We start from the raw sequence: 121,896 nt of genomic DNA on the forward strand, positions 1-121,896 counted from the left end.
TCCTGTTATCTTTCAGCTCCCTAACCAGCTGCTCTTCCCTGACCTCTCTCTAATGTCTCAATATACTGCTGTCGATCATAGAATAAAAGAATATCAGGGTTGGAAGGGACCTCGGGAGGTCATATAGTCCCACCCCCTGCTCAAAGCAGGACCAACACCAACTAAATCATCCCAGCCAGGGCTTTGTCAAGCCTGACCTTAAAAACCTCTAAGGAAGGAGGTTCCACCACCTCCCTAGGTAACCCATTCCAGTGCTTCACCACCCTCCTGGTGAAAAAGTGTTTCCTAATATCCAACCTAGACCTCCCACACTGCAACTTGAGACCATTACTCCTTGTTCTATCATCTGGTACCACTGAGCACAGTCTAGATCCATTCTCTTTGGAACCCCCCTTCAGGTAGTTGAAAGCAGCTATCAAATCCCCCCTCATTCTTCTCTTCTGCAGACTAAACAATCCCAGTTCCCTCAGCCTCTCCTCATAAGTCATGTGCTCCAGCCCCCTAATCATTTTTGTTGCCCTCCGCTGGACTCTTTCCAATATTTCCACATCCTTCTTGTAGTGTGGGGCCCAAAACTGGATACAGTACTCCAGATGAGGCCTCACCAATGCTGAATAGAGGGGAATGATCACGTCCCTCGATCTGCTGGCAATGCCCCTACTTATACAGCCCAGAATGCCATTAGCCGCCTTGTCAACATGAGCACCCTGTTGATTCATATCCAGCTTCTTGTCCACCGTAACCCCTAGGTCCTTTTCTGCAGAACTGCTGCCTAGCCATTTGGTCCCTAGTCTGTAGCAGTGCATGGGATTCTTCCGTCCTAAATGCAGGACTCTGCACTTGTCCTTGTTGAACCTCATTAAGGTTTCTTTTGGCCCAATCCTCTAATTTGTCTAGGTCCCTCACAGGACCGGCTCTGGCTTTTTGGCCGCCCCAAGGAAAAAAAAAAAAAAAAAAAAAACGGGGCAGCCAGAGCGTGGGTGCAGGGGGACCGGCTGGAGGGGGCGGGCAGGAGAGAGAGAGAAGGGGGCGGCCAGGACTACAGCGGGGGCGCTGCCACGCGGCCCCTCCCACTTCCGCTCCGGTCGGCGGGGAGGGAAGGAAGAGGACTGCCCTGCAGGGCGCTCCGGTCCTCCGCGCCGCCGCCCCCTACAGGGCGGCCGGAGTGGAACAAACAAACAAACAAAAAAACCCGGCCGTGCCGCCCTAGGATTGGGCAGAATGCCGCCTCGAACAATCTGCCGCCCCAAGCACCAGCTTGCTCAGCTGGTGCCTGGAGCTGGCCCTGGTCCCTCTGTATCCTATCCCTACCCTCCAGCGTATCTACCTCTCCCCCCAGTTTAGTGTCATCTGCAAACTTGCTGAGGGTGCAGTCCACGTCATCCTCCAGATCATTAATGAAGATATTGAACAAAACCGGCCCCAGGACCAACCCTTGGGGGACTCCGCTTGATACCGGCTGCCAACTAGACATGGAGCCATTGATCACTACCCATTGAGCCCGACGATCTAGCCAGCTTTCTATCCACCTTATAGTCCATTCATCCAGCCCAAACTTCTGTGGGTCCCAGACCGGCATCCACGTGGCCAGTCCAAAATTAGACTCAGCCTTTTTGCTACCACATCTTGCTGCAAATGTGCTCGCCCCTGTGTCGCTTTCAGCCTCGCTGCTTCCCAGGACTCTCCCTCCCCTGAGGTGTGAGGCCTGGAGGATTTCCCCCTCCCCGGATGTACTGACGTGTATTTTTCTAAGCTGAATCAGGGTGGCTTGTGCACCGTCCATTAGAAGTTAGGAGCCTAAATACCTTTGTAGACCTGGGCCTTAGTCTCTCTGTGCCTCAGTTTCTCATCTGTACAATGGGGATAACAGCACTGCCCTGCCTCTCAGGGGCATGTGGGGATAAAGACATTGAGGATTGTGTAGTGCTTTGAGTGCTACTGATGAAAAGTGCCATCTAAGAGCTGGGGAATATTATCCAAGTACCCACTGCCTGTATTTCTTTCATGAGGACCTTTTGTGTCATTTTTGTGTCCTCTCTGCAGTTTGCCACTCCTCCCAGTTTAGTGTCATCTGGGAATTTCATCCAGCCTCTTCTGGACCATCGAGGACTGTACCTGAAACGGGTTCCGGCATAGAGACTTCCCTGCAAACCGGCCCTTGGCCCTCTTCCTACCAGTTTGGTTATGGGCCATCAGTCTTGTGAGACATTTGCTCACATGCCTGACATCTACTGCTCCACACTCCTCCACTAACTGTAGCTTTAAAAGCAATCCATGAGCATTCAGCAGCATGGTCTTGCCAAACAAATGCTTTTTAAATCAAGGCTGCTGAATGCTCCTGGTTACGTTCTCCTCTAGACGGTCAGTGATTTTTATCCTCTTAATAGTTCTCCATTGTTTTCTTGGGGATGGAGGTTAGATTTATGGGACAGTAATTGCCAGGATCTCTCTTCCTACCTTTCTGAAGCTCGGTACCACCTTTGCTTGTATTCAGTCTTCTAGCTCCTCCCTAGAGCTTTTCAGAAATAATTTCCAGTTGTATATTGAGTTCATTTTGTTAATTCTCTTACTCGGGAATCCGGACTGACTGGCACATTCGTATTTCTATTTTCCAAGTTTCCCCAGGCTTCCTCTTTATCGAGGCTGCATTCATAAGATCTTCCTTGTGCTGCAAGGGCACGATTGTCAGAACTCAGTATGCTGAGCGCTAGACTCTCCTGCCAGTCGGGCCCAATGGGGGCTGCAGAGCCCTTCTGATAACCTGCCCATATTGAGATCCCTACCTAGGAGCCAAGCTCTTTCCAAATCTGCCCTGGATTGTGGGTTCTCGACACTCCTCCACTTTGTCTGTCTGCCTTGCTGGACAGAGTTTAAATTGGAGCTGGGCGCCTCCACCACCTCGGAGTCACTAACTTCACCCCCTTCATCATTTATTAAGGATCCAATCTCCTTTGACTGCGTCTCCCCGCCCCCACTTGGTATATTTGTAAAAGCCCTTTCGTGCATTCACTTGCTCTGCGTTTGTGCAGCCTGTATCGTTTCCCTGCAGCTCTCTAGCGGGTTCCCTGGGGGCTCACAACCTAGTGGGAGGTACCGTGGTTTGTCAGTTCTTCAACGTTTATACAGCACCGTGTGTGCATGGCACTGTACAGACATAACAGCTGGTGTCCTTGCGAGCTCAGGGTGTGATCCCAGTAGGCGGCTATGCAGGGGGAGCTGGGGGGAGGAAGACATGGGAATTGCCACTGAAAGCAAGGGGTGGGAAGGGGCAGCATGGGGAACGGCCCCCTCCCAAAGGATGCCCCCGCCCGGGCACTGCTTTCTAGCTGCAAGTGCTGGTGTGAACAGCACCATGCCCAGGGATCCAAGAGCACGGCGTCCCTCGGGGAAAGCCGGCATCTGCCCACTGCGTGACCAGCATTAGCAACAGACTCTGCAGATGAAAGGCCCGAATGTCCTGATCTGGAGGAGGGACTCGGGAGAGAGGGGCTGGTGCCAAGGGAAAAGTTCCCTACCACTCGCTGCCCTCCCCCCGCCGGAGCCAGGGGAAAAAACAACAAACACGTGGGAGGCGGGAGGATAAATTGCAGCCCGCGGTGGGCAGGAGCGAGGGTAAGGGGTTGCAAGCCAGGAGCCTACATCTTACAAACAACCTCTGCTGCTCCGCCCGCTGTCCGGCCGTCCCCGGTGCCAGGGAGAGGCCCCGCTGCTGCAGCAGGAGCTCTCTGCCCAGGGGCTGCAGGAGGCTCTGAGCCGGACCGTCCCGGTCGGAGACTCAGCCACAGCTTGCTCGGTCTGTCTGCCTGTCCCTCTGGCTAAAGCAGGGTCTGCAGGGGCCCCAGACACGAGGGAGGGGAGCAGAGCGCGGCATCTTCCTGCAGGGCTCTGAGAGAGAGAAGACAGGCCTTCTTGTGCAGGGGCCTCCTGGGCCTGCAGGGGCCCTGGCCAGGTGGGGGGCAGCTCCTAGCCTGGCTGGAGCCCCGGGAGCAATGCAGCGGGAGGCTGGGATCTTCCCCGTGCTGGCTCCTTCTAAGGAGCAGGGCTGTTCCCATGCATTGGGGTGCTGGCACCTCTGCCATATGCCAGCCTGCCCCGGTCCTTGAGAACTGCCCTGAGGGCTCACACGGGCCCTGGCGGCTGGGGCAGCAGCAGGGGGGATGGAGGGCATGGCGTGAAAGGCCACAGCTCCTCTCGGCCATGCTCCTGGTTCACCAGGACGATGCCATTGCAGGGGAGCAATGCCGGGGGGCGGTTGCTGGGGGGTTCCTATCATGGGGGGGGGGGTTGCTGGAGGGATGCCATCGCTGGGAGGCTGTTGCTGAGGGGATGCCATCGTGGGAGGGGGCTGCGGGGGGGGATGTCATTGCAGGGGGAATTGCCAGGGGATGCCATTGCAAGAGGGGGCTTGCCGGGGGGATGCCATCATGGAGGGTTGCTGCGGGGATGCCATTGCAGGTGGGGGGGGGTTGTCTGGGGGGTTGTCAGGGGGATGCCATCATGGGGGAGGGGGATGCCATTGCAAGGGGGGGTTCCTGGTGGGATGCCATTGCTGGGGGGGATTGCCAGGTGATGCCATCGCAGGGAGGGGTTGTCAGGGGGATGTCAACATGGAGGGGGGGTTGCCAGGGGGATGCCATCATATGTGGGGGGGGGTTGCCGGGGGGATGCCATTGCTGGGGGAGTTGCCGGGGGGATGCCATTAGGGACTGGCTGGTTGGTGAATTCTGAGCCATATTTGGGGGGTTCTTGTGATTTTTCTGCCTCCAGTGGGTTATTTCTGAAGGCCCCTCTGGTGGGGAAGCCCCATGGAGGGGGCGGTGACTGCAGCGGGAGGGGGATGATGGGTGGGCATTGGGCAGCAGGTGACACTGCAAACCACAGGGAAACCTGGGGGAAAGCCCAGGGGTTGGTGCCCGGGCAGACTGACCCTGGCCTACGAGCTGCTATCCCCGTTACTGCGTGTATTCCCTCGTTCCCATCTGTGTAGCAGGTTGAGCCATTGCCAGGAAGGAGCCAGCCCTCCGCTCTCCCCGGGTGTCCCAGGAGCTTCGCCCCAGCCCAGCTCCCGCGTGATGCGGCTCCTCGCGGTGCAGGCCCTGGTGGCCCTGTGTGTCCTGCACCTGCCGCTCAGCAGCACCCAGGTAAGGAGACCGACCAGAGAGTTGCTAACAAAGCCTCGCTTTTAAAGAAAGGGGAAAAAGTGATCCGGGAAACTCCAGGCCTGTTAGTTTAACCTCAATTGTATGCAAGGGCTTGGAACCAATTTCGAAAGTGCAAGTAGTTAAGAACATAGACGCGAAAGGTAGTTGGAATAAAATACAACACGGGTCTATGAAAGGGAGATGGCGCCAGACCAACCTGCTCTGCTTTGAGAAGAGAACGGATGTTTTTAGACGAAGGAAATGCACTTGATCTAGTCTGTCTGGATTTCAGTACAGCGTTGGGTACAGTTCCACTCTGGAAATTATTAGTTAAACTCGGATTAATCTGAGAATTGAAGGGTGGGAAGGGAACTGGTTAAAGGGCAGACTACAACGGGTCATATTGAAAGGTGAATTGTCAGGCTGGAGGGAGGTTACCAGTGGAGTTCCTCAGGGATCCGTCTTGGGACCAGTCTTATTTACCATTTTTATTAACGACCTTGGCACAAAAAGCAGGAGTGCGCTAATAAAAATTGCGGCTGACACAAAGCTGGGAGGTATTGCCAATACAGAGGAGGACCAGAGTGTCATACAAGAAGATCTGGAGAACCTTGCAAACTGGAGTAATAGAAATGGGATGAAATTTAATAGTGCAAAACGCAAGGTCATGCGCTCAGGGACTCGGAACAAACAAGCAGTTTTGCTTTAAGCTGGGGACGGATCAGTTGGACGCGACAGAGGAGGAGAAAGACCTGGCTGTATTGGTTTACACAGGACGAGGTGAGTCGCCAACATGATGCGGCCATGAAAAAGGCTAATGCAATCCTAGGACACACCCTGTCCCCTGCACTACAGTCCGCACACGCCTCCCCCCACCTGGGGAATGGGCTGCCGGAGTGGCTGTGGCTGCAGTATGCGGAAAGGGGAGTAGGCTGCAGACTGCCCGCCGAGGAGGGACCTCGCGGTGGAGCTGAGCTGTGGGTCTGGAGAGCTGGGGATCCCTGGAGCATGTGGCCTGACGCACAGTTGTAAAGTGTCTTGAATCCGATGCGGAAGAGAGAACAATCAGACGGAGCAGCCCTGTGTGGGCTTTGTGCGAGTGACGAGGAGCACCCACCAGCAGCGTCCCCAAAGGGGCTCCCAGCCGCCCCGCAGCGAGCCTGGCAGCTCTTGGAACAGACAGCCGAGCCCAGCCTTCGAATGCAGGGTGCCGTGGCGCGCGTGCGTGGGCTCTGGGCAATAGTTAACTGGCTGAAGTATCTGATCTCCGGAGTCGCCCTGCAGAAAGCACAGCCTGCAGACTCCAGCTCTGCTTTAGCTACAGCCGCGTCTCTGCACCACGGACTCTCAGGTACAGCCTGGCCTGAGGGCCTGCTCCCGCTGCCTGCCTCTCAGCCCGTCAGGGTGCCCCCAGCACTCAGTGCTGCTGCGTGAGGAGGTGTTAAGAGATGCTGAAATCAGGGCAGGAAATTCCCTGAGGGCTCTGCAGTGCCCCCGATCCTGCCCCACGTCCCTGTGGTGCCAGGGCAGAGGCTGAATCTCCGGGCTGCCTGCCTGGGCCGGGGCGTTCTGACAGCCCTGCTGAAAGCCTCAGTCACAGGCCTGGATCCTGCCCCCGCGTCCCTGCCTTTCCCTTCCACTCTTGTTCTGTTCAGCCTCTAGGAAACCTGCTCCAATAAATGGGGTTTTCCAGGGTGTGAGGTGATGGGCTCGGGCCCTGGCTGCCAGGGGGCATCTCCCAGGACTCAGCATCATTTAGCTACAGCCTTCGGGGAGCTTTCTGTGCACTCCACTCAGGACTGGCCCTTAAGGGTACGTCTACACTGCACTGTAAGCCTGGAGCTCAAACTCAGGCTTTACCCCTCTTCCGTCCACACACACATCATGCTAAACCAGGGCGCAGACCCAGGCTCCCAGGACCCCACGAGGATGAAGGATCCAAATCTGAGTCAAGCCAGGACCCAGGGTTCACACCCTCTTGCTTTGCCACCAAACATATCCCACAATCCCACGGGCCGACTCTCTGTGACCTGTGGACTGCCATGTTTCCCGACAGCTCCACGAGCAAAGGGCCTGAGCGGATATTTTTTGAGTGGGCGCTAGGAAGTCTGGGAGATGGGTGGCTGGACATGGTCCCATGTAAGGCAGAGCCCCAGGTTGGGACCCAGGGGTCCACAGTTCCTCCAAATGAGTGTAGCTGTTCCTGCCCTAGGTTAGCATGGCCAGGGCCTGCTGACTCGAGTTCTGCTCCTCTGGCCTGGCAGTGCAGCCAGCCCCCGGGTGACCCGTGTGTTTGCCCCCAGGACTGCCTGAGCCAGCGCCCGGTGCTGAGCGCCATTCAGCAGCTGCAGAAGCTGCTGTCCGCGCAGGAGGCCGCCCAGCTGCAGGGGATGCGTAGCCTCAAGAAGCAGCTCACGGTCCTGCAAAGCAACGTCCACGCGCAGGCCACCGGCCACAACGGTAATGCAAACTGTGGGGCGCCGGTTGCTGCCCGACGCTCCCCTGGGGAAGCTGGTGCAAACGCCTCGGGCTGGGCGGTGCTAGGTGCGAGGGTTGCCAGGTGTCCAGTTTTCGACTGGAATGCCTGGGCGAAAAGGGACCTCGCTGGCTCCAGTCAGCGCTGCCGACCGGGCCGTTAAAAGTCCAGTCGGCCGTGCTGCAGGGCTAAGGCAGGCTAGTCCTGACCTGTCCTGGCACCGCACTGCGCCCCGGAAGCGGCCAGCAGGTCCGGCTCCTAGGCTGGGCGGGGGGAGCCAGAGGGCTCTGCGCACTGCCCCCGCCCCGGACACCGACTCCACACTCCCATTGTCCAGGAACCACAGCCAATGGGTGCTGGGGAGGGGGCGGTGCCTATGGGCGAGAGCGGCATGCGGAACCTCCTGTCCTTCCCTCGCCCCGCCTAGGAGCCGGACCTGCTGGCCATTGCCAGGGCGCGGCGCCAGGACAGGCAGGGAGCCTGCCTTAGACCCGCTGTGCCACTAACCGGGAGCCGCCCGAGGTAAGCCTGAGCCCCAACCCCCTGCCCCAGCCCTGAGCCCCCCCAAACCCCTCATCCCTGGCACCACCCCAGAGCCGGCACCCCCAGCCCAGAACCCATACCCCCTCCTGCACCCCAACCCTCTGCCTGAACCCGCAGCCCCCTCCCGCACTCCAAACCCCTCAGCCCCAGCCCCACCCCAGAGCTCGCACCCCCATTTAGAGCCCTCACCCCCTCCTGCACCCCAACCCTCTGCCCCAGCCCAGTGAAAGTGAGTGAGGGTGGGGAACAGCGAGCCACCGAGGGAGGGGGAATGTAGTGAGTGGAGGGCAGGCTTCGGGGAAGGGGGCGGGGCTAGGGTGTTCAGTGCCCGGCGCTGTACTGCAGGCATTGGCTCTGTGGGGCTGCCCTGGGCAGGTTGCCTCCAGCACACTCCTGGGGCCTGGGTGTCCCTGGCTCTCCACTGCACTGCCAGCTCCGTCCCGACCTCCTGCTCTGAGGCCTGGGCCGGCCTGGAGTGGCTAGATGGCTCGGGGCTGTGAGCACGTCCTGCCCCGTGGGGTGTAGGTAGGTCGACACAGAATTCTCCAGACCAGGGGCGGCTGAGGCCAAAGGGGCCGTGTGAGCCGCAGCCATCACTGGGTTGGATCCTGCCCACCTCTCCATGGGCCGGCCAGCCAGCACCGCGGGCCCAGATCTACCCGGGTGCAGCCGGCGGCGGGGGACGGGCTCTGCCGGACTCTGCTGACCCAGGGCGGGTGGGATCTATTGGGGAAGGGGCAGGAGTCGGCCTGTGGCCCTGCCCTCTGGGGTGTCTGATCCCGGCTGAAGGGCGCTGATGGGGATTGAGCTGGGGGGGGGCAGGGCTCGCTCCCTCCTAACCCCGTTCCCCTTCCCCCCCCCAGACAGCTGCCCCCCCCTGACGGCGCCCCTCAATGGCAGGAAGCTGGGTAAGAAGGCGACGGTGGGGCACGAGGTGCATTTCCTGTGCGAGGCCGGCTTCCGGCTGGTGGGCTCCGAGTCGCGCACCTGCCTGCAGGACCAGACGTGGAGCGGCCAGCAGCCCGTCTGCCGGAGTGAGTATTGGCTGGGGGGCGCCACGGGCGGGCAGAGCCCCACGCCCGGAGAGGGGCTGAGGGGCCTCCAGGGACTGGGAACGGGACGGAGCCACGGCTAGGGACTGCGGCAGCCATCCTGGGCAGAGCTGCCAGCGCCTTCGTTCCAGAACCCACGCCTGCCCTGATCCCCGCCCCACGCTCCTATCCACCCCGATCCCCACCGACACGCCCGCCCCGATCTCCGCCCCACGCTCCTATCCACCCCGATCCCCACCAACACGCCCGCCCCGATCTCCGCCCCACGCTCCTATCCACCCCGATCCCCACCCCGCCTCTGCCCCAATCCCCGCCCCACGCCCCTATCCACCCCGGTCCCCGCCCCCACACCCACCCCAATCCCCACCCGGCCTCCGCCCCAGTCCCCGCCCCACGTTCCTATCCACCCCGATCCCCACGCCTGCCCCTATCCACCACACCCCCATGCCCTGATCCCCGCCCCATGTCCCTATCTGCCCCGATCCCCACCCACACGCCTGCCCCGATCCCCGCCCCGCTTCTGCCCCGATCCCCACCCACACGCCAGCCCCGATCCACACCTCATCCACCCTGATTCCCGCCCCGCCTCCGCCCTGATCCCCGCTCCCACGCCTGCCCTGAGTCCCCCACCCCATGCCCCTATCCACCCCAATCCCCACCTCCACCCCTGCCCCGAGTCCCCACCCCATGCCCCTATCCACCCCGAGTCGATCAAGGACGGCTGGGTGGGGAGGCAGGACAGCTAGAGGCGGAGGGATGGGGGGAGGCAGGACGGCTGGGTGCAGGGGTGGTGAGTTATATGTGCCCGTGGTGCCTCTGCTCCAGGAATATTCAGGGCCTGGGGGCCTGGCTCCACCAATGTTCAGGGCCGGGTCTCTCCCCCGTCCCCGCGCGCCTCCCCTGGAGTGTTTTCTGGCCCTGCCTGCTGCCCCGGGCTAATTAAAAGGGCCCGAGGGTCCCCCGGCCACCAACACTGGCAGCGCAGTGGGGCTAAGGCAGCTTCTTGCCCGCCCTTGCTCCGCACTGCTCCCGGAAGCGGCTGACACCTCTCTGCGGCCTCCAGGGGTGTGTGGGTCTCCGTGTGCTGCCCCCGCCCCGAGCGCCAACTCCGTGGCTCCCATTGTCTGGGAGCTGCAGCCAATGGGTACTGCGGGGGCGGTGCCTGCAGGCAGCAGCGTGTGGAGGCCCCCCTGCCTCCCCTGCCTGGGAGCCACTGCCAGAGGGGTGTGCGGGTCGCTTTCGGGAGCCGCCCGAGGTAAGTGTCACACCCCTCACCCCAACCCAAACCCCCGGCCCCAACCCAGAGCCTGCACCCCAACCCCCTCTCAGAGCCTGCACCCCTCACCCCGACCCCCTGCCCCAGCCCAGAGCCTGCACCCAAACCCCCTCCCACACCCAAACCTCCCTCCCAGAGCCTTAGGCGGGTGTGGGGTGGGGTGGGACTTGGACCCGTTCTGGGCACCACTAACAATTATACAAACCTGCTGCCCCTGGCTTGGTTTGGTGACTGGGTGGGGAGGCAGGACGGCTAGAGGCGGGGGGGATGGGGGAAGGCACGACGGCTAGAGGCGGGGGAAGGCACGACGGCTAGAGGCGGGGGGGATGGGGGAAGGCACGACGGCTAGAGGCGGGGGGGGTGGGGGGGGAGGCAGGACGGCTAGAGGCGGGGGGGTGGGGGGGGAGGCAGGACAGCTGGGTGTGGTGGCTGGGCGGGGGAGGCAGTACGGCTAGAGGCGGGGGGATGGGGGGGAGGCAGGACGGCATGGTGGGCAGGAGTCAGACCACACCGAGTGATCCCAGTATTTGTGCCTGAGTTTGTTTATTTGAGCTTTGTCACCACGTTCCAGGTTCTCGCTAACCAGCGTCTCTCCCCTCCCCACAGGTATCCGCCACTGCGCCAGCAACCCTTGTGCCAACGGCGGGACCTGCATGGAGGACGTGCAGCAGTTCACCTGCTTGTGCCCCAGCAGCTGGTCAGGCAGTAACTGCCAGACCCCCGTCTATTCCTGTAGGTACAGACCAGGCCCCGGCCTCTCGCACCTCTCAACGCCAGGAGGGGCAGCAGCAGAGTGGATCAGTTGTGTGTGTGCGCACGTCTGTGGTACAGGGAAGAGGTGTGTGTATGTACGGTACAGGAAAGAGGCGGGTGTGTGTGTGTGCGCGCGCACGGTGCAGGGGAGAGGTGTGTGTGTGTGTGTGTGTGTGTGTCCTTGAGTCCCCGGGCGATGCTCTGGGACTGCTCCAGACGAAGCCAGTCAGGACTCTGGGGGAGCCTCTTCTCTCTGAGCAGACTGTCTCCAGGGCAGGAGGCTTCCACAGCTTCGACCTTCCTGGGTCTGACCTTGGAGCATTCAGCCTCCCCTTCCACACCGTGCACTTTCCGCAGCGAGTCCGCCCGGGCGGGGCTCCTGGGGAAGCCAGAGGGCCCTGCACCCCAACTCTGCAGTCAGACGTGACTCTCAGCCAGTCGGTAAAACAGAAGGTTTATTAGTCGACAGGAACACAGTGTAGGACAGAACTTGTTAGCACAGAAATCGGTAACTTTCAGCCAAGTCCATCTTGGGGGGAGGGGAGCCCAGAGCCAGGGCTCTGATCCTTCCCCTGTGCCCCAAGCCAGCCGAGACTGATTCGCTTCCAGCCGCCTGGCCCCTGCCCTGCCCGTTGCTCCTCCTCTGGCCTTTGTCTCACTGCTGGGCCAAGAGTCACCTGGTCGCATCCCCCTCCTGGGTCTCAGGTTCCGAAGGTGCGGCCATAGCATCGGTGCAGGCAGCTGGAGCAACCCCCACAAGTCACACACGCTTATTCCCACCACCTAGACATTGGTGCAATACACAGGGAAACTGAGGCACACACAGCATTCATGCAAAACAGTATACAACATAACAAGGTAAAATCCCCACTTCGTCACAGCATGGGGCAGGGAAGAAGTGTTTGTGCAGGGAAGAGGGGTGTTGGGATGTGCACAGTGCAGGGAAGGGTTGTGTGTGTTTCTTCACATGGTACAGGGAAGAGGTGTGTGTGTATATGTTCACACGGTGCAGAGAAGAAGGTGTGTGTGCATGATGGAGGGAAGGGGGCGTGTATCCGTGCATGCACGGTGCAGGGAAGACTGTGTGTGTGTGTGTGTACACGCACGATGCAGGGAAGAGGAGGGTGTGTGTGTGTGTGTGTGTGTGCGCGCACGGTGCAGGGAAGAGTGTGTGCGCGCACAGTGCAAGGAAGAGGAGGGTGTGTCTGTGTGTGCATGGTGCAGGGAAGGGGTGTGTGTGTGTGTGCGCGTGCGCGCACACCGTGCAGGAAAGAGGAGGTGTGGGTGTGGGTGCACAGAGCAGGGAAGAGGGTGTGTGCGCGCACGGTGCAGGGAAGAGGGGGTGTGCGCACGGAGCAGGGAAAGAGTGTGTGTGTGTGTGTGTGCGCGCGCACGGTGCAGGGAAGTGTGTGTGCGTGTGTGTGCGCGTGCGCGCACACGGTGCAGGAAAGAGGAGGTGTGGGTGTGGGTGCACAGAGCAGGGAAGAGGGGGTGTGCGCGCACGGTGCAGGGAAGAGGGGGTGTGCGCGCACGGTGCAGGGAAGTGTGTGTGTGTGTGTATGTGTGTGTGTGTGGCATTGGATGTGGTTGTGATGGCGGGTGACCATGGTGCCAGCTAGGGAGGGCCAGGACACGAACAGACTGGCAGGAGCCAATCGCCGTGGGGTTATAGAGGGTCCTTCCAGCCAGTTTCCCCCCCGGCCTGCAGCGCCAGGCCTGGGCTCCCAGAAAAGCCCTGCCCCCAGCAGCCATGGCTGTCCCAGTCCATCCGCCCCCGGCTCTGGCGCTGCCCCGTGTTCCGCTCACGGGGCGCCGTGCCATGAGCAGTGAGTGCCGCGGCTCGGCGCCGACAGGCTTGCCCAACCCCCGGCAGGGTGGTGCAGGAGTTGGGAGTGGCCTCCACACAGTGCCCAGGGCTGTGCCACGCCCCGGGCCGGGCTCCGCCTGACGCCGACGGGGGGAGCTAACAGCCGCCTCTCCCTGCTGCTGCAGACTGGGTGACGCTGAGCAACTCGTCCTTCAGCCGCCAGCCCCGCTGCGCAGACACCCGCCTGGGCTCGCGCCGCTGCGCCTGTGACACCGGCTTCCAGCTGCGGGACGGCGGCGTGTGCCAAGGTACCATGGCTCCCTCTCCACGCTCTGCCAGCGGGGCTGGGGAGTGTCTAACCCCACCGAGGCCCCCACGGCAGGAGCTCTGCCCTCGCCCCTCCCAACGAGGGACCCGCCCAGCAGCAGCACCCCGGGGCCCAGGGACGTGGCCAGCCCCAGCCAGGGAACCCAAGGGGAGGCTCTTGTGTGGCACCCAGGGTGGGGTGGAGGCTGGGGGGTTTCCGGCACCGGCCAGGCTGTGAGTGCCCACGGTTGGGGGGTGGTCTGGGTGTCACACTTCCTGACCCCGCTCCCCGGAATCTCCCCTGTCTATTCCGCGGCCAGATGTTGACGAGTGCCAGCTCTCCCAGGCCAGCTGGCAGAGCCGCCTCTGCGCGCACGACTGTGTGAACCTGCCCGGCTCCTACCGCTGTGTCTGCCCCCGGGGCTACCTGCGCCCCGCAGACCAGAACATGTGCACCGGTGAGCAGCACCTGCGTCGGGGGAGGGGAGAGAGACCTCACTCCCTGCGGGGTCACCACGGCTTGCATGTGGGACCCAGCCCAGAGCCCTCCTGCGCCCTCAGCTCAACAGCGTGGCGAGCCTCAAGCCCCTTTGGGTGCCCACGGGCCTGGACTGGACCCTTCTTTGGCATCATCCCACCCTGGGAACAGCTCTGCCTGAGTGCCAGGCTGTTGCCAAAGCCCCCTGGGATACCCAGGCCTAGTGTTACCTGTGCCCCCTTGGGACCCAGGCTCCCCTTGCCTTGGCACCAGCCTGATCCTGAAGAGGCAAATGTCCCCTGGCCCCCATCTCTGCCGTTGGAGCAGACACTGGGCTGGCCATGCAGGCTGGCTCAGCACACGGGGGCTAAACAGCCCAGGCAGGAAGGACACTGGCAGGGTGTGTGGCCACAGCTGGGTAGGCCGGGGAAGGGCGAGGCCCTGGCCCCACCATGGAAGGGAACCAGTTGCATTCACACCAGGATCTGGGGGATTCTGTTTGCTCTGCCAGATGTGGACGAATGCACCGACAATCAGCACAACTGCAGCCATGGCGAGCTCTGTGTCAACGTCTTCGGAGGCTACCGGTGTGTGCGCCCCGAGTGCCCCAAGCCCAGGCTCAATACCAGCTACGTCAAGACCTCCGTCTAGTAAGTGTTTCTGGGCATGCAGGCCAGCAGCCCACGGCTCCCCTGCGGCACCCCGGCTGGGAGGAGTGCTGAGTCCCTGGGAGGCACAGTGCCCGCTGCTGGCAGAGGCTGCCCATGCCCTACGCTGTGCCTTGCAGGGACACCGGCCGGTTGCCAGACACAAGTATCTGTTTAGGGCAGAGGTTCTCAAACTGGCGGGGATGGGGGCGCGGAATGTATTCTGGGGGAGGGGCACGAGGCGGCCGATGGTGGCCGGGTGCCCAGCAGCGCAGAAGTAAGGGTGGCATGGTATGGTGTGGCATGGTGCATTGCCCCCCTTACTTCTGCACCACTGCTGGCGGCAGCAGCGTCTCTTCAGAGCTGGGTGGCCGGAGAGCTCTGTGCTATCTACTGCAATGGGTCTGTTTGAATCAGTGCCGGATTGGGTTGAATAGAGTGTGTGTGTAACTACTACCGACCCAGTGAAGGGGGAACGCGCAGCTGGAGATGCATTGCTTTAAGGTGGCATAGGCTGACTTGCTTCAAAATGAGAGAACCACCTGGCTGGAAACTGGTGTCACATCTCTGACGTTCAGGGGCTGTCCCCAAGTCAAAATACCCTCCTCCCCCCGTGGGCTCTGTTAAAGCAAAGGGGAATTCTCCAGGGGAGCAGGGTGGCCTAGTGAGTAGAGCACTGGCCTGGGACTCAGGAGCTCTGGGTTCTTTTCCTGGCACTGCCATGGGCCTGCTGGGTGACCTTAGTGAAGTCTCTGTGCCTCAGTTTCCCCCTCTGTAAATGGGGCTATTGCTACTGACCAGCTTTGCGTGCTGTGGCTGAAGAGCTAGCTCGGTCTGAGCACCAGCTTCAGCATGTGTAGCCTACCCTTGAGGCAGGCTGCGGCTCCGCTGCGTGCCCCCGGCACCGGCATCCTGGACGGGCGGCCCGGCACCAACCGCCTGAGCCGCAGTCCAGTGTCACCAGGGCTGGGGCTGGCGCTGCGCCTGTTTATGCAGCTCCCTTGGCGGGAAGTCAACCTACAAACAGGCCGCCCAGGAGCCTGCGCTCTTGGCTGGCTTTGAGCAGAGGGTTGGCGTCTCACCGGGACAGACCAGCTCTGCTCCCCCCAGCTCCACAGGCTCAGCTTGTTTAGCAAGACCCAAAGTCGCTCCCCGGGGCCCTGCGAAGGCACCGTCTCAGCGCAGGGAGGTTCTTCCATCAGAGAATAACACCAGCGCCAGGCTCTGCGGAGCCCCCCAGCTGGCAGCCTCAAGGGGTCACCTGGACACTCAGCAGGCGACTCCGGCTGTTGGTGGGGGCGGCTCGATGAATGTTGTGTGCAGGGTGGGACTGGGACTCCCTGGTTCTCATCAGCGCCTCGGTCAACCCCTTGCTCCCTCTGCTTTTCAGCAAAGGGCAAACGCTGACCTCCGCTGCTCCAGTGTAAAGCCAGTCGCCCTGCGGCTGTGTGGAGTTCCTGGGGCATGGCTGAGAGCAGAACGGGGCCTGTCGGCCAGCCACTGCATGTGACGGCCTCGCTGCTTGGGAGACCTGGGGCTAGACTGGCCCCAGAGCTCAGCAGGCCAGGTGCATGTGGCCCAGCTCGGCGGGGGGGAGTGCTCTGACCCTCCGCACTGGGACTGTCCTAGCCTCACAGGGCCCGGTTTGCAGACTGGCCAAGCGCCCTGGGCCCACTCTGGCTCAAACGGTTGGCCATGGTGTCTGTGGTTCCTTTGGGTATGTGCGGGCTAGCTGGGAGGATTCTAAGGATGCCACCCCGCTGGCATAGCTGCCTTGTCAGAGGCTGGGTCTAGGGCTTGGGGGGTGGAGGGGTGTTGTGGTTCCCTGGCTTGCCCTGACGCTAGACAGAGCTCAGCTGGCCGGCCTCCGGCCCAGGCATTCCACTGCAAGGCCTGGCTTTAAATGCGGCTTAGGTCACATGTGCCATGAGTTTGCTAACCCTCAGCAGGCCCTGCCATTGCTAAACCTCCCTCCATGTGGGGCACAGGCAGACGTGGCTCCAGGGCCATTAACAACTGGCACAGGAGTGGGCCCTGCACCTGATGCTAGAAACATTTCTGCAGAGCTGGGCGTAGATGTGTGGGGCGGGGGGAAGCCCATTGAGGGGCTGTGGGGCAAGACTGAGGGGCATTGGCAGAGCTGGATGGGGCAGGATTATACAGCCGCGGCCCATGTGCTCCCTGGCGTACAGTGGTAGCCCTTTTAGGGGGTCCCGTGATAACTAATGGCACATTTAAACTAATATTATCCTAGGTCCCCTGGCCCAGCCCAGGGCATCCTACCCACCTGCCCTGCCACCGTCCCCATCTCACGGCCTTTTCCCTGCCTTGTATATTACAAACGTGTACACTTGGACTGAGTTTGAGATGGAAATAGGGGACAGACTTGTTGAAAGTCTCTGGGTAAGGGGTAAAAACAAGGGTGATGTCATGGTAGGGGTCTACTACCAACCACCTAACCTGGAAGAGGAGGTGGATGAGGCTTTTTTTTAAACAAATAACAAAATCGCCCAAAGCACAGGACTTGGTGATGATGGGGGACTTCAACTACTCAGACATCTGTTGGGAAAATAATACAGCAGGGCACAGATTCTCAACAAGTTCTTGGAATGTATTGGAGACAATTTTTTATTTCAGAAGGTGGAGAAAGCTACTGGGGGGAGGCTGTTCTAGATTTGAGTTTGACAAATAGGGAGGAACTGGTTGAGAATTTGAAAGTGGAAGGCAGCTTGGGTGAAAGTGATCATGAAATGGTAGAGTTTGTGATTCTAAGGAATGGTAGGAGGGAGAACAGCAAAATGGATTTCAAGGCAGATTTACCAACTCCCTGAGTTTGCTAGGTAAGATCCCATGGGAAGCAAGTCTAAGGGGAAAAACAATTGACAGTTGGCAGTTTTTCAAGGAGACATGATTAAGGGCACAAGAGCAAACTATCCCACGGCACAGGAAAGATAGGAAGTATGGCAAGAGCCCACCCTGGCTTAACCAGGAGATCTTCAACGATCCAAAAATAGAGTCCTACAAAAAGTGGAAACTAGGTCAAATTACAAAGGATGAATATAAACAAATAACACAAGTACGTAGGGACAAAATTAGAAAGGCCAAGGCACAAAACGAGATCAAACTAGCTAGGGACATAAAGGGTAACAAGAAAACATTCTACACGTACATTAGAAGCAAGAGGAAGACCAAGGACAGAGTAGGCCCGTTACTCAATGAGGGGGAAAAACAATAACAGAAGATGAGGTGCTTAATGACTTCTTTGTTTCGGTTTTCACCAAGAAGGTTGGTGGTGATGGGTTGTCTAACGTAGTGAATGCTAGTGAAAATGTGGTAGGATCAGAGGCTAAAATAGGGAAAAAACAAGTTAAAAATTACTTAGACAAATTTAGATGTCTTCAAGTCACCAGGGCCTGATGAAATACATCCTTGAATACTCAAGGAGCTGACTGAGGAGATATCTGAGCCATTAACAATTATCTTTGAAAAGTCATGGAAGATAGGAGAGATTCCAGAGGGCTGGAAAAGGGCAAATCTAGTGCCCATCTATAAAAAGGGAAATAAGGACAACCCGGGGAATTACAGACCTGTCTGCTTAACTTCTGTACCTGGAAAGATAATGGATCAAATAATCAATCACTTTGCAAACATCTAGAGGATAATAAGGTGATAAGTAACAGTCAGCATGGATTTGTCAAGAACAAATCATGTCAAACCAACCTGATAGCTTTCTTTGACAGGGTAACAAGCCTTGTGGATGGGGGGAAGCGGAAGACGTGGTATATCTTGACTTTAGTAAAGCTTTGGATACTGTCTCGCAGGACCTTCTCGTAAACAAACTAGGGAAATCCAACCTAGATGGAGCTACTATAAGGTGGGTGCAAAACTGGTTGGAAAATCATTCCCAGAGAGTAATCAGTGGTTCACAGTCATGCTGGAAGGGCATAACGAGCGGGGTCCCGCAGGGATCGGTTCTGGGTCCGGTTCTGTTCAATATCTTCATCAATGATTTAGATAATGGCATAGAGAGGACACTTAGAAAGTTTGTGGACGATACCAAGCTGGGAGGGGCTGCAAGTGCTTTGGAGGATAGGATTAAAATTCAAAATGATCTGGACAAACTGGAGAAATGGTCTGATGTAAATAGGATGAAATTCAATAAGGACAAATGCAAAGTACTCCACTTAGGAAGGAACAATCAGTTGCACACATTCAAAATGGGAAATGACTGCTTAGGAAGGAGTACTGCAGAAAGGGATCTGGGGGTCATAGTGGATCACAAGCTAAATATGAATCAACAGTGTAACACTGTTGCAAAAAAAGCAAACATCCTTCTGGGATTGTTGTGTTACAGGAGTGTTGTAAGCAAGACACGAGAAGTAATTCTTCCACTCTACTCTGCGCTGATTAGGCCTCAACTGGAGTATTGTGCTCAGTTCTGGGCACCACATTTCAGGAAAGATGTGGACAAACCGAAGAAAGTCCAGAGAAGAGCAACAAAAATTATTAAAGGGCTAGAAAACATGACCTATGAGGGAAGATTGAAAAAACTGGGTTTGTTTAGTTTTCAAGTACATAAAAGGTTGTTACAAGGAGGAGGGTGAAAAATTGTTCTTAACCTCTGAAAATAGGACAAGAAGCAATGGGCTTAAATTGCAGCAAGGGAGGTTTAGGTTGGACATTAGGAAAAACTTTCTAACTGTCAGGGTGGTTAAGCAGTGGGATAAACTGCCTAGGGAGGTTGTGGAGATGTTTAAGAGCAGGTTAGACACACTCCAGTCAGGGATGGTCTAGATAATACTTAGTCCTGCCAGGAGTGCAGGGGACTGGACTAGAGATCGCATGAGGTCCCTTCCAGTCCTACGATTCTATGATTCTGTCTCCCCCCAGTCAATGTGAGCGCAATCTATGCCCCGTGAACAGCAGAGCCTGCCGCCTGGCCGCCAACTCCATCTCCTTCCACTACCTGCCGCTCCAATCCAACCGCACCGTGCCCAGGGTGCTCTTCAAGATGTCCACCACCCACCTGGTGGGCGAGAGCCTGCGCTTCGCCATCACGGGTGGCAGGGGCCAGGGCGTCTTCGCTGTGCGGCGCTCCGACCGGCACGCCGGCGAGCTGATCCTCACCAGCCCGGTGGCAGGGCCGGCCACCTTGGAGGTGGAGCTGGAAATGAGCAAACTCGCCAGGAAGGTTCTTCTTGGGAAGCACATCTTCAGGGTCACGGTCTTCATCTCCCGATATGAGTTCTGAGCCCCCCAAAGCCGCCGGCCTGACACAGTCCAGCAGAGACACCCGCCTCAGAGCCGAGACAGGGCTTCCAGGGCATCCAGACAAGCTAGCCGTCTGGGGCGCCCATGCTGGCTTCTAGAAAATGTCTGGGGAGCTGCCTCCTTGGAGACCCCCATTCTTCACCTGGCAAAGACGTCGCCCCTAGTGTCCTGACTGTATAGCATGTCACGGTCTCACTGGGGCTGGCTGTGGATGGCAGAGAAATCACAATGGCCAGTGCCCAGCCGTGCAGGGTCGAGGGTGGCTCGTGGGGTAGTTGAGCTGCTCCCCAGCCTGGGCACAAGCCCACGGGGTGTCCCGTGTCAGCCGCCAGCTGCACTTCCCTGCCGCCCCTCCAGCTTGCATTCCCCTGCTCTCGTAGGCGCCCCTGGGCTTAGACGTCGCATCCAGCTAGGGCAGCAGCAGCACGGCGAGCCCACCTGGGGCAGAAGAGCAGAACCTGCCAACGGGGGATTTGGCTTCTCATACATAGTAACATAAAATAAACCAGCAACGTCCCTAGCAGGAGCTCTCGCCGCTCATTGCTCCCCATCGCCTCCTTGTGAGCCAGCAGCAGACTGATGTGCCGCGCTCTGCCCTCCTCCCCTACGGCCGGCTGACTCCAGCCCCGGGCCCCAGCACCGCTGCCCCAAGCCTCACCTCGGCGTCCCTCTGCTGTCCAGCACCTGAGCTCTCATCACGCCTGTTCCCTCAGCGTGAGCTGGCCGTGTGCTGCCAGGCCAGGCCGACCGGGCCTCGACTACCCACCTGCAACCTGGGGCTGATGCTACCACCTGAGGGCCTGGCAAATGGGCCGATAGCCCACAGTGCCAGGGGCCCATGCCGCCCTCCATGGTTGCACCCACCCTGCCTGACAGGCCCTGCACTCTGCCGAGCCAGGGCAGGAGGGGCTGGGGTGTGAGCCGCCATGGAGTGGGGTGGGTACGTGCATTGCCCTGAGGGGCTGGGCGCATGTGGATGTGTGTTCCCTGAGACTCCCTAACCCACCGGCCCGACACGCCATCCACGCCAGGGGAGTGCATGGCTCTGAGCACTGACTGGGGTCCCAGAAACGTGCTGAGGGCTAAGCAGGGAAGCTGCAGGAGTGCCATTTAGGGGAAGCAGCGGGCCTCTGACCAGAACGCCCAGTCGAAAAGGGATCCTGGTGGCTCAGGTCAGCACCGCTGACCGGGCTATTAAAAGTCCGGTCAGCGAGGCAGCAGGGCTAAGGCAGGCTCCCTGCCTGCCCTGGCTCTGTGCAGCTCCTGAAAGCGGCCGGCATGTCCCTGCGGCCCCTAGGCACAGGAGCGATCAGGGAAGCTCTGTGCGCTGCCCCAGTACCGGCTCCGCAGCTCCCATTGGCCGGGATCTATGGTCAATGGGAGCTGTGGGGGCGGTGCCTGCGGGCAGCGTGCAGAGCCCCCCAGGCCGCTCCTCTGCCTAGGGGTCACAGGAACATACTGGCTGCTTCCGGGAGCTGCACAGAGCCAGGGTAGGCAGGGAGCCTGCCTTAGCCCCACTGCACCGCTAACTGGGAGCCGCCTGAGATAGGTGCCGCCCAGTTGAAGCCTGTGTCCCTATCCCCCTCCCGCACCCAACCCCCTGCCCCAAACCCCCTCCCACACCCTAACTCCCTCCCAGAGCACACACCCTTAGCCCCCTCCTGGAGCCTGCACCCACACCCCAACCCTCTGCCCCAGCCCTGAGCCCCCTACTGCACCCCAAACCCCTCATCCCCGGCCCCACCCCAGAGCCTATACCCCAGCTGGAGCCCACACCCCAATCCCCTACCCCAGCCCTCAACCCGCTCCTGCACTCTGAACCCCTTGGCCCCAGTCCAGAGCCCCCTCCTACCCCCCAAACCCCTCATCCCAGGCCACACCCCCAGCCGGAGCCCTCACCCCACCCCACACCCAACTCCCTGCCCCAGCCCAGAGCCCCCTCTTGCACCCTGAACCTCTCATTTCTTGGAGTTTGTTTGTAAACAGAGGCAGGTGATTAAGCGAACAAAAGGCTTGTCATTCAAGTAAATTAAGGATGGTTAGATGACCCTGAAAGCATTGCAGGCACTTCAGTTAAAAGAAAGGAAACAAAGGGTAGGAATGAATGGTGAGAAGTAAATGGGGTCCCCCAGGGAGCTGTACTGGGCCCAGTCCTATTCAACATATTCATAAATGATCTGGCGAAAGGGGTAAACAGTGAGGTGGCAAAGTTTGCAGATGATACAAAACCACTCAAGATAGTTAAGACCAAAGCAGACTGTGAAGAACTTCAAAAAGATCTCACAAAACTAAGTGATTGGGCAACAAAATGGCAAATGAAATTTAATGTGGATAAATGTAAAGTAACGCACATTGGAAAAAATAACCCCAACTATACATACAATATGAGGGGGGCTAATTTAGCTACAACAAATCAGGAAAGAGATCTTGGAGTCATCATGGATAGTTCTCTGAAGACGTCCACGCAGTGTGCAGCGGCAGTCAAAAAAGCAAACAGGATGTTAGGAATCATTAAAAAAGGGATAGAGAATAAGACGGAGAATATCTTATTGCTCTTGTATAAATCCGTGGTACACCCACATCTGGAATACTACATACAGATGTGGTCGTCTCATCTCAAAAAAGATAATCTGGCACTAGAAAAGGTTCAGAGAAGGGCAACTAAAATGATTAGGGGTTTGAAACAGGTCCCATATGAGGAGAGATTAAAGAGACTAGGACTTTTCAGCTTGGAAAAGAGGAGACTAAGGGGGGATATGATAGAGGTCTATAAAATCATGAGTGATGTGGAGAAAGTGAATAAGGAAAAGTTATTTACTTGTTCCCATAATACAAGAACTAGGGGTCACCAAATGAAATTAATGGGCAGCAGGTTTAAAACAAATAAAAGGAAGTTCTTCACACAGCGCACAGTCAACCTGTGGAACTCCTTGCCTGAGGAGGTTGTGAAGGCTAGGACTATAACAGGGTTTAAAAGAGAACTAGATAAATTCATGGAGGTTAGGTCCATTAATGGCTATTAGCCAGGATGGGTAAGGAATGGTGTCCCTAGCCTCTGTCTGTCAGAGGGTGAAGATGAATGGCAGGAGAGAGATCACTTGATCATTACCTGTTAGGTTCACTCCCTCTGGGGCACCTGGCATTGGCCACTGTCAGCAGACAGGATACTGGGCTGGATGGTCGTTTGTATGTTCTTATGTTGGCTCCAGGATGACAGGGTGAGAAAGGGCTCTGGGGATGGAGGGAGGGAGAATCCAAAATCACTGTGACACTCCACCCCATGCAGCCCCCTCCGCCTGCACCTATGCCACCCATTCTCTGCCTGTGCGGCCCCCTAGGACTCGGTCCCCCCCCTCCACACGCAGCCCAGTTAGCAGCCCTGCTCACACCAGCCTGACCCAGCACGTTCCCGCGCCCCGCACACAAAGCTGCTCCTGTGTGCAGAGAGCGCAGAAACCAGCCCCCAGAGGTCTCCTTATATAACACAGAGCACGTTGCTCCAGGCCAGCCAGGTGCCCACGGTGGGCAGGCTTGGCCAGCGCGCCTGCCAAGGACAGGGCATCTCCTCCAGCGTGTAGCAGAGTTTATTTACTGACAGGGAGCGGCTTGGCTCCAGGAAGAGATGCGCTGCTGACAGACACACAGACCATTATGCAGCTACCGGCGCCTTTCCTTCACATCCCTCGCACAAGACTAGCCTGGCCCATTTCTAGTCAGTTTCACTCCCTGCCCTGGGATTGAATTAAATTCCCCACTCCTAAAGAGAGAGCCGGAGGCAGTTGATGTGTGATGTTTAATAAGGCATTCAGTATTGCAGGGGGGGTCTCAAACTTCACTGCACTGTGACCCCCCTTCTGACTACACGACCCCAGGATGGGACCGAAGCCTGAGCCTGCCCGAGCCCCATGCCCTGGGTAGGGGGCCCAAGGGCTTCATCCCCGGTCAGGAGGCCTGTAACCTGAGCCCTGCCATCCCCGTCAGGTCCCAGCAAGTCTAACGTCAGCCCTGGTGGCCCCATTAAAACCAGATGGCGACCCACTTTGGGTTCCTGACCCAGTTTGAGAACCACTGCAGTATTGTCACCAGCCCCGCCCCGCCCCCAATCACAGGATTGGCTTAAAACCAGGAGAGTTTTTAAAGTAATAATACATTTTAGGTGCTTTTGATTTGCCTTCTGAGTTTTGAACCTCTAAGGTTGCTGTTTTCCAGCTTCCCCCCCGCACCTGGGAGGGTTAGCAAGGTACCTTGCTACTAATGAAAGCAGAGCTTCTTAGTTAACCACAGGACTCCGGGGGCTGAGGGGTTAAAAAAAATCACCAGTGTGAGCCTCCCACTCAAATCACACGCGTGTGCAATACTGTGCCTTGAGTGAGAGCGGTCTGGGCATGCTCAGGCCTAGAACCCGCGCGCCGGCCTGCCTAACCCGGCACGTGAGCTCAGGCCAGTGTGGGGTTCCGGTCGCTTTGCTCCAGGTGCCTCTCTTGGGGGGCAACACAGGAACCTGCACCAGAGCACGAGCCAGCCAGTGCTGTGCTGCTGCCCACTGCCAGGCTGGGCGCTGGCTGCTTGAGCCAGCTCTTGTATGTGTGAGCGGGGGATGGGCCCGCTATTGTGGGGAACTTCCCTGGCTTATACTCGACCCCGGTGAAATGGGCTGGCGAAAGGATCTGAGGCCTCGCTCCCACTCCCTTTACCCAGAGGCCTGCCTGACCTCGAGGGCTCCCCTTCCCCTCTCCTGTGTGGCAGAGGCCTCGTAACCCCAACACGGCTGGGCACAGAGTTCCTGGGGGGGGAAGGGGGGGGCTCGACCCCCAACCTTGTCGTGGTCACTTAGGGCAGGGGCTCGGGTGTCCCCCCTCCAAGGTGCTCTCTCTGCACTGGACACTTCTCTGACCCACTGATCATTCCATACAGTTCAAAGCAAATACAAATGATTAAACACCAATTAATTAAAAAATAAGGAGCAAATGGCCAAGGAAAACCGTCACCCTGCTCTGTGGCACGGGGACGTCACAACCAGCGTCTCTGGAATGTCCGGGCAGTTCAGTCTGTTCCTCACACGTCCCAGGCCCCTGCCCAGGCCCTGGCTGTGCTGCAGGGAGGCTGTGGGTCGGACACTCGCTCTGGTGGTGGCCACACGCCCTCAGGCTCTAGGTGACAGGACCCTTCCCCCCAGTGTCAGCCCCCGCCCCGTCAGGGTTACGATCCCCCCCAAGCCAGGCCTGCGCTGGGCCTGCTGCCCAGGGTCCCCCTCGCTCTCCCCAGCTGCTCACTGCACCCAGCTCCGGACTGCTCCAGCTCCAGCTCCACCTCCACCCTGTCTCACCGCTGCTCTGCCTCCCGCTCCCTGGGCTGCTTCGCTGGCCCCCTCTGGCTCTGGTTGCTGCAGCTCTGCCCCCAGCACTGACCTGCTCCCTGGGCTGCTTCTCTGGTTCTCTCTGGCTGGGACGACTCTGCTCCCCAGCTCAGCCTGGGGTCCTGATTGCCCCTCGGCCCTTCCCCTTCCTTTTGGTACTGGGAGCCAGCAACCAAAACACCTCCACTGAGTGTTAGCAAGGGGCCACCAGCCCCCTTTCATAGGCACAGCACTGGAAGCGGGTGCTGCCATGTGCTCAGGGCCGGCTCTGGCTTTTTTGCCGCCCCAAGCAGAAAAAAAAACCTGCGGGACAGCCGGAGCGGCGAAGGAAAAAAAAAAAAAACCCCCGTGGAGGGTGGCCGGAGCCACGGTGCAAGCGAGGACTCCCTGCGCTGCAGACGTGCCCTGGGCAGCGGAGTGCGCGCCCCGGCTAGAAGGGGGAGGGGGAGGGAGCGGGGGGAGAGAGAGAAGGGGGGGCGGCCAGGGCTTCCTTCAGCCGGGGCACTTGCCACTCGGCCCCTCCCGCCGTGCCGCCTGCTCCACGCTGCTCCCACCTGCAGGTGAATTGAAGGTCGGCGGGGAGGGAAGGACGCGGGCTGCCGGGCTTGCTGCAGACCTGGCACCGGCTGGGGCAGACGGAGCGCGCAGCCCGCTCCCAGCGGGGCACTACCCTCCTCCGCGCCGCCACCCCCTACAGGGCGGCCGGAGCAGCAAACCAAAAAAAAAAAAGGGTGGCCCTGCCACTCTACGATTGGGCGGAATGCTGCCCCTTAGAATCTGCCGCCCCAAGCACAAGCTTGCTCGGCTGGTGCCTGGAGCCGGCCCTGCATGTGCTGTATCACCAGCTTTCCTAGAGCTGGAGGCGCCTGACAGACGCAGGGTCCCACACAAGGGACAATAATACGCCCATCTCTAGTTCCTCCCAGAAGAGGATCTCAAAGCACTTTACTGGTATAAATGACTGGACCTGCTTAGCCCCCCTGGCAGCTGGGTCAGTAGCGTCATCCCTGTTTTACAGATGGGCACCACAGCGAGTCCAAGGCAGAGCCAGGAGTACAGCGACGCTCTCACAGCCCCCAGGCCTGGCCACTGCAGGAGGCTGGGGAGAGCTGGAGGAAGAGGGTTGCTCCGGTTTCAGAAGGGCCCTCGTTTGGTGTGATGTGAAGGGAAGCTGGAGCCATGCTCTAAAGCCTCAGCACTGAGCCCTGGCCTCCCGGCAGACTCCATACTGATCTCGTTCCTACAGCTGGGCTGCCAGCTGCGGCCCTAGGAGGCCATGCTGCCCCCCGGCCCGTGTACACGTCCGTGGCTCAGCTCATACCCCCAGTGGCCGCGCTGCCACAGCAGCGTCTCCCGGTTCTCCCGGCTGTGGGAAGCCAGGCCTGTGCTGTGAAGCTGAAGGCCCCATTTCAGCTGTGCAAGGTGGGTCTCTGGGGCTGGACAAGGCAAAGCCCAGGAGAGACGCGCCCTGCTCGTGTGCGTCTGCTTTACACCCTAGCACATCCCTGCCTAGGCTTGGCTCTGCCAGCCACCGTGTTTCCATGGGCAGAGCCCACAACTCAGTGCCTCCCACACAGTGGGGCTGGATGCGGGCCCCAGCTAGCACTAATTGCCACCCGGGCAGGGGGCTGGGCAGGGGATTTCCTAGCGATCGCTTTGGGTGGCACTTGCAGCTCCACGGTGCCATCTGCTGGGCAGCAGAAGCTGTTGGAATAAGTCCAAAATGTAACACTGGCTAGAAATACCTGTTAACTGTACAACAGTTTAAAGAGACCATCTCAGGTTTAAAAAGACCAGCCAATCCTGCTCCCCATTGCACAGATATAATTCAGGATTGGCTCAGGCGCAGCCAATGGAATCATATCACCTAAAACCTAATATATGCAAATAATGCAAGTTCCCCCATCGCCATTGTAGACATCTTCCATTCTTAGCAGGAGACATTTAACAATCAGATTCGTTTTGCACTAGTGAGGCTGTTAATTCCCTTGTTCCATTTCTCTTGGCCGCCCCAGTGAAAACAGACCAGTCCGATTTTCGGCACGTTCTAGGCACTAGCTGCAATGTTTGCGCTGCAAACCGGAAAGGGGGACTATTTTTAAAACAAATTTCTAGTTTGACTGTTGACAATAAATGCGGGAACCAGGCTGCTGGGCTGAGCGTCTGGCAAAGCTTCTATTTACAACCCAGCCTTTTGGAGTGTGTTTCGTTTCCTTTACGCCCCACCCACAAAGCACCAGTTGTAACCTAGTCAGGCAGGACTGCATGGGCAAAAGGGGAGGGGAAGGCGCAGTCTCTCTCAAAAATGGCATTACTTGAGTGACTGATGCCTCCAATGCTTATGGCTCAATGTCCTAACTGATACAGCACAAGGATGGGACCCAGCTGGTGTCTGTCCTGACCACCAAATCACACTAGGGAACAAGGCATGTGTCAGAAACAGCTCCCCAGCGGCCTGCCTTACATCAGCCATTGACAGAGATGCCCCATGAGATGAAAGGGTCAGAGGTGATCAGGGCCAGCTACAGTGCTTGGGCAGGACCTTTTGCACATGAGGCAGACACGCTAACTGCTACTCTACAGCCACGGTGGGCAGCTCTATTGCCCCATTCCTCACCTTCCCCTCTCCTAGATCTCTCCAGCCCCTTTCTCAGCCCAGCGTCCGGCAACAGAAGAGCCCTGTGGTGCGGTGTGACATACCAGCGACAATCCAGACCAATGAATAGCTGTGTCCCCCCTGCCCTCTAACCTGGGGTGTCCTTGCTGCTGTGGCCTCCAGCCTGGACTGCTCACAAACAGCCTCCAGCATGTAAGTCACTCCCAGCTATGTCTGTGTGTGCTGCAGCCAGCCAGCCAGCCGCCCCTTGGCTCCTACCAGCCTGGGTTATGCTGCAGGGTGACCCCAGCACACCCCAGTCCTAGATTTCCCCCAGAAATGTGTGTCCTGTACTGCCCAGCCCTCTCCTGGACAATACAAGCCTGTACAAAGGCTGTTGTTTGATTGATAGAAATGCTGTGCACACATCTTGTTACCCAAATGGCGTTTCCCAGCCACTCAATTCAAACACACTGGATTAGATAAAACAATAAAACAAGTGTATTAACTAGAAAGAGGGAGATTTTAAGTGAGTCAAAGTAATGAGGCATAAGAGGCAGACATGGTTACAAGAAAAATAAAGATAAAACACAACTGGTGTCTAACTTAAACTATGTTAAATTCACAGGAGTGTGCGGTTTTTGTACCCTTCCCCAGACACAGCCGTCTTGCAAGGAAAGAGAAAAGTCAGGCTGGGGCTGTAGGTGCGAGACCAACAAGGGCAGTGCTCTGGGAAGCAAACGTGCTCACACTTTCTGTGATTTCTGTAGGAATACCTGGCAGCTATGATTCCTGCCTTTCATCCAGCTGGCTTCTTCCCCACCATGACCCGAACAGGTGCCATAGGGCCAGGAGCTCACTGATAGCGAGTGGTGAGATTCAGCTGGCTTGACCAGTTCAGCCTGCCCCAATTCACCGATGTCACAATCTATATCTAATAGGTGTCATGTAATACCGCCCCGATCCTTACTGTTCTTGCGTGCTGTATGTACACGGGGGTATTAAGAGTTGGGGCTACATGCTGGAATTATGACTAAAGTGTGGTTAAACCAGGCATGCCAGGGGAAGTGACTAAACAGCTGTGCCCTAGACAAAAGCATGTGTATTTGCTTCCCTGACCAGTGCAGTCATCAGGCAGAGACAACGAAGATCCATTTACATATTAGGTAAACAAAGCTAGCGCATGGGGGAGGGGTCAGCATGGCAGCTACACTCCAGCGAGTGCGAGACGTTTGGTCTGGGTTTTTACATTGCAAAGGGTTACTGCTCTATAAAGACGGGGGGCTGAACCTCAAGTGACAAGCAATTGACTCAACGGATTGTACACAACGTTACTGTATTATAAAAGCATGCCGAGCGAGGTGTGTTCTGACAGCCTATGCCACACTGGGGATTAATACCAGCATCAAATGTCTCTCTTAGTGCTAGATCCGGCCTCATGGCTATGCGTTGATATTAGGCTTTACACACAAAGTGTGACACCGTGTCTCCCAAAGAGGTGGGAATGTCACAGCTCTTCACCCATCTGGTGGAATCAAAACAATGGACGTCCACTGAAACCAGGTTATTGAACTTGGGCAGACCTAAGCAAAGCCCAAAGCCATCTTTGGCACCCCTCACTAGCCCGACACAAGGGATCAGAGCTCTCACAAGCTGAGAAAGATGGGCCCTTCAACTAAGGGGGAGGGCTGAAGTCCCTGAATATTGAAGCTAGGTGAGAAACCTGCCTGGGCCAAGATCGTTCACCTAGCATGCCAAGGGAAGCCAGCCCCTTGTTCCACTGTGGAAGGTCCTGATGAGGGAGAGTCAGCCATGGCTGGGAAGAAGGACGATTGATAAGAACGCTGCCTTGAACAAAGACTGTAGCTTGTTAAGTCTCAATCAGTAGAAAGTGTATTTTGGTTTGTTTTATGTGTAACTCTTTCTGGCTTCATTCCCGATACCTGAACTCACTTTATCCTCAGTATATTTTGGTCCGACATTTGTTTTATGTTTACTATAAATCAGCTCAGTGCTGGGTTTGAAAGGAAGGGGGTATTTACCCCAGTTACGTTAACAAGCTGTAATGTGCGTTTGTCTTGTTAAGGAGCAACCAACCCCATTATTTCTCCGAGTGTCCAGGTGAGGGCTAGATACTGCACCCGGTTTGGGGGAAATTCAGGCCTGGGAGTGTGCTGGGGACACCCCGCTGGTGGTAGCCAGAGTAGGGCTGGAGACAGGCTGCTGACCCAGGGCTGTCTAGCACACAGACACCCGGCAGGCTGGGCTAGGAGCTACAGCAGCAAAGCACTGCCAGGCACCCAGGTTTGCTGGCTTGGATCGTGCCCCCAGCAGCGTGACACCCACTCAGAAGCCGTCACTTTCTGCAGCTCCCCCAGGAAAGGGTGCAGCTGTCATCACATCAAGAGCCTTCCTTTGGCTAAGGGAGGTTCACAGGGCTGCTGACGCCGAGCACCGAACCAGGGATCTTGGAGGTTGCAAGTTAGCAGCCTCTGAACTGAGCTACTCTGGCAGCTGTGCGCTCCTCAGGGCGTTCCTTCAGGGCTCACACAGACAAAGAAAGAGAGTCAAGGCAGCTCTTGTGTAGCTGGTTTATCAGAGCCAAGGAACGTTTTCTGCTTGGGCTGTCACGACCCCAGGTTTCCTGTACCCAGGACTGGGGGAAAACTGCTACTGCCACCAACTCTGCAACTTGCTCTTGTGTCACCCCCTCACTCCGCTCCCTTTGGCCAGGACCCTGGCCCCAGAGTCAAGTGATTGCTGATGAATATGGAAACTGCTCCTCAAAGGCCGCTCCAGAAAAACCCTGTCACCACAGCTCCCCACCAGGCTTGGCTACCACACGGGCTGAATTAGTTACAACTAACCCCACAAGTGAACTCCTGTACTGTTCATCTAGAGGTGCCCTCTTCACCTTCTCAAGCCCTGGAAAGTCTTATGACAGATCCCAGGTCAGACGTCCTCCTCAGAAGCTTCTGGGTCGTACGCCCCCAGCCCCGGTCTCAGTGCCGCCTTCCCTGATGGCCGAGTCTCTGGTGTCCTGAGCATCCAGCCCAGGATCTTCAGCCAGGTCCTGGAAAAACCCACTTCTAGTCGCCAGCCTCAACTACCTCTCCCGCCCGGGCCTCTCCCGACAGCTGGCATTTGAACAAGCAGTCCATGGTGGCGCCTAGCAACTGAACAAGTCTTGACAGAGTACTCAAATGTCAGGTTGTGGGCTGATGGCCAACCCCGGCTTTACTTCCCACAGCTCATGCGAAAAACAGCAGTAACCCCCGTCACGCAACCGGGACACGGGTGGTTTTAAAATAGAATATTGCAGCAGTTAAAAATACAAAAATAAAAATGTTAATTATGTCATTTAGTGTCTTTTAATCTTTGAAAGGCAACTCTTGCATGGAGAGACCATAATTAAATTTTAGAATTTCTTAAACCCTGGTTTCCCATCACTTAACCACTCAGCACTAGCAAAATGAGATTTGTTTGGTAATACCATCCCAACTAAGGTTCAGGCACTACCATAGGCTAGAACCAATTTGCTGGCAAGCCTTCGAAAAGAACAATCACCCCAATGAAGCATGTCCAGATCAAGTGACAGATTGTCTCCTGTTCGCTAACAAGAATCAGCCACCTCACCATGGAGCTAGGAAGCAGGACAGGCGAAAGAATAGGTGAGACACAAGAACACACATGCGAGTCCCTGGTATTAATTACAGTACAACTTTTATTAATACTGGAATCTTCACAGTGCATTCGTTACTTGTAGCAGTGACTATTTAAATCAAGGGCGGGGTGGGGAACAGGATAATTGTTCGAAAAAGAAAAGAAAAAGAGAGGGTGAGGAAAGGATAGCGGAGGGGGAGAGACAGGAGCACGGGGGGAAATAAATTAAAAAAAGAACAAGTTAACAACAGCACCAGAAAAGTTACTTCAGTCGAAAGACATTTTTTTAAAGGAAATTTTTTTTCTCTGTACAAAATGAAAAATAAAACCAAAAAACAAACAGTTGTCACGCGTCGTCATCAGCTCTGGTCACAATAAGAGGGGCGGGAGAGACGGGACGGAGAGAGGTTATAACTAATCTTTATTACACAGTGTCCGAGTAACGGGTTGAGATGCGACACACACACACACACACACCCCTGGGCTGGTGGGGCGGGATGGGATCTCCCATTTCGAGCTATGTACATCGTGGTGATCTGCTGTGCTTTGCATGAGGAGTGGGAGAGAGGAGAAAGAAAAGGCCAGGGAGGAAGGAGAGGTTGTGCTTTCTTAAAGGCCTTTCACAGATCCTTAAAATAACCATTTTCAAAGACTGACTAGGGCCTTCGGACCCAGGAACGCGGCTCCTGGGCTGCAGTTCAGACTTTTGCTTTTCACATCAGAGTTGGACTGTACATGCTACTAGCTTGGCCTTTATTCTTAATGCAATCCCCCCTCTCCAGCCCCACCCATCACCCAGCTGCTTCAGAGAGGCATAGGGCTGCTCCGCTTGGCTGAAGTGTTTCTCAGAGAACAGGAGAGCCAACCCCCAGCGTGCTGCTGAAAGCCTGGCAGGCTACAGGAGAGATGAACAGTAAGATCAAAACCATGGGAGTCAACTACAGTGCAACGCCACCCAAATCAAAGGGATCTGCTCATCTCCGGTGCAACTCACCCAAATCAAAGGGATCTGCTCATCTCCGGTGCAACTCCACCCAAATCAAAGGGATCTGCTCATCTCCAGTGCAACTCCACCCAAATCAAAGGGATCTGCTCATCTCCGGTGCAACTCAACCAAATCAAAGGGATCTGCTCATCTCCGGTGCAACTCACCCAAATCAAAGGGATCTGCTCATCTCCGGTGCAACTCCACCCAAATCAAAGGGATCTGCTCATCTCCAGTGCAACTCCACCCAAAGCAAAGGGATCTGCTCATCTCCGGTGCAACTCACCCAAATCAAAGGGATCTGCTCATCTCCGGTGCAACTCAACCAAATCAAAGGGATCTGCTCATCTCCAGTGCAACTCCACCCAAATCAAAGGGATCTGCTCATCTCCGGTGCAACTCACCCAAATCAAAGGGATCTGCTCATCTCCGGTGCAACTCCACCCAAATCAAAGGGATCTGCTCATCTCCGGTGCAACTCACCCAAATCAAAGGGATCTGCTCATCTCTGGTGCAACTCACCGAAATCAAAGGGATCTGCTCATCTCCGGTGCAACTCCACCCAAATCAAAGGGATCTGCTCATCTCCGGTGCAACGCCACCCAAATCAAAGGGATCTGCTCATCTCCGGTGCAACTCACCCAAATCAAAGGGATCTGCTCATCTCCGGTGCAACTCACCCAAATCAAAGGAGATCCCCAATCACTGGGCCATTATATCCATAGTAGCTCAGTCTGCGTATCCAGGGTCTGACATGGCTCCCATCGCTGTAGGATCCCCGCTGCCCAGCTACTGTTCAGTGCAAAATACACCAGGCCAAGGGTAGCCCTCGTGTGACTCCCTTCTCCTGTAATAGCCAAATGGTGGTTCTCTGTCCCCATCCCACTGTGGTCGGCCACCTGGTGACGATGGTACCCTACAGCTATCGGCTATAGGGCTCCTGGGTGTAAGGCCAGGGCGTCTGGCTTCTTAAGGTAAAGGGGTGAGGAAGGGAGGGGGGTGGACTAGACCAGCTCTCAACCAATCATAACTCATCATTTCTCTAGCAAGTTGGTTGAGTACTATTCATTCCTATCCAATCAGATGCAGGGAAAGACTAGCTCTCCCCTTTCCAAATCCAAACCCTACACACCACATGGCCACTGCTGTTCAGCCAGGACACCCGCCCCTAGCTTTCTCCCCTCCAGTCACGCACCAACTCATCACAAATCCCTCCTCCTTCCCAACGGCACCTTCCATTAGCCAGCATGCTGTTGTAGGTTTGGGGTGGGGGGAGGGCAAGAGGCAGACAGCTTGAGCACCCTCACACTCTACCAGCTCGACATGCATGGCAGGGGGCGTGGAGGAGGCCAGGCATAGATTCAGATTCCAAGGCCAGAAGGGCCCACTGAGATCACCTGGTTTGCCCCCCCGCCCCGCCCCCCCCCAGCATGGCACCGGCCATAGGACTGCCCCACAGTAATCCCTAGAGCAGAGCTTTTTGGGAAACAGCCAGTCCTGATTTTAACATCGCCACTGATGGAGAATCTACCTCCACCCTTGCTAAATCGCTCCAATGGCTAATTACTCTCCCCGGGAAACATATACACCTCCTTTCCAGTCTGCATGTGTCTTGCTTCAACTTCCAGCCACTGGCTCGTGTTAGACCTTCGTCTGCTAGATGGAAGCACCCATTATTCAATGGTTGTTCCCCATGTAGATACTTACAGACCGTGATCAAGTCACCCCTTAACCTTTTCTTTGTTAGCTAAACAGACTGAGCTCCTGGAGTACATCACTCCAAGGCAGGTTTCTAACCCTTTAATCAGTCTCGCGACTCTTCTCTGACCCTTCTCCAATTCACCCACATCCTTCTGGAACGGTGAGCACCAGACCTGGACACAGGATTCCAGCCGTGGTGGCACCAGTGCCAAATACAGAGACAAAAGACCCTCTCTACGTCTACTCGACATTCTGCTGATGCATCCCAGGGTGGCATTCGCTCTTTTGGCCGTTCAGCTGATTCTCCACCCCCACCCCCACATCTCTTTCAGAGTCCCTGCGTACCAGGAGAGAGTCCCCCAGGCCACAAGCATGGCCTATGTTCTTTGTTACCAGATGTGGACATGGACATTTACCCTTATTCAAATGCATATGGTTTGCTTGCACCCAGTTTACGAAGCGATCCAGATCATGCTGAATCAGTGAGCCCTTCCTTTGGCACAGCGGCTGCAAGGTCTTGACGGGAGCGCACTGGCCCCATTCCTGTTCTCCCACTGTATTTATCCGACCAACCCGGCAAAGCCCTGCTGATAAGCAACGAGGGAGGTGTGTCTATCAGACCGGGTTATGAACAGAACACAGACAGACATCCCTAAATCTGTCCCCACCCTCCCGCCTCCCAAAATTAATGCTTCTGTGGCTCTATTGCCTCTAACTCGAAATCCAGTCAATAGGGGGACAGCGATCAGGCCACGGTCTATGGTTTCGCCATTGACTTCTGAGGAAGGACGCAGCGCCCCATCAGGGTGGCAGGAGCCCAGGAACCTAGTGCTGGGAGATGCCAAGAGGCCATGATTATTGGGGCGCTCATGACCATGAGCCCCAGGTGGCCTTGGGCAAAGCAGCATTAAATTTACCATCAGAGCTCAATGACAAGGAGCTGTGATCGAGGGCCCCCATGTGTCCCAATGAGAACCGTGTCCTCACAGACAGAACTCCAGCGGGGCTCGTGGGCTCTGCCCGCCGGCTCTGCTCACCTGGTAACCGGTTGGGCCACTGAGGCGAACGGGCGTTTTGTAAAAGGAGCAGGTCTGATTCTGCCACCTTTACTCCCACTGAGTAACACCTTCCTGTGTGAGGAGTCCCCATGCTTTTCAATGGGACTGTGTGGGGAGTAGGTGCGACTGGCCGTGAGCCTGGGAGGGTGTGGGGAGAATGGCCCCTGAGCAAGACCTGAGATTCCCATTCCTCATGGGACGGCATCTTACTGGGAAAAGGACGGCTCAGGGCATGGGGTCCCCGCGGCACAGCCCTGTGTAGCGTAATGCCATGGATGGGCCTCTCAGCTCCAGGGCACTTCCCCATGACAAATCTACTGGGTCCCGGTGCGGGCTGTCCCGGACCTGTGCAGCTGAGCCCCTGATGCCAGCGTTCTGTTTGTGCTGATTTGGTGGCTACGACGGTTAGTGGCGAGCAGGAGTGAGTGTGGCCAGATGCCCCCTCGTCATGCTGCAGAACCCTGCATACACCCACAGCCGGGCACACGTGCACCCCCCCAGCCTGACACACACTCGCGCAGACAAACCCCCAGATGGGGACTATGCTGCATGAACAGCCCCAGGACACCCAACTCGGGGGCACACCTAGCAGAAGCCTGCTGGATTCATAGCTATCTGGCAGCCCCTTTACCCTGTACTTGGGTTCCCAGTCCCAGGGGCAAAGGTTGGCTGTGAAGCTGGATTCGGGGAAAAGGTAACTCTTGAGCAGGCCGGATCCTTTAAACTCCCAACGCTGCTGTATCTGAGCGCCTGGCGCAGAGCTGTGGCCGGGCACCCCGACCCACACACGCAGCCTAACCTCCTGAGAAACACGTGTGCCCAATGCCCCCTGGCCTGAGATCTGGACACGCCGGACAGAGCCGGGGAAGTCCTTCCGCATCTCAGCTAATCGGGAGGGGAAGAGAGCCTGGCCTTTGGAGACTATAGTGCTAGCCCCGGGGCACACGCGTAGGGGCAGCTGCTCCCCCAGCCAAGGCATAGGACACCAAAGCACCTCAGGGGATAGGGCCGTGTGTGCCAGGAATTCTATCCACTGTTCTGATGCTCTGGTGCTTTTTCACTGCAGCGAGGAGGGAGGAGAGAGGAAGGGGGTGGTCAGATGCTCAGCACAGGACTACGTGCATCTTCCGTCCAGAGGAAGAGGAGGGAGATGGCTTGTGGGGACAGCAGCCAGCGGTCCTTGGCGTTGTGTGTGTGTCTATCTGTGTGTGTTCTTTATACTTATTATGTAGCTGCTTATTCGAGTCCAGGTTCGTGCCCCCCCAACACACAGTGGGGGTGGCCCCCTCTTGCAGCGCTGCCTCCTGCTGGCAGCGAGGAGTCTTTAACAGCCAGGAGCAAGGTGTGGGACGGGGGCGTGAGAAATGAAATAGAAACCAGGCTCCCAAACCAGTTCAGTGCCTCCTAGGCAGCGCCTTGCGAGTTTGTTAGCAAAGACTTTGAATTTCCATTTAAATCTAGACTCGTCTCTAGCTCCATAAAGTGGCTTTGCCTCTGTGATTCCTTACTGGGTTGATTTCTCTTCTCCGCTCAGTCCGGGCCCTGTGTTCGCTCTCTTCCCATGGGGTGCGGTGGGAGGGAGGGGCGGCAGGTGGGGGGAGTGTCATCACAATATCCGGGGGGCGGATCTGTCGTTGGTGATGGTCCTGCGCAGGCGCACGCCGCGCCGGATGGCTACCAGCATGTCTTCAGCGGGGGGCTCGCTGGAGGCAGCGGGGGGCAGAGTGGGCGTCTCCTCTCCAGGGCCGGGGACAGAGAGAGCGGTGGGGAAGGGGAATTGGCCCTCGCCCAGGGCATGGGCACTGGCCACCAGCTCGCCAATCTTCTCCACCAGGCTGTGCCGGTTGGCGGCCAGCTGCTGGTCCTCCTCTTCCTCGGCAGAGAGGTGCTGCCCTGCCCCCGGGTACACCGAGATCTCCATGGCGGTGCTGCCCCAGGCCGTGTTGGGGAGGCTGAGCCTCTTGGGCGAGGCTTTGGCGAAGTCCATGGCGTTTGGGGAGGCGTCATCGGCGTAAAACACACACTCTTCACTGCCCACCCGGGTGGGCCCAGTGTAGCCAGGGGAGTCGGGCACCGTGGGGGTCTTCACTGGGACGATAGGGGGCCGGATGGGGATGGGCCCGGCGTTGGAGAGGGTGCGGCGCACCGAGGGCTTGGTGGAGGGCGTGCGGCGGATGGTGGCCACGCCAGGGGGGGCGCTGGCCGGCAGGGGGGTCCCGGTGGGCAGCCCGGCGGTGGAGGCGGGGCGCTTGGTCTGGATCATGCGGCGGTAGTTCTGGGCGATGTTGCTGTTGCGCGGGATGGTGGAGGATTTGTCAAACTCGCTCTGGCTGTCGCACTCCACGTCGCCGTTCACCGAGTAGCAGTCGTAATCCGAGCCTGGGGGCAACACGTGGCGTCAGTGCGACACGGGCACAACCAACACATGCAGCACAATCACCAACAACACGCAGCGTCAGTGCGACACACCACCACAACCAACACATGCAACACAATCACCAACAACACGCAGCGTCAGCGCGACACGGGCACAACCAACACATGCAACACAATCACCAACACGCAGCGTCAGCGCGACACACCACCACAACCAACACATGCAGCACAATCACCCACAACACGCAGCGTCAGCGCGACACACCACCACACCCAACACAGGCAACACAATCACCAACAACACGCGTCAGCGCGACACAGGCACAACCAACACATGCAGCACAATCACCAACAACACGCAGCGTCAGCGCGACACACCACAACCAACACATGCAGCACAATCACCCACAACATGCAGCGTCAGCTCAACACACCACCACAACCAACACATGCAACACAATCACAACACCACACAGCGTCAGTGCGACACAGGCACTCCCAACACATGCAACACAATCACCAACAACACGCAGCATCAGCGCGACACACCACCACAACCAACACATGCAACACAATCACCAACAACACGCAGTGTCAGCGCGACACACCACCACAACCAACACATGCAACGCAATCACCAACACGCAGCGTCAGCACGACACACCACCACAACCAATACATGCAACACAATCACCACCAACACGCAGCGTCAGCGCGACACACCACCACAACCAACACATGCAACGCAATCACCAACACGCAGCGTCAGCACGACACACCACCACAACCAACACATGCAACGCAATCACCACCAACACGCAGCATCAGCGCGACACACCACCACAACCAACACATGCAACACAATCACCAACAACACGCAGCGTCAGCGCGACACACCACCACACCCAACACATGCAGCACAATCACCAACAACACGCAGTGTCAGCTCGACACCACCACCACACCCAACACATGCAACACAAACACCAACAATATGCAGTGTCAGCACAACACAGGCACAACCACCACAACTAACCCATACAACACAATCAACACAATCTAGCATTAGCATGGCACAAACATATCACAAAACCGCCAGCAGTAACACAACCACAGCCACAACATGTGCAACACGACCACTAGCAACACAACCCACACCACATCATATAAGCATGGCGCACACACACCACAACCACACCACCAGCAGGAACACAACCACGTGTGCAACACAATCAATACATAGCATCAGCATGACACACACACACACACACACCACAACCACCACACCACCATGAGCAGGAACACAACCAGAGCCACAACACCATCAATACATAGCATCAGCATGCCACACACATGCCACAACCACAACACCAGCAGCAACACAACCAGAGCCACAATACATGCACCACAATCACCAACATCAGCATGACACACAAACCACAACCTCCAGCTACAAAACCACCAGCCACAGCATGCACAACACAACCACAAAACATGAACCAGCAAGACAACAACTGCATTACATACACAGAACCACCAGCAACAAAACCATTCCACACACAATGACCACCAGCAACTCAACGACACCACAGAGCCAAATTGCCAGCACCTATAATCAGCATAATCCAAAATACACATAATTACACATAATACAACCACAACTTACTATAAAAAAAACACAATACAAACATAACAACCAGACTACACACCACACAATCAAAACGTCACATCACACACCAACAACCACATTTCACGCAACACAAACATAACACAACACAGAAATAAGCAAACAAAGCATAACACAAAAATCATACAAAACACACACACACCACTTACAACACAGCCACAACACCCCACCCCACAGTCATGGCTGCAAATGTGACCAAAGCCCACCCACCACTCCACAAACCACCATGCAAACACAAGCTGGTGGGCAAACGGAAAACCACATTTTGCAACGAATGTTGAAAAAGCCGAAGACATGGTCTGCTCCAGCTTGTGACAAGGAACGGTTTTTTATGTATTCAGTACCAAGGTCACCAAGGAAACCCCCCTTCTGGAGGTTTTAAGAGCAGGTAGGACAAACCCCTGTGCGGGCTGGTCTCCGCACAGGGGGGTGCACTCTCGAGGTCCCCTCCAGCCCCACAGTTCTATGACTCTAGATACTGTTTGCAAACTGGATGTAGAGAATGCCCTGCGGCATGATGGGAGCTCCCGACTCCCTCCCAGCCCCCAGCTTGGCCCCATCCACAGCAGCTTCTGATTTATTCTCCCCTGTTTGATCCCTTCGGCAGAAGGAACCCAGTGGCTCCATCCTGAGATCCCTGCAGCAGTGGCCTGGCCACGCAAGCAGTGGATCTCAGTGAGTCCTGGGCATCAGCCCTGGCTGGGCACATTGGCTCCAAGGCCTGGAAAGCCCAGCCCCCTTGCCAGCCCGGCTGCACGGAGGGCTACCTTGAGACGGGATCGTGTCTTCTGAGCAGGACGGGGTGGTGGTCTGTGTGCTGTAGCCACTGGAGTACTGCAGGGAATCCCGGCTGCTCTTCTGGTGTTCGAGGCTCAGGCCACGGGTGAGCACCATGGCCAGGTCGCTGGCAGCGGGGGACACCTCCTCGCCATGCTGTTGGAGAACCAGTGAGACCCGTCACAATCTGCCTTAGCTCCCAGTCAGAGAAGTTTGCTCCTCTCACCCTGGTCTCTGGGCATGACTGGGAGTCAGGAGCAACTGACATGAATACTGTAAGTCGGGCAGGGCCGATTCCCAGCCAGCGGGTCTGTGCACACGGCCGGCCGGCCCCAGCGAGGGGGAGGGCAGCAAACAAGCCCCAGGGCAGGGTCTGGCCATCCAGGCACTCCCAGCGAACTGCAAAGTGAACTGCGCAAGAGCAGGGCTCGAACCCGGCACTCAGTGCAGCAAACAGTCTCCATGGTCCCATGTTGCCCTCCCCTCGCTCCTTAACAGCTGTACCTTGGCAGCGATGGTAGCTGGGGACATCCTGGGCCTGGACACGTCTTCCAGGTTAATTCCCGGATACCCCATGCTGGCGGAGCCCAACTCGGCCTCCCGCAGATGCTCCACGCGGTCCTTCCTCCGCTGCAGGGTGGTGACCACCGGCTGGTCATAAGGACTGGCCTTGGACCAATCCTGCAAAAGGCAAGGCAGGCCTGGTAAGGCAGGGGGCTGGGGTCACAGGGGGACAAGAATGTAGCAAAAGATTAGTGAGCATGGAAAGAAAGAGGAGAGTGCAGGGGGCAGGGGGGAGGGAGGGGTCCTGGTGGTAACTGAGAAATGACTGGCTGGCTGCTTTGGAGTGAGCACTGCAAAACGAGGGAAACCAAATTAGCAGAGGCAGCGGCTGTGTGAACTGTCCTGCCGCCACCCTGGATGGACGGGCTGCTCTGCCAAGGTCTCGCTCCCTTGTGTACCAAAGCCTCTCCGTGGCCACATGTAGAGTACAAAGGCCGTGCATGTGTGTGTGTGTGTGCGCGCGCGCGCGCATGTGTGTACATGGAGTCCCGAGGGGGATCTAGCCTGGACCATTCAGCCCAATGCCTAGTAATAACCTCCAGCCACAATCACACCATCATCTGGGCAAGATACCAACCCCACCCATTCCTTCCATCCCCCTCCCTGCCCATCCCCCTTCCTGCCCATCCTTGCCCATTGCCCTCCCTGCCCACCCCCTTCCATTTTCCTCCCTGCAAATCCCCACCCATCCCCCTCCCTGGCCTTTCCCACTCACCCCCATCTATCTCCCTCCTGGCCACATTTCTATCCGTCTTTGCAGTCCTCACCCCATGTCCCCACATGCCGGCTCAGCCCCTTGTGCGAGCCCCATTCTATGTGCCCCCTTCCTTGGCACCACAGAGCCTCTGCTCCAGCCTCCCGGCAGTCAGTGACATGACTGGCTCCCCCCGACCTCGCTCGTCTCGGGATTGCACTTGGGCCAGGGCTGGGCCCATTTCGGGGCAGTCCCAGGTGCCCCCCATGTCTCAGCTGCCCTCTGAGGTTGGCCTATGGAACGGCCTGTGACATCCTGCCAAGGCCAAGCTCAGCTGGGGTGGGAAGAAAGGAGGCATGTGGTGGCTAGAGAAAGGTGAAGGGGCTGAGAGAGGGGGTGGCTGGAAGGAGGGAACCCCCCCTCGCCCCCCACTGCAGCAAGTCTCAGAGCCTGGACTACAAACTCGGGCTCAGGCCCCAGTGCTGAAACTAGCCGCGTGGGTGTCTGGCCGGGCTGGAGCCTGGGGAAGGGCTGGTTTGCGAGCCCCGGCCCGAAGGTCTGTACAGCTATTTGCAGCGCCGGCCGTAGCGCGAGCCCCGGTTGGCAGAGCCAGGCTCCAAGACTCGCTGCCGTTGCTCCTGGAAGGCCAACATGTCCTGGAGCTCTGGGTGGAGCCTGCACCCCCAGCCCCACAGGAGCCGGAGAAGACGTGCAGAGGACGGCCTGACCCCCCAGTGACAGGGCCTGGGCTGGGGACCCCAGGGTAAGGGCTGAGAGGCGACCCAAGGGGCAGGCGAGGGGAATGCAGCCCCGCTCCCTGGCATACGGGAAGCCCAGCCAAGGAGCACAGAGGGTGAAGCCCCCAGGCCAGTGGGCCAAGCAGTGGGTTTGCTGGCCTGGAGCTCCAGGCTGCTCGGGGAGTGCTGGGGTAGCTCAGGGAGCGGGAGAGACAGACAATAATCAACACCTAAGGTGTCTCTGCTCCTCCGTCACTGCTGCCTCACGGCCCCACCAGCGCAGGAGCCCCGCAGCCCCCCAACAGCATCGGAAATACGGCTGCACCCAGCACCTGCAGGTCACGTGGTGCCGGGTTGCCCTGACACTCACGTACGGCAAGTACATGTCCCGCTGCTCCACCCCTGGCCGCCAGCCTCGCCCCGGCTGGGCCAGTGCGGGCAGCATAGCCCGGCCCAGTTCCAGCCCAGGGGTGAAGAGCCAGCCCTCCAGACGCAAAGCACCGGAGAGTCTGCCGCAGGGGAGGGCCTAGCCCCCTGCGGGGAGGAGAGATGTGACCCCAACGTCTCCCATCTCCAGACCTCCGACAGGGCCCTGCCCACGGACACGCTGGGAAATACACACCAGGCTCAGGCTTCTTCGGGAGCTTCCTTCAGTCCTGGCCACATGAGCTACATTCATAGGTTTCAGCTGAAACACAGCAAGAAACCGGTGGTGAGGAAACCCTGCGCTCCCCTCCGTGCCATGTCCCCCCCAGCCGGGGGGAAGGGAAGCCAGACGCACACCAGGGCTTCAGAGCCCGTGACAAAGCACACAAGCCAGCCGAGAGCCAGGGCAGCCCAGGAGTGGAGATGGAGGGGGAGATTAATGGGATGGGAGGGGTGCGTCTCCCAAGAGCCCCACAGGTGCCATGCATTGTGCTGCCCCTGGGGGTCTTCATGGGAAACGTAACCCCCGTGAAGTGAGAGACAGAGCGAGGCAGAGGGACAGAGAGAGGGGGACATTGCTGATGAAGGCTTCACCTTTTCACCGCCTGAGCACGCCCCTGCGGTAGAGCTAGAACTAACCGAGGTGGGGGAGCTGCATTCACTAACTGACTGGCAGGTTTCCGAGGCCTCGGAGGATGCGGAACTGGAGGACTTCTGCCATGCCCAGAGTCCGTCAGCGGGAGCGTCAAACAAACACACAGAGAAGGAAGACAATAAACCTGGTTACAAAGCCAAAGGCATGCAGCAGGAGAGGAGAAAAACGCCCCCCCCAAGCCCGGGAGCGTCTGGACCAGCCCCACAGCCAGCAGCGCAGACACAGCTGGAGTGCCCTGGCGAGTGTTAGGTACAGACAGACAGCCTACAGGCACGCGCACGTGCACACACATATCCCCTTTCCCTGTACGTGTACACACACCCACACCCACCCCTCCTTCCCTGTACGTACACACACACCCCCTCCTTCCCTCTGTACGCGCACACACACACACACACCACCTTCCCTGTACGTACACACACACACACTTCTGTACATGCACACACACATATCCCCCTTCCCTGTACATACGTACACCCCCCCCACACACACCCCTCCTTCCCTGTACGTATGTACACACACACACAAATCCACCTTCACTGTACATACGTACACACACACACACACACACACACCCTCCTTCCCTCTGTACGTGCACACACATATCCCCCTTCCCTGTACGTACACACACACACACACACCCCTCCTTCCCTCTGTACGCGCACACACTCAAATCCTCCTTCCCTGTACATACACACACACACACACCCTCCTTCCCTGTACGTACGTACGTACACACACACACCCCTCCTTCCCTCTGTACGCGCACACACACAAATCCTCCTTCCCTGTACGTACACACACTCCTTCCCCGTACGTACCTACACCCACACCCACGCCCCTCCTTCCCTGTACGTATGTACACACACACCCACGCCCCTCCTTCCCTGTATGTATGTACACACACACACACCCTCCTTCCCTCTGTACACGCACACACACACAAATCCTCCTTCCCTGTACGTACACTCACACTCTCCTTCCATGTGTGCGCACACACACACAAAACATCCTTCCCTGTACATACATACACACACATCCTCCTTCCCTGTATGTACATATATACACAAATACACTCCTTCCCAGTGTACGTGCACACACACACACACACACACAAACACACACACTCTCCTTCCCAGTGTACGTGCGCACCCACACCCACACCCCATAGAATCATAGAATATCAGGGTTGGAAGGGACCTCAGAAGGTCATCTAGTCCCACCCCCTGCTCAAAGCAGGACCAATCCCCAACTAAATCATCCCAGCCAGGGCTTTGTCAAGCCTGACCTTAAAAACCTCCAAGGAAGGAGATTCCACCACCTCCCTAGGGAACCCATTCCAGTGCTTCACCACCCTCCTAGTGAAAAAGTTTTTCCTGATATCCAACCTAGACCTCCCCCACTGCAACTTGAGACCATTACTCCTTGTTCTGTCATCTGCCACCACTGAGAACAGTCTAGATCCATCTTCTTTGGAACCCCCCTTCAGGTAGTTGAAAGCAGCTATCAAATCCCCCCTCATTCTTCTCTTCTGCAGACTAAATAATCCCAGTTCCCCTCAGCCTCTCCTCATAAATCATGTGCTCCAGCCCCCTAATCATTTTTGTTGCCCTCTGCTGGACTCTTTCCAATTTTCCACATCCTTCTTGTAGTGTGGGGCCCAAAACTGGACACAGTACTCCAGATGAGGCCTCACCAATGCCGAACAGAGGGGAATGATCACATCCCTCGATCTGCTGGCAATGCCCCTACTTATACAGCCGAAAATGCCGTTAGCCTTCTTGGCAACAAGGGCACACTGTTGACTCATATCCAGCTTCTTGTCCACTGTAACCCCACATCCGAAGAAGTGAGGTTTTTACCCACGAAAGCTTATGCCCAAATAAATCTGTTAGTCTTTAAGGTGCCACCAGACTCCTTGTTGTTTTTGTAACCCCTAGGTCCTTTTCTGCAGAACTGCTGCCTAGCCACTCGGTCCCTAGTCTGTAGCAGTGCATGGGATTCTTCCATCCTAAGTGCAAGAGTCTGCACTTGTCCTTGTTGAACCTCATCAGATTTCTTTTGACCCAATCCTCTAATTTGTCTAGGTCCCTCTGTATCCTATCCCTACCCTCCAGCGTATCTACCACTCCTCCCAATTTAGTGTCATCTGCAAACTTGCTGAGAGTGCAGTCCACGCCATCCTCCAGATCATTAATGAAGATATTGAACAAAACCGGCTCCAGGACCGACCCCTGGGGCACTCCGCTTGATACCAGCTGCCAACGAGACATGGAGCCATTGATCACTACCCGTTGAGCCCGACGATCTAGCCAGCTTTCTATCCACCTTATAGTCCATTCATCCAGCCCATACCTCTTTAACTTGCTGGCAAGAATACTGTTGGAGACCGTATCAAAAGCTTTGCTAAAGTCAAGGAATAACACGTCCACTGCTTTCCCCTCATCCACAGAGCCAGTTATCTCATCATAGAAGGCAATTAGGTTAGTCAGGCATGACTTGCCCTTGGTGAATCCATGCTGTCTGCTCCTGATCACTTTCCTCTCCTCTAAGTGCTTCAGAATTGATTCCTTGAGGACCTGCTCCATGATTTTTCCTGGGACTGAGGTGAGGCTGACTGGCCTGTAGTTCCCCGGATCCTCCTCCTTCCCTTTTTTAAAGATGGGCACTACATTAGCCTTTTTCCAGTCATCCGGGACCTCCCCCGATCACCATGAGTTTTCAAAAATAATGGCCAATAGCTCTGCAATCACATCCGCCAACTCCTTTAGCACCCTCGGATGCAGCGCATCCGGCCCCATGGACTTGTGCTTGTCCAGCTTTTCTAAATAGTCCTGAACCACTTCTTTCTCCACAGAGGGCTGGTCACCTTCTCCCCATACTGTGCTGCCCAGTGCAGCAGTCTGGGAGCTGACCTTGTTCGTGAAGACGGAGGCAAAAAAAGCATTGAGTACATTAGCTTTTTCCACATCCTCTATCACTAGGTTGCCTCCCCCATTCAGTAAGGGGCCCACACTTTCCTGTACGTACGTATGTACGTACACACACACACACTCCTTCCCTGTATGTACATATACACACAAACCCCTCCTTCCCTGTGTACACACACAAACACACCCCCCCTCCTTTCCTGTGTGTATGTACACACACACACACACTCCTTCCCTGTATGTACATATACACACAAACCCCTCCTTCCCTGTGTACGCACACACACACAAACACACACATCCTCCTTTCCTGTGTGTACGTACACACACACACCCTCCTTCCCTGTGTACACACACACACACACACATATATATATATCCTCCTTCCCTATAGGTACATATCCTCACACTCCTTCCCTGTGTACGCACACACACACAAATCCTCCTTCCCTGTATGTACGTACACAAATGCACTCCTCCTTCCCTGTACGTACACACACACACCCTACATCCCTGTACGTACGTATACCGACACACTCTTTCCTTCCCTGTCTACGCACACACATTCCCTGTGTCTGTACACATGTACACGCTCACTGCTTACGCACCCCCACCCACCACATGTCATACACCCAACACACACAGCTATAAACACCATAAATACACTCCTGCACACGTACCCAACCGCACTCCATATACACTTCTCAGACAGGTACATCCTCCATGTACCATCCAGACACACCCATGCCATCCCCACACAATCATATAGTACAAACCCCCCCCCCCCATTTACCCATCAAATACCACAGCGGATACACACAAGCCATGCACACATCATCGTCACACACACACTCCCCATCCCTGACACACACAGACAACACACCATACGCACAGCCCCATACCCGGTTGCTGCGTCACACCCAGACCTAGGCACAATGACACAGTCACAGCATTGGCTGAGGGGCAGTGTGGTGCAGGGGCCGCAGTCTCTTTCCGAGGAGTCTCCTGCTGCCCTCTCACGGGAGGGAGGGACAGAGCTGCCGCTCCAGACTCCACACTGGGGAGTGCACCCTGCTCTGCCTGGCCTCCAGCCCCTTCTCCAGGGGACAGAAATCGAGTGTGGGGTGCTGCACGCTACCCCTCCATTCGCCCCCTCTCCCCAGCTTCAGCTGCCTTCCCTCTGGGGACAGCCCCGGCGCTGCCTGCCGCAATGGCCCTGCCCTGGCTGAAGCAGACTCGCGGAAAGGACGAAGGGCAGGTCCCCTACCCCAACAGTAGCGGGGGTGGAACCTGCTCCTGTCTTGCTCACGCAGGCGGCGTGCAACCCCCAGCCGGACCAGCAGGAAAGCTGCAGGGTGTTAGTGAGCCTGGCTTAGCGCATCCACATCGCACGGTACCGCCCCGGTTCTGAGCTCCGCTGCACCAAGCTGGGTTAGAGCCAAAGCCAGGGGCGTGAGCAGCCCTCTGAGACGTGTGTGCAGCCTGCGGGCGCCTTGCCCTTTGCCCGAGGTGTCCCCGATCATCCTGCGGGAGCCGCGTCACTGCCAAGCCAGGGCAGGCAGAGAGCGAGCCAATGGGCCAGCCACCACCACATGTGGAAACTCAGCACAACGCCAACCCTGGCTGCCCTAAACGGGGTGCAGGGACAGCTCCGCAACGCGGGCCTCGTGCTGCGGACGTGCACTGCCCTTAGCACGCTTTGCACACCTACCATGCCCAAGCAATCCAAGCGCTAGAGCCACCTGTTCGGTGCTACAGACCGAGGGCTTCTGGCTTTCACACTTCAGACTTGAAAAATGAGAGGGCGGGTAACTAGTGGCAAATAAACTGAGTGGAGGGCAAGCCCAGCTTCCCAGGGGCTGCTCCTGCTGCCAGCAGCCCCAGGTGAAGCTGCTGATGGGCGGGGAAGAGAGCAGGAGCTGTGCTGTATTGGAATACCGGGCACCACTGGAATTTCATGCCGAGAGTTGCCTAAGCCATCTCATCCCTCCCTGCTGCCGGCTTTTCTGAGTCCTTTGCAGCTCCATGCTAAAGGCAGGATGCCTGTGGCATGGGTCACTCTGAATATTTCAGGGCATGTCACGGTGAAGTGTGGATACTCTCCAGAAAATGTCATTCCAGGGCTCCAGGCTTCCCGTCTCTCCCTGATGCAGACAGAAAGTGCTCAGCTTAACAGTAAAAAGATGTTTCTTGTCTACACCCAAATTTGCACTGGGGTAGTTAAACCAGTGCAAACCCGTGTGTACACTCTTATTCCCGGTTTAATGGCGGTTTATTTAGGTTAGACTTAAACTTGTTTCTAGGTGACTTCTGCTAACTAGAAATAAGCCTGGTTCCAACCAAAACAAGGGCGTCCGCACAGCCCTTGGCACCTACGTCAGTTTAAAATTATACCCGAGGCCAACACGGAGCAACTGCCCTATTGCCCTGCCCTGCCGAGTCAGCCTGGGCTGGGACTCGGCTCAGCCGTGTCCCCAGCAATACAAGCTGCCCGTGGCTGGGGGGCATCTCTCTCAGAGCTGGGCTGGCTCTGCAGGCCCAGGACCAACGGCTCGTGTCTGTCACTAAGGTGAGCAGGTCGGCCTGGGGCACACAGGCCACGTTTTCTGACCATAATGCACGTGGGAATCTGTCTATTTCCCCTCCCACGGCCCCTGGGATTGTATGGCAGTGGTTTCTCCCCTAAATCGGGGGCTTCAAAACAGCTTGTTCAGCCAGCTGGCACGAGAGGCACCGGGGTGAAGAGACCGCGCAGAAATCTGCCCAGTTATCCCGCATGGATTCACTGCCATGCTGTGAGCTTCCACCTCCTGGTGCTGGACAACTGCTCCCGAGTGGGAACCAGGTCAATGTGAATTAAAGCCATGTCCCCACCTCATCTGCATTAACCCTCGCTGTGCCCCACAAGGCGGTTGGCGAATGTTGCCCCTCTCTGACAGATGGGGAACCTCAGGCACTGACCAGCGGGCGCAGCTTGCCCTGGATTACTTGGCAAATCGGTGGCAGAGGCGGGATTAGAAGCCAGGAGTCTCGGGGTCCCCGTGCTCTACCCACTACACCCCGCTGCTTCGCTCAGGAGGCTTGAGCATATGTGATCTGACATGGATCTCCGAAGCGGCGCCTTTCCCTTTCTTTTTAAAGGGGTGTGTAGAATCCAGAGGGCATTCACCCGTCAGCTCAGCCATCGCGCCATGGCCCCCTTACCTGACTGGTGATGTCAGATGGCATCGGCGACGGCGGCTTGGAGTACGTGGCATCCTGGGAGATGAAGCCAGAGTCATGGGAGGAGACGCTGGACAGGCGGGTGTTGGCGTTAACCGGCTGCGCCAGGCTGCGGTAGCGATAGGTGGAACCTGGTGAGTATGTTTGGGACCCGCCGGACCAAGCGGCACCACCCTTTGTACTGTTAACACTGCTGGGGGGCGGCGGGGAGGAGGGATGAGAGGGAGGAGGGGTGGCAATCAGGAGAGAGATGCATGTTATCAGGGTGAGAGGGGTTACGAGGAGGGCAAAGGAAGGAAAAGACAGTTTCAGACAAAGGTCCGCCACACAGATTTATACATGACAGGACTAGAGTTACAGACCAGGGGGGGTGGGAGGGGCGGGAGGGAGGAGGGGGGACAGGAAGGGGGGTGCACTCCTGCATTTCCGTCTCTGGGGCAGGCCCAGTTTCTGCCCCCATGCAGCATGCACCCTCCAGCACACACTCATTTTGCGGGTCCCCCCGTCCCACTGGCCCTTCTCTAGCCCTGGCCGCACCGAAGAACATTCCGGGGCGAAGGGGAAGAGCCAGCAATGGAGGTGCTACGGAAGGCCAGAGGTTCAGTTCAGATGTGCACCCACAATAGTCAGGGAGCTGTTTGTCCCTAGATCTCACAGCACCGCCCCAGGGGAGCCTAGATCTGCTCTAGGAATTATTTCGGGGAAGTTCTGTGCACTGTGCTCTAAAGGAGGCCAGAACAGGTGAGCACAAGGGTCACTTCTGGCCTTAGAATCTATGAATGACAAGGTGGGTCGGTATCATTACCCCCACGCTTACAGACGGGGAAACTGAGGCAGAGGGACACACCCATGGCTGAAGACTCTCTTAAAGCACATGCAAAGTATCTGTGCAAACTGGCAGGGGTGCTATGGGCCCAGGAGACTTCATCTCCTCCTCAGCAACCCGTGAACACTCCCTTAGTGTGTGCTGGTGCTTCTGTGATCATAAAATATCAGGGTTGGAAGGGACCTCAAGAGGTCATCTAGTCCAACCCCCTGCTCAAAGCAGGACCAATCCCCAAATCCCTAAATCACCCCCTCAAGAATTGAACTCACAACCCTGAGTTTAGCAGGCCAATGCTCAAACCACTGAGCTATCCCTCCCCCCGCTGGGCTCCACTCCAGTACATGACCAGCACTGGCCCCAAAAGCTGCAGGATCAGGGATCACCGCTGGCAAGCCTCTCACACTCGCCACTCTACATTCTGCAGCGCCACAGGGGAAATCCTGCAGCCACGTCAGACACGTTTTAAAATGCAGGTTTTCATTGCGTTAAGTATAAGATGAGTAAGACGTTGCGTGTCCGGGAGCCCCGGGGAGGCTGACTGGGAATTCAGTTCCATTTATTGTAGGCTGCCCCCATATTTTCAGGTTTCCCCCGGCACAGGGGCCAGGGCCAGCTGATGGGTCCGGTTCACACCTGGCAGAGCTATCGCTTCAGGCTGTCAGCAAACATCTCTGAATGGGTGACACTTCGGTCATGTTTTCAAGCTTTTCTTTGCAACCACCAGGGCTAGAAACAGTCACTTTTAAGACAGCTGAGATTCTGGATCCCAATCTGGTGGCAAAGGGTGAATTCCAGGGAAATTCCTAGCCCACAGAATGGTGGAATACATGGGGCCTGACCCTAGTACTTCTGATAAAGGCTCCAAGCCTAGGGACTTTTCAGGTGTGTGAGTCAGGTCCAATCACACACTCCAGGAGGGAGAGAAGAGATGGACAGTTCAATTCACTTTGTAACCATTCTGTGACCCCATGTGTTCCACAAATCCTCCCTCCACCGGGGGCCCTTCATATTAAGCATTACTGAGTAGTAAGATTCTCACGTAAGCAACTCCTCTGGGGTTACACAAGCATGGTCTGGGCCCGAAAAGCAGGAGTGTGAAAAGCAGTTCATCTGATGGAGGATTAAGCCCCATGCCACAGATACTGATCTATGCTAACCCTCAGTGCAAAGCTTTAATGATCAATTAGCATCTGATCCACAGGGAGTCTTGGGGACACTTCTCCATGTGCCTGAGGAGCTGAGCTCAGGCCACGTATTCGGCGTTACCAGCTGAGCACTCTCACACTTATACAATGAGGTTGTGAGTATTAAAGCAGAAACTCCTTCGCCCCAATCCCAAGCGTGTTTGTGAGGTCCCCTGCTACAGTCCGTACATACCTGCACATGCTGGACTTGCGGGAGCCAGAGCTGCTGGGGGAGGATGGAGGAGTCTGGTAGGACCAGCTGTAGTCAGAGCCTTTCAGGTCTTTGATCACCTGCAGGAGGAAGGAGCCAGGCCACGTTAGCATTGTAGCTTATCAAAGAGCAGGCGAAGGGGCGACTTGCTCACTGTCTGTAAGTACCGCCATGGGGAATAACTATGGAATACTGGGCTCTTCGGCTAGCAGGGAAAGGCCTCACATGATCCAATGACTGGAAGTTGAAACTAGACAAACTGAGCCTGGAAATATGGCATTAAAGGTCTAACAGGTAATTAGTCACGAGAGCAACTTCCCAAGGGTCACGTGGAGTCTCCATCACTGGCCCCTTGTCAGTCCAGATGGGCTGTTTCTCTCAAAGCTCCACTCTGGGAATGACTGTGGGGCCGGCCTCTGGCCCCTTCCATGCAGGAGGTCAGTGTGACACTCTGCATCTCGGGGGAATACCCTGCACCCCATGTTCATCCTTATAATATGATTGTGCGGTATCCAATGCAAAGTTGGTCATGTCGGTGTCTTCGGAAGGCTCATGATGCACTGAGCATTGTTGTTATAGTGATGTTATAGGTTGTAATTTCATGTATGTAGTTATGAGGCTGAAAATGTGTCCTCATGGCTTAAAACAAGCCCAGGCAAAACTCTCCAGGAGCAGAGGGGCAGTTCACACCTCATCAGGGCATGTATGGGACAAACCCAGCCCAGCCTCACAGGAACAAAGGACACTAGCCTAGACAGCAACAAAGGATCTGTTGGACTCTCGAGGGAGTCACCCCCCTTCCTCTGGTCAGTTTGGGACTGCGATGAGGTAATGCTCACCTGACCCGGGGGTGGGGGGGGGGTGGGCAAAGACAAGAGGGAAGAAAGGACATGATAAAAGGGAGAGACGTTTGCCAGGCTCTTCCTCTCTCTTCCATCTCCATCTACAGACACCACCACCACCAAGCGACTGAAGCGCTGATCAAAGGGGAGAGCCTGGCTGAAGGGCAACCAGGCAGCCTGTGGTGAGAAGCATCTAAGTTTGTATGGGCATTGAAAGTGTTAAGATCAGCTTAGAATGCGTTTTGCTTTTATTTCATTTGACCAAATCTGACTTGTTGTGCTTTGACTTATAATCACTTAAAATCTATCTTTTGTGGTTAATAAATCTGTCTGTTTATTCTACCTGAAGCAGTGCGTTTGGTTTGAAGTGTGTCAGAGACTCCCCTTGGGATAACAAGCCTGGTACATATCAATTTCTTTGTTAAATTGACGAGCTCATATAAGCTTGCAGCGTCCAGCGTCCATAACTGGACACTGCAAGATGGAGGTTCCTAGGATTGTGTCTGGGACCGGAGCTATTGGCTAGTGTCATTCGGTTGCACAAGCCAAGCAGCGGCTGGCCAAAAGTGCTCACTCACGTAGCTGGGAGCAGCTTACATGGCTGAGGGTGAACAGCCCAGGAGTGGGGTTCTCACAGCAGAGCAGGGTAAGACTGGCTCCCAGAGTCAATGATTGGAGTGATCTAGCAGATCACCAGTCCAGATAACACCAGGGGAACGTCACAGTCAGGCTAAGTCAGTGGTTCTCAAACTGGGGTTTGCGAAATGTATCAGGGGGTTCTCCGAAAAAATTCTGTCATGGCGGACAGAGCCGTCCCTAGGAACCCCAGATGCGGGGGCTGGCAGCCCAAGCCCCGTGACCATGACTTCCTGGCAGAACAGGTTTAAGCTTTGTTGTAGTTGTGCGTTGTTTTCCTGGACTGCTCAAGACCCGAATGCTTGTGGGAGGAACTCTTTAATTAAGTTGGCATCTTAAATACCTTCCTGCTGTTTCACGTCTGGTACTCCTTGATGAAACATGTAAGAGGCTTAATCGACGTGATATGAGCTACAAAATGAAATCTTGGAAGAGTATTGCCATTTTCATAATGTAATAAAATTAATACTGTATTCATAAATAATAATGTAATAATAAATAGTGTGTAATAAGCGTGTAAAAAAAAATTATTTCCAAGATCACTGCTTCTATAATTTATGCTCAGGTAAGGGAGAAAATCCCTGGAAATAGTCATTTTTAGGAGGGGGTTTGTGAGATTTGATATTTTCGTGAAAGGGGTTCGCGGGTTGTTAAAGTTTGGGAACTACTGGGCTAGGTGATTGCAATGGTCCCTTCTGGTCTTGGCATCTATGAATCGATGAAACTGCTGATTTATAACTAAGTGCTTCTGTTCCCCTCCCCTCCCTCCAGCAAGACCCTCGATGGACATCTGGGTTAGCGCTGTCGCGGCCGGCTGTTTCTGCTGCCAGTGGACACGCTGCTGTCTCTCCTCCCGGAAATATTCCCCCCCAAACATTCCCATCCCCCACCCATGCACTCCCTCCCACCCCCCCGCACCAGTCCCTGCGCCCCTCACCTGCTCGCTGGCAGGGGGCAGTTTGTGCGGTTCTGCGGTCAGCACCACCAGGTCCTCCATGATGCCCTGCAGGTGAGTGATCTCTCCCAGCATGGTGATCTCTCCAGTCTGAGCAGCAGGAGGAGGAAGCATCAGCAGTCGGTGCCGTGGGAACCAGGGCTTTCCCCTTCCCTTCCTGCCCTGCTTGGCTTCCTCCAAGTCAGCAGTGGCTTATGGGGCGTGTGTGAAACCCGCTCTGCCTGCCAGCTGGCTGGCCCTGACTGTTCTGCCAGCCCCCCAAGCAGAACGCCTGCAAGACCCAGCATCAGAGAGGTGGGGCAGCCAGAGGAGCTCATCAGCCCCTAATTAGCAAACCCCCAGCGAAGTAGAGAGAATCCGGATCCCAGCCCCACTCCACAAAGCCAAGGGAGGGGCGTTGATTTACATCAGTGGGGGATTTAACTGGAACCTGCCACTGCACCAGCCCCTGAGTGAAGTGGGACCAGCTGGAGCACTGAGGGCTGTGCCTGGCAAATTCCCAGCCATTCCATGGAGCAAGTGTCCTGTCCCCTGCCACAAGAACCCTCCTGGCAGCACAGCTCCATGAAATCCTCAACCTGGTTCCCTGTGACCTTTACCCTGGGGAGGGACTAATGTCAACCCCTCCTTGGCATTTCGCCTCGGAGCTCTGCAGCCGGGGACGGAGTTCTAGCCATCAGTCACCATACATCCAACACAGCCAGAACGTACTGTATGTTCTAATCCGTTACATGGGACAATAAAACTGATCAGTATCAGCCACTGCCATGCGTGGTTCCCGGCAATCGGAGAAAGGCCAGCACCTCGTACTGGGAGGGCACGTCTATCACCCACCGAGGAAATGCAGCCAGCTCGGGGGGAGAACAATGCCAGCAGCTGCTGTAATGGGGCCGGCAGCACCGCGCAGCAGCATAGGGACAAGAAGGGAAAAGAAGAACACGTCTGGTTCACGCTAAAGGCCCTGGGGAATTCTAGAGGGCAGGTTGTAACTAACTTCCCTATTCTTGTGAAACGTCTCCTAGCATCTTTAATGCCCCCCCCAACCCAATTTTTCACACGTGCTAGCTGGTCACCCTAACCTTAGCTTACACCTCCCAACGGTCCCAGCTTTCACGGGACTCTCCCACTTTGACCCCCAAAGACCCTATCCTGGTTGAAGGGCAGTTTTCCCTGAGACCCCCATTTGAGGGTCCCCCCTAAACTGAGCAGCGCAGAGGGTCTGGCTTGGCTGCCTCTCCGTCTCCCTCTACGGAGGGCAGGACAGGCCAAACCTGTGTGGCACCACATCCTGTTGGGAGGGATGCCGTAGAGACACAGAAGCCTGCCTCCTCGCGCCTCTAGGATGAGACTGCAGGTTCCTCCACGCTTGCGAGAGGGTTTGTTGCTGGGGAGACAGTTGGGGGCAGTGGGGAAGTGGCTGTTGGGGGATCCAGAGCAGGAGCAGGAGCTGGTTGGCTTCTGGCTTGCTTGGCTGGTTGATTTGAAAACCAGCCCGCTGAGCTCTAACACACCCCTCCCCAGAAGGGCCTGGGGCAGCGGCACTTACCACCACTGGCTGCAAGAAGGTGATGAAGGTGCAGAAGCGGCCCCGCTCCTCAATGAGGGCCTTGCGGACAGCCTGCTTCTCAGTCTCTTCCATAAGGAGGTACATGTCATTGACGTCTTGGAGAGCACTGTCCAGCTGGGGCTGTAGGTCCCCCTTCCCTGCAAGGAGACAAAGACACGGAGACATCATCCCCTCTCCACTCACTGGTCCCAAACCTGCTGCCTTCCAGAGACTGTCCCTCTTCCATGCTCTGCTGCTGTGAAACTGAGGCAGGCAGTGGGGGATGTCAGCCCTGGGCAAAACACTGCAGAATTTCACCCGAGCAGCCGCCAGCACAGCATCTCGCAGAGCGTTTAGGGCGACTGCTACCGGACTGCTGACGATTACAGCTTATGAGCTCCCCCACTGCAGGTGGCCGCCATGCAGTCCCAGGCCCGCTGAACCCCCAGCGCCAGGTCACTTGTGGGAAAGTCCCTCGAGGACCGGAAAGTAACGTAACGCCAACAAGCCTCCTGCCAGCATGTCAAGGGCTCTCCTGAGACACAGCCTGCTGTGAGAACCCCCTCTGCTGGGATGCTCTGGGCTCCCTGAGGGATGCCACGTCTGGCCACGTAAGGGGAATCGGCACAGAAAAAAGCCAGTGGCTGGCTTTGCTCAGGATCCCCATGGGGCAATACAGCTCTGGAGTCCTTCCCGAGGCCTACGGAGGAGGCCTTCTGCCCAAACCACGAGGCTGCGAGTTAGCTCCGGGGCTAATCGTCCACCACAACAGACACGACAGGCCATGTGCCAACTGCCCCAGGGAAGGACGTCGCTCAGCCTGTTCCTAGCTACAGTGCTATAAAAGACCCGCAGGACAGGGAAAGGTGCTCTCTCCATCTGCTGGGTTCAGAGATCTCCAGTCTCCGTGAGCCCCTCCACTGGCTTCTTTCTGTTGTGGATTCCACAGCAGAGGCAGCGGCTGACTAGAATCCCAGCTGCCTTCGCCAGCTCAGCGCTCTGAACCTCTCTCTGTGTGGGCCCCGGCAGGGGTCGGTCGAGCTGACCCAGAGGCTGGGTCATGCGGCAGAAAGCCCCATCCTCACCTGGGTGGTCTGGCCTCCACGTCAGGCTCCAGCCCTACCCAACCAACCCAGGGGTTTTGCTTCAGGATGGCAGATGCAGAGCCCTGCTTTGTCCAGCTGGACATCGCACCCGGACCAGTGTCATAACCTGGCACGCTGGCTCTCCTCCTAGCCCCCACCCCAACCCTCCCCAGTCCATGGCAGTTTCACACTCACCTTGCAGGAGTTTCCCTTGCTGGATCCCTCCCCATCCCCCCCAACATCACATTTAACAACATGGGTCTAAATTCATCCCTGGGGCAGCCCCACCAAAGCCCTGGAGTTGCACCGGGGAGGAATTTGCTCATCTTGTGGCTGGAGGAAGGCACAAGCCAGTGGACTATGGAGAGCTGAGAGGTTTGGGTGAATCAGTTCGTCCAACGGGGGCAGAATGTGACCCATGCAGTGGGCGCAGGAGTGCCCAGGCGTTAGTCCATGGTGGGAAGATGAAACACACATGCATGGACAGAGCAAGCAAAGCGAAGAGGAGCCGAGGAGTGAGCGCTTTAGGTTGGCGGGGCCCCCAGCTTCCCTGCTTAGGGGCCATGGTGCCACCTGCATGAAACAGAGCAGATGGCATCTCCCCCAGCTTCACTCTGTCGGGGCAGCCTGTGGAAATGACCGACCCCCGCTCAAAGGCCTGATCCAAGCAGGCCAGGCTGAGCACTGGACGTGGGGCTCCCTCCTGCGCATGGGATCCCCCAGTCCCTGATGTGAGGGGGCCCAGGGCGGCGTTGGGGACATGAGGATATGAACTCCATGGAGTTCCAACAAGCCACCGCCCCCCAGCGATTCCCATGCAGAGAAGGTAAAGCCGGACGACCGAGAGGCTTGGCAGGCAGAAAGGCCAGGGGAACGGAGGAGAAAGATGGTGACACGAGGAGTTCCCAGGATGACAGTCAAGAGGCTAATCAGGCCAGGAGGTGGAGAGACCCAAACTTGCGGTGGGTGAGTGCTGAGACCGCGCTGCACAAAGGGGTACCAGGCAGCAGGCAGAGTGCCAGAGAGGGCTGCCTGGGCACAGGAGAGAGGGTACGAATCAGCCCCCTGGCCCAGTCTGTGGCAGTTTGGAACCTGGACCTGGATCCCAGTCTGAATTTCCTATCTGGCCAGCCCCAAAGCCCAGAGCCAAGCCGCGGGAACGTGGGCACAATGGCCGGAGTGAAGAGCTGGCCTGGGCAGTGGGAGTGGGGATCCCGGAACAGACCCCTGGCTGGGAGTTCTCTGACACACAACGGTTCAGAGACAGGCCAGCGGGAGGGACTCACAAGCCAGTCCAGCTGGCACAAGCACCACAGGTCAGGTGTCACTGGAAGGGTTACTCTGGGAAAACTCCTGCCTCCTAGACATCAAAAGCCCAGCGAGGGTGGGAGGAGGCAGCAATCAGAGACCCTGCTAGTGGGCAGCAGGCACCAGGGACAGAGCCAGATGGGAGCTGGAGTGCAGAGCAAGGGGAAATGGCTTCCCACAGGCCCAACTGGGGCTGGAAATCCGTGTCACTCTCCAGGAGGGATCTGGGCCTCCGGCAGGGAAATCTCAGCATTCACCACATGGCTTACAGCATGCGAACCCTGAAGGAACAGGGCAGAGAGAGAGAGAGGAGAAAGCCGGGGCGGGAGGGCTTGATATGAAACCCATGCTTGCTGGGTGTAGATGGGGGCTCTGACCCCCTAGAGGGGCTGCCATATCCTCGCGTTTCCAATGCGCCACAGGGACGTCAGGCCTGCTCAGCTGGAAGAGGGACGTACCCGCGGATGGGGCTGTAGCCAGCACAGGGGGCAGGACTCCAGAGGCTGGGGCATGCGGGGGACCTTGCTCTCGGTGAGCGCTGTTCCTCGCCTGCACATGAGCGGGGCACTTCCTCCCCGCAGCCTTTGGGGGTGGAGACGGGGATTCCCCGAGATCTCCCAGCTCTCAGCTAGAACCCAGGCATGGCACCATTGCAGCTGACAGCACATGGGGGGCAGAACAAGCTCAGCACGGCGGAGGTGCCACAGGACAGAAGGGGCCACCCCGCTGCCCGGGAACCAGAGCTGAACACCTGGGCCACCCCCTGGACGAGACTCTGGAGCAAGCACACGGCACGTGCCTTGCTGCAGCCACCCATATGGGGCGAAGCTAGCCTGGCCTGGAGCTCCATGCCCACCCACAGCAAGGGGGCACCGGCCCAGAAAGGCAGGCAGGCAGGCAGGCAGGGAAGGCCTGGGTATGGCAGCTGCCTGGACCAGTGCAGTCTGACTCGGGTTCGTTTCATTTTGAGCTCAGCCAGAGGGGAGACGGAGATAAATGAAGCGCAGGTCACAAGGGAGGGCTGGGGGAGCAGGAGGGAGCTGGCTCGCACCGATTGACTTACCAAGTAGCTCTACAGGAGGAAGGATGTGGAAGGGAGGAGAGAGGAGAGAGAGACAGAGAGAGAATGTGTGAAAGACAGGCTGATGTACGGACACTCTGCCCCCTCCACCCCCCCAGGGCCGGCAGGTCAGTCACCCTCTTCCCACACAGGGCTCAGACACGTGTGGGCCCCCTGCATGCCCCCATCCTGCGTGGGGGGGGTGTTAACTCCTTGTGTGTTGGGTTGGAGCGTGAGGAATTGAAGGGAGCTGGGGGGAGTGGCTGGACTGTGTGATCCACCCCCACCCCTGGGTGCCTGGGGATAAGGGCAGTCGGACAAAGGGAGGGTTCCCTGCAGGGAGCCTTTGGAGAGGGTGTTTTAGGGGCGCTGTTTGTTCTTATCATTGCAGTAAGGCCACAGGCCCCAACTGGGGGTCGGTGCCCCACGGGGTCCCCATCTCCACCGAGCCTGCGTACCACTGATCTGCTATCAAACCTGTGCTGAGCAATGCTCTGTCATGCCCAAAATTCTTCTGACAACGTCCTCATGCAGTGCCCTGCGAGTGCCTGGCTGGGACTCCCCAGCCTGAACTCCCTCGCAAGCAGTGCTCATCGGTGCCAGCCGGATCCCCAGCGCCTGAGCCGCCTCCGCTCCCTGCCCTTCTCGGCCCACCTGGAACCCTCCCAGCGCGGCCTGCTCCCCATGGCCATCTCCACCGCAGGAGTCCTCGGGTGGGATCCAGGGGCAGAGACTGCTGGGGTCATGGCCACAGGGCGCGGTGAATGCAGCAGGCTTGTTCACCCACTGAACCTTGTCACTGAGCCCCACAAACCCCCCAAGATGGATCCCGACTGTCAGCATCAAAGCCATCTTCCCAACACCTAGAGGTGAAGAACTAGGCTGGTCTGCTACCCTCTGCCCCAGGAGCACAAATGGCAGCAGCATTTGTTAATTAAATCTCCCCACTGCCCTGTGAGCTACAACAGAATGCAGCCAACTCTGGGGCGGAGCAGACTGGCTGCTTCACAGCACACATACCGTGACCCTGGGGGCAGCAGGGGGAAGAAGAATCCTAGTCCCAGCTCAAGCTGCGGAGGGAACCGAGGGAGGCAGAGCTGGAACGTGGCTAGCAGGACGAGGAGCTCGCTTGTACGCTCAACCCTGAGCCAGGATGCCCAGGTGGCACTGGGGTCTCTGTCCTGCCTTGGAGGGGAGACCGTGAACAGGGGGCCTGACTACTTCCTCCCCGTCAGAGCCCCCGGCCTCAGGGGAGGTCTCAAGCACAGTGACCCCTAGAGCCATGGGGCACCAGGGCCTCTCCAGCCACACCTGACCCAGCCCAGCCTTGCTTGGGTGTGAAAGCAGATGAGACCCCCACAAGGGGGCAGGCCCATAGCTCATGGGGGGGGCAAGCTGCCCTCCCTGGCATGGGCACTGGGGGGTCAGGCAGGGCTCTTACCTTTGCGGGCCTTCTTCTGCAGCTTCAGCGTGTCAGAGGATTTCTTCTTGATCTCGTGGCGGGCTCGCTTGTACTCTGAGGACACAGAACAGACCAGGAGATGTGTCATGGCCGCCAGGCGGGGACACCGGCCCCCTCCGCCCAGCCGGCCCACGATTCCTCCTGCCCCGACCCAGGACACTCCCCTAACCCGCCTCTCCCAGGCACAGCGTGGGGTCCCCCCTCCCCTCCCAGGCACGGCATGGTTCCCCCCTCGCCCCTCCCAGGCACGGCGTGGTCCCCACTCCCGCCCCTCCACTGCCCTCCCCTCCCAGGCACGGCGTGGTCCCCCCTCGCCCCTCCCCTCCCAGGCACGGCATGGTCCCTCACTCCCCTCCCAGGCATGGCGTGGTCCCCCTCTCACCTCCCAGGCATGGTGTGGTCCCCCCTCCCGCCCCTCCACTGCCCTCCCCTCCCAGGCACGGCGTGGTCCCCCCTCGCCCCTCCCCTCCCAGGCACGGCGTGGTCCCTCACTCCCCTCCCAGGCACAGCGTGGGGTCCCCCCTCCCCTCCCAGGCACGGCATGGTTCCCCCCTCGCCCCTCCCAGGCACGGCGTGGTCCCCCCTCCCGCCCCTCCACTGCCCTCCCCTCCCAGGCACGGCGTGGTCCCCCCTCGCCCCTCCCCTCCCAGGCACGGCATGGTCCCTCACTCCCCTCCCAGGCATGGCGTGGTCCCCCTCTCACCTCCCAGGCATGGTGTGGTCCCCCACTCCCCTCCCAGGCACGGCGTGGTCCCCCCTCCTGCCCCTCCACTGCCCTCCCAGGCACGGCGTGGTCCCCCCTCGCCCCTCCCAGGCACGGCATGGTCCCCCACTCCCCTCCCAGGCACGGCGTGGTCCCCCCTCCCCCTGTTGCTACATGGGCCCCACCTCAAGCTCCTCCCCTCATTGCAGCATAGTTCCCCCCATGCCCCTCCCCTCCAGTCTGGTCCCCCTGAAGCTCTCCTCCCAGGGTGCAGTCTGTCTCCCCCCCACGGCCGGCCTTGCGCAGGGAGGCACTATGCTCAGTGGAGGGTATGACACATTGCCCCACGGCCCCCACCTCCCTGAGCACAGGACATTCCCCGCCCCTGTTACTGCAGCTTCCTGCCCCCGCCCCCATCCTCAGATAGACAGCGAGACCCTCCCCCGAGCCTAGCGTGTTCCTCCCCCGGGTACCGGCATTAGGGATGTAAATACCGTTTTAAAAGTTAACTGTTTAAACGATTAAAGTAGGTCGTTTAAACGGCTAACTGGTTCAATGGCTGGGGCCGATCCTGCCAGGGCCGGTGCGGCTGAGCCCGTTCTGGCTGGCGAGCCCGGGGTTAACGGTTAAGGGGGGTTAACCTTTTACATCCCTAACAGGCATCCCCCCCACTTCCTGTTCAGGGCTCTGCTGCCCCCTCCGCTCCCTCAGGCACTGCGCGTTCTCCCCCATCCCCTAGGGACAGCGTCCCCCGGTGGATAGGGCGTGCCCCCTCCCCCCCCGGGCACAGTGCATCCATCCCAGTTGATAGGGCGTGCCCCCTCCCCCCGGGCACGGTGCATCCCCCCCCCCCCCCGGTGGATAGGGCGTGCCCCCTCCCCCCCGGGCACGGTGCATTCCCCGTGGTGGATAGGGCGTGCCTCCTCTCCCCCGGGCACGGTGCACCCCCCCCCAGTGGATACGGTGTGGCCCCCTCCCCCCCCGGGCACAGTGCATTCCCCGCGGTGGATAGGGCGTGCCCCCCACTATCCCCTGGAGAATAGCCAATCCCCCCGCCTGTCACCTGGGCTTTACCTTTCGCATGGTCCTTGTCCAGTTGGTTGGCCGTTTTCTTCCAGTCCTCAATCCTGTCCTGCAGGGGGTTGACGAGACTCTCCATCAGGGCGCTGCGCCAAGGAGACACCAGAGCGAGCCCGGTTAAAGAGGCCGCTGAGAACGAGGTGGCTAAAATACCTTTGCAGACCCAGGCGCTGGCCTTGCAGTGCTGAGCAGGGCAGCCCCTAAATACCTTTACAGATGGGGCCCAAGTCACCTCAGAAATGCGGAGCTCCCAGCTGCACCCAAGGACTGTACTGGGGGCTCAGCACCGCCGTGGATCAGGCCCTGGGCGGGACAAAGCTGTCTGGGTGCCTGTCGCAGTGTGAAGAGACTTACTGCTACTTCCTTCATCCTTAGGGCGGGGAGGCTGCGGCTGGGAAACTCATGTCACCGGTGCCCAGCAGACTTACTTGGTGAACTGCCTCAGCTTGGCCTCGATGCTGCGGTGCCGCATGCACATCCGGGTCAGTGCCGAGCCGATGTCTCTTGTGGCTCCTGCAGGGAGAGAAAAGCCCTGTCATCGGAGCATCGTCACTGAACCACAGCGCAGCCCCTTGCACCTGGGCACCAGCCTGGCACTATGGCTGCAAGCCGGGGGGCAGCACGTGCACCCAGGGGAAAGTGCTACAGCCACAGTCCGTTCCTGTGGGGAGGGGACAGCAGAGTCCAGAGCAGGATTTCCATGTGGCTGGCCCAAGTGCGGCACGACCAAGGCAGATTCTGTATCCGCGAAAAGAACAGGAGTCCTTGTGGCATCTGAGAGACTAACACATTGATTGGAGCATAAGCTTTCGTGGGCTACAGCCCACTTCATCGGATGCATAGAATGGAACATATAGTGAGGAGATATTTACACATACAGAGAGCATGAAAAGGTGGGAGTTCCCCTACCAACTGGAAGAGGCTAATTAATTAAGATGAGCTATTATCAGCAGGAGAAAAAAAACTTTTGTAGTGATAATCAAGATGGCCCATTTCAGACAGTTGATAAGAAGGTGTGAGGATACTTAACATGGGGAAATAGATTCAATGTGTGTAATGGCTCAGCCATTCCCAGGCTCTATTCAAGCCTAAATTGACGGTATCTAGTTCAGCAGTTTCTCCTTGGAGTCTGTTTTTGAAGCTTTTCTGTTGCAAAATTGCCACCTTTAAGTCTGTCACTGACAGGGCCGGCTCCAGGGTTTTGGCCGCCCCAAGCAGCCAAAAAAAAAAAAAAAAGCCGCGATCGCGATCTGCGGCGGCAATTCGGTGGGAGGTCCTTTGCTCCCAGCGGGAGTGAGGGACCGTCCGCCGAATTGCCGCTGAATAGCTGGACTTGCCACCCCTCTCTGGAGCGGCTGCCCCAAGCACCTGCTTGCCAGGCTGGTGCCTGGAGCCGGCCCTGGTCGCTGAGTGGCCAGAGAGGTTGAAGTGTTCTCCCACTGGTTTTTGAATGTTATGATTCCTGATGTCAGATTTGTGTCCATTTATTCTTTTGCGTAGTCTCTAAGGTGCCACAAGTACTCCTGTTCTTTTTGCGGATCAAGGCAGAGTGCACTAGAGTCAGATGGGAATCGGGGGGGGGGGGGGGGGGAATACAAGTACCGGAGCTGGATTTTCCTTTCCAGCTGGAAGAGACTCGGTGCAGGGACACCCCCCTCCCGGATTGGGCTGTCCAGCTGCAGAGCTCTCTGGGTGCAGCCCCGCTTTGCTGAATCAGCACACAGGACACACATCATACAAAAGCAGCAGGGAGGCTCTGGCTTTGCGGGGTTTAGTGACTAAGGCCATGGGCTGGGCTGGGCTGGGAGCACCCTGACACTTGAGTCCAGAACCCGTCCCATTCTCACGGTAGCCTTCACTGGCAAGGCCCCTGAAATCTGCTGCAAAGAGCCTGGCATTCAGGGGCTGGGGCACAGGAGGAGGATCAGGACTGTCTCACCTGCTCCCTACTGTAAGCCAGTCAGTGCAAATCCTCTCATGTAGCCATGTCAGGAACCAACCCCCTGACTGGGGTAGGAGGTCTCCAGAGCCTCAAAACCCGTGGGGAGCTGACGGCTGAGCCCATCAGGGGCACTGGTGTCATGGGGATGGATGGCTTTACTCCAGGGATAGATTTGGCCCAGGGAGTCTATCTTGCTTTATCCCAGCCTTCCTCACCCGAGAGCCCCGCTCATGGCCGCCAGGGGGCAGCGCAGGCCCGGAGATGGCTGGCAGCCCGCCCCCAGCATCCAGCATCCCTGACTCCAGGCAGAGACCCTGAGAACAGGCGAGGAGAGCGACGTGCCTCTCAGGCTGGCAGGCAGAGACTGCTGGGGGAGCGGGAGGCTGTTCCGGGGCTCGCGGCCTGGGAAGGAGCTGGGACCGGGGGGGCAATGTGATCTCAAGCTGGTCTCCAATCCAGAGCTGTGCAGGGAGGGCCTCCCCCGCTCAGCCTCAGGGACGGGGCTCCCACTTCTCCTCATGCACCCAGCTGGGAGAGCTGAAGTGCCCCAGCAATTGGGGGTTAAACCCCTGCTTGATGCCCCATCCCCAAGTCTCTCTGGCCCACTCCGGGGGGGGGGGGTGCTCAGCAGGGGGGAGGGGCCAATCCCATTCACACCCAGGGCACTGCTGGGGTCTGACACAGGCTTTAGAGACCCTCACAGGCCTAGCCCATGATTCCTGCCAGCAGCCCAGTCCCTCCTCAGCTGCTCTGTGCCCGAGCCTCAGGCCTGCTCCCAAGTCCAGCTGTACAGTGGAAAGGCCCATCTCCCTTCCCGCAGCAGGAGACACCCCCCCACACACGCACACAGATCCCCCCTCCCCCTCCCCCACACACTGACCTCCCCCTCCCCCCACACACACACTGACCCACCAGGGAATCAGCATCTCCCCCTTGAACTCTTCTGGCCAGTGCCTCCCTGTCCCCAGCCAGACTCTGCCTCCTGGGGGCCTTTGCTCCTTCGAGCCAGGAGGGTGACCAGATGTCCCGATTTTATAGGGACAGTCCCGATTTTTGGGTCTTTTTCTTATATAGGCTCCTATTACCCCCCACCCCCTGTCCCGATTTTTCACATTTGCTGTCTGGTTACCCTAAGCCAGGTTCAATGGCGCTGCCTCAGCACAGGGGACTGGACAAGCTGACCTCAGGTCCCTTCCAGCCTGACATTTCTATGATTCTGGCATCAATTCCTAGCCACCACTGCTGTGCTTCACCCCACATCCACCCAGGCCTTTCCAGCAGACCAGACTCAGATACTCATGCTCCAAAACAGGCCCCTTCCTGCTCCTGGAAAAGCACCGGCAGGTAGGAGCAGTATCGGGCCTATGGCACACCGCTGACCAGTCTCCAGTACAGGGCAGCGTCACCCAGACCATCACATCGTAGCACATTGTCTTTTCTAAACAAAACCTCTCACCAGGGCACGTTCATCCCAAAGCACACCGTGCGCATGCTCCTTCCCTGGCTGGAGCCCTTCCCCCCCCACTCCCCCTGAATCTTAGTTTGCCATCCCCCCGCTGGCCTGCATCTAACTGGACTGTGGGCTTGTGTGCAAAGCACCTCTGGCACTCCATAAATAATCACACTCCCAGCTCCTGCTCCCCATTGCCCGAGCCACCAATCCTGTCCCAGTTAGTGCCGCTGAAACAATCCGCTGCCTGCGAGCCAAGGCTGGCTGCAGCTACGGGCCATTCAGCCTGGCCCTTTTACCTTGGGAATGTCCCCCCAACAGGTGCTCAGGGCCAGAGCTTTATCCCTGACATTCTACCGCGGGGGGAGGTGTGCGTGGTGGGGGGAGGCGGGAGCCACACCAAGAACTCATCCCCCAGCTGCAGCGGGAGGTGGAACAGTGAGTTGCAATACACAGATCTAGCAAAGGGTCGGGCAGGCCCCAGCGAGGCAGAGAGAAGCACAGGAGAGAAACATGGCTGCTTAGATCCGGGGGAGAGACAGTTTGGAGTGTGGGCCTTTCCTTGCTATGGGACAGCTAGGGTGTGGGTCCCCCTAGGCCTGGGGGTTGGGTGGGCAGCACGGGTCCCCCTGCTCTTCCCCATCCTCGATCAGTTCAGCAGCAGGCACCGGGCTGCCAACTTTCTAATCGCACAAAACTGAAAACCCTAGCCAGGCCCCGCTCCATCCCACCCCTTCCCTGAGTCCACACCCCTGCTCACTACATTCCCCCCTCCCTCGGTGGCTCACTCTCCCCCACCCTCACTCACTTTCACTGGGCTGGGGCAGGGGCTTGGGGTGTGGGAGGGGGTAAAGGTTCTGGCTGGGGGTGCAGGCTCAGGGGTGGGGCTGGGGATGAGGGGTTTGGGGTGCAGGAGGGGGCTCCAGGCTGGGGCCAAGGGATTCGGCGTGTGGGAGGGGGCTGTGGATTAAGGGAGGGAGTTGGGGTGTGGGAGGGGGCTCTGGGCTGGGGCAGGGGTTTGGGGTGCAGGGGGGTGAGGGCTCTGGGATGGGGCCGGGGATGAGGGGTTTGGGGTGCAGCCGGACCTGCTGGTCGCTTCTGCGGGTCAGCGTGGTGCCAGGGCAGGTAGGGACTAGCCTGCCTTAGCGCTGCAGCACTGCAGACCGCACTTTTAACGGCCTGGTCGGCGGTGCTGACCGGAGCCGCCAGGGCCCCTTTTCGACCGGCTGTTCCTGTCGAAAACCGGACACCTGGTCATCATGGGCAGTGGGAGCCGCAGCACCACCTGTGAACAGCAGCTCATTGAATCTAACCCATGGCCCCTGCTCCTCCCCCTCCTCCCCATGCCAGAGCAGGCACCCAGGACAGAGGCCCCACGGTTCTGTTCCCACCTGGGCAAGGGAACGTGGCCTCAGAGTCAGAGCAAAGGATCGGGAATCACAGTTCTGGGGTTATACCCCAGTGTAACAAGGAACTACGGACTAGTAGCTAGAGCAGATGACTAGGCGTCAGAACTCCTGGGGTCTGTTCCCGCCCCGGAAGGCAGTCTCGTCTAGTGGTTAGAGCAGGGGACTGGGAGTCAGAACGCCTAGGTTCTCTCTCTGTCACCTCACCTCGCCTCACTTTCCTCCCCCTGGCAAGGGGATAATAACCACTACTTCACAGGGAGCTGCGCAAAGGACAAAGCATTGTTTTCCACCCTCCACGGCTCTGTGGGGTACAGCTCCAGTGGCCGTGGAAGCAGACCGCCTGCCCTCACCCCATGCCCTCCCTCCCCACCACGCAGGTTTGCCTTCTGCTGTGAGAAACGGTCCAGCGACCCTCCCCCACCCCCAGCTATGGGCCACTTTGCCCCCTTTCCTTGTGCTGCTGGTCGTCACTGGCCCAGAAGGCCCAGCCCCAGCAGCACCTGCTGTGCCGCTGCACTGAGGAGGCAGGCTGGGGGAACTCATTTCCTTCGCTCTTCCCACAGCTCATCGCCCGCCTCAGCTCCACAGCCAGGTCAGGCAAGAATTCATTTCCGCTGGCTCCCCCTCCCCCCGCCCAAGAGCATCGCCTTGTCCAGCTGCTCCTAACTCAACTGCCCACGGGTAACCCCCAACTCCTCTCTCCTGTGCGGAACAGGAGGGTACCAGCCCCCAGTTCCCTGCTGCCCCACACCGGACAGGAGGGCGCCATCCCAGAATCCCCTCTGCCCCACACCGGACAGGAGGGCGCCATCCCAGAATCCCCTCTGCCCCACACCGGACAGGAAGGCGCCATCCCAGAATCCCCTCTGACCCACAGTGGACAGGAGGGCGCCATCCCAGAATCCCCTCTGCCCCACACCGGACAGGAGGGCGCCATCCCAGAATCCCCTCTGCCCCACACCAGACAGGAGGGCGCCATCCCAGAATCCCCTCTGACCCACAGTGGACAGGAGGGCGCCATCCCAGAATCCCCTCTGCCCCACACCGGACAGGAGGGCGCCATCCCAGAATCCCCTCTGCCCCACACCGGACAGGAGGGCGCCATCCCAGAATCCCCTCTGACCCACATCAGATGAGGGGGCCCCTGGTTCACACCAGGCAGGAAGGTGATAGCTCAGCATTCTCTCTGTCTCACTGCAGGCATGATGGAGCCACCCCAGAAGTCCCCCCATCCCGTCTCAGGAGGGAGGGGCATTTCCCAGAGGCCTCCTGGGGTGGGACAGTTGCCAGTTCCACCTGTCCTGTCATTGCTCTGCAGTGGAGGCTTATGGCCTTAGCACTGAAGGTCGAGCTCAAATGCCCCTGTTGGCCAGGCAAGGTCAGCTCTGCTCTGGACATCAGCCCAGCTGTATTTATTTAGGTTCCCAGATATGGATCAAGGCGCTTGAATTTACATACCACGTCTGGAAATGTTGCTTTTAGCCATTCTGTGCCTCAGTTTCCCCATCTATAAAATGGGGACGACACTCCATCTCTCCCTCCCCGAGGGCAGGGACAGTGAAGGAGGGTTGTAGCAGGAGAATTCCAGAGGGGGTGCTGAGGTCAGAGCCGGGACTCCCCATAACACATCCCTCTGGGGATTCCGGATAACTTCAGGTTGCAGAGCTGCCCCGAGGCAGCTCTGGGGCAGGCAGCCATGCTGTAGAAGAGCTGCTGGCCACAAAGAGCAGCCCCAAAGAGAGAGGGCACAGAGGGGGCTTAATGCGACCTGCTTCGAGGCTGCACCTGCTGGAGGTGCAGCCCTGATTTCAGCCTTGGCGTTTGTGAAGTGCTACAGCTGTGCTAAAACCCACCAGCGCACACAGCCCCCGGGGCCCAGCCTGTCGGGACAACTCTTCCCTGGAAAGCTTTTTGGGATGTCTCGAGCCTCTGCCCAGACCTCCCCACCCCATGGGGGCACCTCTTCTGCAGCAGGACGCTGCTGGCGAGACAAGACTCAGAGAGCCGCCTCCTCCCACCCTGTTTGTACAAGGGGGGATGCCAGAGAATCATCCTGTGGACTCTCTCCGTCCTCCAGCTGGTCCTAGGCACACAGGAGTGACTTTCTTGTACCACAATCACCAATCCCAAGGACCATAGGCGCCGATTCCGTGGGTACTCCGGGGCTGGAGCACCCCCGGGGAAAACTTAGCGGGTGCTCTGCACCCACTGGCAGCCAAGCACCCCCCACTCCCCTCCCCGAGCGCGCCGCGTCCCCGCTCCTCCCCCTCCCTCCCAGTGCGTCCCGCCGCCTAACAGCTGAAAGGGGCGGGGACTTTGGGGAAGGGGTGGAATGGGGATGGTGCAGAGGCAGGAAGAGGCAGGGCAGGGGTGGGGTCAGGGGCGGGCAGGGGGGGTGTCGAGCACCCACCGGGTAGAGGGGAAGTCGGCGCCTATGTCAAGGACTCAAAAATCATGGGTCTGGCCCCCAAAATCACAAGATTGGGCTTGAAAGCATGAGATTTCAAAATACAATCAACGTTGGGTTCTCTATCAGCTTTCTGCTGTTGAGGACTTTAAGGGATCCCGTCATTGACTTCAAGGCTAGATGGGCGCATCAGATCAGCAGTCTGACCTCCTGTATCTCACAGGCCACCAGCACCACCCCGCACCCACGCACTGACCCAACAACAGAAAGTAAACCGAGTACCACAGCTCTCAGGAGACTAACCTGCTGCCTACCACAGGCAGAGAACAGGAGGGAGCGAGGTGCACCAGTGCCCATGGCCCCTGCAATGCCTGGATATAGATCATGACCCCGATGATCCCAACAAACAACCCACACTTCACGCTGCAGGGGAGAGCAAAACACCCAAAGGTCCCAGATAATCTGGCCTGGGGGGAAATTCCTTCCCAACCCCAAATATGTTTTCAAGCTTTTCTCTGCAACCATGGGGGCTAGAAAAACTTTCCTTTTTCTGCAAAATGAAAGCTGAGCTGATGGCTACACATAAAACACGACAGTGGCACCACTGCTTAACTACAGCTCTTCGGGGGGAGGGGATATTTTCCTGCCCCGGGGAGATGTAGCGAGGCGTCTCTTTTCAGTGTAGGCCAGCCCTGAGATTCTCCCCATCTCACCTGGGGCTTTCAGAAAAACACCAGGACTCCCGATAAAACGGACACAGTTGGCAGCACTGCTGGGGGGAGTGAACAAAACTGCTCTGTAAGGCACACAAAACCGCCAAGGCTGGCTCTGGTGCGGAGCCCTCAAGGAATACCAACGGCCAAAACGATCTCATTGTGCTCTGCCGACCCGGAGCGGCGCTATGCAGAAGCGATACAGACGACACCTCCCCAGTGCGAGAGAAGCTCAATGGGGCTGTGAGGCAGCGAATGCAGCAGGTGGCTGCGCTGTCCCTGCGGCCCCTGCAGAACGCAGCTTTCTGCAGTTTAGCCTGACCAAGGCTCACTGGAGGTCGTCCACGAGTCGAGAGACACTCGGGACTTGCAATGCTGTCCACAGCACAGGGCTGTCTGCGCGGTGACTGCACGCACACAAAGCCCCAGCAGAAAGGTCCCTGGGCCGCGCCGTGCTGCTGCAAAGATTGTCCAGAGTCGGAGACAGTCTTCCTGTTTAAAACTAAACCGGGTTTGTTTATAGGGAGACGTTTCTCCCATGGGGGGAGGGCGGCTAGGGGTGGTTGGAGTAGAGGACAGGGAGGTGAACTCAAGGTTTGTCAGCACTGGGGAGGAGAGGAGAGAAAGCTGCTCATTCCTTTCTCCTCTGTTTTCTCTGCCTCCCTTTCTCGTCTCTCCTCCTCCCTTCCTGCCATCCTCTCCCACTCTTCGGCGCCGATCCTGCGTCTGCTGGAACTTTCTGCAAGCGGAAAGCCACTCGGGGCTGCATTCCCTCTCAGCCCTTGGCTTCCTCCTGGTTCTCACCCGACACCCCGCCGCAATCCAGTGGGAGCAGGGGAGGAGAGAAGAAAGGAGACCACTGGCTTCCAGGCCTGCTCAGTAGCCACTTGCATGTGGCGAGCCATAGGCTCCTCTGACTCACACTGGCGTAAATCAGGAGTAACTGCACTGAATTCAGTGGAGTTACACAGGGTAAAACTGGTGTCAGTGAGAGGAGACTCAGGGCCTTTGCTTTCAGTTTGTTTTTGTTAACACAATTAACTCCAATGCCTAGTGCACACTGGGGAGGAAGGGCGTCTTTGCTAAAACACAGCTCTTGGAGGGAGCCCAGGCTGTGGGACATTCAGGGGGTTCGAGCAAAGCCAGACTGGAATTCCTGAGATTCTGAAGGTAGAAAAACAAGCAGGATTGATTTTATTTTCCTACCAACCCCGTTTCCGTCTTCATTGTAAAGGAGGAAGCAATAGGGCACAAGCTCATTTGCACAAATCCACATGCAGGCTCCCGTTGGTTAACGAATGTCCAGAAAGGGCTTGGAGATCCTGTGCTGAAAGGTGTTAGGTGTTCTTCCTGGGAAGTGTCCTGCTAGCACCGGACAGATCGCCTAACACGCTCGCCTCCCTGTGCACTGAAAACATGGAGAGATTTGCAACACTGCCTCCTGCTTCCCACATCCCTGCAGCCCCTGCCGGGCTGGCCGGCCTCAATGCTCGGTTTCCAGGCAAGTTGCCATCTTAAGCCATGGTCTCTCTTTTGATTCGACAGTGACAGGTGCCCCAGAAATGCCCATCAATAGATCAGATCCCCACAGAGTTGGCTTCTCTATGGATGTTGGAGAGGTCACCAGACCCTAGTCCCAGAGCCACCACAGACAGGCAGTGATGATGTCCTGAAGCACAGTGCCCTTCCTGGGGTGGAGATCTGGTGCATCTTGGTTCCCTGGGTTTCAGTCAGGACACCGGCTCCTTTCGCAATTGGTTCTACATGATCTCCTTTGTGCAGCCTCTCTCTCCCCCACATAGTTGGGGATTTCACCATGTGACCAAGCAGGCAGTCTGCGTGGGGGGACTGGAAGAGGGAGAGTCCAGGATGTCTGGCCCAGGACTTGGCTGAAAGTCACCGATGTCTGTAATAGCAAGCTCTGTTCTACACTGTGTTCCTGTCGACTAATAAACCTTCTGTTTTACCGGCTGGCTGAGAGTCGCATCCGACTGCGGAGTTGGGGTGCAGGGCCCTCTGGCTTCCCCAGGAGCCCTATCCAGGTGGACTCGCTGCGGGAAGCGCACGGTGTGGAAGGGGAGGCTGAATGCTCCGAGGTCAGACCCAGGAAGGTGGAAGCTGTGGAAGCTTCTTGCCCTGGAGACAGTCTGCTCAGAGAGAGGAGGCTCCCCCAGAGTCCTGACTGGCTTCTTATGGAGTAGTTCCAGAGCATCACCTGGTGACTCCGTGACAACTGGTGTGAGAAGTGGGATCAACTGCACCCCGTGGACAGAGCATACTGCAGTAAGTGTCTGGGGAGCAGTAGAATGAAGGGGGATTAGCAGGTGTGCTGAAGACTCAGAGAGGTGCGGTTCCAGGAGGCGGAAGAACCTATAGCTTAACGCTGAGAGAGAGTGGACCCCCGAGAAGGGGTGTCGCACTGAAGTGGTTCCTCCCAGGGATCATGACCTGAGAGAGCACAGGCCTGTGAGTCTGTGACCACTGGCAAACAGCGTGGAGATGGCCTATAACCATCTCCTTAAGAAGGAGCTTGTAGAGCAGTGCAGAGAGAGAGAGAGAGAGAGGGCTGCACATTGAAAGATTCACCAAGGCACAGCTGATTGCTCGGTTGGAAGAGGAGGATCGCTCTAAGGAGCTGGTTCCTGACCCAGCTGGGGCCGCAAGAGAGGCTGGGAACAGCCAGGAAGCCCCAGGGGTCATCCCAGCCACCGACCTAACCGGGGACGCGGAAGGGGCTGAAAGCAGCCAGGCAACCCCAGGATCCACCTACCCGACCAGCAGTGGATCTTCACGGCCGAGTTCCCCGTTGGTGGAGCTGAAACAGAAGGAGCTGGAGGATTGTGAAAGACAGAGGCAGCATGAACTGGTGATGGCAGAGCTGAGAAGCAGAGAGACCCCTACCGTGGTGAGTGGGGATGAGCCCAGGGTGGCTAAGCCTGCAGAGAACTCCGATATCAAAGTGCTGCCTCAGTTTAAGGAAGGGGATGATATAGATGCCTTCCTCACTGCCTTTGAGAAGGCCTGCAACGTGCACCAGGTTGACCCTGCAGACAGACTTCGACATCTCACCCCCTTACTGGGTCCCAAAGCCATAGAGATGTTCAGCCAGATGGATGGGGTGGAAGCAGGGGACTATGAGCTGTTCAAACAAGCCCTGCTGCGCAAGTTTGAGCTGACCCCTGAGGCATACAGGAAAAGGTTCCGGAGTGTGCAGAAGACCCAGGGGATGACCTATCTGGAACTGGTCACGCTGATGGGGGGATACACCCGCAAGTGAGTGAATGGGGCCGGGGCCCAGACCAAGGAGGACGTGATTGAACTGATAGGGCTGGAGCGACTATATGAACTCTGACCCCCTGATCTGAGGATGTGGCTGGTGGACAAGAGGCCGAAGGACCTGCGCTGTGCAGGGCGGTTGGCTGGCGAGTTTGTAGACAGCAGGTCGGGATATGGAATGGAATCCCAGGGGGACAGGCCAACATCAGTGCACAAGGGGGGTCACCCAGGGGCTTAGCAGAAGGGAGTCTTGCATAAATCCCTCCCGAGAGCACAGCCAATACTCGAGCTGACCGACCGGCCCCAGGGGACTAATGGGACCTGAGGTGAATTACTGTGGGCAGAGCGGCCACAGATGGGCCCAGTGCCAAAAGCTCAGGGACAGGATGAGCAAACCGAGCCCTCAAAGGGTTAATTGGGTGGGGGCCCAGCCGGAGGAGGGGCTGGCAGTTTAGCAATGGCCCAAGAGGAGGAGTCTCCCAGGCCAGCTCCTTGGGGAGGCTTGATGCTCTGGATTCAAAGTTCCTTGAGGGCCACATGAGGACTAGTACATTGGCCCGAGGGCCTCATCACTGACACCTCTTCATACAACGATACAAAAGTATAGTCAAAAATGAAGAGTAACACAGTATGCTATTAAAAGTCACTGTATTAACTTATTTCATTTTTGGCCACTTAGCTGGCAGCGTTTTGCATCAACGAGAGCATCAATATTAGGTTTGATATCCTGAGAGGAAACCAATCTCATCAGTGAGCCTTGACCTTAACACAGATGTGTTAATCTTCATGGAAGAGAAAAACTGTTCACATATATAAGTACTTCCAAACATTGCCCTTGCGGAAGCAGAGAATAACATGGGAAATCTTTCTTGTGAAAGAAACCGGTAGAATTCTGGAATTCCAACATCTGTATACCTCTGCTTCAAAATGATATCACACTAACGCTCCACTAACTCCATCTGCATTTCCTCTGCAACATTGTCAATTTCCGCAGCAAATGGTGTGGAAAAAAGTTGAAAATGTGGTTCAAGTGCCTTGAAATCTTTAAACCGCACATCAAACTGTTTGTGTAAGTTAGAAATGATCTCTGCATATTCTTTCAAGGATTTGGGTTCAACTTTTCCTAAGGAATTCAGAGTCGAAAAATAGACCAAATTGCAAGCAGTCAGCTGTTTCCCCCACAAAGTAAGCTTGACTTTGAATGACTTAACACTGTCATACATCTGTGTTATCACCTGTTTTCTACCCTGAAGCTTCAAGTTCAGTGCATTCAGGTGATCAGATACATCTGTTAGAAAAGCAAGGTTGCAGATAAAAGTGGAATCAGCAAGCTGTGGAACCTCCTTGTTTTTCATTTTCATGAAGGAATCCATCTCCTCTCTAAGCCTGGTCTACACTACCCGCCTGAATCAGCGGGTAGAAATCGACCTCTCGGGGATCGATTTATCGCGTCCCGTCAGGACGCGACAATCGATCCCCGAATCAACGCTCTTACTCCACCAGCGAAGGTGGGAGTAAGAGCCGTCGACGGGAAGCCGCGGAGGTCGATTTTGCCGCCGTCCTCACAGCGGGGTAAGTCGGCTGCGATACGTCGAATTGCGTATCTTAAATCGACCCCCCCCTGTAGTGTAGATGTAGCCTAAGTGCAAAAAAATGCTTCAAAACATCTCCAGGACTCAGCCATCTAACTTGTGTGATACAGAAGTTCCCCATATTTGCTGTCCATACTTGCTAGAAAAGAAGTGAACGGTCTGTGATTCAGCCCTCGTGCACTTATAAAATTAACGGGTTTAACAACTACATCCATAACTTCCTTCATTTGTAGACTTTTACTACACAGGGCTTCTTGGTGCAAAATGCAGTGTATACTGGTGAAGCTAATTCCTGGTATATAGAGGATGTTCAGTTTGGTCTTCAATAATCCAACCACACCAACGTTTTCAGAGCACATTGATGGTGCACCGTCCGTAGCCAAAGATACGAGTTTGTTCCATGGCAGCGTAGCTTTTTCAATGCACTCTTCCAGTCCCTGAACTATGTCCCGTCCCATTGTGGGACCCTTCAGTGGCATTAAGTCTAGTGATTCTTCAGTTATATTCAAATTACAATCCACACCTCTAATGAACACTGCACACTGTGCGGTATCTGATGCATCCGTACTCTCGTCAAGAACAACTGAAAATGTTTCGAAGTCTTTTGCCATTTGAATCAATTGTTTTTGCCCATTATCTGCTAAATCCGTTATCCTGCAGGCAACTGTATTGGCAGACAAGCTTACGCCTTCAAAAACTTTCTTCCTATCAGGACATAAAATTTTGCTGGCCTTCACAAGACATTCTTTTACGAATAGGCCTTCTGTAAAAGGCCGTGATGATTTACCGATCATTTTGCTTATCACAAAACTTGCTCTTACTGAATCTTCGCTAGATTTGTTAATCTCCGAAAAGAAATGTCTTTGCTTGGCAAATGCTGCTTTAAGTTGCTGAACTTTTTCCTCTCGGATTTTTCCGGTGAATGCATCATATTTTTCACAGTGCATCGTGTCGTAGTGCCGACGCATGTTATACTCCTTGGGAACAGCAATCGTTTGCTGACAAATAAGGCATTGAATTTTATCTTTTACCTCTGTGAAAAAATATAAATTCTCCCACTTGTTTTGGAAAACTCTCTTTTCTTCCATGAGTGTTCTTTTTTTTGACACCGAAGTCATTTCCGAGGGGTTTTAATAAAATATAAACATTCGGTAATGCACCTCCCTCAAACGACAAAACACACATTTACCTTTAGATTACTTCCATTCAAAATGGCGGTATCATCAGAAAGACAAAGAGTAAGTAAGTAAACACACTTTAAAATAGTTAAAAATAATTTCAGTTAATGTTATGTGCATAAATTCGTTGTTACAAGCCATTGTTTGCAGTATTTTTGCTAAGAATCGGTCCCAGGCTGTTCGAAAGTTTATCTGTTCTATTTTTAGAATGAGCAGTGACCAGGAGCGCCGCCAGCTTTTCTGCCGCCCTAGGCGGCGGAAGGTCCTGCCCCGAAATGCCGCCCCCCACAGAGGCGGCGGAAGGTCCTGCCGCCAAAATACCGCCGCGGTCGCCGCCCCCCAAATTGTAGTGCCCTAGGCGACCGCCTAGGTCGCCTAATGGGTTGCACCGGCCCTGGCAGGGACGTATGAGCCACTGGGGACAGGTCTTGGCGGGGCTGTGGCCTCGGACCCAGTCACTGAGAGGGAACAGGTCCCCACCCCTTCCCCCGCCGCTGAATTCCAGGCCGAGCTGCGGAAGGATCCGTCCTTAGAAAAGCTGAGGGAACTTGCTGGCCACAGCACGGCGGAACCCCTGGGGGAAGGCTGCCGGGAGAGATTCCCGTGGGAGAAGGGATTCCTGTACCAGGAATGGGCTCCCCAAGTGGAAGTGAAACCGTAGGGGATCAGGAGACAGCTAGTAGTCCCCCAGAAGTACCGCCGCAGGCTACTGTACCTGGCCCACAATGTCCCTCTCTCGGGACACCAGGGAATCCAGCGCACCAGGCAAAGGCTGCTACGGAACTTTTACTGGCCCGGGGTCGCTGATGCTGTCCAGCAATACTGCAGGTCCTGCGACCCCTGCCACAGGGTGGAGAAGGCCCTGGACAAGGGGACAAGCTTTGAGTCGTACAGGGGGGGAGGGATAGCTCAGTGGTTTGGACAGTGGCCTGCTAAACCCAGGGTTGTGAGTTCAATCCTTGAGGGGGCCATTTAGGGATCTGGGGCAAAAATCTGTCTGGGGATTGGTCCTGCTTTGAGCAGGGGATTGGACTAGATGACCTCCTGAAGTCCCTTCCAACCCTGATATTTTATGATTCTATGATACTTTGACAGGGAGAATTTGGTTGTGGCCAGTGGGAGGAGCAGGGAGATAATCCCGTAGTGGATCTATTCCCTGAGACAGGGCCGGCCCTTCGCTGGAATCAATTCCCCTCTCTGACCAGCTAACCCCTGCCCAGCAGGCAGAGATCACAGAGGTGCTGGGTTCCTACCAGCAGCTGTTCTCCAACCAGCCTGGGCTCACTAACCTGGCTGTCCACCAGGTGGAGACAGGAGCCCACCCCCCTGTAAGATGCTCCCCGTTCCGGGTCATTGGGAAAACAGCCCAGAACCTGGAGAGAGAGAGGTCAAGGACATGCTGGCTTTAGGGGTGATCCAGCCGTCCTCCAGCCCACGGGCCTCTCCTGTGGTGTTGGTCCCCAAGAAGGATGGGTCAATCTGGTTTTGTGTGGATTACCAGAGGCTTAATGCCATCACCAAGTTTGATGCCTACCCCATGCTTAGGCCTGATAAGCTTCTAGACAAGCTAGGGGGGCTCATTATCTCACTACTATGGATCTCACCAAGGGCTTCTGGCAAGTACCTTTGGATCCGGATGTCCAGGTGAAATCTGCTTTTATCACCCCTCTGAGCTCATAGAGTTCCTGGTCCTACCTTTCGGCCTAAAGGGGGCACCTGCCTGGTGGACCAGTTACTCAAGGGGATGGAGAATTTTGCCCTGGCATATATTGATGATATCTGTGTTTTTAGCCAGACCTGGGAGGACCATGTGTCCCAGATTAAACAAGTGCTGGGCCGGCTCCGGGACGCAGGTCTGACTATAAAAGCTGGGAAGTGCAAAGTGGGGATGTCAGAGGTGTCAGACCCGGGCCACAAGGTGGAGCGGCTGCCTAAAGCCAGAGCTAGCCAAGGTGGAGGTGATCAGAGATAGCCTGGGGAGCGGGCCAAAGAAGCAGGTCCAGGCTTTCATTGGGATGGCGGGCTACTACCGGAATGCTCCGAGGTCAGACCCAGGAAGGTCGAAGCTGTGTGAGCTTCTTGCCCTGGTGACAGTCTGCTCAGAGAGAGGAGGCTCCCCCAGAGTCTGGACTGGCTTTGGAGGGAGTAGTTCCAGAGCATCGCCCGGTGACTCCGTAACACACCGTACTGCCACTGGATAGAAAAGGTGAGGCTAGGTCAGAGAGGAGATGGCCTGAAGGCGCTATGGACGAGTGATAACCCAGCCCGTAGCATGCTGAAGTTGATGAGAGCTGAGTCATTGACTTAAAGGGGGTCGGGTGGGATACTAAGCAAACGCACCTGCAACCTGCCTCATGGAAGCAGTCTCAGTGACTTCAGTGGGACCTAGTCACATGTGTGAAACTGAGCACACGTGTGGCTGTTTGCAGGCTCAGGGCCCACGTCAGGTCCCCTCTCTTTGCAGCCCCATGCACAGCACCATATCCGGTCCCCTCAGCCCCAGCCCCATGCCCAGCTAGTGCGAAGTGCTACGGAAGCTGTGCTGCACACACCCACCTGCTGCCACAGAACTCACCCCCAGAATCGCCGCGCTGTCTAAAAAGAGGTTGCAGCCCTAACGGTTGCTGAGCAAACCCCGACAGCCTGAATCAAATGTAACCAATGCAGAGTTGTCTTCCTGAGTCTACATACAGCCTGAAACAAGAGCTCATCGAGATTGAGAGAGAGATGAACTGCTCCCATTAGCTTAATGGTCATTGTCCCTGAAACCTAATGATGATCACAGCATGTCAATATAGTTCATTCTTTCACCCCCGATCAGTTAGCAAACATATCCCGCTAGTGCACGGAGTGGGGGGCTGGTTGTTGTCCGGGATTGCGGAGGCAGTGAGCTAGGAATTTCAGGCTCTGAGCCTTCTTGGGAAGGACAGAGATCCATCACATCCCTGCCCCCCCAGGGACCAAAAGCTCCCAGCATCTTCTTGGTACCAAAACCTCAAACTGACGGCTGACTCCTTCCGGATACCAAATGCTCCAGCTACCAAGTCCAGCTTGCCCAACAACTTCCCCAGCACAGCTGTGTGCTGTCAATCCAATACCCTGCAGCACACCAGCAACTTGCACTGAATCTAGTTGTCACGGGGCCACCACAAGGGCAGGATGGTGAGGACTGCATGGCTCGATTTCCCCCCAGCGGATGATAGAAGCCTGCGATTTGGAATGCGGTCCCAGCTGCTGCAGGGGTTCCGGTGTGCTGCTAAGTACAGGGCCCTCATGGCACAGAGCTGAGGTCTGGTTGTGCAGAGTGCAGACGCCCCGGGCGGACACAGCAATCACGAGCACACCTGAGCCTCGTAAGCACGACAGTAAAACTCCTTCATCAATCTTAGGGGCTGAGGCATCCCCCCTTGACTTCCATGGAAATTAGATCAGGCCCTTAATTTGCATAGAAACTTTCAGCGCAAAGTGCTTTTTAATGTACATACAGCACCACTGAAATGCAGTCACCTCTGGGGAGGAGGACAGCAGCCACCCAGGCAGAACAATGCACAGCTGTGGGGGAATAAGGGTATTGGTCAAGCATGCTTGGGCAAGTCCCTCCTTTACAGACAGTGCTCCAGGATCTCTGATATACACATCATGCATACATGAAGTCAGTTTTTAAGCCCCCACGTATGGTGTGATAAAGCACATATAAAATGCCCTGCAAAGCCTCAGAGCAGGTGTTACAAATATCAAGCACACTGGCCGGATCTGCACTGTTTTAAGTACCTTTTACACACGGTTACTTATTTCAGACACATCCAAAGCCAAGAAATAAACCCACGTACGGAGACAGCGCTGTTTCTGCGTCTCCCCTCCCCCTCCGCGAGTCTTTTCGCTTCTGCTCCTTATCTCTGCGCCAGCCCAGACTCTGCAGATGCCATCGGTAGAGCCCTAGAATGGGGCACTGGGATCCATTGGGCCACGCAGCAGCAGAACTGCATAGGGGATGGTTTCCATAACAGCACAGCCTAGCTCCCTGGCTGGCTTTCTGTTTGATGGAACGGCCGGAGGATTGAGGGGTAGGGGTCGCAGGCAGACCGGGGTGCAAGAAGGAGCACATGGACTGCAGGGGAGAGGAGAAGAACATGAACCAGGGAAGGGGGGAAAGGGGCTTATCATATTTTCCACCCCCCAGGAACCGAAATACCCCGAGGAGACCAGATCTCACATTAATCCAGCTACATCCATTTGGCATTAAAAACAGCCAGTGAAAAATGCAAACACTATTCCACCCCCCAGACATCTAGGCACAGGCACTGCGGGGCTGGGGAGACATGCCGACCCTCAGACTTTTTAAATATATTTCTTTACTGAAATGGGCATCCAAGGCATATCGGAGATTCCTGCTCCAGTGAGCTGGACCTCACTTTTCCAAGCACAGGCCCTGCTCCTACCTTGCCAGCACTGGGATAACCCAACATTTGTTCATCTCTGGTACGTATTTCGGTTTCTGTTTTGTTGGAGTCCAATACAGAGCACAAATCAAGAATGAACATGGTACAATTATTTTGCATGATGATTATTTCTTGGTATGTTTTCCTTTGGAACACAAGAGCCTCCCATTCTTCCAGCCCCAGTTAGGTTTCCCACACATGGTTTCAGGGTCCAGTGTTATTTAACCCATTCCAGCAAAACATGAGTAACAAGTGTAGATACAGCAGGTGCATTTAGCATAGCCCAAGAGTGAGAGGTGCTTTCTGGCAGGGAGCTCCTGGGTCATGAAGTCCAGACCCCTGCTATCACAGGCAACCCATCAGTTCATCCCCTTCATACGTTTATCAAGCTCCATCTTCATACTACCACTCCTCTGTTTGGGACGCTGCTCCAGCACCTCACTCCTCTGACAGTGAGAAACCTCCTAATCCCATGTGTACAGGGTAACAAGGCAGCAAGTATTTGGACCGCTGCCCCCTACTGAGGAGGATCAGGGCTGCGCCAAGGTGTTAATGGAAAGGGACGGAAGGGACACTGGCCTTCAAGCACCCTGCTGAAAGCACGGGGTGCTCTGACCTGCAGTTTGTGTTGCGACAACAGGGTGACGGGCACTGGGAATTACAGACTCAGTGTTCAGACTCCATGGTCCAATAACGGCACCGGGGCAAATGTCTCAAACTTTGGTGGAGCTCCATGTGCAAGTCATTTGGGGGGGGGGGGGGGGGAGACCTCTGCATGTGTGCAAAGCCTCTAGAGAGCACCTGAACGCAGCTGCATAAGGTGGGTCTGTGCCCTCTGGGTACCAGCCAGCCAGCAGCTGCTTTGCCCGGTGACCCAGCGTTCAGCAGCCTGGGGAGGAATGGGCCTGTTTGTACAGGATCCGTTTGAGCTTCGGCGCTGCCCTGTAGATGCCACATTGACCGATGGGAGATGAAGCTGCTCAGCCTCTGCTCCCAACGGGGACTACAGCCACGTCTCTCCCCCAGCCGGGGCCTTCTGCCGGCCTGGCCTGCGCTGGGCCCAGCCCAGAAGCAGCTGGCGCAGTGGTGGGCAGGGACGGCTGGACACGGAGGAGCCGCAGGACAAACGGAGGCAAGGAACAAAGCCTGGTTTCAGTTGGGGCTGCTGACGTGCAGCGACTGCCCTTCCCACCTGCCTTCTGGCTGGGCTGAGAACTCGCCAGGACAAGTGGCAGCCCCTCTTTTCCATTCAGGGCCTGGACCCCAGGCCACACCCAGCTCAGTCATCACGGGTAACGTGGCCACCCCCGGCTAGGCCCCATCACCCCCACCATTACTACAGCTCCTGGTCCCCCTTTCCCCCGAGCTCTGTGAATCAAGATCCGGGTTGGAATGGGGTTTGGGCTTCAATAACCCCCGTGCTCAGCCATCCAAGGAGAGGTTGGGGCATATCTAATGCCAACACTAGCTTCTTCCTCAGAGCGTCCACAGGCTGCAGGAACGCAGCAACGGCTGTTACAACTGAGCCTCTCTGGCCCCTGCCATCGCAACCCCTCCCCCTCAGGGGGCTGTGGCTGCCCCATGTAGGCCTGACACGCTCGTCCTCATCTGCCCCCATGCCCAGCCAGTTGCCATTTTCACACTAGGGTATCACTACCCCACCCCCTCCAGGGCCAGCGCCGCTGGGCATAGGCCCCCTTCCTCTTCCCCCTTCTGTGCCCTTCATCCCTGTGGCTGGGACCTCCCCCGTTCCCTGACTGCACTCTCCACCTCTGCTCCCTCTGCAGAGCAGCTCAGCCCCGCCCCCGGCTCCAGGGCAGGTGCTGGTTAAGGGCAGCCCACTGCCTGGCTGAGAGGCGGGGGGTGGGGGGAAATGATTGATGGGCTGTCGGGCTGCGCTCCCCACTCCCCCAATCCTGCTGAGTGGCAGGTCTGAGCTGGGGCCGGCCTTTCCCCCTGCTCCCTGACTCTGCCCCGTTGATTCTTATGTCCATCTGGTGTCTCTTCTCCATCCCTTGGCCCCCCACCCTTGGTCACTTGCTCCTCACTCTTCTCGCCCTCGTCCCGACACTCCTCTTTCCGTCTCTCTGTTCCCACACTGCCACGCGGGTCACTCCAGGGCCGGCTCTAGGCACCAGCAAAACAAGCTGGTGCTTGGGGCGGCACATTTTTAGGGGCGGCATGGCCGGCGCCAGAATGCCGCCCCTAAAAATGTGCCCTGACCGCCCTAGCTCACCTCCGCTGCTGCCACGGCGCGCGAAACAGCTGATTCGCGCGCCGCTGCTCGCCCTCCCTCCCAGGCTCTCAAACCTGGGAGGGAGGGGGAGATCCCGAGCGGCCGCGGCACGCGAAACAGCTGATTCGCGCGCCGCTGCTCACCCTCCCTCCCAGGTTTGAGAGCCTGGGAGGGAGGGGGAGACTCCGAGTGGCTGCAGCGCGCGCGCCGCTTCTCCCCCTCCCTCCTAGCTTGAGAGCCTGGGGGGAGGAGGCAGGGCTGGGGATTTGGGGAAGGGGCGGAGCTGAGGCGGGGCCGGGGGTGGGGTAAGAAAAAAACGGGGGGGGGGGGGGGTGGCGGCCAAAATTGTTTCTGCTTGGGGCAGCAAAAATCCTAGAGCCGGCCCTGGGTCACTCGCTCAGACCTGGTGCTGGGTTCCATGCCTAGACTCTGCCTGTGTTCCCATGCTGCATGCCCTGGGTTTCCGCCTGCACCCTGGCAGCCAGGCTGTGGGGAGCAGCAGGCAGCAGCTGGCATCCTGCAGGGCATCCCGAGATACGGCAGGCTCAGAGAGGGCCAGGCGCATGCCGCCGAGAGGAGTTAAGTGTTTAACCGATCTAATCCATAGCAGTGCAGTAGGCTAGTGTGTCTGTAGACAAATCTGATTCTAGCTAAAGCTGCCTCCTGCCTGCACAGCTCCAGATGGCCTGGATACCGAGAGTCTGGAAAACAGGCTGGGACCATCTGCTGTGAACAAGCCGAGCAGAGGAAAGCGGGGCTCTGAGCTGCCAAAAGCGGGAGCCGGGCGCCCCAGAAATGCCCATCCCCCACATTGCCAGCTGGGTAGCTGACAGCAGAGGAGGGGGCAGTTTGGAGCACTGGGGTTTATGCTTTTCACTGGGGTTTTGCTGTCTTAGGGAGACATTTCTGGGGTGGACTGAGGTGAAAGCTGGTCTCACAGCATTTCAGTGCCTGGGCGGAGGAGGTCCCATAAGGAGACTGGATCCCACAGGTAGCCCCCAGGAGGCACAAAGCTCATAAGGACAATCAGCTACTGACCTACAGAGACCAGTCACAGAGTATTATGGGACCATGATGATCATCCAGTCTGAGCTGCTGCACAACACAGACGACAAACCTGGGAAGCCAAACCTAGAACCTTGGTTCTTCTGCTCCAAACTACAAGCCTCTACCCCCTCACCAGGATCTCCACACCCAGCCCTGCTGGAGAAAAGGGGCACGCCCTGCCTGCGCCAAAGGCAGGAGAGCATGTTCATTCAGTAGTAGCAGCACCTAGTCCATGTGCCCAGCACCTCCTGTCTGGCACCCACACAGCAGCCCCAAGCCAGCACTCAGCCCTCCAAAGGCAAACATCAGCTCTCCCACACACCCAATCCCATGATCCTTTGCATCCCCAAAGCACTGCTGGATTCGGCTGGGCCTCGGCAAGCCAGCACAGATGGTTTAGGTTCTAGGTTGCCAGAGGTGGAGAACCATCAGCCTATCCTATGGTACTGATCCAGGGCCTAATCCTGCCTGGTGCAGAGCGTCCGCAGTGCCAGCGAAGTGGGCCGTGCCTGTACTCTCAGCATCAGTAGGGTTACCATACGTCCGGATTTTCCCGGACATGTCCGGCTTTTTGGTCCTCAAATCCCCGTCCGGGGGGAACTGCCAAAAAGCCGAACATGTCCGGGAAAATGCCGGCATCCCTGCCCCAGTCCCCTGCTTACCTGAGCAGCTCCGGCAGGCTGTGAGCTGCAGGCGGATTCCCCCGCGGCGGCTGCTGCTACTCCCCCCAGACACCTCAGCTCTGTGTAGCTGAAGAGCCGAGCGCTACCGGCTTCACGGTTTGCCGGGCAGCCCCCAGACCTCCTGACCCTGCGCCTCCGGCCGGGCGCTTCTCCAGCGCAGCCGGAGCCCGGGAGGGGAAGCGCCCGGCCGGGGGCGCAGGGTCTGGAGGTCTGGGGTCTGCCCGGCAAACCGTGAAGGTGGTAGCGCTCGGGCAGCTGGGAGGCAGGAGGGGGAATGCGGGGCGCTCAGGGGAGGGGGTGGAATTGGGGCGGGGACTTTGGGGAAGGGGCGGAGTTGGGGCAGGGCAGGGGCGAGGACTTTGGGGAAGGGGCAGAGTTGGGAAGGGGAAGGGGCGGGGCCAGGGCCCCGTGGAGTGTCCTCTTTTTTAAAACCTTAAATATGGTAACCCTAAGCATCAGGCCTCCAGGCCGCCGGCAGGCTGAAGCCTGGGAAGCCCAGAGCCTCGCTGCCATCCCTGGGTCTGAACAGCCGCACGAGAGAGGGAGGAAGAGAGCGAAAGACAGTAGCTCCAGCAGGGCTGGGAAATAAGAGAGTCGGGGAAGCGGCTGCTGCCTCTTGTGGGCAGATCACTTGAGGTGACGGGAAGCCATGCAAGGAGACGCAGGGCGTAGAGAGAAGCAAGGCCCAGCTGTTTGGCAACGTGGGGCATTTCAGCAGCATCTCCTGGACTGTGCCACATGGCACTAACCTGGCTCCTGAGGCGCTGTGCTGCCCACTGCGCGCCCACGGGGTAGGAGGGAGGCAGAGCCCTACGGCTCCACGTGGCTGGGGCCAGACGGGAGGAACGGCGACTCTGTTACACCAACCCTCTGCGGTCGGAGGCGGGAGCCCTGCGAGGGGCCACAGACCCGGGTCTGGCTCACCTTGTCACGGGTCTCTATCAGGGCCGGCTTTATGACCTGCGGGGCCCAATTCGAATACCCGGCGGCGGTCCAGGTCTTTGGCGGCACTTCGGCGGCGGGGGGTCCGCTCCGCGTCTTCCGCAGCACTGAAGGACCCCCCGCCGCCGAAGTGCCGCCGAAGAGCCGCCGAAGACCTGGAGTGGACCACCGCCGGGTGGAGTAAAAAAAATTAAAAATGTTAAAAGGCGCCTAAGGCGCGATTCCGGGGAATCGGTGGAATTGGCCTAAAGCCGGCCCTGGTCTCTACGGAGGGTCACACTTCAGATGGCGCTTTCTGTGTGGCTAGGGAGCCAGAAACGGGGCTGTGCGATCTTCCCCCTCTGAGTGCTGGCTCAGATCCAGGCCAGGCCTGGCCACCCATTGTCACCATCTTGATGGTTGGTGGCCGGCGTGAAACAAGCGGGGATCCTGTCCCACGCCAAGCAGCAGCCTCAGGAGAGGCCTGAATGGGCCACGCAGCCTGCGTCCTCCAGGGCAGGGCTTTGGCAGGGTGACGGGGGCGTCTTTCCGCGACAGCGCATGCTGCGCCTGTCGTGTGGCTCTGTGACCGGGTGTGCTACTCGCTGCAGGACAGCGCCTCCTCCTGGCCGTTCTGGGGATTAGCTGTGCACAGCCGACGCCCCTTCCAGCGGTTGTGCGCCGTCTCTTCCTCCCTCTGTGGCCCCTCTCTCGCTCCAGGAACCGCAGCACCTCTGCGTGACTCGGCCCTCCGGCCGGGTCACTATGGATCAAAGGCCGGCAGTCCTCCCGTCCCATGCACTACCCCAGATGCCGCTCTCTCAGCAGCTGACTGGGCCCGTCCTCTACTCCGGGTTCCAGCTCAGGCACCCTCCACACAGGAGCTAAGGTATGGGTCTGCACCCTGCCTAGGGTTGTCAACTTTCTAATGGCACAAAACCGAACATCCCTGCCCCACGCCCTGCCCCTTCCTCGATGCCTCACCCAACACCCCGCACCACCCCTTCTCCGAGGCCCCGTCCCTGCTCGCTCCATCCCCTCTCCCTCCGTCGCTTGCTCTCTCCCACCCTCACTCACTTTCACCACTGTGGCAGGGGGTTGGGGTGTGGGAGGAGGGTGAGGGCTCCAGCTGGGGGTGCAGGCTCTGGGGTGGGGCAACAAATGAGGGGTTCAGGGTGCAGGAGGGGGCTCTGGGATGGAGCAGGGGCTTGGGGTGCAGGGGGAGGTGAGGGCTCCGGCTGTGGGTACGGGCTCTGGGATGGGGCCGGGGATGAGGAGCTTGGGCTGCAGGAGGGGGCTCCGAGCTGAGGCAGGGGGTTGGGAAGGGCTACAGGCTCTGGGCTGGGGGGGTGCAGGCTTCGGGGTGGGGCCAGAAATGAGGGGTTCAGGGTGCAGGAGAGGGATCCAGGCTGGGGCAGGGGGTTGGGGTGAGGGCTCCGGCTCGGGGTGCAGCCAGAGTTTGGGGTTCAGGAGGGGGCTCCAGGCTGGGGCAGGGGGTTGGGATCCGGGGGGGGGGGGGGGAGTGAGGACTCCAGCTGGGGGCATAGGTTCTGGAGTGGGGCCAGTGTTTGGGGTGCAGGACGGGGTGCGGGCTCCAGGTGGTGCTTACCACAGGCAGCTCCCGGGAAGCTGCCGATATCTTCCTCCAGCTCCTAAGCGGAGACGTGACCACGTGGCTCTCCGTACTGCCCATGCCTGCAGGCACCGTCCCCTCAGCTCCCATTGGCCACGGTTCCCGGCCAATGAGAGCAGCTGAGCTGGCGCTGGGGGCAGGGGCAGCGCACACAGCCCCGGTGGCTGTCCCTCTACCTAGAAGCCAGAGGGAGATGCAGGCAGCTTCCTGGGAGCCACGCGGCCGCCAACCGGACTTTTAACGGCCTGACCGGAGCTGTCAGGGTGCCTTAACCCTGCCGCCTTTCCATGAGCCGTTTCCTCACCTTCTGGCCCTCACCTCCCTTCTCCCCAGAGTAACCGTGGGCTCCGTGTTTTTATAGCTCCCGACTCACTTCCCTTCCCCCAGGAGTGACTGCAGCCCCCTCTGCTTCCACTCTCCTAGAAGAAGATAGATTAGGGTTGGAAGAGATCTCAGGAGGTCATCTAGTCCCACCCCCTGCTCAAAGCAGGACCAACACCAACTAAATCATCCCAGCCAGGGCTTTGTCAAGCCTGACCTTAAAAAAGGATGGAGATTCCACCACCTCCCTAGGTAACCCACTCCAGTGCTTCACCCCCCTCGCCCCCCCGTGAAATAGTGTTTCCTAATATCCAGCCTAAACCTCCCCCACTGCAACTGGAGACCATTGCTCCTTGTTCTGTCATCTGCTACCTCTGAGAGCAGCCGAACTCCATCCTCTTTGGAACCCCCCTTCAGGTAGTTGAAAGCAGCTATTAAATCCCCCCTCATTCTACTCCTCTGCAGACTAAACAAGCCCAGTTCCCTCAGCCTCTCCTCATGAGTCATGTGCCCCAGCCCCCTGACCCTGTCTTTATACAAGCCCTGCCTGCTCCCCACAGGTGAGCTCCCCAATCAGGGCTTTCCTCCAGGCCTGATTTGCCCAGATTGCAGACAACTGGCCCAATCCAGCCCTTGCAGGGCCAGCGTGGGGAGCTCACCCCGCCACAGGCTAGTGCAGGTTCCCCCGCTGGCACGTTTCACTAGCGCTGCACTGAGAGGAGCAGGGGGCGCAACAGAAGCCGTGTACGCTGCTCTCTTTGGTGGGCAGCCCGGGCGTGTGGAGTGTGTGATAACTGGTTATATAGTGCAGGGGAACGGGTCTTCTTCATCCCTAACTCACAACAGGTGTGGAGAGAGACTTTGCTCCCCGGGCTGGTGACTCCATCTTCCACCTAACACCAGCTTCTGGCCTCAGAGAGACTTCTGCTTTTCTGCTCAAGCCCTCTGTCGCTGCAGAGGCAGAGTCCATTACATGTCGGCCCAGTGATCCAGTTCATGGTCTTCTCCTCTCAAAGGTTGCCCCACAACCCATGTCAGCCGAGCACCAACATTCAGGTTCTGCTCTTCGTGGCAATACCCAGACTTCATTCCAGGTGGAGGTCCAAACCCGTTTCCGGCTCTTTTTCCAATTTTGTGGGAATGACACAGTGACACACGCATGAACTGACTAGTGAACTGCTTTCACGGCTGATTCTCACAAGTGAACCTGGCCTGGATTTTTTTGTCCTCGTAGAAGAGACTCCAGGGAGCCAGATGTCAGACTGATCAGTGACAGCCAGACAACACAATGGGCCAAACCCAGCCCTGCGGAGCTCCATGGCAGACCAAACCCGAGCTCCAAGTGCCACCTTTGTGCCTTAGTTGACAGACAGGGGTCAGATTCAGCCCTGGTGTAGGGCAGCCTTGGGCCCATAGCCTGAATCCAACCAAGGCGCAGCGCCCCACAGCTGGCATTAGCAGTGTCTTGTGCGGTCTGAATGTGTCAGAACCACGCTGTCCCCAGAAAGCAATCTGCCCTGTCCCCCACGGCCCCGTCTGCCATTGCAGCTCTTCCATGACCCACAGAGAAGCGTCTGTGCTCCGAGAGCCTGCACAAGGCTCCCGCCGTGTTCGGGAGCAAAGCTAACAAACTACGGGGAAAAACACACTATTGGCCCCAGCTGCCAGCACAGCCTGGCCATGCCGCCTGACAGCCCTGCCCGACCGAGTCTAGCGCTCTGGAAGGAGAAGCTGCCCCACGCAGTCACAGTCCACCCTGCTTCCCTTCGGCTGGGCCAGGGAGACAGCCCCACCGCATGAACTGCCCCAGCCCTGCTCCCCCATCATGCTTGAGAGACCAGGCCCTAGTCCCAAGTAGGCGAGACAGCTTGGGTTCGCAGACTGGTTACCAACGAGGGTTTTTAACTGGTCTGACAATCCCAGTCCTCGGCACATCGTGTCCTGGGTCTTAGCCCTGTCTGGTTCTCCTCAGCTCACCCCAACCCGCAGCGCCTGAGCTGGTCAGAGTGCTGGGCCATTGTAGGTTAAGCCCCAACTGTATTATCTCTCTTCAATCTGGGTTTGCTGGCTACACTGAGGGTAGCCACTGTCACGGGGCCAGGCACCATCAGACGATTGCCAAATCCAATCAGATCTGGAGAGGCCAGTGCTGTAGTCACCTAGTTTCCCCACTGTGGGGGGGGGGGGGGGAGTATAGATCTCATTTGCATATGCAAATGACCACCCATAATGCATTCTGCCAGGGCCACCTCCGGCACACACAGATAGGTGTGTCAGGAAGTGCATGTCACTCCTAAGGGTCCCCTCCCCACAGCTGCTCCCTCAGGGTTTCCATTGACTACCCCTCAATGGTATCAGTGGGCAGAGGCACAGTGAGCAGGAGGCCAGTGGGGTGTGAGGATGCGTAGGAGGTGAACACACAGGGATGTCACAGGAGATTAGTGATGTCCTCGTGCCACTGGCCTCTCCCCTCCTTGGCCAAAATCAGTCATGCACCCAGGCTATCCGGGAGAGAAACCCTGGGATAACTCAGAACAACACGCGCTCCGTGAAGAAAACAACAGTCTCTGTGTTTTGGGTTGTCCCCATCTCTGTGACCCCACCCAAACCTCGGGGTCCAGCTAGGAGCTGCTGGAGCCAGCAGCCTTGGCCTGAGCCCTCCCCCCAATCCTCAGTGGCATCTGACCTCCTTTCTAAATCCCAGCCTTGCTTTGCTGGCTTTTCTATTTCCTGTGCCCCAATCTCCAGTAATCACACGGACATCTGTCCACAGCTTCCCTTCATGCCCCTTCGCCGGGGATCCGGCACCTTGGCTGCAGTCGGGGAGGGGGAAGAAGGCGCTGAGGCGAGGCCCGCAGGGACAAGACACACAAACACATCTGCACTGGCCATCTGCAGCATAGTGCAGCCCAACTCTCGTTAGCACTGCAGAGAGGCCAGGCCTGTACAGGGCCTCTAAAGGTGAAGGAGCATTCAAGAGTGGGGCCAGTGGGGGTCAAGGCAAGCTGAGCCCAGCTTCCAGCCGGGCTCCTGGGAGCGGGTCAGTAACACCCAGGGGGCTGGCTAACCCCCTGCCCAGTGAGATCCTGTCACTGGCTTCCACTCTTTGCTTCTTAATGTTGAAGTGGGTGCTCCGGTGAGAGAGACAGGAGAATGGGGATGCTGCAAACATCTGATCAGCAGAAGGGCACTGCCCTTCCAGCCCCCGCTGCCCTTATCACCAGACAACACCACTGCCATCGCTCTGCCCAGCCCCAGCCTCTCTGGCTGAGGATCCCAAAGCACCTTGCAAACATGAACAAATTCACGTTGCAGGCGGGCACCATTGTCCCCGTTTTACAGCTGGGGAAACTGAAGCACAGAGACGCTCGGTCCTGAAGCCATGCAGCACATCAGTCAGGAAGAGAACACAGGAGTCCTGGCTCTCTTGCTCTAAGCATACAGTGCTGGCTCTCTCAAACACAGGCGGGGAATCCTTTGCATGTCCTAATGCAGTTGCTCCTCCCACCTCTCCCTTCAACAGCCAGTAGGCATGAAATGATGGAGCAGGTGTTTGAAGTTCACACTCGTCCTCGGTGATGCGCTCTAGGATGTGCGACTAGAGCAACACAGAGAAAGAAACTCACGTAAAGCCTGGCGCGATACAACACACGCCAGGCACAGTTTGTTCACCCACCCTGTTCACTGCATGATATTTGTTCTGTGACATTAGTTCTAAGTGGTCATTCAAGCGACCAACAAAAAACCATTGCCCAATAGCTGGGCTTTACCCAAACTGAGGAATTCAAGCCCTGTCCACACTAGGAAATTGACTCACTGCTGAAGGCAGATGTCAGCAACGGGTCCCCCTGAACCAGTGCTGGAAACACTGAAATTGCTCATTTGGACGGAACAAAACCCTCCCAGCACCATCCCAGAACGTGTGACTGAGACTTGGTCTATGCAGCCAAGGGCCTGAGCTTCAGAGGCACTGAGCATCCGCAGCTCCCATGGGCTTCAGCTGTAGATGTGGGTGTTCGGCACATCTGAAAATCAGGCCCTACATTCCTGTGGGGAAAATGTCCTAAGCTCTCTCTCCAGCTCTCTGCAAGGAACGCCGCTGCATAGAGCCTGCGGGGTCCGTAGCATCCCACAGGAACGTCCAGGGACAGCCCCGTCAGCTTCCTGAGCACGAGGTGCTACCAGAGAGAATGCAGGCTGGGTTCACAGGAAGCCCCAGGCATGTCAGACTTTGGGAGCACAGGCAGTGCTGTGTGCATGCCCATGCAGTGCAGCCAGCATCGACGAGCTCACAATGGTTAGGTGCCGCACGGACGAGGTTCAGTGCCTTGGGAGGAGGAGCCCCGCGGAACCTCAGACACAACACCTACCTCTGACTGCCTTGGTCTTTCTCCTTCCTCTCCCATCCTCCCAACCCCATGTCCCCACTCTCCCCTCATCTGTCCATCCACTGCCTCTCTTCACTTCGCCCATCCTTCCCATCTGATCGCCTCTCTCTTCTTCCCTCCCAACTGAGGGACAAAGTCGCTCTGTCTGGGCTCCCTTTCACTTCCCCAGTAGCCTCACAGCTCTGTCCCCTGAGGTCCACGCTTCACACTGGGTGACGGACCAGCTTCACGACCAGTCTTCCATGGACAATATTCCTCCTCACCACCCCACACACACACCGAAAAACCCTGTGAAAGCAAATCTCTGGGCATGGGCGTGTCAGTTCTGTTGGCTTTGAGTGTGCTGTCTGCAGGAGGGTTCTGAGATGTAGTCCTACCTCGTGTGTTGGTGGCCATGTCTGCCACTTTCTGGAAGGCATCCAGGAAGGCGACTGCTGCCAGCACTGTAGTCCTGAGGCAGAAAGAGATGGATACGTAAGTCAGCTGGGAGTCCGAAGGACTAATGCAGTGCACCTTCTACTGATCCCTACACACAGGAATGCCCACACACTCAAATCACAACGGGCCCCCCACCGTATCCTGTCTCCAGCAGTGGCTATTATCTGACGCTTCAAAAGAAGCATAAATAACATCCCTTAACAAGTTGTCCAGTATTGTACATAGAGGAAATGCCTTCCTGACCCCTGCTGTGATTGTCCTTTGCTCTGAAGCATGAGATTAGCTCATCCCTACCCTAGCCAGCACAGTAGCTACCTTTACTAACAGCCATGCCATTATGCAGCCCCAATCTTTGGCTCAATGTTCCGATGCATCAGTGAGTTCCACAGGTTGCTTGTCAAGAGAATGGGTGTGACCCTAGGCACCCCTGTATTCACATCCTACCCACAACTGCAGTAATATCTGAACAAAATACGCCTTGTGAGAGATCATATGAAAGCTAACAACATAGTGGTTATTAATATAACTGTAAAATGCATGTGTTAAGGTTATATGTGAAGTTATGGATTCCCTCTGTATGATATGATTAGAACATGTTTAAGATCAGCCAGCCTAGCCTCGGTAAAGGTGATAAACGGGTCAGTCCTAAACACAGGAATGGGGCGTGTCAGCCAACCAGGCCTGGCCCCAGGCTGGAGGCGCTGCAGAGGCGTGTCCTGGAGCAGCAAGACTGGCAGATCCAAGGGCTAACAGGAAACCTCCCACCTCAGTGTGAAACACAACACACACCCTGCCCCACACGCGGGCATCACAGCACCCTCGCAGCTAGCGCCATGGCCCGAGAGGAGCAGAACGCACAGAGGAAAGGGCCCCTGTCTGCCCATGCTGCTTCCCCCTCACCAGTGCCTGAGAGCCTCACCTCAGCATGCCGGGGTGGGGATCGGCCAGCCCCGGGGGTAGTGGCCCCCCACCCTCAGCCACTCGGAAACCTGTGGGAGTGAGCCACACTCTGGACGTGAGCTCCGGGGCCGAGCGGCGTGTGAGTACTGAGAGGCGCCGCAGAGCGCAGAGGACGGGTCAGAGCGTCCTGAGCAGAGCAGGCAGGTGCACAAAGCGGGCAGAGGAGGAGGGCAGGCGAAGCCCAAACAGCCAGGAATATCAAACGCTCCTTGACATGGACGGGAGGGCTGGGAACCACAGCCATGGGGCTAATAGCCTGGGGCTATTAATGGGGCGCTGAGGGAGGCATGACTGGGAATTAGAGACCAGGAGCTAAATGCGCCCTTGGTATGGAACAAAGTGCGCCCAGGGGAGGGGTTGGGGCTCGAGGGAGATCGGAGGAGCCAGGCACCAGGTGTTCAGAGAGCACCCAAAGGGCTGGGCAGTTCTGGGTAACGGTTGCACTTGCCTGGCCCGGGCACTGGGAGAGCTGGCCAGGAGGGCACAGCCTGGGGCAGCAGGGAAATGGCGCTTTAAGCCACCCTCGGGCCCTGGATGGGGGGCTGGGCGAGGGCCCAGCCGGCCGCTGATGTAACTGACAGGGCATGGAGCTGCTCTGACTCCCACTACTCCTGCATGGGCAGCTTCACGACCCGGAGCAGCCCAGAATGGCTGGAGCAGCGTCTGCCAGGGCCCCGCCCCAGCCACTCTCTGCCCCAGGGCCTGCATCGGGTCCTGCATCCGGCTGCCTCTAGGAACAGCACATGGCGCTGGGCCGGCAGTCAGCTAAGGGGCTTTACGGCCACAGTACAGCTCAGGGGCCTAGAGGGGCGCCAGTGGGGGAAATCCCTAGCTTCTAAGCCTGCGGCTGTCACTGCCTTGCTCTGTATCCTTGGCCAGCTCCCTTATCTTCTCTGCGCCTCTGTTTCACCATCTGTCCCGGGAGGCTATTGAGACTGGCCCACCCTTGTGAAGCTCCTGGAGCTCTCGCTTTTGAAAGTCACTAGTTTAGTCTCTGAGCCGCACGCCCAGCACATGGGGGGTTGGAATGGCAAGTGCCTGGCTCCTGTTTGGACCCTCAAGCACCTTCCTCCTGCTGCCTGGTATGTTGGGCTGCAGAGCCGCGGCCAGCCCCTGTGCTGGGGCTGGAGCTCGACTCCGCAGTGCCCCGGGGAGACTTTGCCAGCTCTCTTCTTACGTTCGTCACCCGAATTCCCTAGCAGCTGGCACTGGCCTGGCTGCAGAGCGGAGCTGCCCTGCACCGCCTCCTTCCGTCAGCTTTGTGGGACAGCAAGGTCCTTCCCAGCAGCAGTCAAACCTCCCTGGGAGCCTGGTGCAGATCCCGGGACGACTCACCTGAGCTGGGAGTGCAGCTTAGTTGCCTTGGAGTTGAAATCTTCCCAGATGGGGTAGGAGCTCTGAAACAAGAGAAAGCAGAGAGCAATGAACCATCAGAGAGCTCTCAGATCACGGGATGCATCCAGCGTCTCTCACACTGTTCCTCAGGGACGTCCCATACAACCCCAGGCACTTTTAAATGCACAGCTTCCTCCTGGGAAGGGAGGGCGCCTCCCCCAGCCAGCCTGGCCCCGGCGCGGCCTGCTCCTCGCTCACACACCAGCCTAGCCATGCAGAGCGATACGAGAGAAACGCTCGTCTGGCCCCCAATCCCATAGGAGCAGAGCTGCTCACCCACCCCTGGGAGCAGGGCAGGGCAGGGCTGTTCCCCCATGGGAACTGAGGCACAGAGAGACCGAGTGACTTGCCCCTGGTCACACGGGAAATCTGTGGCAGTGCGAGGAACTGAAGTCAGGCCTCACAAGGCCAAGGCTCTTGCCCTGACCACTAGCACCCCGTCAGGGCAGAGAGCTGACCTCCCATCAGGTATGTGGCTCACAGGATTCGTTCCCAAGGGGCCCCCCAGGCTGCCCTCTCGTTAGCCGGACAGCAAGCTAGATTTGTGGTGGAGACTGGAATCTGGGGCTGTTTCCCTTCCCCACCCCCGTTCAGAATCCCAGGGTCTCCACTGTGCAGTGGAACCCCCCTATCACTGGTGGTCCTGTCACCCCAGAACCATCCCACTGCACTCCACGGAGTTACCCCCGGGGGGAGATTTACCCCAGAATTGGATTTCACAACGAGCCCCGGCTCCTGGGTGCTGCAGGGCTAATACAAGCTCAGGATTTCTGCGCAGCTCCCTGAGGCCAGAGACCCCAACAGACCATACAGGAGAGCGCAGGGGCTGTTTGATGGTAGCCAAGGGCAGGGATGCAGGAGACAGGGCCTAAGACTGGAATGAGCCATGAATTTCCACTCAGGAAGGGTCGATCCCTTTGTCACACTCACAGCAGAAATTCAATCAGCCTCTGCCTCTCCCCCGCCCCAGCGAGCCGCCATCGTGGGGTGAAAGCGGACAGCGGGAGCAGTGAGTTACCAGTGGGGAATCCCAGACCTCCTAAGAGCAAAGCCCCCTCCTCTGGCTGCAGCTGGCCCGTGTGGGGCGGGGCTTGGAGTGCAGGGAGCCAAGGGGGGGGAGGGATAGCTCAGTGGTTTGAGCATTGGCCTGCTAAACCCAGGGTTGCGAGTTCAATCCTTGAGGGGGCCATTTAGGGAACTGGGGCAAAAATCTGAGTGGGGATTGGTCCTGCCTTGAGCAAGGGGGGTGGACTAGATGACCTCCTGAGGTCCCTTCCAACCCTGATATTCTATGAAGAGGGGCTGGGTGTTTTAAAACAACTCACACAAGCAAAGGCACTTAGCGCAGAACAAACCTGCACTGGCTGATTAACGCTGCAGTCAGATTACAGCACACTAAGCACAGGGAGAGCAGGGGGGAAACATCTCCCCGGCCCACTAACATTTTCCCCATCATGAATCAGCAGGAAAAGACGAAATCGCAAACATTTTTGGAAACTGAAAATCCCCACCACCACCACCACCACTCCCCCCTCCCCCTGACCTTACACAAAAGATTTTTTTTAATTCGGGTCAACTGAAACATTTTGCTTCAGTTATGACTATTTTAAAAAGCGATTTTTACTCCCATTCACTTATGTTTTGACATGAAAAGTCATGGTGAACTGGAAACCAGTTCTGAATGGGTCCAAAGGAAACTTGGTTCCAAGTTGAGAGCTTTGGCCAAACCGACCCTTTCCCGCAAAACGGTTCACTGTCTATGTGACGTTCCCCTGGTGTTATCTGGACTGGTGATCTGCTAGGTCACCCCAATCCTTGACTCTGGGAGCCAGCCTTACCCTGCTCTGCTGTGAGAACCCCACTCCTGGGCTGGTCACACACAGCCTCTGGCATGTAAGCTGCTCCCAGCTACGTGAGTGAGCACTTTTGGCCAGCCACTGCTTGGCTTGTGCAACTGAATGCCACTAGCCAATATCTCCGGTCCCAGACACAATCCTAGGAACCTCCGTCTTGCAGTGTCCAGTTATGCCCGCTGGATGCTGCAAGCTTATATGAGTTCAACAATTTAACAGAGAAATTGATATGTACCAGGCTTGTTATCCCAAGGGGAGTTTCTGACACGCTTCAAACCAAACACACTGCTTCAGGTAGAATAAACAAACTAACTTATTAACTATAAAGACAGATTTTAAGTGATTATAAGTCAAAGCACAACAAGTCAGATTTGCTCAAATGAAATAAAAGCAAAATGCATTCTAAGCTGATCTTAACACTTTCAGAGCCCTTACAAACTTAGATGCTTCTCACCACAGGCTGGCTGGTTGCCCTTCAGCCAGGCTCTCCCCTTTGATCAGCGCTTCAGTCGCTTGGTGGTGATGTCTGTAGATGGAGGTGGAAGAGAGAGGAAGAGCCTGGCAAACGTCTCACCCTTTTATCATGTTCTTTCTTCCCTCTTGGCTTTGCGCCCCCCCCCCCCCGGGTCAGGTGAGCATTACCTCATCGCAGTCCCAAACTGACCAAGGGAAAGCGGGGGGGATGACTCACTCGAGAGTCCAACAGATCCTTTGTTGCTGTCTAGGCCAGTGTCCTTTGTTCCTGTGAGGCTGGGCTGGGTTTGTCCCATACATGCGCTGATGAGGTGTGAACTGCCCCTCTGCTCCTGGAGAGTTTTGCCTGGGCTTGTTTTAAGCCACGAGGACACATTTTCAGCCTCATAACTACATACATGAAATTACAACCTATAACATCACTATAACAACAATGCTCAGTGCATCATGAGCCTTCCGAAGACACCGACATGACCAACTTTGCATTGGATGCCACACAAGCATTTTACAAGGATGAACATGGGGGTGCAGGATGTTCCCCCGAGATACAGAGCGTCACAGTTCACAAACGGGTGTTCTCAATGAAACGGAATTTTTGTTGAACACTTTCCCAGGCTCACAATCCATGGGACCGCACTGCCTCTCCCGTGCTGAGCATGCACAGCTCCCATTGCAATCATCGGACACTGCGGGGGCTCCGTTCCTCTGAGAGCCAGACCAGACCAGACACCACAGGGAGAGGCAGGGCTGGGACAGCGAATGGCTCAGGTGCTGCAATGGGCTATGGAGCCTTTTGTCTCTAGGTCACCGAGTCCAATCTGGCCCACGTCAATTCCAATGGGCCGGCTCTCTCCTGGCCTATCACCTCTGTGCCTGGAGCCTGTCTGTTGGGATGTCCCGATTCCCTGCTCGGGACCGGTAATGCAAACCATTCTAGCTGGCCCAGTCCCGGCCAATCTCCAGCTTCTGCAGTCAGGAACGAGGGGTAGGTGCGTTCCCAGAAGGCCTGATCCTGGGGCCCCAGGGGGCTCCTCCTGCAGCAGAATGCCTCAGCATGAGCCGTGGATCAGAGTGTGGCCGAGAACATAAGCAAGGAGCAGACCTGGCACCAGGGCGGCAGGGGCAGCTCCTGGGAACAGGCCAGGGCGCAAGGAGAGACTGTGCTTATCCCTTGGCCCCAGGCCCATGACCCAGGTAAGGGTTACAGCCACGGATGGACACAACGAAAAGCCCAAGGAAGACTGGGGTGGTGGGAGGCTCGTTTCCTTGCCTTCAACTCAGCCGCTCAGCAGTTCCAGCCTGAGCCATAGACAGCAACACGCCGTGCACAGCTGGCCGGTCAGCATGGGACAGAGGTGCTTTTGGCTCTGCGTGAGGGTGACCAGGTGTCCGCTTTGGGGCTGGAACGCCCAGTTGAAAAGGAATCCTGACGGCTCGGTCAGCACCGCTGCCTGGGCTGTTGAATGTCCGGATCGCGGGGCCACAGCAGGGGAGGCACGCTGCCTTCTAGCGCCACGCCATGGCCCGTGCAGCTCCCAGGTCCAGAAGCAGCTGGCACATCTGGCTTTTAGCCTTAGGGGCTGCGGGGGGGGGGGGTCGGCGCAGCTCCCAGTGGCTGGGTCAGGGCAGGGGAGGAACTAGCACCACTCGTGCACGCTCAGCAGGCGGCTGTTGAGGGGTCGTGCGTCTCCCGCTGCTGCCCGGCCTCTTCTCATGTGGGGTTCCGCAGGGGTCTGTTTTGGGACCGGCTCTGTTCAATATCTTCATTAACGACTTAGATATTGGCATAGAAAGTACGCTTATTAAGTTTGCGGATGATACCAAACTGGGAGGGATTGCAACTGCTTTGGAGGACAGGGTCATAATTCAAAATGATCTGGACAAATTGGAGAAATGGTCTGAGTTAAACAGGATGAAGTTTAACAAAGACAAATGCAAAGTGCTCCACTTAGGAAGAAAAAATCAGTTTCACACATACAGAATGGGAAGAGACTGTCTAGGAAGGAGTACGGCAGAAAGGGATCTAGGGGTTATAGTGGACCACAAGCTAAATATGAGTCAACAGTGTGATGCTGTTGCAAAAAAAGCAAACATGATTCTGGGATGTATTAACAGGTGTGTTGTGAGCAAGACACGAGAAGTCATTCTTCTGCTCTAGTCTGCTCTGGTTAGGCCTCAGCTGGAGTATTGTGTCCAGTTCTGGGCACCGCATTTCAAGAAAGATGTGGAGAAATTGGAAAGGGTCCAGAGAAGAGCAACAAGAATGATTAAAGGTCTTGAGAACATGACCTATGAAGGAAGGCTGAAAGAATTGGGTTTGTTTAGTTTGGAAAAGAGAAGACTGAGAGGGGACATGATAGCAGTTTTCAGGTATCTAAAAGGGTGTCATAAGGAGGAGGGAGAAAACTTGTTCACCTTAGCCTCTGAGGATAGAACAAGAAGCAATGGGCTTAAACTGCAGCAAGGGAGGTCTAGGTTGGACATTAGGAAAAAGTTCCTAACTGTCAGGGTGGTTAAACAGTGGAATAAATTGCCTAGGGAGGTTGTGGAATCTCCATCTCTGGAGATATTTAAGAGTAGGTTAGATAAATGTCTATCAGGGATGGTCTAGACAATATTTGGTCCTGCCATGCGGGCAGGGGACTGGACTTGATGACCTCTCGAGGTCCCTTCCAGTCCTAGAATCTATGAATCTATGTGGCTGGGCTCGAGCTGCGGCACGTGACCTGCTGCGAACCGCAGTCTGTCACCCCATCACCGGCACCCAGGAGTTGGAGACAGAGATACACATACCCTTTGAGTGCTGGGAATGCAGCTACACCCCCATCCCCCTCACTGCATCCCTCTCCACCCCAACCCCCACCATGCCCCATCCCTGTCACTGCATCCCTCCCCGTCCCAACCTCTCCCCCTGCGCCCCATCCCCCTCACTGCATCCCTCTCCACCCCAACCCCCCCGCCCCCATCCTCCTCACTGCATCCCTCTCCACTCCAACCCCCACCATGCCCCATCCCAGTCACTGCATCCCTCCCCGTCCCAACCTCTCCCCCCGCACCCTCATCCCCCTCACTGCATCCCTCCCCGTCCCAACCTCTCCCCCTGCAACCCATCCCCCTCACTGCATCCCTCGCCACCCCAACCTCCCCGCGCCGCATCCCTCCCCGTCCCAACCTCTCCCCCCGCACCCTCATCCCCCTCACTGCATCCCTCCCCGTCCCAACCTCTCCCCCTGCACCCCATCCCCCTCACTGCATCCCTCTCCACCCCAACCTCCCCGTGCCCCATCCTCCTCACTGCATCCCTCCCAGTCCCAACCTCTCCCCCTGCACCCCATCCCCCTCACTGCATCCCTCTCCACCCCAACCCCCCCATGCCCCATCCCCGCATCCCCCCCGTCCCAACCTCTCCCCCCGCACCCTCATCCCCCTCACTGCATCCCTCCCCATCCCAACCTCTCCCCCTGCACCCCATCCCCCTCACTGCATCCCTCTCCACCCCAACCCCCCCGCATCCCATCCTCCTCACTGCATCCCTCTCCACCCCAACCTCCCCATGCCCCATCCTCCTCACTGCATCCCTCCCCGTCCCAACCTCTCCCCCTGCACCCCATCCCCCTCACTGCATCCCTCTCCACCACAACCCCCCCGCACCCCATCCTCCTCACTGCATCCCTCTCCACTCCAACCCCCCCATGCCCCATCCTCCTCACTGCATCCCTCTCCACTCCAACCCCCCCATGCCCCATCCTCCTCACTGCATCCCTCTCCACTCCAACCCCCCCGCCCCCATCCTCCTCACTGCATCCCTCTCCACTCCAACCCCCCGGTGCCCCATCCTCCTCACTGCATCCCTCTCCACTCCAACCCCGCCGCCCCCATCCTCCTCACTGCATCCCTCTCCACTCCAACCCCGCCGCCCCCATCCTCCTCACTGCATCCCTCTCCACTCCAACCCCGCCGCCCCCATCCTCCTCACTGCATCCCTCTCCACTCCAACTCCCCCGCCCCATCCTTCTCACTGCATCCCTCTCCACTCCAACCCCCCGCCCCCCATCCTCCTCACTGCATCCCTCTCCATCCCAACCCCCTCACTGCATCCCTCCCCATCCCATCCTGCTCCCCACACCTACCCATCCCAGCCCTATAATCCTTACAGCACGCTCCCACCCATCCTCTCCACTCCCATGTCCCTTACCCCCTGCACTCCATTCACCTCCATACACTGCTGCACTCCCATTATGTCCCTATACACCCCTGTGCCCCCCACATCCTCATGCACCTGCAGCCTTCTGCTTCCCCCTGCATCCCCATCCACCCCACATACCCCCCAAGTCCCCTCCTCGCTCCTTCACGGCCCCCTCTCACCCCCACCCTGCTCTCGTTCTTGGCCTCTTTCCCTCCCATCCTCTCTCCTCCACACCCATCCCCACCCATCTTTTCCCCTCCAGCCCACCCTCCTCCCTTCCCAGCTGGGTAATTTAGGCAGCCCCTGGAAAAGTGTCTCTGTGTAGGCAAGTGTGTGCATGGATGCATTGCGTGTAGGGACGTGCGTGTATTGCTGCATGTGTGTATACCTGTGTGAATAGAATTTGCAGCCTAACTCTGACTTTTATTCCTTTTGCTGGCTTGCGCTCAAAAAACCCGATGACATAAAAGGTGTGTGTACAGTATTAATTTCATAACAAGTTTTAAAGAAGGGAACTCTAAACAAAATGTATCATTTCTTACAAAGTGAATGTTGTTGACTAGTAATTGCAGAAGAGCCGACGGAACAGACATTTCTCCCCACCTTTGTCTAGCTCAGCGATGGGCAAACTACGGCCTGTGGGCCACATCCGGCCCCCAGGACCGGCCTGCCCGGCCCCCGAGCTCCTGGCCCTGGAGGCTGGATCCTGGCCCCTCCCCTGCCCTGCAGCCTCAGCTCACCCCACTGCCGGCGCAATGCTCTGGGCCGCGGGGCTGTGAGCTCCTGGGGCAGCGCAGCTGCAGAGCCCGGCCTGACCCGGTGCTCTGTGCTGCGCGGTGGTGGTGGCGGCGGCGCGGCTCAGCTCCAGCCGGGTGGCGCAGCTGTAGCGCCACCAGCCACTGATGCTCCAGGCAGCGCAGTAAGGGGGCAGGGAGCAGGGGGGGTTGGATAGGGGGCAGAGGAGTTCAGGGTGGTGGTCAGGGGTGTGGATAGGGATCGGGGCGGTCGGGGGGGGAACAGGAGGTTGAATGGGAGCGGGGGTCCTGGGGGGGGCAGTCAGGAAGGAGAGAGGGGGTTGGATGGGGCAGCGGCGGGCAGTCAGGAGCAGGGGTTCTGGGGGCGGTCAGGGGTCCCAGGGGGGCTGTCAGGAATGATGGGGCGGTCAGGGTACAGGCAGCGGGGGTGTGTGGATGGGGCAGGAGTCCTGGGGGGGGGGCAGATAGGAGGGGGGGGCCAGGCCACGACCCCCTCCCCTAACCGGCCCTCCATAAAATTTATGAAACCCAATGCGGCCCTCAGACCAAAAAGTTTGCCCACCCCTGGTCTAGCTACATTATAAACTCTTTGTTGCAGACTCTCTCTTTTTCTGCGTATGTCCAGCGCCTACCACCCTGCAGCCCTGATCTTAGTTGGGGTCCCTAGGCACTAAACAACAACTGTAATATTAAACAGTGTGGTAGCGCATGCTAGAGGTGTACACATGAATACACGTGTGGATCTGCATGTAGGGGTGGGAGTCAGTTTCTACAGATTTATTTATACAAGTCTCTGGACAGGTGCATGTCTGTGGTTGTGCTCTATGGATTTGTATTTGGGCTTCAGGAGTGGGCCTTTAATGGACCCATGGCAGCTGTGATAATGTGTGGGCCTAATTCCACACATAAAATTACAATAACTTAATTTAAAAAAAACAACATGGAGCTGGTTATGAAAAACGGGAAGAGGGGAGGGAAAGAATCATGAAAACCTTTGTGAAATTTCATTTTTTTTAAAATTACCCTTTTTGACTATTTTGCTGCCAGCTCTAGCGGCCTGTAACAAATAAAACCTGAATTTAGCATAATACATCTGTCAAAACAATAAATATGCCTGTTTGGGCCTTGCAGTGAAAACAAACACGTGAGAGAGGGTGGGGGAGAGCAAGCCACGGAGGGAGGGGGGATGGAGTGAGCAGGGGCGGGGCCTCAGGCAGTGGGCGGGGCAAGGGTGTTCGGTTTTCTGGAATTAGAAAGGTGGCAACCCTAGGGACGCCCCGGTTAAGCGGGCAGAGCTAAGAGGCACAGCGGGCACCTGGCCAGCCCATGGGAAGAAGCCTGCAGGTTACTGAACTGCAGCGAAGACACACGATGACTTGGCAATGGTGAGAGGGATGGCACATACATCAGGGAAAGTTCCTTGGTTCTTGTCACCTTCACAAGCACTTTATGTCCCACGGCTCCCTTGGGGGGCAAGCATTAGCCCCATTTTACAGCTGGGCAAACTGAGGCAGAGAGAGGTGTTAAGCCACTAGCCCCATGGAACACTGGTGGTCACTGTCAGAGCTGGGATTAGAACTCAGGACCCTCCTGGCTCAGACAACTCTGCTCATGGTGCCGCACCCCTCCCCCCCCCCCATACTACATGGATGTAAGTGTCACTGACTTCAAGGGAGCTACCACCATTCACACCAGCTGAAGATCTGTCCCCAAACTTAGCAGCTGAGAAAGGATTTTCAAAAGAGCCTTTACGAATCCTTTCACACAGGGGGCTGGCTGGTTCAGATGGGGGATTGCTGATCGGCCATGGAGCCTTCCCCCCGCCCCCGGGTCTAATCCAGCCTAGATTAGCAGTGAGTGAGCACAGGAAGGCCTCTGTGAAACACACATGGGAGTCTCGATTCAGATCCGCGTGGGCACTGCCACAACAGGCACCAATTGGGACCCTTGTTGCCAGTCTCTCTGGAGGGTTGAATGGGCCATTCTCTCCCTCCGGGGCAGGACTGAAGCCCAGCAGCGATGCAGTGTGCAGAAGCCTCTGCATTGTACCTGATTTGGGGATAGAGGACTCCGGCTCCAGGTCTGTGGAGCTGGCTCTAAATTCCCCCCCACTCCCCTGGATTATTCATCTAGAGAAAACAAGAACCATCTGTCACTGCCTGCGTAACTGCGAAGGGGGCTGGTGTCGCGGCCAGCAATGGCCACCAGCTCCCTGATTTTTCCTGGTCGGAAGTCCAGGCAGCCCACCTCGCTGAAAACACACAGCGCACGGTGTAGACCATGCAAGCACGAGCCCCGGACGTCCCAAGCAGCCGAGAGGGACGTTCCGTTATTTGCCTGAAGAGAGCTGTGGCTAGCGGAGCAGCCGTTTCCATTTATTTAACACTTGTGTGTTTTCAACACAAAGAGATGTGGCCTTGAGCAGTGCTGCAGCGCAAGACAAACTCCAGGAGCAGCTCAGAAAGGCCCTACCTGCACTCCAACCTCCCGCTGGGAAGGTGGCAGCTTCGCCGATAACCGCTCATCTCTACCATAAGGAAGACACTTGAGCAGAGACAAGCGATTTCATTTTCTTCATAATCACAGGAGGTCAGAGGTGAGGCTCAACCAACCCCCCGGATGTTCTGGAAAAGTTTGGATCTGGAAGGATCGAGCGGTTTCATAGCACATGGCAGCGTATTGCACGGGATCCACTGTGCAGACATCGCAGGGCAGCCGAGATGATCACCGAGTGGAAACCAGGTCTGGAGAAGCCAGTGACTTAGCTAAACTCATGGCTCATGTGAAAAGACACAAAGGTAATTAATTAGGCCTAATTAACTCAAAGAACTACATTCCGTGGGGCTGTGACTGGAGCCCATCACACTGGTTTGGCTCCAGATCTGGACTGCCCCAAAGACTGGGGAAGCTTGGACCCAGGGCGTTGGTTTGAGCCCATCGCTAATACAGCTGGACTGGCTCTCGCCCACTTAACTATATTGCCAAGGATTCAAATGGACTGGACTAGCTGACAAGGGGAAGCGACCCCAGGACGTGTTCACCCCGCACAGGGCTAAAACCCGCCTCCCCTGATCACAACTAGCAATCTGCTCTGCCAGGAGTGCCATGGTCCCTGATAAGGGAAATCCTGCAACTCACCTAACACCACGAGGGGCAGGCCAGCAACTACCTGTTATAATTCCACTGCGGGGGCCTCGAAGCCTTGGTGGGGTTCCATTGTGTGAACAGACTGCCCCTGCCCCAAAGTGCTGACGCTGGTTTGATACGTACCAAGGAGCAGTGCCCCGAGCACGGGTCAAACACAGGGGCAGCGGGACGCTGACCAGCCACCGCTAAGCACTGGGACGGCAGGTTAGCTGCACACAACCAGTGAGCACATGAGAATCAGTCAAAGCTGCTTTGTAACAACTCCATGGGCTGCAGGCAACAGACAATTATTAGATGAATCACACACCCCCAACACCAGGCGTTCAAGTATCATGAGTCAGGCCCCCTGAAAATCATGAGATCAGCTGAAAAGCACAGGCAGTTTGTTTTAAATGCATTTTAAACAATAATAAATGTCAGTTCTTTGTGTTTGCCTTCCCGGGCTGAGCCTAGGTTACCCTTGGGGCACATTTCCCAGCCTGCCCCGGCAGCCAGCAGGGCTACAAAATGAAAGCTGTGGTTCTCATGAACCCAGGAGCTGGGGATTTAAGAGCACAGCAACCATCAGGCAAGAGCTGGCAGCACTGGACAGAACCACCATTATTATTTGCAGTACAGTATTCCAGTAAGTACCCAGGGCCCCACGGCGCCAGGGGCTGTACAGACACAGAACAAAGACCGTCCTTGCCCTGAAGAGCATCCAATCTCGGTAACAGCTCACACTGGAGCCTTAGGCCCTGATCCTCAAGGGCAGTTCAGCCTGCACTGGGTTTACAACTGCTAGGCTGGGAACTCATCGCCATGCTGACTTGGGTCTGCCGCCTGAGCTATGTCCACACTGCCAAATGACCCGGCTCACAGCAGGACCCACCCCCGGACAGGATCCTAGGACCTGAGTCCTGAATGATTGCTGATCCGAGTCAGATCGATTTGTGCGTGGACAGAAGGGAGGCTGGGGCTCAAACCGGAGTCTGGCCCAAGCTGAGCATGCAGCGTGGACATATTCCTAGGTGCTGAACTGCCTCGGATTTCAATGGGAGTTCGGCGCCGCAATACCTCTGAGGATCCTGCTCCTAGCTCCTCCACTTCCCCACATGAGCTAAAGGAGAACTCCCCCCCCCCCCCCCCGGAGCGGTAGTGAATCCTTTATCTCGCCTGGGGGCACAAACAAACAAACAACACCAGTGCATTATCCTCCCAGGGCCCTTCCGTGCAGACAGACATATCGGGAGCAAAGTCCAGACCAAGCTAGCCAATCTATCCAGCTGGGTATCTGGGTACTTCCAGAGCAGCCGAAGGGCTGTCAATAGGATTATTTTCTTGAATACAGGATTTGGCTCAGTCTAATTTAAAAAAAATCAAGAGAAGGAAAATAAGCAAGAATATAGAGAATTTCTCTCTCGCCCGCAGCACCGCCAATGGAAATATTTTCCAAGCCTTTCCATGGAGAGTCAGCGGCTCTTTATGCACCTCATGGAATATTCCACCAATTCACTGATTATTAGGTTTTTTAAAATCAATCTAATTAAGGTAAAAGCAAAAAATAAACAACTCTCTCTCCTAGTGACAGCCACCAGGTTGGCAATGCAGCGGCGCCGGGCAACGTACTCTTCAGCAAAGCCGGCTCTCCTTGGAAGATGGACTCCTGGGCAGCTCTGCCACATGCCAGACCGCGAAGGCACCAGAGGCCAGCTCTGAAGTCTGGCGGTCGTCGGTGCAATATTCGGAAAAAGGGAGCTTGTGCCAGCCAGGAAACCGGGCTCTGCCGAAACGCTGGATTTTGTAAAAAACATCTAATAGTACGTTCAAAACCCTCAAGCACTAAGACGTGTGGAAGCGATTCTATCGGTTCTAAGGGCTCGGGAAGCTAGGCCGGAGTCTGACAACAGCTGTTAATTACAGCACTACTAGATCCCTTTGTCTCTGCAACTCAGAGCCTCTCCCAGAGTCACATTCCCGTTTTACCCAGGGGGAAATCGAGGCAGGCAGTGGGGACGTGATTTGCTCCAGATTGCACAGGAAACCAGTGGGAGAGCTGGAAAAAGAACCCAGGTGTCCGGAATCGCAGCGCAGAGCCTGATCTATGCAGCCACTCGCACGGCAGCTCCCACCACTAGGTGCCAAAGGACTTGTTTAAAAAACAAAACGAGGAAAAACCTAAAAGAAAAAAAATCCAATCCAATGCAGCTGGAGCAATGGGCTGGCGGGCTGCGCGGAGGTAGAGATCGCAGGGCACCGGGGAGGGTTCACACAGGAGGAGGCACCTCGAGGGGAGGGTGCTGTCTAACCTCCCTGGCTAGCTCGTAACCCTCCTCTCAGCAGACGGGGGGAGGGCAGAGCAGGGCTGCGGGCTCCCCCCTTTTCTTTGCGCATTCCCAGGCTTCGGGGCACCCTCCCCCCGAGCGGCAATACACTGGAGTGGGGTTTGTTCTCTCTCCTTCCCAGCTCCAAGCGGCTGGGGTTTTCCAAAGGCTCATTCCGCCAGCCTGCGCCGGGCCCGCGGGCACACCGAGCTGCCTACCCCTGAATGAGGCGGTTGTGCAGGGCACAGAGACAGCTCTCTGCACAGTCCCTTCCTCGCTGCCAGGGGCAAACAGGGACTCTTTCATCCGCAGCCCCCTGGCGGGTCTTGCAGCCAGAGCCAGCTGGATGGAACGTGTGAACATCTCCCCTGGGGAGCGGAGAGTCATGCGGAGCCCGGCCCTCCCCACAGGCCGCAGCAGCTGCCATAGCCCCGGGAAAGGCCAGCGGGGCGGCAGGACGAGTCCCAGCCCTTGCGGGGTCAGAGGAGGGGCAGGACTGGAGGTCAGAGCCCCCAGCAGGGTGGGAAAAGGCCAGGAACGGGGTTGCCCAGGGATTAGAGGCCGTGGGCCTGGTTGACTGAGACTTGTTAGCCTGCTCTGACTGCCAACGAACCCCACCCTGCCAGGCGCCATCCCGGGCGCTGAGCACGCTCAGGAGCGTGGAGGATCGGGCCCCCAACGCAGGCCCCACTCAGTTTGCTTTCCCCTTCTCCGCTAATCCCGTAAGTGTGAAAATGAGCTGTGCAGCTAATCCCTTGCCCTGGGGCTGGTCGAGGGTTGGACCCCGGGGACCTGCCTGGCCTGTGTGTTCTGGGCCCCAAAGCGTGGGTCAGCACGCGAGGGACTGAGGGCAGCTGCCCCCCGACGGCCGGTCAGTGACTTGCACAACGGAGGCTGGTCTGGTTTCTAGCTGGACAAGTCCCCATCTCTTTGCAGGCACTGCTTGGGCCATGAAGACTGAAGTTCTGCACCCTCCTCACAGGGGTTCCCTCGGTGCCAGGGTGAGGCGCTGGGGAAAGCTCGCCCGCCCATTGCCCGTGCACAGCTCCACGCCGGGCATTTTGTGCTCACTCAGTAATGAGTTAGTTTGCAGATTTGCAGATAATTTGCATGTAACCATACGGGGCACTGCACCCTGCCCCGAGCAGTGGTGGGACATGGAGCTCCCCAAATGTTGGCAGCAGCAGCTGGAGCATGTCTAAGGTGGCTGGGTGCTGGGCAAGCTGAGGGGTGCAGCAGTGCCGAGGGTGCTGGGGTTGGGGGGTGCATTCTGAGGGTGTCTGAAGGATGTGGAGGTGGCTGGGGGTGCTGCTATGTCTAGGGGTTGTTGGGGAAGCTGCTGGGGTGCTTGGGCAGATGGGGGCTGTCAGGAAGATGGGTATTATCGGGTGGATGGGTGTTGCTATGGTTGGCTGCTATCTGGGGGATGGCTGCTGGCTGCTACCTGGGGTGGGTGGGGGCTGGTGCAGCAAGGCAAATGGGTGGCTGCTGTCTGGGGAGTGCTGGGGGGCCTAATGGCCGCTCTGCAGAGCTGGGGTCGGGGGGGGGCAGACCCCTCACCTGTCCCTGCCAGCCTGCTCAGCTCTAGCAAGGTCAGCACAGAGAGGAGACACGCAGGCCACACCACCGCCCCCGGCAGCGGGAGAAGCCACGGCAGACCCTTCCCACGTCCCAGCATGGTGCGCGAGGAGCCAGCCAAGCGGCAGGGGTGGTGACGGGCTGCAAGGCGCGCGAGGAGCCAGCCAAGCAGCAGAGGTGGTGACGGGCTGCGAGGCGTGCGAGGAGCCAGCCAAGCGGCAGAGGTGGTGACGGGCTGCGAGGCGCGCGAGTCGGACGCAAGCTGCACCCCTGACTGTGATACACCGGGAGAGACCGAGCTGCGAGCTGGCGCCTCCCACTGCACACAGCCCGCTTCAGAAACATCCCGCCAAGGCTGGGAACGGCATGGCAAGGGTTAACCAGCACAGGTCAGAGGGGATTCAGCCTCAGGTCCCCTCAGCCCCTCTGACAAACCCTCCAACAGGACAGGCAATGGGGACCCTGCTACAAGCTGGGCTGAGACTCAGCAAGCCCCCCGGCCCCCAAGGAGCCGACAACGGAGACGAGGCCAGATCCTCAGCTGCTGTATAGGAAGGTTACCGGAGCTTCCCTGACTCACGCCAGCCAAGGGCCCGGCCCAGCTCTCCTTGATCCGGCAGTGAAGCAGGACTCTCCACTGTTCACAACGCCCTGCCTGCGAGCAGCCTGAGCACAAAGCCAGGGTTGTGCCCTGCCTTTTGGCCAGGTTGGCTATTCCCCAGGCCTCTGAGGAGAACACGGCTCTGTTCCTTCGCAGCCTCCTGGGTGCGTCACCATCACCAGCACTGCTCTGAGCAGAACGCTTCACTTCAGAGGCCTGGAATTTCCCAGCAAGTTTTCTGAGTGTGACGTTATTGATATAATCTGGGACCATATAGATCATTGTTGCAACCACGGTTCTGTAGTGGCACCAAAATCTTGTATAAAGGGGGTCAAATGGGGTGTCTAAGACAAGGTTATGGTTTACTGGTTATGATTAGGCTGTCTATATGTGTGTATCAATTTTGTAGTTGAAGTTATGAATATTGGCTCTATACTGTCTGTATTTCAAACTTATGCTATGCTGCTGGGTGACATCCCAGACAAGCTGGTGTTAGCTCTGCCTAGCCTGCTTGATGGCCCATTAAGGACCATCAGCTATACAATGGACCCATTGAGAGAAGGCAAATATGCCTTGAGACTCAGCAAAGTATGCAGGGACTGGCCCATGTGACTCCAGGCTCCATTTTGCTGTAATTTTCCACAGTAAGAACAAAGAGGTGTTCTTACACCTGGAAAAGACTATATAAGGAGGATGCCTCATCTCCATTGGGTCTTCAATCCTGCTTCATACCTCTGGAGGAACTTTGCTACAAGCTGAAGCTTTGAACAAAGGACTGAGGACCCATCCCAGCGGGGGATGTATTCCAGAGACTTGATTTGAACCTGCAGTTTATTCTATCGCTGCTGCAAGCCTGAACCAAGAACTTTGCCATTACTGTATGTAATTGATCCCATTTAACCGATTCTAACTCTCATCTCTATCTTTTTCCTGTTATGAATAAACCTTTAGATTTTAGATTCTAAAGGATTGGCAACAGCGTGATTTGTGGGTAAGATCTAATTTGTATATTGACCTGGGTCTGGGGCTTGGTCCTTTGGGATCAGGAGAACCTTTTTCTTTTACTGGGGTCTTGGTTTTCATAACCATTTGTCCCCATAACGAGTGGCACTGGTGGTGATACTGGGAAACTGGAGTGTCTAAGGAGATTGCTTGTGAGACTTGCGGTTAGCCAGTGGGGTGAGACCGAAGTCCTCTTAGTCTGGCTGGTTTGGTTTGCCTTAGAGGTGGAAAAAACCCCAGCCTTGGGCTGTAACTACCCTGTTTGAGCAATTTGTCCTGAGTTGGCACTCTCAGTTGGGTTCCGCCAGAACCGCATTGTCACACTGAGGTTCTGGGGCTTTTTTAGAATCAGGAGGATGATCGCTCTAACCTGGACTCCTAACGGATGAGCCCAAACTACGTGCCAGCGTTCACCCTACAGAGCACAACCCCCCCAAACCGGGAGAACGTACAGCAAAGCCGCCCCCTCCGCTCGCCTTGCCAGAGCTGCAGCAAAGATGCGAATGATGCAGAGACTGACGATGCCTGCCAGAGAGCCTGCAAAAGACATTGCTCCTGAATACAAGCCAGGAGCGTGGGACATTGCATGTTCAGGGGATTTGGGATCCTCTTGTTACTAAGGGCACAGGCCTCAAGGTTTGCTACAAACAATCCACTCTGCGGTGTTTTCCCATTCCCCTTCCTGCTAGCCCCCAAAGCTACTTTCTCCACTAAGAAGTACCATAATTCAATTTCCCACTAGAGGGAACTCCAACCACTACAGGCCAGACCTTGCCACACTTGTGGGGTGGTGCAAAGTGACCTTACCGCTGCCCTACAGAGCCGGTGAGGATTCTCTGGTATGTGGATTCTCATGGCTGGCATAGCTGACCAGCCCCTCCTGGGCAAACCCCACCCCGTGAAGGAGGCATGTTGGCGGCAGGGCCAGCGTGTACAGCACTCCAGTGCACCTCACCAACAGAAGTTGGAGCAGCCCACAGGAGGCTCTGACTTCCCTGGAGTGAGGCGAGGGAGTGGCACAGTTTGGCCCCACAGCCAGCCCCAGGATTGGCGGAGACATAAAGGCAGCTTAGAGCCACCGTCGCGGGCAATGGCCTGTCAGCAATGCCGAGCCAGGGCAAGGCCCCACGTGAATGCCCAGCAGCCCATGGACGAAAGCCGAACGGCCCAGCACTTGAGGCTCCAGAGGTGCGTGAGGCTGCTGGACAGACAAGCCTTAGAGGACGAATTTCACGGCGCCGCCGGGCATGAGAGGAATCCCGGGAGGGGCGAGAGGGGGCGGGGACGGTGTCAATAAACATGCATGAAATTAAGCAAGACTTTGGCTTACTACAGCAGTCGGGTTTGGGGCCATTCCAGCGCCCTCTGTGGGGCTGAGGAGGGAATGGCCACTTGGTCGCTCATGGGTTTACCTGCAGACTGGCCATAATCCCACGCTGTGTGGCTGGGCTTTGCCTCCTCTGGCCCTAAACCAGAACATTTACATCTTTAACCAGCACAAAGCTCCAACGGGCAGCCGAGCTTCCGCGGGGCCCTCTCCCAAAACTCCTCTCTGCAGGTCCTCAACTGGCTTATTTCCTCACCTTTTTATCCCCCGGGTGATTCCTGGCTTGACCTGCTGCTGGTACAAGGGGGAGGCAGTGAAGTGAGGAGCAGTGGGAGAAGATTAAGCCAAGGATAATTGCAGAAGTACAGCTATGACAGTCTCTGTGTGGGTCGGGCCCCACCAGGGGATCCAGCCCACTCAGCCAGGTCTCCAAAGGGAAGTGGTGGGAGCGACATCGTGTGGGGCATTTCAGAGAGGGCTGGGGGAATAGGAGGCTGTGGGGCTGTACAAAGCCTTGGCCAGGGCAGGGCTGCACCTCCCAAACAATGGCGCTCCCGTCACATCCCCGTCTCCCCCCATGGGGCCGCCAGGCCTCAGGTACACACCAAGGTAAACAGGTCCCCCCGCTTAGCCCATGCTCAGCTGAGCTGGGCACATTGCCTTCTTTTAATCCCTTAACCCCTTTGATAGGTTTTTAAGGTCAGGCTTGACAAAGCCCTGGCTGGGATGATTTAGTTGGGGTTGGTCCTGCTTTGAGCAGGGGGTGGGACTAGATGACCTCCTGAGGTCCCTTCCAACCCTGATATTCTATGATAGGTCTTTCCCATTCCCCACGCCCACCACACCGCCAGGCAGGCTGTTCCTGGGCATGGCTGACCTGGCTAGATGCAGCAGGGACCCGAGTGCTAGCCCTGGGGAGCACGAAGACATTCAGAGAAGCAGCCTAGTTTGGGGGGTTCTTTCACAACAGACCTCCTGAGCCTCCCCCACTGCTTCCCCGCCAGCATGGCCCAGGGAATCGGGGACTAGGGAGTGGAGTCAGGGTGCCTGGGTTAATTCGCAGCGCTGCCACTGACTTACTGTGGGCAAGTCATGGCACCACTCTGAGCCGTGACTCAGTTTCCCCATCTACAGTAGAGGGATAGTGCTATTTACCAACCAACATAAAACGCTATGAGCTTGGTAGCTGGAACAAGGTCTATGGAGGCAGTGTGGGCTGGTGGGCCGGGCACTGGATTGGGAGTCAGGAGAGACGTGCACTGTTCCTGGTTTGGCTTGTGACCATGGGCAAGTCCCTCGCATCTCTGCTTCCCCTCCTGCCCCGCGTCTCTCTCACCAAGTTAGACTGCAAGGTCCAGATCCTCAGAGCTAGTTAGGCATCTAACTCCCATTGAAATCAACCACTGGGCGTGATGGGCATTCAGTGCCTAGATACCAGTTAGGCCTACGCTCTTTGAGGTGGGGCCTCTCTCTCACTATGTGTTTGTACAGCCCCTTGCACAGAGGGGTCCTGATTCGGGCTGGAGACTCTAGGAGCTAGTGTCAGACAAACAATAATCATTGAGAGCAAAGTACAGGAGGCCCAGGTCAGAGAGCGGGGGCACCGGAGATGGACCTTGCCGGGGTGAAGCAGTAATGGCATTTGTCAAGAATATCCACATCAGTGGGAATGGAGGGGCTGGCACGGGAAGGGTCACGTGTTATTAGAGAGAAGGAAGAATGGAGACAGAGGGGCCTGGAGAAACCTGGGTAAGTCCTGAACGATGCAATTTAATGTGGGGAAAATGCAAGCGAGGTGAAGCCTGGGGAGGAAAGTAGGGTGGCAAGAGAGTGAACAGGAAGTGCTGGAGCAGGGTGGCTGGGAACTTGCAAACCGCTGCTCGGTGCCTGGCACAGGAAGGAAAGCACATACGTGGGCTGAAGGAGTGAGCCGAGGGGAGAGGTTTGTTCCCATAGAAAACAGAGCAACCTGGAGGGATGGTGACCGGTCCAGACAAGCCAAACCGAGATGTAGAGCAAGTTGGGTCACATGGGGCTCCCAGCCACAAAGAGAGGCGGGGGATGGGAGAGGGACCAGAGCTGGACACGGCCACAGACACTGAAGTGACTCTCTCCCGGACCAGTGTGGGTGCAGCTGAGGTTCCCTCCTGGCCATGCCCTTGACCTCAGGCTCTCTCCATCTCCACTCCCCCTCGCTGGCTTGGTGCTGGCACTGCGCAGGCCCCCTTAGCTTAGTGGTCTTCAGACTCTGCCTTGACTAGGAGTCACGCGCCGAGGGCAGCGATCGCCTTCCAGCACTAGGCACACAACAGGCCTGTCCCTGAGGGTGTCTACACTGCATGGCAAACCCCGTCTGTGGGACCCGCTCTTGCGGATTCAGCGTTTCCCATCCACACTGCATTGCAAACAGGGGTTTACAGTTACTGGCCCCGGAACTTCCAGTCCTGCCAACACGTCCGTACTACACTATGCAGACCTGACTGGGGTCTGCGGCTTGAATTGCGCCCAGACACGGGGGACTCAGATCCACCCCTGGCCGGGTTCTAGGACCTGGGTGCGGGCTGACCTGAGTCCAACAGATTCGTGGGAGGCTTGGGCTCAAACCTGAGGCTGAGCCCAGGTTTACAAGGCAGTAAAGACAAACCCTGGGCTGTTCTACGGGACCCTTCCTCACCCGCCAAAGCTAAGAGCACAAGGAGGAAGATACGGGAACTGTGCAGAGGAGAAGGGCTGTGGACCCCCTGGCAAGTGCAGCAAGCGGAGCAGAGTCTCACACATTGCTTCACATTAGCCTGGCTCCTGGCTGGCTGCAAGCCGGCGTGTCACCACTCCGGGCCCTCAAACAACGGGAGCCAATCCAACTGTGCACAGAGATGACTACATCCTGAAGGGCAGCCGCTGAGAACAATCGTGACGAGCATTCACCACTGGTGACCAATCAGGTCACACATACAAATCTCAGCTTCCTGATTGGCCCATCAGACGTGAATAATAGTGTTTTGCAGCCCCATTGGCTTCATCTCCTGCTCAGAATATTAATTTAAAACAAAGATTCTTCCTCCTGAGCAAGTCATGGCCATCACGGCGCGATTCCAGCTGCCACCATTCCGAATGTCTGTAACCAGACGAATGCAGACGTTGACTTCGGGTTTTGATGAACATCGAGTTTCCGTGGAAGCAGTCACTGACCTCAGTTTCGCATGAGTCAATATTTGGCTCCCAGGGCCAATGAACCTTCATGTTCAACTCGACAGAAGTCAATAGCCACATACTAAGCAGAAATGGCCGGGCTTGGCAAATCAGAGCCAGGGGAAGTTGGACATTCACTGACTTTCACCCAGCTGTCGCAGCTTGAATCAATTCTTGGTGACTGTACGAGATGCAAACTCTTGCGCTGGGATTGTTGGCAGTGTGCAGCTAGCTAATCAGAGTGCTGAGATTTGCATCTCAGATGGTTGTTAATTGGAATGCAGTTAGCAATTGTAAAATATGCAAATCCCAGTGCGCTTGCTATTAAGTGCACTAATTGCAGGATCTGTGCAGTATGCAAACCCTGGCGCTCTTGCCTTCACCCATATGCCCACAACAAACATGGCCACCGTAATGCCTTATCCCACCCAGCTGATAGCAGAGAGAACATCTCATCTGAAATGTTGGGTATCCAGAAAAATGTAATCCTGGAGACCTTTTGAGATAGCAACAACATGAGCAGTGTCCCCTGGGCACGTCCTGTTTACAGGCGTCCATGTAGTCCCAGTCCAGTTATCTTGTAAACAGGAAGTGCCTTGCACTTATCACTCGCTTGGTACAGCTTTCTGGCTTCAGACCTGCCCTCCTGTCGTGCGGTCGGTAGCCGAACACTTCACTGGGGGGGAGGGGCGGTGCTCAGAAGGGGGCAGCGGGTTATAAAACTCTCCCCCCACATGGAGCAGTAATACCTGCAGCCTCCATGCAAAAGCCAGGGACATGGCATCAATTTTGCACAGTAGACCTACCGGAGATGTGGACATCGGGTTGATTGGCGGGATCCAGTGGAGAGGGTACTGGAGTGGCCTGTGAAGACCTGGGTTCTATTCACCGCTCAGTACCTCCGTTTCCCTCCCTGGCCTTTGACTGTCTATTTAGCAAATACGAGACAGACCCTGCCCCAAAGAGCCTACAGTGCGTTTGCACAACACGGCCCTGAGCTCAGCTGGAGCCTTCAGTGGCGATTATAATAGCAACACTAACAGCAGCCTGGGCCTCTCTTAGCTGTGTATGAAACCTATGTGCTTCCCCCCGGGGTTAGAGCGGGAAGGCGCAGAGGAGGTCCCAGCTCTCACCGTCGGCGCTAGTGCGGGTGGTTGCTGCAAAGCGGCCGGCTGGCTGGGAACTCACCTGCAGGAGCGGTGGGGCTGAGGAACGGGAGCAGAGCTGCATTGGCTTTGGGATACACAGACAGGGAGGGGATTTTCCATCGTCTCACATGCAGCCTAAGTGTCCTATAGCTAAATATATCCCTCTGGGGGGGGGTGTACATGCAGCTGGAAAGCCGACTTACCCCTCAGGCAAGGTATAAATAACAGCAGCGGTAGCCAGCCGGCATGGGGTAACACAGCCTTTATCCTCCAATGGCATCGCCACACCCCCTCATGGCACTTCACACATGTGCTAAGCCAGAGGCGCCAAGTCGGGTCGTGAGATCAGTCTGGCTTCCTCTGGGTGGAGCTGATACCACCACTGAGTGTGGCAGGGATGCAATGTGGTCTCTATGTGGTGTGTACGTACACAGAGGGGCGTGTATGTGCTTGTGCTATTGTACACACAAAGCACCCGAATACCCACTGGGCAGTCTTTGCATTCGGTTTGCCTCCCCGGCGTGGGGAAAAGTCTGGCCTGGTGTGTACATGTCTGTTCACAAGCCACAAGAACCCGCCTCAGTAAAGCAACTGGCCAGTCACAGCCTTTGTCAGCCAAAGACTCCAAAGAGCAGCTGAGTTGCAGAACCACAGGAATCAGAGCTGGAAACCAGCCATTCAATCAGGGCGTCTGCTCCCTTTGAGCCCATGCAGCGCTCTCCCCCGCAGCCAGCGCTCTGTCCCCGCAGCCAGCGCTCTGTCCCCTGCAGCCAGCGCTCTGTCCCCTGCAGCCAGCGCTCTGTCCCCTGCAGCCAGCGCTCTGTCCCCTGCAGCCAGCGCTCTGTCCCCTGCAGCCAGCGCTCTGCCCCCTGCAGCCAGCGCTCTGCCCCCTGCAGCCAGCGCTCTGCCCGATCTGGCTTGAAGTGACTCAGGCAAGGAGTCTTCCACCACTCTCCTGCCAGACAGTCGCATGCTCCGCTAGACAGTAGGGGCTTTGTTGGGCAAAGCTCTTCAAACGTTGTTTCCAGACCTTCGGCTGGTTTCCCTGTGCTCCGTCTCCTCCCAGGGTCCTGAGTGACGTCCCTTGGTCCAGCCCAGTCAAGTCCTCTTGCTCCTTGGGGAGAACAGCAGCCAGGTAGCCGCATGGATGCGCCTTTAGTCCAGATACACTTGGGTAGTTCTTCTAATCACCTCCCCCAGCTCTGGGGTGCTCCAAGCTCCTTCCAGCTAGTCCACACCTAGGAGTGCCCCCCAGCAACTCATGTCCAGGGCTGGGCCAGCCCACAGCAGAGGCAGAGTTTCTGTTCGAGCTCTGTGCCAAGCCCACCACGTGCCACAAAAAGCCCTGCCCGGGAACTGTTATTTCAAGCCTCTGACAGCGTGAAGCCAGCCCCACCCTGGCAGGTACACCCCCGTGCCACCCCAAATAAGCAGGGGGCAGCAGCCCTCGAGTTGGAGTATTACCCCCAGAGAGGGGATGCACCATAGCTGGACCCTGGCCACCCCTGAGCCTGGCATGCCCCCTCACAGGGAGCAGCCCCCATGTGCCCCCACCACTGGCGCTGGGTCAGTGCCCAGAGGGGGAGCAGGTGCCCACAGGAGGGCAGGATGGGGGGCAGGACCCACTGGAGGCTGGGGGCGGCTGCTGTTCCGGGGAACACTGAGTGTACAAAGTGAGGCTGTGGTGCAAGGCAGGGCCCTGGAGGCCACGTGGATCCCGGACAGAGAGAGACAGAAGAGCAGCCAAATTCCTCTCCATGGCAGGGGCTCCTGCTGAGCTGTGAGTGACCACCCGTCGGTGCCCGGGGGGGAGGGGAGATGGGGCACCTGCAGTGCTGTGCCGGGGTGCCAGAGGGCATAGGAAAATGCAGAGCCTTGTGGTCTCTTCCTCCCCCTATCCCCTCTGACACCCCCCGCCCCCCCCCCAGAGATCCCCCTCTCTCTACCTCTCCCCCCAGGACCTTTCCTCCACCTGGCCCTGGGCTATGCAGGCAGCCAGCAGCAGCCCCATGTGATCCCTGCTCTTTGGCTGGCACCGTCCCGCCCCCGGGTGCCCAGGCGAAGGGGTGGCTGCTTCTCCCAGATGTGGGCAGGGTGGGGACCTGGGCAGGCTGGGCCATGCTCTCACAGGTGGCGGGACGGGGTGAGGAGGCCAGGCCAGCGCTGGAGGAGCAGGCGGCAGTCGCAACACATGGGCTGTGACACAGTGTGAGGCCCAGCAGAGCCCAGCGGCTGGGCTGCAGGGATCCAGGCTGCAGGGAGCTGGAGGCCCCACAATGCTCTCCCCACGCCTTGCCCTGCTTCAGACATCCCCTGGGCCTCTCTCCCTGGCCCCCCTCTGCCCGCCCGGAGGCCCAACACAGCCAGGGCTCCGCTGGAGGCTGGGGGCCTCTCCTGCCGGGCTCTCCCTGGCTCAGGCAGGCCCCAACAGTTCACTGAGAAGTCGGATCATTTCCCCACAGAAGACGCTGGCTCTCGAGGGGCCAGATTCTGCCACGCTGCAAGCAGGCCACAGAGCGTAATGGAGGGGCGCCAGCTTCGGCACAGCGTCTCCAAAGCAGGCGAGCTGCCTTTCTCGGAGCCCAGGACAGGCGGGAGAGAGAGAAGGGCATGAGTCCCTCTGTGCAGGAATGACGCATTCCCTGCTCCATTGCCTCAAATCCCTTGGGAACTTGGCGCCTTCCAGCTATTCACCACGAGCCACCTTTCTGCCACTAGCCTGGAAGAGAACTCCAGGGCATCTCCCCTCCCAGGCTGCACATGAGCCATTCTAACTAGAAATACCCAATGGCCCTGGCGTGGCTGGTTCCAGGGGTCCCACCTCACTCCCTCTAGCTTTGGAAAGCCTTCCCTCGGCTCCCCCAGAGCATATAGCTCCTGGGTGCAGGTACCATGCTGGCCTGCCCCGGCTGGCTAGTTTGCTCTGCAAGAAGACGTGGTGTACACAGCTCCATGTTCACTGCCTCTCGCTGCCTGCAGCTCCGATGAAACCGAAGAAGCTGGCTCTCCCAGCAGCCAGCCCTGCCAGCTCACCTTGGGAGTTTTCCTGTAGCACCCGCAGGCCTGTTATCCCGTCTGGGCCAGCTCAGGGCTGTGCAGACGGGTTCCCAGGTATAACGGAGCAGCACTCAGCGACAGCTCTGGTGCTCCTGCAGTCCGGCCTGGAACCCAGCTCACCGCCCCCCCGAACCCCAGGTCAGCTCCTGTGGGGCTGGCTGGAGTCACACACTGGCACGCAGCAGAGCGATCCCCACTGCACGGGGCCCTGTGCCGAGACAGCCAGTGCTACACGGCCGGTCTTCAGGGCAAAGCTGCACTTGCAGCAATGGGACAAGCCTGGTGCCCCTTGCACCCACTCCCCAACTGAGCTGGAGCTTCCTGTGGAGCATGGGCTGCTCCAATGCCCAGCCCCACGGCCAGCGTGGGGAAAGGGCACAGTGGAGTGGGAGGGAGAAGCAGACTGTGGCTGGCCCAACGCAGATCTTAGCCTACTAGGTAGGTACAGAAAAGACCGGCCTTATGGGTCTAAACCCGGAGCTCTTCCACAGTGAACTGAGCGAGGGGTGCAGCCAATTCCCGAGCCCTGCCAGGCAGCTGAGCCCGCCTGTGGCATTGCAACTCACCCACCCCCTGCTGGAGAGCAGGGAGCCCAGCAGGGTGGTGGGCAGGGGGGCCTGGAGGCAGAGAAAATACACCCAGGGCTAGGGGCTGCCAGGGGAAAGAGAGATGGCCTCTCAAGGCCAGGGAGCATTTCGAAAGCTGGCAGGGAGGGAGGACAGGAACCAGCAGGCTCCTGCAGCTGCGGAGGTTTGGCTCTAGCTTCCCAGCTGGCACCTCTCTCTCTCTCTCTGAAGACCCCAGAATCCCTCCAGCAGCTACAGGCGGCCCTGGGGAGACACCAAGGAGGACTTGTCAGGTCTCTCCAGCTCCAGCAGCGCTTAGTAACAAGGTGCCTCTGAACCAATGGCAGCATCTGTCCAGGCGGCCCAGAACTCCGCCCAGCAGGGGACAGACAGACAGGCACGTGGGGCAGGGGGTCGAGGTGGCAGTCGGCCAGTCGTACTGCTCGCCAGGCTAGCGGACAGAGGAGCCCGGACAGTGCCGGGGGGGGGAGGGGGCGGGGAAGTGAGCACACGGTCCAACCTCTGTCCCACAAATGCAGTGGGAAAATACACAAGGCACTTGCTCAGCCCATCCACCCCACTGCCCACAGGAGCCCCATAGCAAAGCGAGCCGGGGAAAGGGACGGAGAAGACCAATGCAGTGCTGTGCCCTTTCCTCAATCAGCTAGTTGGGGCCACTGAGGCAGGAGACTGCATTAGCTGGACTGCGCTCTGAGCCAGGCTGGCCATTCTGACCTTCCTAGGTTTGAAAGCGGCCAGATCCCAGGCTGGCCGGCCCTGGGGGGCAGCGGCTGGGCATGGGAATGGTTGAGACCCAGCCAGTCCCTCAGTGCTTGAGAATTTTATAGGCAGACGTGACTGTCTGGCTTCTCAAAGCCCCCTGTTCTCAGTGTGGGAATTAACCACCAATTGGTTACCGTCCCCATTCGCCACCACTCCCGGCCAGGCGACCCTGACCTGGGCGCAGGCGTGGGGACCGGCGGCCCTCAGCATTGCAGGCCGGAGTGGGGCTCTCGCAGCCAGGGGCCAGAGCCCCTGTGCTCTGCGCTACTCCCCGCTGCCCCAGGGCAATCCCTTCAGCATCCTGCACCCCCAGGGCAGAGTTAATCCCCTTCTCCACCAGGCTTTACAGACTGATCCCCCCCTGCCTTGGCGGTGACAGCACTGTCTGGGCTCCGGGCTCCTCCAAACACCCCAAGCGGATGATCCGAGAGCCACAAGCAGCGGCCCCTTGGCAGGGAAATCAGAGACAGGTCGGGCTGGAGAACCCCCAGGCCAGCCCCCGGCTGAGGCAGGACCCAGGACACCCAGCAATGTTGTGCCTTGAGACGATTCAGCCCATTCTCCCCCCCCCCCAAGCCAGCTCTAAACCCCGATGTCAAATGTCCCCCCAGCTCCCTCTCGAGCCCACGTCACAAAGCCAGTGCTCAGGTGAGGACGCGGGAGCGGCCCGTTAGCCGGCACCTCAGCGCTGCGCGGAACGGGGAGTCCGGGGTGTCCGCGGATCAGCGCGCGGCTCTGGGGCCCTTTCCGCGAGGGAAGAATCCGGAGTCAAACCCAAAGGTGCCCAGGGGCTGCTCAGCGCTCACCGCAGCCTGGCTGCGGATTTTGTTTTCATTCAATATTGTTTACTGGGTTTCCAGCACCGCAGACCCACCCGCCTCCATCTTCTCTGCCAGGGAGCGGAGGCAGCCGAGTTGTCACGCTGGAGATTTTGGGGTGGGGGTGGGGATCTTACCTTCATGTCATTGACGATGGCTTGGAAAAGGCCACCCAGGGCCCCGCACTCCTTTTCCACTGTCTCCATAATCAGCAAAGCCCAGCGCCAGCAGACCGGGGGAATCGAGAGCGCTAGTGCAATCCAGGGGAGGGGGAAATCCACCGGGAAACAACCAGAAACCAGGGCAAATTTCAGGAGCGTTTCAGCTTCCAGCTCCTCTTCTCGGGATCCAGTTTGGGATTAAAGCGAAACAAAAAAAGCCCCGCAACCCCCCGCCGCAGCCAGACCGCGGCGCTTCCAAGCGGTCCGCGGGCTCGGAGCGAAGCAATCTCACGCCTCGTCCTTTTGTCAATTTCACTCCGGCTGCTTTTCTCTGGCCAGGGGCAGTTTCACCGCCGGGCAGCGGCTCCGCGCCCCCGAGCCGAAGCGAGCCCCCCTTCCGCAGCCATGGTGGGGTCCGGGAGCCGGGGAGCGGCTCAGATACTCG

General features: G+C 57.3%; 2 protein-coding genes across 2 annotated transcripts; one reads left to right on the top strand and one right to left on the bottom strand.

Moving 5' to 3' along the window:
* The first annotated feature begins 5,072 nt into the window (after positions 1-5,072).
* On the top strand, positions 5,073-19,730 carry LOC135888996 (fibulin-7-like). The gene is made up of 8 exons (XM_065416809.1): positions 5,073-5,141; positions 7,445-7,601; positions 9,024-9,194; positions 11,095-11,220; positions 13,234-13,356; positions 13,675-13,812; positions 14,344-14,482; positions 19,370-19,730. Exons 1-8 carry the CDS (start codon positions 5,073-5,075, stop codon positions 19,728-19,730), a joined length of 1,284 nt encoding a protein of 427 aa, XP_065272881.1.
* A 16,985-nt stretch (positions 19,731-36,715) lies between these two features.
* MTSS2 (MTSS I-BAR domain containing 2) lies at positions 36,716-121,496 on the bottom strand. Its single transcript, XM_065416343.1, has 15 exons — positions 121,428-121,496; positions 94,444-94,505; positions 92,088-92,161; positions 62,504-62,588; positions 62,070-62,161; positions 60,272-60,346; positions 58,834-58,842; positions 55,378-55,535; positions 53,814-53,921; positions 51,381-51,478; positions 49,160-49,370; positions 43,010-43,084; positions 40,454-40,630; positions 39,940-40,105; positions 36,716-37,488 (listed from the first exon to the last, which is right to left on the bottom strand). Exons 1-15 carry the CDS (start codon positions 121,494-121,496, stop codon positions 36,716-36,718), a joined length of 2,232 nt encoding a protein of 743 aa, XP_065272415.1.
* Positions 121,497-121,896: the final 400 nt, after the last annotated feature.

Source organism: Emys orbicularis, chromosome 14 (assembly GCF_028017835.1).
Source record: "Emys orbicularis isolate rEmyOrb1 chromosome 14, rEmyOrb1.hap1, whole genome shotgun sequence".
Lineage (NCBI taxonomy): Eukaryota > Metazoa > Chordata > Testudines > Emydidae > Emys > Emys orbicularis.

Excerpts from the sequence above, each read along its gene's own strand:
- MTSS2 (XM_065416343.1), bottom strand. The coding sequence starts at position 121,496 with ATGGAGACAGTGGAAAAGGAGTGCGGGGCCCTGGGTGGCCTTTTCCAA. Across the intron at positions 62,589-92,087 it reads CATGGCCACCAACACACGAG|GAGCCACAAGAGACATCGGC; the intron begins GTAGGACTACAT and ends CTCTCCCTGCAG. Across the intron at positions 49,371-51,380 it reads CGCAAGTCCAGCATGTGCAG|CAGTGTTAACAGTACAAAGG; the intron begins GTATGTACGGAC and ends GCCGCCCCCCAG.
- LOC135888996 (XM_065416809.1), top strand. The coding sequence starts at position 5,073 with ATGCGGCTCCTCGCGGTGCAGGCCCTGGTGGCCCTGTGTGTCCTGCAC. Across the intron at positions 13,357-13,674 it reads GGACGGCGGCGTGTGCCAAG|ATGTTGACGAGTGCCAGCTC; the intron begins GTACCATGGCTC and ends TTCCGCGGCCAG. Across the intron at positions 13,813-14,343 it reads AGACCAGAACATGTGCACCG|ATGTGGACGAATGCACCGAC; the intron begins GTGAGCAGCACC and ends TTGCTCTGCCAG.